Source organism: Myxocyprinus asiaticus, chromosome 4 (assembly GCF_019703515.2).
Source record: "Myxocyprinus asiaticus isolate MX2 ecotype Aquarium Trade chromosome 4, UBuf_Myxa_2, whole genome shotgun sequence".
In the NCBI taxonomy this organism is placed as follows: Eukaryota; Metazoa; Chordata; class Actinopteri; order Cypriniformes; family Catostomidae; genus Myxocyprinus; species Myxocyprinus asiaticus.
In genome coordinates this window covers 59,907,604-60,051,782 of record NC_059347.1, presented here as the reverse complement: position 1 = coordinate 60,051,782, position 144,179 = coordinate 59,907,604, and the positions used below count along the sequence as shown (strand labels likewise).

Genomic DNA, 144,179 nt, shown 5'->3' with positions numbered 1-144,179 from the left:
ACTCGAATCCAAGTCCAAACTCGAGTACCCCAACGCTATCATGAAGTGTGTTGCTAGCATTTATGTGTGCGTTTGACTGAACGCTGGAGAGGCTGTCTAGTCAGTCAGTGCTTTAAAGATCTGAGATGACAGAATATAGTGGAGTTGACAGGGGTTTCGTGTTTGAGCCATTAAATACACTTAAAACATTTATCTACAGTGCTCTGAGAGACCGACAGAAGGAGAGAGAGACAGGTTGCTGGGACAGTGGGTCTTAAGGGCAGTCTGCAGGGATGAAGGGCAGACCGCTTTCATTATTGCTTTGACCCGTGGGGTCAGGCAGCACTCGCTGCTGGAGAATCGGCCATTAGTCACCTCTCCATCACTGCACACCTTGCACACCTGGACGTGATTCATTCCCGCGCCCTTAAAAATGAGCTGAAGACACTGAATCAATCCAACCGCTGGGCTTTTCTGTCTCACTGTCTGCTGTTCGGCCAATCAAACGCTGCAGAGAGATTTCCCTGCGTTTACAGCAGATATCAGATTGATCTGTTTTCAATTAATATAATTACTGTAAACACACTGCCAACACACTCACCAGCTGTGAGGTGAATCACAGCATTACAAACTTTGACATTGAAAAGGCTAAAAGACAAAGTTACAAGGCTGTGCACTTAACGTCTTTAATGTTGGAATGAACTTCAATACCATGATGCACTGCACATGACGTAATTCAATTAAAAACAATGGAAAAATACAAAACTGTTTTACAAATTTAAAATATTTATTATGAGTATTTGTAACCGGTCCTGCTCGACCCTCTCCGAGCGGGATTCGAACCCGTTATATATAAAAACAATATAATTTAATTTTATCGCAAAATATTCAAATATATACAAGTAAATAAGTAGTTTGAGAGTAGGTAGAGCAATTCGATTGCATCATTTACAGTGCATCATTGGAGTGGGCGGTCAGTGGATCCCTCATGCAAAGGTGAACCTTCAAGGTTAACAAAACAAAGCATAACGCACGCTTCAACGAAAATGCGTACGGACCTGGCTCGCCTGAGAGTGTCAAAATAAAGGTGCATCTTACAAAAATATGCAACTATTATGTGTTGCATTGATGACATCGCATTGTTGGTTTGATGAATACATCAATCCATATCGATGGATCATTATACCCCTAGCTGTCATCATTTGTCAACAAATTTTGTCTAATTTGAACTTTTATAATTATTCGGAAATTATAAAACACATACATACGTGGTTCGTGTGTGCGAGGAATGGCAGCCTGTGGAGTTTCTGATGCCCCCCTAGGGTAATTTGCATATAGGGAGCAGCAGTACCGGTCAGTAAAACTACACTGAAGATGAATAATACCAAGAAATGTATTAAGATGGTCCCTTACCACATCCTTCAAAGTTTTAGCAATAAATACATTTTGAGTAACATTCCTGACCCATGACTTATAAAAAATATAATTATTTTAATTTTTCTGTTTTTTTTATTTTTTATTATTATTTACTTAATTTTTTTTACCCTGTACTTATTGTCTTTATGACTCAGTGATTGTATACATACAATGTTGGATCTGTGTAATTTTGTACATCTTATTGAACATTTATATTGAACCTTCTGTTTTTCATTTTTTTTCATCCACAGTTTTAAGACAATGTGTGGACTTTTCAGATGGTCCCTTACCACACCCTCCACAGTATTAGCACGTTTCAGTCCAATGTGTGGACTTTTCAGACGACCCCTTACCCACCGTATAAAAAAATGTCTAACTTATATATCAATGTTAAATTAACGATCTGGAACGATTTCTCCGTGACGCCATCTGACCAGCTTACGGGACAAATCATGTCAGGTATTGATTTGAAACGGGACACATAATTTCATATTTAAATACGGGATGATCCCGTATTTTACGGGACGGGTGGCAACCCTACCTGGAAGTCTAAAACTTTATCGTGAACAAAGTGTAGATGCGGAAAATTGTGAGTTTATCAGGAGAAATTGTAAATCGGGAGTACAGCGAGAGGAGGGGTGGAAAACGGGAGAAACGCAGGTGGTTGGCAGGTAGGAATTAATCAAATGAATTGCAATATGTCCTAGTGTGATTATGAAACCGCAAAGGCAACGATTAATTGAAATCTACAATCTGCATGTGCTGTGTGCTTCAAAGTGAATGTGTAAAGTTGACTGCTCATACACTGATAACACCTCATCATGATCATCAGGGTCGCTCTTGTGTGTAGTAGATGACAGAGAGCAGAGCGCTCAAACACTGTGAAGTGCACAGCACATACAGACTATATATTTATTTAATTAAATCGCAGCCTTTTGTGGTTCAATAATCACACTGGGTCATGTAGCAACCTGCTTTTCCCAAGGTGAGAAACTATTGTCAAAAACACACTGACACTGGAAGAGCTTCATTCAAAATAGAAGTGGAATAGAATTGGGAAAAAAAGAAAAAAGAAACGATCACTACTGTATGTTTATGTAATAAAAGTATGCAAATAAGAATATGACAGTCTCCACATACGCTTGTGTAAAAAACATTGAAGAAAGAGTTTACTTAGTACAAAGTTTCTCAAACTAAATATCTTTCAAAGCTTTGATGGCACTGACTAGTTCTTCTTTAGAAGTGCTCATTGTATCAACCCAGAACTTCTGAACACGACTTTGTATCCAGGGGGACTGGATGCCTTTTGTAATATTCGGTTAATCACGAGGGCTCCAACATGGATCCAAGGACCCACCCTAGGATCAGCCATATTATGCTGATTTACTGATAAGCTCCATCATCCATCATGTGGTGTGACCGGAAGCATGCTTCATCAGCAGTGGGGGAGACCTGATTTCAAATCCCGCATTAAAACCAGGAAGTAATCACGTTCACATAATCAGTGACGAGTGCGATTTGGAGGTTGCATTTTTCCTTCTAATATTACATTTTTACTCCACTGATAGTTAGGTTTAGGGTTGAGGTTTGGTTTTGGGAGGGTACAGTTCACATTGCTTTTCACTGTATTCAGTGCTGGGCAGTAACATATTACATGTAATCTGGATTACTTAATCAGATTACAAAAATCAAATACCTGTAATTGGATTCAATTACATTTTAAAATGTTCATAATCAGACTACAGTTATTTTTTTAAAGATTACATGATTACATGTTAATTAGGCAATGGCAGTAAATTGTTCGTAATTTATTGATCACATAATTTTTCTCTTTTTAATTTTTTTTTCACTCTAAATCAGTCTACCTACGACAAACCTTCGGCAACTCTTCAAATGTTTTCAGAAGAGAGGGAGAGGACGAGGGTTGTGAAATTGCACACAGACCTGATACTCATCATTGGCCAGGTAAAGATGAAGGGGTCTTATTCAGCGATATCAAATGCAAGTGATATCAAATAAAATAGTTAAATTGGAAGAAATCCAAAAGTACTCCAAAAGTAATCGGATTGTATTACCCCAAAAATTTAATCTGCGAAATTACATTACTGATTGCAATTGTTGTCATGTAATTTGTAATCAATACCCGATTAGATTTCAGAAGTAATCTGCCCAGCACTGACAGCATAACAGCCTTTACAACTGAAAACGACTTTTGATGCCCCTCCGTGGACATTTCACCCTGAAAATGTAGCTCACACATGCCCATACGCCCAACGACAATACTTACCGCTTTGGCCACTGGGGGCAGTGTTGCTAATTTCGGTAAGCATAGACCGATTTCAGCTAAAGAGAAGTCAACCTACTGTTTCTGATTTTAATATGAGATCAGTCTGAGTTTTCATGAACAGTTATTCGGTTATTTTGTCAGAAGTGGGGATTCAGGAATAAAGAACGTAAAGAACACTACTGGAAATTTCAGGGAATAAAATGCACAGTAAGCTATGAGCTTAAATAGCACAATACATAGGTCTTTAAATGATTATTAAAGGAATCCCTCACCCAAAAATGAAAATTCTCTCATCATTTACTCACCCTCATGCCATCCCAGATGTCTATGACTTTCTTTCTTCAGCAGAACACAAATGAGGATTTTTAGAAGAATATTTCAGCTCTGCAGGTCCATACAATGCAAGTGAATGTGTGCCAAAATTTTGAAGCTTCAAAAAGCACGTAAAGGCATCACAAAAGACTCCAATGGTTAAATCCATCTCTTCTGAAGCAATATGATAGGTGTGGGTGAGAAACAGATCAATAGTTAAGTCCTTTTTTACATCAATCTCTCTTTTACTTTTAAATTCTTCTTCTTCTGTTTTTGGTGATTCGCATTCTTCGTGCATATCGCCACCTACTGGGCAGGGAGGAATATTTATGGTAAAAGCTTAAATATTGATCTATTTCTCACCCACACCTATTATATTGCTTTGGAAGACATTGATTTAACCACTGCACTCATATGGATTACTTTTATGCTGACCTTATATGCTTTTTGGAGCTTAAAAACTTTGGCACCCATTCACTTGCACATTTCCACAATGCAGTGAAAGGTAGTAACCTATTGTCATGTGCGTGGAGTTTCATGCTGCGGTTTATTATCCTCTTCTGGATTCTTTGATTTTTAATGTTCTAGCATTGAACTTGTGGAATTATTGTATGCACACCAGAGCAAAAGTAAAAAAAAAAAAAAATTGGCTTACCGTTTATCAAGCCCAGAATCTTGGCCGGTTGAAAAACAATCTGGAATCAAGTGTAACAGTCACATTAAGTCCTCTTTGCAACCTGAACTTCTTTAGAATGTTGAATATTTTTGATACCTGTGCTCCAAAAGCTAGATGCAGCACAACGAATGGTAAAAACAGAACCAAGGTGTCTCGAGATGGTGTCTTGAAAAACTGGACCGAACTTGGCCCAAAACCCGATGGTTTGTCGGGCTTGGATCGGGTTGAAGACCTCTGTTGCATGTATAGAATAACCGAATAGTGAATGCACATTGAACAGTTAACTGAATGTCAACTATCCATGCACATCACTAATTGGAACTGCTGATATTCAGATCACCACTCACCGGTTTAGTGTTCAGTATAAATCAGTCTGTCAGTGAGCGGACCGTAGGTCATTTGAGGCCAAGACTTTAAAACTATAAGATCAATGACGACAGTTTGAGACAAACGATCGAAAACTTTAAATAGATCTTGTCAAGCTCTTTATGCCAAATGTCTGTGGACATAAATGTCATGACTCAATGTGCATTTCCTTGAGCTGTCAGTCACGATCAGGTCAAACTGAGATATTTGTAAATTCATCTTGACTGCAGAACATCAAATGACATCCACTTACTGACATATAGGGGCCAACAATTTGTTTCATACATGCAGCAAAAGATGGGAATGAAAGACTGAGGGTGAATTCACTAATCATGTGTGCTACTTTCGTGTTCAGTATTTCAACACAAATACCAATAGAATAACCGAACAACATGCATCGTATTCACAAACCACCTGCAGTGCAGTTTAACTACCTGTGCTGGAATAGCGCTGCACCAGATTGAAGTTAAAGCTAAAGCATGTCATTTCTGCGACACTAGTGCCACCAAACGGAATTGCAAAAATAAACAATGTTTTCAAAACAGCTTTCTGAATACGCCTTTGTCAGTCATTGTCATTTTATTCAGACTCAAACTAACATTCAGATTTTTAAACTTCCTCTCCAGTGCATCCAGAACACTTCTTGAAATTAAGCTGCAAAAATGACTCGTTCATAAATCATCATGATTATGACATCACACAACCATTAGCTCTTTAACATAACAGAGGTAATTTACATTTAGTAGTCTTAAAGGTACAGCAGAAAAAACAGTGCAGGAATTAACAATAAGGATAGTAAGTGTGAGAGAATTTCGGGCGAGTTGACGTAACTGTCACTTCACCAATCGGACCAGCACTGCGTTATCACCAGAGTCAGAAATTAATGGCAGCTTGAAGCAAAAATGCAACTGAAAGTGACCAAATATCCCCTCGAAATTTAAAATGTTGGGGCAAAAAATGCCCCCATAATGAATTCCCTCTTACCATCGATTTACCCTTATATTTTAATCAAAGTCTAATAGCCTACATATTATCACAAATTATTACAGTATGACTTAATGCTGATTTAAATTTATAAGTAACAATCTTACGGAATTAATTTGGAACTTATATTAATAAATGTAATGTTATGTAATTTATAGAGGTAGACCAATATATCAGTTTTACTGATTAATCGGTGCCGATAGTTGCTTTTTAGAACTATCGGTTATCTGCAAAAATCTATGCTGACATCTGTAAAAAAAAAAAAAAAAAAAAGAATCATTGTGTCTCCAACTGCATGTCTTGAGATTAATAATTAAACTTATTCCTCAATAAACAGTACTGTGCAAAAGTCTTAGGCACATAAGATGCTTCACAAAAGCATTTGTCTTAAGATGGTTAATTATATCTTCAGCTTTAGTGTGTCAATAGGAAATATAAATGTTAGACTCCCAAACATTACTTTTGCAAATAGAAAAGATTAGAATAGAAGAACAGGGAGCCCTGCAACAGATGTCATGGCCCCCACAAAGCCCCCCAGTGAACATCATGTCAGTCTGAGATTACATAAAGAGACAGAAGCAATTGAGACAGACTAAATAGATAGAAGAACAGGGAGCCCTGCAACAGATGTCATGGCCCCCACAGAGCCCCCCACTGAACATCGTGTCAGTCTGAGATTACATAAAGAGACACAAGCAATTGAGACAGACTAAATAGATAGAAGAACAGGGAGCCCTGCAACAGATGTCATGGCCCCCACAGAGCCCCCCACTGAACATCGTGTCAGTCTGAGATTACATAAAGAGACAGAAGCAATTGAGACAGACTAAATAGATAGAAGAACAGGGAGCCCTGCAACAGATGTCATGGCCCCCACAGAGCCCCCCACTAAACATAGTGTCAGTCTGAGATTACATAAAGAGACAGAAGCAATTGAGACAGACTAAATAGATAGAAGAACTGTGGTGAATTCTCCAAGAAGCTTGGAACATCCAATCTGCCAACAACCAAGAAAAATTGTGTCCAGGTGTACCTAGCAGAATTGGTGCTGTTTTAAAGGCAAAGGTGGTCACACCGAATATTGATTTAGCTTTATATGTTTACTGGACTTTGTATGACATTTAGTGATAAATGAAAACTATTTATGGCATTATGTTTGAAGAAATCCTCACTGTGCAACATTTTTCACAAGTGCCTAAAATGTTTGTACAGTACTGTATATGAGGCGAGCCTGATGTCATTGGAAGGGTCTTTCGAAGAAGCCTGGCCCCGAGCTGGTGGGTCCCGGGGTTCGGGAGCTAGAGGCGTTAGAGTGCAAAATGCTATCTCGGGCCCCCGACTGTTTATATACTGTATATACACACACACACACACACACACAAACAAAAACATTCATCTGGTGAATATATAGGCTTAACTTTGTAAAATGCGTTAATATATAGAGCATTGTAACAGAGCCAAGTCTCCATCATTTCAAAATAACAGTCCCTTAAGTGTTTTGGGCTTGTTTATAGTTAAAAGTCTCTCATTATGCACCAAATCAGTATTTATTTATTTATTCTGGTTATTTTGGGGATTTTGGGTGCACAATAAACTTTCATTTCTGACCCCAGTTATCACTGCATCTTGTAATCATTAATCTTGTACATGTGTTTTTTTGTATTTTGCAAATGTAAACATATTTTGTTTTCTGTGATATGCTGAATATAGTTGTTGCAAATTCTGCTGATTTAAACTCGTTGTCACCAAGGTGAAGTTATCTAGTGTACATATATCTAGTTATATAGAAGAGGTTGTGATAGTGATTAGTAATTGCAAGAGAATGTACTATGTTTATGAATAACATTTTCAGCTACTAGTGCAACTTAAAACTTTTTTGTTTTTTGTTTTTTGTAAAGAAAACAAGATTTAATGACAATATATAAATATTCTTTCAGACATATATAAAATGCATAGCTACAAATAAACTGTATAATCTTCTGGTGGTGGGGCCAGTGAAAATGTAGGCAGAGCAAGTAAAATCTGAATTACAGGCTCGACTGGGCCAGCAGAAATGTTCCTCACCGTTTAGCCCTGTGGTCTGTTTAATTGTCAGAGAGAGAGGCTGGAAAATTATCATGGAGAACATGACTGACATTATAAGCGACTTCAGGATACGGTGACCAGATTTCTGAAATGAAAAACGGGGACATTTCGAGTTCAGTGTTCAGTTATGGTGCTCATTTTCATTCACTTGTTTCCCTGCAAGGTGCAAATCTATGCTGTAATGTACTGACTTACTGTACATTCCTTTGCAGGTATTTTATCATGCATTTTTATTTTTCTGTGTTATTAATGTCATATTCTTATTTTACATTTATTATGTGTATATGTTAAAACAACAAATGAGTAAATATGTGACAAGGCACTTTCTTTAGTCCGTGTGTGAATATTAATAGTGCGAGAGGGGATGGTTGGCTGACAGTGCTGTTATAAACAACACAAACTGATTAAAGATACAATTATTGATTTTATTGTTCATCTGTGCGGATTAATTTGACTACTTTTAACCAGCATGTTATAGTTTGTGCAGTCTGTGCGGGAATTCCTGCATTATGAAGGCCTAACTTTCATACAATCCTGCGCCGAATTCAGAACCTGTAATAAAATACATATCAATATAACTTTATAACATAAATAGCTAGTATGTGCCTTAATTTGAAGCTTATAACAATGATGATAATTCTCTTCAATTGCCTGGTCCAGTTCTTAATGGCAAAACTTGCCCTACCAAATAATCAGTGAAGGAAGACGAATTAATTGAAGCTGCTATAGCGAGCAGCCCCCTCTGCTGGTCAAAATAAACAGCACATGGTAAGCTTTGCTGATTGGGCTTTCTTGCAATGTAATATTTTACTATGAACGCTGTCTTGAACGCTCTGGAAAAACAGGGACATTTCCAGGGACAGCTCCAGTCAGGAACAGGCCACCAAAATCCAGGACTGTCCCCGGAAAACGGTCTGGTCACCCTACTTCAGGATGAACAATAAAATGCTACAAAAGTTTTGACCAGAATGAATGAATGACAATAGACTCATTTTTATCTTGTGTTAGTGGTGAGATACTCAACCTGCTGAACTCCAGAACACCGTTTTCTATACTCTATTATCACCACATATACACACACATACAATCATACACACACTCTCAACACAGCTGCTCTCACTGCCTCTGTTGCACATCATAAAACATTCAAGTGCACTTTACTGTGAACCCCCTAAAACACACACACACACACTTAGGCACACACAGTTTGTTGGCTCATCATATATTGAACAGAATGTGTTTGAGATAAAGTGGTACTGACATGCACACACACACACACACACACACACACAGATTCAGTGCCAATGAGTGTTAGATGGCACACATCATGAGGTCTGCCATGTCGGCTGGATCCATTTACACCATCTGCAAAAATCACTTCAGCACACACACACACACAAATGTGTTTACTGTGTATATCCACATGTGCACATCCAGAAACACAAAACACAATCACACACACACACACACACACACACACACACAGAAATATCCAGTCAGATATCTCTGAAACATTCAGTTACTGTACGTTCATGTCTCTGAGACACTGATGATGGCAGAAGTGATGTCATTATACAGTAAATGCTCGTGTGTATCTGTGATTCTGTGAGTCCCGTTCTGACCAGCATTCATCATCTTCTGCTCTCAACACCAACATCTCCAGCTCTGATATAAACAAAGGGCTTTTCACACACTTGAAATGATTAAACTCTCTGGAAACACAAAACACATATACAACCATCAACCCTTTCATCTCATTCATTCATTGTGTACTGTAGGAGATCAGGCTCACTCTCAATATATGTGTTCTGTAGCAGTTGGCAAAAAAACATTATTGCCCATGTGAGTTGCCATGGCACAGTGCTGTGAAAAAGTATTTGCCCCCATCCTGATTTCTTCTGTTTTTATGTATATCTACTAAATAGTTTAAAAAAATCAAACAAAAATCGAACATAAAACAAAGGCAATCTGAGTAAGCACAAAATACAGTTTTTAAATGATAATGTTATTTATTGAAGCAAAAAAGTTATCCAATACTGGGCCTGTGTGAAAAAGTATTTGCTAGAGTAGTTACTAAATCCCCAAATCTATGAAACTGCATTCATAATGGGGTTCAGCTGGACTGGACACACACAGACCTGATTACTGCCAGCCCTGTTCAATCAAATCAACACCTGAATAGAACTTTTTCAGCAGCATGAAGTTGGCTAAAAGGTCTCAACCAGTAGCACACTATGCCAAGGTCGAAAGAAATCCCAGAAATGATGAGGAAAACGGTGACTGAAATACATCAGTCTGGGAAGGGTTACAAAGCTATTTCAAAGGCTCTGGGACTCCAAAGAACCACAGTGAGAGCCATCATCTCCAAATGGAGAAAACTCGGCACAGTAGTGAACCTTTCCAGAAGTGGCCGACCTTCCAAAATTCCTCCAAAAGCACAGCGACGACTCATCCAGGAAGTCACAAAAAAGCCAAGGACAGCATCCAAGTAACTGCAGACCTCTCTCGCATCACTAAAGGTCACTGTTCATGACTCCACTATCAGAAAGACACTGGCCAAAAATGCCATCCATGGAAGAGTGGCGAGGCGAAAACCACTGCTAACCCAGAAGAACATTAAGTCTTGTCTGAATTTTGCCAAAACACAACTTGATGATCCTCAAACCTTTTGGGAGAATGTTCTGTGGACTGATGAGTCGAAAGTGAATTGTTTGGAAGACAGGGGTCCCGTTACATCTGGCGTAAATCAGACACAGAATATCATACCTACATACATACATATATACTGTATCATACATACATACATACCTATCATACCTGTTGGATAACTTTGCTTCAATAAATATATATATATATATATATATATTTGAAAACTGTATGTTGTGTTTACTCAGGTTGCCTTTGTTTTATGTTATATCTCGTTTGAAGATCTAAAACAATTTAGTATGAATAAATACAAAAAAATGGAAGAAATCAGGAAGGGGCAAATACTTTTTCATACCACTGTACATGTGGTCTGATTTCTTTGTTGTGAATTACTGAAATGATTTGTCCTTTTTATAATGTATCCTAAAGCTCTCTCATATTAAACACACAGAATTGAATGTTAGATGATTTGTAGCTCTGAGCTGTTGAACATCTCTTAACTAGCAGCAGGAACTTCAGTACAGTCAATAACAGCGAGCTCCAACGGAACATGGTGCTGCGCTGTTGCGTTTCTCAGTAATTTCCCAGCAGACATGTCGTGGTCACATCAGTGGGATTGCGAGCGTTTCAGACATGTGGAGGCGGCAATAGTTCTAGACAACTTCTAAAGTCATAACCCTTGAAGACTCGTATTAAAGTTTTACAAAGCACCAATTTCTATAGAAGCAAAAACATGTGTGAGATGTGTGTGTGTTATGCAAATATTAATGTAGAAAAACATTTGCATCAAAAGATTAAATTCTGGGATTTTTTTAATTATACTGGGAAACTCAAGCCGTACTGTTTTTAAGAGGAGGCAATAGAATAAAAAAAACTTTAAAACAATCCTCAAAAAATATTAAATATGAGAATATAATTGACAGCAGTGGCATTTTAATTCATTATTTTTATTATTATTATTTTTAAGGGGCAATACTTGCCCCCTGGAACTGATTTTCAGGGGCATTTCAGATTTTTTTTTTACCATCCTTCCATGTTAAATCATTTTAATCAGTTTATTAAAATACATTTTCAACCTGAGTAATTAATTAATATTACCCATAAAATTAAATCATCGTCAACTCATATTTTGTATGATAATAAGGTAACATATTTAACTAAGCCTAAAATAAAATCTATCAGCAATTTTGTCCTGAGTTCCTATTAATTTCTGACCCTGGCTGACAGTACAAAATAAAACAATTATAAAAACTTTAGGGTTAGGTCACGTCCAAATTGTTTTATTTAAAGCTGCACCTCTGTACCTGCAACCAGGATTCGTTGTCTAATGGCACAAAAAGAAAGTGACTATGGATGATAATGATTTCTTTTTCTTGGTTTTAATAAATATCATCATGTTAATATCAATCAATGTAAATACTATAGTATTGTTAATATTGTAATGTAAATAGTATTTCATAAGTCTGTATCTGGAAACTGTATAAACATTACATGGAACGTTAATTTTTGCCTGTTTATTTCTGAAGTCCAGTTCACTCTACACGTGTCAAACAACATCTTACCCGATGAATCTGCTATTAAAGGCTAAATATAACAAAAGCCCCTGTGTGAGTCACATGCAGTGATTTCTGTCATCTGTCTTTGAAGAGACTGATGGAAACTGCTTTCATCAGAATCATCATTATCACTACACTGCATATGAATACACACACATACACACACACACACACACACACACATTAATATGCATGTGAACACGTCTTCAGTGCAGCTCCTGCATCCCGTGTGAATTACACACTCGCTTCCAGAAATGAGTAAATGAGTTTTACACTCCCACAGCATTCTGATGTCATTGTTTAAATGCACATCACTGTTAGTATGATTCCAGTGGAATAACAACTCATGCTATCTTAACAGAGTACTCAGTGTGCACAGATCATTTAACTGGACAGCAAATGTTTACTGTTCTCAAGACAGACAAAAAAATAATAATACACATTCTCAAATCATGTGTCTTGTTGAGGAAAGGTGTGCTGTTACTTTACTTAGAGATCAGACTTACCATTTTCACCTGAAAAAAATCCAATAGTCTTAAATTGATGTAGGGAAGACCAGAATATCAAAGAGACTCTTTTCACTTGAGCCAGTATAAAATCACTCAGAACACCCTAGCAACTGCATAACAATCACCCAGAACTCCCTTGCAACCACACTTAATATCCTAGCAACCACAAAGCAACCTCAATACCCTACCAACCGCATAGAAACCACCCTCAATACCTAAGCAACTGCATAGAAACCACCCAGAATACCCTAGCAACCACCCTCATTACCCTTGCAACTGCAAAGGAACCACCATCAACACCCATGCAACCGCATAGCAACCACCCAGAACAAACGATCAACCACCCAGAACTCCCAAGCAACCACCTTAAAAACCCTAGTAACTGCATAGTAACTACCCAGAACACCCTATCAACAACTGTAAATACCCGGACAACCACATAGCAACCAGCCTCAACATCCTTGCAACTGCATAGCAACCACCCTTTACACCCTAGCAACTGCATAGCCACCAACCATAACACCCTAGCAAACCACATAGCAACCACCCTCAACACCCTAACAACCACATAGCAACCACCCTCAACAGCCTTGTAACTGCATAGCAACAACCCAGAACCCCCTAGAAACCACATAGCAACCTAACCACATAGCTAACCCTAACCCTTGCAGCCACATAGCAACAACCTAGAACTCCCCAGAAACCACCATCAGCACCCTAGCAACCACAAAGCAACCACCCTCAACATCCTAGCAACCACAAAGCAACTACCCAGAACACCCTAGCAACTACCCTCAACACCGTAACACCACATATCAACCACCCTCAACACCCTTTCAAGCACATAGCAACCACCCAAAGCAACCACGCTCAACACAGCAACCACCCTCAACACCCTTTCAACCACATAGCAACCACCCTCAACACCCTTGCAACTGTATAGCAACCTTCTAGGACAACCTATCAACCCCCTTCAACAGCCTAGCAATCACATAGCAACCACCCCCAATGCCCTTGCAACCGCATGGTAACAACCCTGAACCCACTAGAAACCACATAGCAACTCCCCTTAACATCCTAGCAACCACAAAGCAACCACCCAGAAAACCCTAGCAACCACTCTTAACACCCAAACAACCACAGAGTAACCACTCTCAAACCCTTACAATGGCATATGAACCACCCAGATCAACCTAGCAACCACCTAGAACACCATAGTAACTGCATAGCAACCACCCAGAACAAACATATCAACCACCCTCAACACCCTAGCCCCACATAGGAACCACCCTCAACACCCTTTCAACCACATAGCAACCACCCAAAGCAACCTAGCAACCACGCTCAACACAGTAACCACCTACAACACCCTAGCAGCAACCACATTGCAACAACCATATAGCAACCTCCCAGAACAACCAATCAACCCCCCTCAACAGCCTAGCAATCACATAGCAACCACCCTCAATGCTCTTGCAACCACATGGTAACAACCCTGAACCCCCTAGAAACCACATAGCAACTCCCCTTAACACCCTAGCAACCATCTTGGACTCAAGCAGTTTTTTTGTTTGTTTTGTTTACAGTTCTTATGTTTTTTGTCTTGGATGTTGTCTGCCTTATTGTATACGATAGACAAACACTTTTGGTTATTGGTTTTGCAATTGCACACTGAAAACCGGACTTTCAATTCCTCAATGCCGACCCGCTGTTTATAAACACGACAGCGGAGCCCTTTGTTTGGGCTGCCCGGCCGCGGAAACGCAGAAGGAAAAGGGGAAGTAGAGCCGGCATTCTCATCAGAGTAACACGTTGCGCAAATCGACCCCCGCTACCCAGTATTCTACTGGCAAATGTTCAGTCTCTGGACAACAAGCTCTGCGAGATGAGAGCACGGATCTCTTTCCAATGAGAGACGAGGGACTGCTGCATTATCTGCCTTACAGAAACTTGGATATCTGCGGAGATTCCAGATTCAGCCATCGAACCCACGGGGTTCTCCGTGCACTGAGCAGACAGAGCGAAAGACCTCTCAGGTAAAAGCAGAGGTGGTGGTGTATGTTTTATGATCAACAAATCCTGGTGTGATCAGAGGAACGTACATTCTATCAAGTCTTTCTGCTCTCCTGATCTGGAATTTCTCATGCTTCTGTGTCGACCATTCTGGCTACTGAGGGAATTCACAGCGGTCATTATCACTGCTGTGTACATCCCGCCACAAGCCGACACAGACCAGGCACTCAAGGAACTGTATGGGAGTATAAGTGAGCAGGAAACCGCGCACCCTGAGGCCACGTTCATTGTGACCGGGGACTTTAATAAAGCCCGTTTCAAATCAGTCGCACCAAAATACCACCAACATATCAGTTTCAACACGAGTGGACCGGGTTTTGGACCATTGTTACTCTCCCTTCCGGGATGGCTACAAATCCCTCCCCTGCCCACCATATGGCAAATCAGACAACTCTTCCGTTCTCCTTCTGCCTGCTTACAGGCAGAAACTGAAACAGGAAGCACCCACCCTCAGAATGATCCAGTGCTGGTCGGACCAATCAGATTCTACGCTGATAGACTGTTTTGATCACATGGACTGGGAGATGTTCCGGTCCGCCTCTGATGACAACATCGAAGTTTACGCTGATACCGTAACGTGTTTCATCAAAAAGTGCATAGAGGACTTTGTTCCGACCAAAACAATATGGATCTACCCTAACCAGAAACCATAGTTTAATAGCAATATTCGTGCGGCACTTAATGCGCAGACCTCCGCTTTTAATTCCGGGAACGTGGAGGAGCATAAACAAGCCAGTTATGCCCTCTGCAAAACTATCAGAGCAGCCAAACGCCAGTACAGGGACAAGATTGAAGGACAGTTCAACACCACCAACTCTAGAAGCATGTGGCAGGGAATCTATCATGGACTTCAAAGGGAATAAAAACTCTGCTGTGAACACCGCTGCCTCTCTCCCGGATGAGCTAAATACTTTTTATGCTTGTTTCGAGGGATATAACACCACCCTCGCGGAGAGAGCTCTCGCGGCCGAAGCTACAGAGGTTAGTTCACTCTCCGTCTCTGTAGCTGATGTAACCCGATCCTTCCAATGGGTGAATATACGTAAAGCCGCGGGTCCAGACGGCATTCAGGGCCACGTCATCAGAGCGTGCGCGAACCAACTGGCTGGTGTTTTTACGGACATTTTCAACCTTTCCATCTCCTTGTCTGTAGTCCCCACATGCTTCAAAACGTCCACCAGTGTGCCTGTACCAAAGCAATCCAAAATCACTTGCTTAAATGACTGGCGTCCTGTTGCTCTGACCCCCATCATCAGCAAATGTTTTGAGAGGCTAATCAGAGATTACATCTGCTCTGTGCTGCCTCCTTCACTGGACCCATTGCAGTTTGCATACCACAACAACCGCTCCACTAATGATGCTATTGCATCTACACTACACACTGCTCTCTCCCACCTGGAAAAAAAGAACACTTATGTGAGAATGTTGTTTGTAGACTACAGCTCAGCATTCAACACCATAGTGCCCTCCAAGCTAGATGAGAAACTCCGGGCTCTGGGCTTAAACAGCTCGCTGTGCAGCTGGATCCTGGACTTCCTGTCAAGCAGACACCAGGTGGTTAGAATGGGCAGCAACATCTCCTCAGGACTGACCCTCAACGCTGGAGCCCCGCAGGACTGTTTTCTCAGCCCACTCCTGTATTCCCTGTACACACATGACTGTGTGGCAACACATAGCTTCAATGCCATCATTAAGTTAGCTGATGATACGACGGTGGTAGGTCTGATCACTGACAATGATGAAACAGCCTACAGAGAGGAAGTGCACACTCTGACACACTGGTGTCAGGAGCACAACCTCTCCCTCAATGTCAGCAAGACCAAGGAGCTTGAGGTGGACTTCAGAAGAAAAGATAGACAACATAGCCCCATCACCATCAATGGAGCACCGGTGGAGAGAGTCAGCAGCTTCAAGTTCCTCGGTGTCCACATCACAGAGGAACTCACATGGTCCATCCACACTGAGACCATTGTGAAGAAGGCTCATCAGCGCCTCTTCTTCCTGAGACGGCTGAGGAAGTTTGGAATGAACCACCACATCCTCACACGGTTCTACACCAGCACTGTAGAGAGCATCCTGACTGTCTGCATCACTGCCTGGTACGGCAATAGCACCGCCAACAACCGCAAAGCCCTGCAAAGGGTGGTGCGAACTTCCAGACACATCATCGGAGACGAGCTTCCCTCCCTCCAGGACATATATACCAGGCGGTGTGTGAAAAAAGCTCGGAGGATCATCAGAGACTCCAGCCACCTGAGCCATGGGCTGTTCTCACTGCTACCATCAGGCAGGCGGTATCACAGCATCAGGACCCGCACCAGCCGACTTCATGACAGCTTCTTCCCCCAAGCAATCAGACTTTTGAACTCTTGATCTCTCATGATCAACATACATCAGCACTGCACTTTATTAATCTTATTATCTCACACCGGACTGTCATAAATTATATTCTTCCTTAACAACACACTGGCAACTGACTATCAACTGACAGCTTGAATGTCAATACAGTTCAATACAACCTACTCTATATTTTATATATACTTTATATAAAATTTTTATTGTATGTGTATTCTATATTATGTGTGTTGTATGTGTGTTCTATATTGTGTGTATTGTATACTGTACATTGTATATTATTATTGTGTTGTGTAATTATGTGTATATTAGATATGTAAATTGTGTTGTGTAAATCTGATGTTTATTGTAAATTGGTATATGTCTCATCACTGTCATGACTGCTATGTTGATCGGAACTGCACCCAAGACTTTCACCCACTGTTGCACTTGTGCATATGGTTGTGTGACAATAAAAGTGATTTTGATTTAGATTTTTATACAAAGCAACTACCCTCAACACCCTTGCAACCGCATAGCAACAATTCAGAACCCCTAGAAACCACATAGCAACCACCCAGAACACCCTAGCAACTGCATAGCCACCACCCATAACACCCTAGCAAACCACATAGCAACAACCCAGAACCCCTAGAAAACACATAGCAACCACCCTCAACACCCTTGCAACCACACAACAACAACCTAGAACTCCTGAGAAACCACCATCAACACCCTAGCAACCACATAACAACCACCCTCAACATCCTAGCAACCATACATCAACCACCCAGAACGCCCTAGCAACTACACTCAACACCCTGGCATCACATAGCAACCACCCTAAGCAACTTAGCAACCACCCTCAACACCCTAGTGACCACACAGCAACTACCCTCAACACCCTAGCAGCAACCACATAGCAACAACCCTCAACACCCTTGCAACCACATAGCAACCACCCAGAACAACCTATAAACCTCCCTCAACATCCTAGCAACCACATAGCAACCACCCTTAATGCCCTTGCAACTGCATAGCAACAACCCTGAACCCCCTAGAAACCACATAGCAACTCCCCTGAACACCCTAGCAACCACAAAGCAACCACCCTCAACACCCTAGAAACCACATAGCAACCACCCAGAAAACCCTAGCAACCACTCTAAATACCCAAACAACCACACAGTAACCAATCTCAAACCCTTACAATGGCATAGCAACTGCCCAGAACAACCTAGCAACCACCTAGAAACCATAGCAACCGCATAGCAACCACCCAGGACACCTTAACAACCACCCTTAACACCCTAGCAACCACATAGCAACCACCCTCAACACCCTTGCAACCACATAGCAACCACCCAGAACAACCTAGCAACCACCCTCAACACCCTTGCAACCACATAGCAACAACCCAGAATACCCTAACAACCACATAGCAACCACCTAGAACACCCTAGCAACCACATAGCAACCACCCAGAACAACCAAGCAACCACCCTCAACACCCTAACAACCACATAGCAACCACCCAGAACACTCTTATCAACCACCCTCAACACCCTTGCAACCACATAGCAACAACCCAGAATACCCTAGCAACCATCCTCACAACCGCATAGCAATGCCCTAACAGCCATTGGTCCTGTGAGTTTTGTACATGCAAACTTCAAAAGAAAATAAAAACTAGTTAGTGAAATCAACTTTCAAATTCAGGTAGAAATTAAATCTAATTTGAAACACTCATAATTTCATCATCTGTCCACTCCTGATCATTCAGTTCCCGCAGGCTGTCACATCTGCGAAATCAAAACACTTGATGGTTGCCAGAGAATCCGATGAGCCACAGGATCTGAAATAATCTCCTGATAATTTATCTTCATGCCTCACCGAATGAAACAAAATACCAAAAATAAAGATGCCATAAATCCAAAAGGGAACTGAACAAACACTCATTCAGCATGAAAAATATGATGTCTGGCCCAGACTGAACATATATATATTTTAAAGCATCTACAATCACATTATTCTTCACTACATCATCTCTATGTCTTCAGCAGCGCAGAAATAAGGATGCAGAAGGAAAAAGGGGACAATTGTTCCCCTTATTTTTCACTGATCTGGAGCAGTTCTTTGTATGCCATTTAAATTCAATACAAAACAATGTTCCTAACCCATTTTACTTCCATAGTGATGTACTATTTCAAAGTGAAACGGGATATTAAATGAAAAAATAACATAATTATTTTTCTCCTTTTCACAGTTACATCAGTTCTTAACTATTTTTCTGACTTAAAGTGCTTTTAATCTTTTTCTGACTGGATTTTTGTGGCTTTCTCTCAAGCAGCGGGTGCTGCGTGAGATGTCTTATTTTGTTAAGCGACTTATAATGAGCGACTCATTACTTTGAGCATGCCCACAAATAAATAAAAAAATTAATCGAGGAATTTTTCTGTTTGGCGAGTGTGCACGGCAACTTCGGTGTGGATGTCAAGCTGAGAGACTCACCTCAGCACCTGACAACACGAGTGCCTACGGCTCACTTGATTCTGCGGTGAGAGAGCATGTCTGTCAAATGATACTGCGGACTGCGGAGTGATATTTTTATAAGATTAAAAGAGCCGAAGGACAGTCATGGCCAGCCAACAGAATTTGCTCTTAGCAACTTCAGTTACTCTTACTAAGAAAATAATTTCACAATGGCAATGTGACCCAATTTGGGTTGTGACCCACAGTTTAAGAAATGCTGCTTTAGAATAACATACACTGACGAATCATTCACAAAAAGAGCAGGAACATGTATGAAGAAATTAAATAGAGCCAATTTAGATTTCATGTTGACTTGAATGTCAGATAAAACTGCCTGTCCGCACTGATCAAGAAGCAGCTTCAATATTCAGATCAAAATTTTAACATAACAGTGAGAAGCACTAAACCTGTCTCAGATCAGCCATATCACACGAGTGAGTGTACGCGACCCCAGTTTTAACATCCATATTCTGCCGTCTGACGCATCAGTCACTGTCACACTGAAATAACATGAAATATCACTCTGTAAATATCACGCTTTATTGATCACTGGTGGGAAATTCAGGAATTTTAAAATTCTAATTAGAAAGTAACCCTAACCCAAAATTACCCATTCAAGAATAAAAAAATGTAATAAAAATCTGTTGATTGTTACCGTCATCATGTTTTGTGCACCAAATGTTCAGGTCTGAGTGCACAGCTCTGGATCTTGTTTCCAGTGCTATATATGCAAGGTGATTAATAGGTTGTCTAATAGGCTACATAGCATGCATTAAGCTTCCATGTGGCTTCCGTGTCATGTGGTACATGTTTAAAAAGCAATGAATTTACTTGAAACAGAGTACTGTGAAGTAAACTTTACTTGATCATTTCTAATTAACGGCACCAAGAATTGTATAGACTTTACTTGAAAATGCGGTCTGTTACATTTACTAGCAATTTCTGCGTGGTAATTGTTTCCAAGGTTTTTTTCATTCCTTCCTGTTCTGTTCAAGTAGGGCCACTTACGCTTACTGTTCAGAAACATTACAGGTGTTTTTTGCTGTTGTTGTTGTTGTTGTTTTTTTTTTTCAAAGAAATAATAACATTTCTTCTAAAATAGGATTTTATGTTTTTTTTCTTTTTTTTTTCTTATTTACATGCAGTATACATTTCCCAATGTCACCATTAATTTGCATATGCAAATAAGCACATTTATTATCAAATGTATTAACTGCACTGCAGTAAAAACCTAGTTTGAACAAGAAGAAAATATGAGAATTTCTCATGTATTGAGGGCGGGTTGCTGCCATCTGGTGAAAAAAGAAAAATAACATGACTTGAAAATCATGTTATAACAATAATAGCCAGTAGATGGCGGCAGTGTTCTATGCAGCCACCTTCTATTTAGTAATTCTAAATTTTATCACAAGTTATGCATTTGGATATGTATTTAAACATCATCAAACTATTTTTTCCTCCCCTTTTCTCCCCAAATTGGAATTCCCAACGCGCTCTAAGTCCTTGTGGTGGCGTAGTGACTCGCCTCAATCCGGGTGGCGGAGGATGAATTTCAGTTGCCTCCACGCCTGAGACCGTCAGTCCGCACATCTTATCACGTGGCTTGTTGAGCGCGTTAACGCGGAGACATAGCACGTGTGGAGGCTTCACGCTATTCTCCGCGGCATCCACGCACAACTCACCACGCGCCCCACCGAGAGCGAGAACCACATTATAGCGACCACGAGGAGGTTAACCCATGTGACTCTACCCTCCCTAGCAACTGGGCCAAATTGGTTGCTTAGGAGACCTGGCTGGAGTCACTCAGCACACCCTGGATTCGAACTCGCGACTCCAGGGGTGATAGTCAGCGTCTTTACTCGCTGAGATACCCAGGCTCCCCCAAACTATTCTTAGTCAAAGTGTTTTTTTCATTTGTTTGTTTTTTATGTCAGAAAGATGCAGTTTTTTGTCTGGAAGGTGAGGCTCCCACACTTTAGCATAAACATTCCTGTAGTATAATATGTCAACTTTCTTACATTGTGTTCAGACACTCTCAGGTCTCTCTCTCTCTCTCTCGTGTGTGTGTGTGTGTGTGTGTGTGTGTGTGTGTGTGTGTGTGTACAGGTTTCACTATATTTTATGAGTGCCAAATTTTCGAAAATGCTCTCACTAATATAGAGAAACTTGTTGAAAACCCACTAGTGAGGACATTTTAGGTGGTCCTCACTGGTAAAAAAAAAAAAAAAAAAAGGCCCAGAAATTCGCCAAATCATGTTTAGCTTTAAATCTATTGATGTGCACAGGTTTTTGTGAGAGTTAGGTTTAGGGGTAGGGTTAGGGGATAGAAAATATCATAAGCCTGCTATGAAATCAGTGGAAGTCTTTGAGATGTCCTCACTTATATAGTGAAACAAACCTGTGTGTGTTGTATAGTCTCACCCCTTGTGGCTGTTTAATAGATTGTAAATGTTCTGTTTTTTAGTCTTTCCCATTCATTTGCTATGCTCAGTAAAGATGTCGCTTTTATTTTTATGACCACTTAGACTAATCGAATCATGTTACATTCTTTCGTGTGCGTTCAGATGGCAAGTGGAGGAAAAGTCATCAAGTCTTGTACCACTCAGATAAAGGAAACCATTTTTATTGCATCGTAAAAATGTATTATGGTCACAAATGTATCCCTGTAATTCAAACGGCTTTAAAAACATACTAAACAATGTTTTTTTGAAAATGTGAAAATGCAGAAAGTTTTTTGTGAGGGTTAGGTTTAGGGGTAGGGTTAGGGGATAGAATCTATAGTTCATACAGTATAAAAATCATTATATCTATGGAGAGTCCTCATAATGATAGTTGCACCAATGTGTGTGTGTGTGTGTGTTTGTGTGTGTGTGTGTGTGTGTGTGTGTGTTTGTGTGAGAGAGAGTGTACAGAAAGTTTTTTGTGAGGGTTAGGTTTAGGGGTAGGGTTAGGGTTAGGGGATAGAATCTATAGTTCATACAGTATAAAAATCATTATGTCTATGGAGAGTCCTCATAATGATAGCTGCACCAACATGTGTGTTGTTGTTGATACACACTCATCAGTTTCTATCGACGATGAATTATCAATGAGAGTTACAGATACTCACATACTGAACCTCTTCTCTGTCTCTGTTCACAATGTATTACTATACTACATTTCCAGTTCCAGTGTGAAATAAAATCAACTGTAACTTTAATATCGCTTGCTTGACTCTTGACTATTTAATCAGCCCGACAAAAGCGTGACATTTTTAGTCAAAACTAGATTAAGAATGCTAAATAATAATTTTTATTTCCGAGATTATAACTGGACGACACTCGCTAAATTAAAACAGGAAAATGTTTAGCTGGAAAAATCAGGCAATTCACATACAGTACATACTGCCGAAATAATACAAGTAGTACGTTATTGTGAACCAGCAACTGTCCAAGAAACGAAAACTAACTAAATGTTTTCAAGAACGTAACTGAAATTGGGACTGTCAATTTTTCCTTAGAGAAAATGTTATTTTAAATGTTGGTACCAACATACCAACATTTCGTCCGACAATTATTTTCATGAAACTAAAATCTAAATGGTATATCGCAGTAAATTTTCAGAATTACACCACTTCTTTTTACCCAAAAAATGCGGCCTCTCTCTTTTCAGTAGAACATAAGCATGTGCTTTGATTCTGAAGAAAACGGCTGCATCACAAATTTCTTCGCATTAATGCACGTTGTGGATGAAGCCTTCTGTGACATGCTGAAGAACTTTCAGACAACTATATATTATTTCTACATACATGTATGCTTAATCCAGATACAAAGAAGAATATGGAGGTTAAAGTACATTTCTGTGTTGTTTCACTGAATTATTGTTAGATATGATGCATTACTGTAATACAGATTTGATGCTGCCGGGTACTGACCTGAAATTAAATAATTATTAAATGTTTAAAAAGAAAATAATTCTGCCCGCATAAGATGACGTTTAGTCCAAACATACCCAAGCAGTGTGTGCATGCATGCAGGAGAGAGAGACTTGGACCATTCAGTGATTTTTGATAGCCAGATGTATTTTAGAAATATTTAAAAAATAGATATTTGGGGATACATTTAAAATTAAGAATACACTTACTTTGCTTGTTATTATTTCTATGCTGATTATTCATCCACATGGGAAGTATTGCTTATTTGTGCTTATTTTGGGTGAGGCAAGTCCTTTATTTTGAGCTTGGTTTCCAAACCAGGTCCATTTTTTTCTTGAGAGATCTGGAAACACTGCACCTGGTATATCACTCAACCTTAGCACAGAGTGCTGTTTTAAAAAGAACATTATTATCCACTCTTTAATTTAGTTGTAACCGGTTACCATTTGAAAAGGAGGCAGCGGAACGCCAGAACCATAACAAAACAAAAAAATCCCATTTCCTGCTCAGAACGAACCGAAATAAAAACATTTAGTTTTTAGTCCCTGTTATGAACACAGTTTCTCTCTGTCTCTCTGACAGCAGTGATAAATCTCACGCCTCTTCCCCCACCACATACAACACACACCGTGACCGCATATAATTTTTCTTATTACTATGGCTCAACACACACACACACACACACACACACACACACTAATGCAAACAAACACATTAGCCCTCAGTGTAGAAAACACTTAAAATCTAATAAAAGCCAACATACGTTCAAACAAACACAATCTAACACACTTAAATACTGCTCTCTGCCATGCATTCCAGATACATACAAATAACATGAAATCACAATGTGCACTTATTAAAACCGGTGGAAACGAGTTGAAATAATTTACTGCAGTAATCAGGATGAGGTGACAGGAAATCACCTCCATTTGTCTCATTTCATCATCTCTGCATGAGATAGTAAAGTTAACATAAGTTAGTAACTTCAGTTAGTAAAGTCAGCATGTTTCTATATGTGATATTACAAGCCTGTTGCTGAACATGACATACAACACAGTACAGCAATAACAGCGCCACACAAACACACACACACACAGGTTGGGCACATGTTGAGTATGTGTGTGTGTGTGTGTGGTCATCATGTGTCTTCATACATGTTCCTGGTCTTAGTGTGAATCATGTCCCATCCCACATTTATTTCTCGTTGAATAGGGCTGGGTGAAACTATAGATATTCCAATTAATGGCGATCTTCGTTTGAACAGTCTTGTCAGTTCTTTAAATTCCAAGATCAATCTTTTACCTTTACTGTAAAGTTTACTTCAGTTATGGGTTATGTAGATTGTTATATCTGTTCAGTAAATAACAATTAAACTGCATAGTTTGGGCCCTGTTGTTAATTTTTGAAATTCTTTTTTTTTTTTTTTTTTTTTTTTGTCAAATTAGAAGGTTCCCTGTAAAACTTAAAGGCGTAGTTCACCTAAAAATGAAAATTCTCTCAAAATTTACTCACCATCATGATATCCCAGGTGTGTGTGACTTTCTTTCTTCAGCAGAACACATTTGAAGAAAAATAGAAAAATATCTCAGCTCAGAAGGTCCTTAAAATGCAAGTGAATGGCAATTTGTCTTTTGAAGGTCCAAAAATCACTGACAGTCAGCATAAACGTCATCCATACGACACCAGCTGTTACATTAACATCTTCTAAAGTGACATGATTGCTTTTGGAGTGAAAAAGATAAATAACTTTTAAATCATGCTTCCATGCTTCCAGTCGGCAGTGGTTCGCATGTGTGACGTAATCGCATTGGCATTTGAAACACGCGAGATCTTACCTCGGTATCCATGGCAACGCAAACACGTCACACGAGAGACCGTATGATCTCCACCCTCTCATGAAGTGTTGGATTATAGTTAAAAAAGTACAGTAACACTTTAGAATACTGTTCCTTCATTAATGGGTAACTACACAGGAACAAATGAGTAGCACAACATAAACATTTTAGTAATTACTATTAACTAACAAGGAACTTTGATTAACTAATTAGTAAGTAATAGCACACAGATTAATGCAGTAGTTCACTTAGCTAATCAATAAATACTATTTTTTTCATACCTCCTGGGAACTACTAAATAACTTTAGTGTGTCATAATTAATGCTAAATTAATCAAGAACTAATGCAGGATAAATGATTAGCGCTACATTAACATCTTCATCCCAACTGTTATTGTTCATAGCTCAAGTCTAGTCTTGTGCTGGAGTCTATATATACAGCAAGTATAATCTGTTTACCTTCATTTCACTCATGGATTATATTAACATGTGAACTTGTGAAGTAATTAACTGTCAATAAACAGGTCATTACCCTGTTGATTATTATTATTTTTACATACTGTAAATTTAATAAAGATAACACAGCCTAGGTCAGCACTAGGTGTAATCACTGGAGGGTCAAGGAGGAAAACTGGACCAAAAGGACTCACCAGCCAATATTACCACCAATGCCATATAAATTGTAGCCTACAGTGATTTATTTTCAGATGTATATATATATATATATATATATATATATATATATATATATATATATATATATATATATATATATATATATATATATATTTTTTTTTTTTTTTTTTTTACCAATTCCAGCACTATTCTGTTTAGTGACAAAAATAAAGCACATCTTTACAGAAGCAGGACAGTGTTCCTCTTGTGCTCTTTAACCAGAAATGAACTTAAAGAAATAACCCCTCTAAATTACTACATTGCCTAGTAGAATATCATTACTAGTCAACTTACCTCACAGAAATATATGGTCCTTCTGGATATCTCACTTAACCATTACAAACGAGTATGCTGTTACTGTATGTTTTTGAGTTAGATTTCTATTAATAAATTTGAAAGTCATGGTAACCCCCTAGTAATGACTTAACTGTTACCACATCCTTCTGAAGGAATTACTAACCATTTGGAACAGTCTTCTAAAGTGAAGACCACAGTATTCTAAAGTGAAGATCATGGTAATCCACTAGTAATGACTAAAGTGTTACTACATCTTTCTAAAGGAGTTATTGACCATTTGTAACAGTATTCTAAAGTGAAGATCATGGTTACCCGCTAGTAATGACTAAAGTGTTACTACATCCTTCTAAAGGAGTTATTGACCATTTGGAACAGTATTCTAAATTGAAAATCATGGTAACTCGCTAGTAATGACTAAAGAGTTACTACATTCTTCTAAAGGAGTTATTGACCATTTGGAACAGTATTCTAAAGTGAAGACAGAGATTATTTAGCACTTCTATTTAAATGAATGGGAGAAACTGGAATGCCCAACCAAGAAGCTCTAGCGCCCAACGGTCAACGGATGTAGAAAGGAAGTCCCGCCTTACAGGTAAAAGAGCCAATCACCTTTTAGATACAGACATCGCCTGTCAATCAACTGGCTAACGTGCATGCGCATAAGCTATACAAGCCAGGAAAATTGCGGGTTTTAGCATAATATGAGGTAAAGAAGCACAATTTATGATTCCAATATATACAGTTTTATTGCTTATTTGAAATGTTATTTGATCGTAATCTTGACCAACCGTTTTTGAGATTTCGGCCTTTCTGCATTCAAGTAGATAGAAGCTGCATTGGCATGCCTGGAAATAGCCTCCCGAGAGCGTTCCAAAGATGACTGACAGTGGACTGACTTGCTAGAAAGACTTTGGTGAAGATCATGGTAACCCCCTAGTAATGACTTAACTGTTACAGTGTTTCCCATTAATTACTAATTTGTCCCGCCACAGTTTCTTAATGAACCGAAAATATTTTTACACTTCTCATAATAACATAAAAGATCTCTAACGTTGTGTTTGGCACCATTGTTTTGGTAAAGCATTTCTCACTCCCAGGCCCTGTCCCAATACCCACACTTGCGGTCTTGGCCACTTGAGTGCGCGTGCACATTATGCTCATCTACTAGAATAGGTTTACATGCTTTAATGTTCAACAAACATAATATTTTTCTCACACTGTACATTGCTGCAGCACCTCTTTTCACCCTCTGTCTGAAACGCTCTGTTGTAGCTTCTGTCTCATTAAAGCCTCCTTTCTGAAAAGCCCAGTCTGCTCTGACTTGTTAGCTGGCCCAGTCTGTTGTGATTGGTCAACCGCTTAGGGCTGTGTCAGAAATGTAACGCCCCTTACCATAACCGAGTTTCAGTTCCCGAGGCTTCCTGACCAGCGCATTTCTGAGGCGGGCATTATGCAAATGTGTTACATAGTGACGTAGCTATGTCACGGAAGTAATGGCTGGACTGCAAACCAGGTGTTTCAGGCAGTTCAGGAGCAGTGTTGTCTGTGGGAGAGTGTAACTCCCTTTGGCGTGGACTTTGTGCTTTGTAACTTTGCAGACCTTTTACATGCACAAACAGCTATATTACACACTAAAGGAAAGGTAAAATCACAAAATGCAATTTGAGAAGAAATAATTCACTGAACAGCTGGAATCAACCTCCGGTTTGCGTCGGAGTTCTGTTGGCGTTTATTTTGTAAAAATGACCATCTGACTCCTCAATATTTAGCCCATTACAAGACTACTTGCCAAATAAATAAATAAATGGACATGAAACATTGATTTCAGTTTAAATTATTTTATTCGCTTACTTGTAGAGATCGCACGGTGAGGCTAGAAGAAGGAGAGACGGCTCACAGAATCCGGATGAGCGGTCTGATACGTGGATGAGCGGTTGTTACAGAGCAATATCTGACCGCTGGATGGCGCCATTGACCAATCAGAATCGAGTTTTCCAGAGAGCCGTGTAAAAAACATTTTGAATCTACTTAGCTACAATGGCTTGGAGCGATTGTTCCTCTGATTTATAAAAATCACCTTTAATGCCATTTCAGGGCACATATGTTATTATCGAGATATATATTGAATATATCGTTAATAAGCTGAAAAATATCAAGGTATCATTTTTGTAGCTATATTGCCCAGCCCTAATGGAAAGGCACTATGGCTGATGTTGGAAACAACTGTAGCGCTGAAGTCCTCATGACCAATGGAATCCATGGCGCTTGATTTTAGGACATACGGTTCAAAAGTGATGGGCAAAAGTAGCAATTGTTTTGGATTTCTTTACCCATAGGTGGCGCTGTCACCAAACATGTAACCTCAGATCATGGTCCTGATGAAGCATACCAAGTTTTGTTTTATTAATGGGATTGTTAAGGAAACTGAATTTTTAAGAGGAATCGTAATGGTTAAATTCCTCATGATTTCCATCCCTATCCTTGTCCAAGACAGAAGCGTTCACACTGTCTAATTGCTCCATCTCATCAGTGTCAGGGTTGTTCAGCTACTGTTAAACCAGTTGCCAGCATACCAGCCTTTATCTGTGCCAACTAATACCTGCATCCTCTGTGCCAGTCTCTCTGCTCAGTGCTGATCCATCCATCTCTGGCACGTCTCAGATCATTTTCTATCAGAGGTCTGATTAATTTCCTGCTCTAATCACAATGCAAACGAGAGTGTTTGGAGAGATGTCTGCACATGCACATAGATGAGCAGACAGGAAGAAGCGTTCGCTGCTTTTAGCATGCTGTGAGATGCATTTATTGTCAACAGTGTTCCATTCATATTAAAATACACAGTATAGCAACAGCTATGATGTGAAACACCTTATAGCTTATATTACATTAAGCTTACATTAATTACTAAGTTTTATTACATTTCAGATCTGCATTTTGTTGGCCTAAAATGTTTCATTCTAAAGTAACAGTTTCACTTCACCTTATGATCTTTTGAACTTAAACTCATTTTAGTTGCCATTTAGAATTAATCTCTAGTAAATGTCCTTCCAGGTAATTAATGTTTCATATATAGAGGATGAGATAGAGTTTTCCGTCTAAGACATCATGCACAGTCTCGGTCTAGGGTTTAATTTGGGTCCATCTTAATCCTACTAAGCGTCGATTTGCAGCGCTCTCAATTATGGATAGACGATTAATGTTGACATCATGAATCCGTTGGAGTGAATATTAAGCGTTCAGTCCAGCACGAGCACACACAGTATATTAATTAGCAGGAGGCGTGTTATGAGCTGGCAGGAGTTGCTGATGCGGTCCAAGAGCAGATCTTCACACTATAGATCTAAACCCTAGTGACCTGCCTACCTAGACAGCATCATAGGCACATTCCTCATGCAAAGGCCATTCTAAATGGTAGACAGCAACATGATGCCTTGTAAAAGACACCTCATTTCTGAGATATCATTGCATACTTTATTATTAGACCATTCCAGAATGCATTGCAACATCATAATAAAAATGAATCCAAGATGGCAGATCAGGTCGAGAATTGCCCAATTATCAAAGAATAATACTGTCAAGTATTAAAGGACAGTTGTACCCCAACAAAAATTAAAATAATTTGAGGAAAGGCAGAATGTTAGGGACTGACAGACTCAGTCACCATAGACCCTCACTGCATCTTTTTTCCATTTAATGAAAGTGACTGGTGACTGAGACGGTCATTCTGGATAACATCTCATTTTGTTCTCCATGGAAAAAAGAAAGTCATACAGCTTTTGAACGACATAAAAGACGACAAGAATATTTATTTTTGGGTGAATTATCCCTTTAATAAAAAAACAATAGTTCAGTCATGCCAGCTCTTGGAAAGATTTAGCATGTGAGTGTGGTTATGACATATTGATAGGATATTGGTCTTGGCAGACTGGATCTGCTAACACTGCTGCTGCAGAGCAAGTACGGAGACTTGCTACTGCTAGAAAATACACATACATACTAAGTTAGCATGTGGACATGCTGCTGCTGCACAATGAGACTAAATGCAAGACATGCTGCAACGAGCATGCGTTACATGCTCGTACGAGCGAGCCGATTGGCTAACATATAACAAGTAAAAGAACCTATCAGCTAGCGCCACATAGAGTTGCATGACAGAACTTTGGTCATTTCAATCTACTTGCAAATGTAACATTTCACCCAATATTTGTGTGTGCCATGTATTATTTTTTATTTATTACACGGCTCTCTGGAATACTCGATTCTGATTGGTCAGTGGCCATCTAGCGGTCTGATATTTCTCAGTAACAACCGCACATCCACAAATCAGACCGCTCTTCTGGGTATTGCATGCCTTCTTTACTACTGTAATTCTCGGATCATTGTGTGATCTCTACAAGTAAACTAATAAAATAATTCAACTCAAATCAATGTGTCATGTCCATTTATTTATTTATTTGGCAAGTAGTCTTGGAATAAGACGCATAATGAGCAGCCGAACGGTCATTTGCACAGAATAAACACAAACAGAACTCCGATGCCAACCAGAGGTTGATTTCAGCTGTTCAGTGATTTATTTCTTCTCACATAATTACATAATTTCAACACAAATCAAATATTTATGTCCATGCATTTATTTATTTGGTTATTAGCCGTGTAATAAGCAGGATAATATACAGTCAGCCTGTTGTTATGGCAAAATAAAACCCTTCAATACTTATCACCCTTTCTGGGTTTATTTTGCGATAACAACCGACTGATTGTGCATTATCCCTTACATAACTGTCAATAGCCCTATTCAGATGAAACTAGTTGTTCCTTATAAGGTGCATTTTATATTTTGCAGATATAGTTCATTTTAATCCCGTCCGAACATATCTGTGTTTTTCTTGCACAACCTCGATAAAAATAATGGAGCAAATTAGTGTTTCTCAGCGTCCTCTGAGCAATATAATCCCATTCTGTTCATTTATTTTGATCATCATTGAATGCTGTAACTACAGCTACATTTCTTGTTGTGCTGCCTGGTGCATCATCATTATGAATGTTTTTACTTTTACATAATTAGAGCTGTTATGACTTAAATATTGATTTGTTTCTCACCCACACCTATCATATTGCTTCAGAAGACATGGATTAAACAACTGGAATCTTATGTATTACTTTTATGCTGTGTTTTTGTGCTTTTTGGAGCTTCAACGTTTTGGTCACCATTCACTTGCATTGTATGGACCTGCAGAGCTGAGATATTCTTCTAAAAATCTTTGTTTGTGTTCTGCAGAAGAAAGAAAGTCATTCACATCTGGGATGGCATGAGTGTGAATTAATGATGAGAACATTTTCATTTTTGGGTGAACTATTCATTTAACCTGATGAAGTTTCACTGGTGAAGTTTTAGTTGTCTGTGTATCTGTCACTGGACTGAGTGTGTTATGTATCAATAGCGCACCCTGTTGAGTGTAGAGTTGAAATGATTTTATGAATCCTCAAACAAGTCTTTATTGTTGATAAGACTAACTATTCTTAAATCAACCACAGACAAGATACAATACAAACTGCCATGCGTATATCAGTAGGAAAGGAAAATGGCAAGCATAAATATGACTGGTGCACAATGTCTTTGTTATAGAAAGAATAAAGCAATAAGCCACTGGAGGCTGTGCAGTGCAGAAATTTTACCATGTTAAAGGGCTGTTGACAGGCACAACATGGAGCGTTGTTAATGTGGTAAACCTGTAACAAATTATCTCTCATTGAGTACTGTTTCTTCACAAATTGGACAAGTTTACCAGAACAAAAAGCTCTTAAACCTGAATGTAAAATTTCTGCATTAATATACTGTATATCTTCTCAAAACAATATGTTGAAAAATGAAACATAAAAATGGACATGAATGTGGATGAACATTTTTCTTACAACAGAAAAGAACACACACGCTTAGCCAAATGAGGACATACCATAGACTCTTTTTTTAGGCTAATTAGCCTATAATTAAAGTAGACAAACCCAAACCGACCCCTGAAAGATAACAGCATTTTCTTTATATAGCTCACTTTTGTGAACAAATTGGTTCTTAAATCTTTCAGATGTGCATTGTTAAAAGTTCATTCGACACAGGACAAAAATATTTATAATTAATTATAATTTTCTTTATTTATCACACATTTGCACATATACAGTGAAATTCTTCTTTTTCACATATCCCAGTTAGGCTGGGGTCAGAGTGCAGGGTCAGCCATGATACAGCACCCCTGGAGCAGATAGGGTCAAGGGCCTTGCTCAAGGGCCCAACAGTGGCATCTTGGCAGTGCTGGGGCTTGAACCCCTAACCTTCCAATCAGTAACCCAGAGCCTTAACCGCTGAGCTACCACTGCCCCACATTTAGTAGTATGATGCTAAAATACCAGTAAAACGTATCAAAGTGGGTCAGTCATAAAGCCATTACGGTTATAATAAAGAAAACTCTGTAACATTTTGTTCATGATACCTAATGCATTGACTAATGTTAACGAATAAAACATTATTGTAAAGTGTTACCGAAAACTCTTAAGAGTTTATAAGCAGCTCCACTTGCAGTAATTGGTTTATTGTTCAGCAAACACTTTAAGGCCATTTTAAAAATCCATTAGAGATGTTTAATGCCAGAGAGGTTCACCCAATGGCATAGATTTGATTTGAACATTGGGGGGGTTACAGTTTGAAGAATTTACAATGTGAGTTTAACATATTTACTCAAATACTTCACCAACAGTGCTGGGTAGATTACATGTACTTCTAAATTGTAATCAGGTACTGATTACAAATTGCACTAGTTAAATATAATCAAAATCTTTCAAATGACACTTTTTAGGGGGCCTGGGTAGCTCAGCGAGTATTGACGCTGACTACCACACCTGGAGTCACGAATTCGAATCCATGGCTTGCTGAGTGACTCCAGCCAGGTCTCCTAAGCAACCAAATTGGCCCAGTTGCTAGGGATGGTAGAGTCACATGGGGTAACCTCCTCGTGGTCGTGATTAGTGGTTCTCGCTCTCAATGGGGCACGTGGTAAGTTCTGCGTGGATCGCGGAGAGTAGCATGAGCCTCCACATGCTTTGAGTCTCCGCGGTGTCATGCACAACGAATCACATGATAAAATACACAGATTGACGGTCTCAGAAGCAGAAGCAACTGAGACTTGTCCTCCACCACCCGGATTGAGGTGAGTAACCGCGCCACCATGAGCACCTACTAAGTAGTGGGAATTGGGCTTTCCAAATTGGGAGAAAAGGGGATAAAATAATACAAAAATTACACTTATCCAAGTGTTAATCCAAATACTTTTAGATTACTTTTAGATTACCCATTGCTTTTTAAATACAAATCTAATCATTCTTTTAAACTGTAAAAAAATACCATTTAACACTCCTTTCAGTTAACATTAGAAAACATAAATCGAACGGAAAACTGCTTTTTGTCAGTTGATGAGTAAAAAAAGGTGCTTAAAGCGTCATAAAAATGTATGTTACTCAAGACAGAAGACAAGAGACATGCTTGTATTTTTTATTTGAAAATAATTGTTGTTATTTAGTAAGTTAGGAATAGGGATTGGACTTTTTGTAATCCATCTTTGAAAACAATAATGAGAGAATGTCTCTAGATATGATGTATAGATGTATGATTTGTACCTCATCATAATTATTCATTAGAAGGTATGGCTTTAATCTCTGACAGGTGCTTTTTATGCCATCCTGAAGCATTTGCATGGTGCAAAAGCCCAAAGTTGCATGACCGGCACCTCTGAAATGTTGTTTTGCAACACATGTTTTTAGAGAAGAGTGTCTAGAATTACAGACAGGAAGACGAGGAAGGCTTGTTTGACGTTTTCGATGCAGGGTGCAAATACAAACAGCTCAATATTTATTTGTGCATTAATTTTGAATGTATTTGTGGATTGTATTAAGCACTTTCAATGCAGTGTGTATCGATTTAAGTAGCTATATGCACACACAGGTAAATGACACATAGAATAATTATTAAAATACTTTATACAGAACATGTTATTTAGAGAACATGGTATATGTCTCATCACTGTCATGACTGCTATGTTGCTCGGAACTGCACCCAAGACTTTCACCCATTGTTACACTTGTGTATATGGTTGAGTGACAATAAAGTGATTTGATTTGATCTGATTTGACATACATAACCTCCAATTGCTTCTTAAGATTAGTCTCAGAATTAGTCTTTTTTAATAAATAGAATTTTTGTTAGGCAAAGATTGCATTGCTCTGTTATCCTGTTACACATTAAAAAAAAGTATTGTAATCTAATTACAAGTACTTGTTTTTGTAATCTTATTATGTAATCCAGATTACATGTAATCTGTTACTGCCCAGCAGTGTTCACCAATAAGGGCGAGCAGAGTTATCACAGAAAAGCCCCTTTCACACAGAGATCCTAGTATGAATCCCGGAAAGGTCATCCCTGGATCTGTTCTGGGACTGCGAGATTTTGATCATTCACACACATCTCAGAAAAAAATCCCAAGACAAAAGTGACATGATAAATACCTCATCACTACGACACACCATTCGGCTTGCGTTCACACATTGGCTCCCCGGCACTGACCCCGGCAATATCCCGGGATCAGAGCCCAGTCTGAATGAGGTTACAGAGAGACAGTATGAGTGCAGTGTGATTAATAACTGGAATGGTGATGAAAGGAAAGAAGAGCGTGTTGACAGAGAATCAATAAGAGACCCGGAGCTGCAGAGAGTACTTCCACAATCTCTTCAAACCAAAGAAAGACCTTTTATCTCTGTTTTCAGACTGTTGTTAAGTAGAAGAGTGGAGACAGTATGAGACTGTAAAAGACTGTAGGAGTCTCGAGAGACTGTGTGAGACTGCCATCTACTGGTACAGGTAAGAGACACATGCACAAACTCTGAGCTGGTGACAGACTGAAATGTTGCAGGTTGATGCAGAGAGATTCAACCACTTATGGATCTTCATCAAAATCACTGTTGTATTTTGTTAAAGGAGATTCTGTCTCTGTTCATTTCGTTTGTGAAAAGGAATAGTTCACCCAAAAATGAAAATTCTCTCATCATTTACTCACCCTCATGCCATCCCAGATGTGTATGACTGTCTTTCTTCTGTTGAACACAAATGAAGATTTTTAGAAGAATATTTCAGCTCTGTAGGTCCATACAATGCAAGTCAACAGGATCCAAAACTTTGAAGCTCCAAAAAGCACATAAATGCAGCATGAAAGCAATCCATATGACTCCAGTGGTTTAATGCATGTCTTCAGAAGCGATATGATAGGTGTGGGTGAGCAAAAGTTCGATATTTAAGCCCTTTTTACTATAAACGCCCACTTTCACATTCTTCTTCTTTTGTCTTTGGCGATTCGCATTCACCTGAACTAAAAACACATTGTTTTTTTAAATCATGTCATATTTTTAATTAAAATGGAATCATAAAAGCAGCATGCATGATGATAATCAATCTTTTAATTAATAGTCTATCAACATTTTTATAATTATCATAAAATAATTTAAAATGCAGTTATTTCATTTTTTCAATAATTACATAGTTTCTCAGAATTCAAACTTTAACACGAGACCATAAAATCTGAGTGCATAATTATTATTAAATATTTCAGGACATTTTTGTCTCTTTCATTTAATTTTTTTAAATTTTTTTGGATCATTGTGGCTGTGTTAATGCCAACAGCATACATTTAGCCAAAGGTGTGTATTTTGGGGGGAATTTTGATATTTCAACCTCAGTTCCTATAATACATCTATAATACACTGTGTACACAAAATAGTTCCACTCAGGACCTTCAGGACAAAAATGGCCCCATTGAAACCCATTAAAATGGCAATAATTGATCCCAGTGCCATTAAAACATAAAATCATGAATTCTATGATATTATGCTTTCATTCCGGAGCCCTGGCTTGTTTGTGTGTGTGTGTGTGTAGGCAGGTTTAAGTGGTTTACCAGGACATTTTTGTGAGGGTTAGGTTTAGGGGTAGGGTTAGGGTTAGGGGATAGAATCTATAGTTCGTACAGTTTAAAAATCATTATGTCTATGGAGAGTCCTCATAATGATAGCTGCACCAACGTGTGTGTGTGTGTGTGTGTGTGTGTGTGTGTGTGTGTGTGTGTGTGTGTGTGTGTGTGTGTAAAAAACAACAGGTGGCATTATGTAAACAAACTGGCATTTAAAGGGTTACAATCCTGAAATAATCCATGAATATTTGGTAGTTATGATCAGGACTGATGTTGGTTAAAAGTCAGTGAAAGTGGAAAATAATATTAATATATAATCTTTTTATGGCAGTTTTTTGACGGGGACATTTTCGTCCTCTAAGGTCCTGAGTGTGATTTTTATTTTTTTATTTTTTTATCTGACACAGCAAAAAAAAAATAATAATGCATCAAAATCAATGTTGTTGCTAATCATTGACATATCCCAGACTGTGATAATCCGAAAAAAATCCCCTTAGCATTTAGTATATGGAAAAAAAAAAATATTATAATTGTTTTATTTTTATTTTTTTTTCATAAAAAACAACAATGGCATTATATAAACAAACTGGCATTTAAAGGGTTAAAATACTGAAAATGAATGAATATTTGGTAGTTATGATCAGGACTGATGTTGGTTAAAAAAATTAACTAATTGAAAGTGGAAAATAATATTCATATATAATGTTATTATGGCAGTTTTTGTATTTTATTATTATTTTTTATTTTATTTTTGTCCTCTAAGGACCTCTGAGTAACTTTTTTAAATTGACGCACAAGGGTTAAAATGTCACGCTCATGCCATGCCAAACTTCCCAAATACAAATTATACTTTTACCACTGCTTAATATTTTGATCGTGCATAATAAGACCCTCTCACATGTCAATCAAACTGCACCACGTGATGTCCCTGAGCCCGGAAGTACTGTCTGACGTATTAGGGGGCAAGGGTCACAGAACATTCGCTTGCCACATACGCCTCTGTCGCACTTGTTTGTTTTCGTCCCTTAATAGCAACAACTTTCGAAACAGGTGAGTACGACAGCCGCAGTGTGTTATTTTTGCATTCGTTCGCTCGTATAAATATAATATCAGATTAAGTATAACTCCACGCGGAGGATAAAGCCGGAGGGAGTCAGTCAAAGTAGATCTTGTACAGCACAGTTTTATCAAAACCAAAGAGGTTTTATGTATGAAAACACGTTTACAGCCTGAAAATACATGCAGGATGAACATGCTGCAATGATAAAAAGTTACAGTTAAAAAAATACCATACTGCAAGTCACTGACATGACTAGCATGCTATGCAGCTTCAAAAAGTTTCACATGTTAGCCGAATGCTAACTTAATTTGAGAGAAAAATTATTCTTTGTTTTTATAATATCACTTAAAATGCCACCCTCAACGTACGTTTACACTTTACATCTTTTAATGCTCCTTGAAGTTGCTCTTCAGATAGCTGTGAGCATTTCTGTGGCTAGCAGGCTAATTAGCAAATGTGTCATTGGGAGGCAAATGAGTGCAATTATTGCTGTTGTGATTGTGTAACTGTTGTCGTGGCAACCATATTTTCCAAGATAATTGTAATATAGAATTTGGAGTGTATATTTTGTTATTTTTGAGGGTTTTGGGTTAGGTTAGCCGCTAAATGTTAGCTTGTGCTGTGGATGACCTCTTCACATTTGCACAGCTGACAATAGAACACTTTCTGCGTTTGTTATTCATCTGAGTGCGTACATGTGAAAAATATAACACATGTACATGAGTATTTCATTTATACCGGGGTGTAAAGGTATGGAGTAATATATGTGCCACAATTCTGCATGCGCAAGATGAAATTTTGAGTGTACAAAAAGTTATTTTGCACGCATAGGATGATATTTTGAGCTCACAAAAATGTTCTACACACGAAGGATAACATTTTGAGCGTACAAAAAGTTATTTTGCACGCGTAGGATGATATTTTGAGCTCACAAAAATGTTCTACACACGAAGGATAACACTTTGAGCGTACAAATAGTTATTTTGCTGGCGCAGGATGATATTTTGAGCGCATAAAAATTTTCTACACGTGCAAGATGAAATTGAGTATACAAAAATTTATTTTGAAGGCGCAAGATGATATTTTGAGCGCACAAAAATGTTCTGCATGCGCAAGATGAAATTTTGAGTGCGCAAAAAGTTATTTTGCACGTGCAAGATGATATTTTGAGTAGGGATGCACCGATCCGATACCTGGATCGGTATCGGCTCCGATACTGAAGCTTTTAGATGGATCGGATATCAGTCCGACGAGCCCGATCCAAATCTAATACTTTGTGTTAGTCATGTTCGTTACTGTCAAGCTTCAAAAATGACATAAAAGAACCATAAAAACACCATTAAAGCAGTTCATATGACTCGTGCATTTTATTCAAAGCCACTTGAAGACGTGTGAAAGCTCTGTGAATCACAAAAGGCTGTGTTTAATAAGTAAATATATAGTGTTAGTGAATGGTGGTGCTCTGTTGACACAAACTCAAGCACAGGCTGGTGTTGCACTCATGGCTATTTTTAGCCTTCACAGCGGTGCGCAATATTTGAGCACTACTCAAGAACAGCATCTCAGATGTAGATGCTCAATAGTTCGGTTCACTTATAATATGCATTCAGAACGGCACCGGAGGAGCATTTTACCAGAATTTGAATAAGAAGTGGATTAAACTACTGTGAACTTGCCTACAAACAGACACATACAGGACTTCCTGGAGAGTTTAGAATGTCAAAATAAAAGCGTGAGGGTTTAAAAAGTGTACGATTTAAATATATTACTGTTGTAATTAAAATTAAGTCAATAATAATAATATTAATACAAATTTATTATTATTATTGTCATCATTAGTATTTGATTACAATTTATAATAATATTTAAGTTGAATGGGTTCCAAAAAATAACTGTGTGAATGAAAAGTGGACTGATGTCTTACAACTAAATTGAACAAAAAAGAGATCTGGATCCTTTTTTTTGGATCTGAAGTCCAGATGCAATTTGAAACATTTTTGATAAAAAAAAAAAAAAAAGGCAAAAATAAAACATTGGTTTCTTTTCTACTGAAGACTTAAAGACTGGAATTACTGTTAATTTTGCTGCTACAATATCCAGTATACTGGTTAATAATAAAGTGTTTCTTAATAAGCTATACATTTATATTGAAATAATGTGTAGTTAGAGGTTTGTGTTTCTTTACATATTAAAGAGTACTTTGCTCAGAATTGTTACATTTTGCTTTCTCCTCCTATCCACTCTGCGTGCAAAATAACTTTTTGCATGCTCAAAATATCATCGTGCGCACGCAGACATTTTTTTGTGCGCGCAGAATTGTGGCACAAGTATAACTCCATATAAAGGTGAATATAGTGTGTGTTGAAGCCTCTGTTCACAGGTCAGAGTGGATGAATAAGCTAATAATACTTCACAAAGCTACCAGAGGCTAATGGGAAACTACACAGTGTTGCACCTTTCAATATGCTTTTGTGTAATAATAGTAATTTCAAAATTAACCACTTATTTTTCCTTATTTTTATTTTTTTCTTTGACACAATTAAAACCTTTTTTACATAAATTATTGAAGAATTAACCATCGGTTGTAACACAAAGTAGCACAGACTTTTAAGAAATCCCATTTATTGCCCATATAAGTATTGCTTCTGAGTTGCTTCAGTGTGTACACTGATCGTAGAATTTTAGCATGTGGAAAATTATTTATTCATGTATTTATGTCTGGGGTATCTTGAGACACCAAACAGAAGAAGTAATGTAACATGTTTAACACATTTACAATCAGTACTCACAAGATTAGGATAAGTTGCAAAGTATCAACTGGATACTCCAATGATAAGTATGTTGTGTGAGATATGAAAAGGACCTTATATGAAACAGAACATGAGATTTAAAGGAATAGTTCACCCAAAAGTTACAATTCTCACATCATTTACTCACCCTCATGCCATTCCAGATGTGTATATGACTTTCTTTCTTCTACAGGACACAAATGGAAATTTTTAGAAGAATATCTCAGCTCTGTTGGTCCATACAATGTGTGAATGATTGAATATTAACCAAAATTTTGAAGCTCCAAAAAAGTGACTATAAACTCTCTTCCCTGCCCAGTAGGTGGCGATATGCACAAAGAATGCAAATTGCCAAAAACAAAAGAAGAAAGTGAAAGTTAAAGTGGAGATTTATCATTAAAAAGGACTTAAATATTGATCTGTTTCTCACCCACACCTATTATATTGCTTCTGAATATATGGATTAAACCACTGGAGTCGTATGGATAACTTTTATGCTGCCTTTATGTGCTTTTTGGAGATTCAAAGTTCTGGTCGCCATTCACTTGCATTGAATGGACCTACAGAGCTGAGATTTTCTTCTAAAAACCTTCATTTGTATTCTGCAGAATAAAGAAAGTCATACACATCTGGGATGGCGTGAGGATGAGAAAATGATGAGAGAATTTTCATTATTGGTTGAGTTATTCCTTTAATTTGAATTTGGAGGTGAAAGTTTGAATGCACAGCTAACTGAGATTGTCCCATATATTCATGCACAAACACACAAACAGATCAGAGGGAAACATGGCACATCTGGTAGCTGTCTGCAGGGACGGGGAAGAGGACTATCTTTTCCTTGCACGCCAGATTCCCCTTTACATCGATGACGCACTTACGGTAAGATCATGTATTTTTTTGTCATGTATGTTTCCCTCTTTAAAGCAAACCAACTGTTCTTAGAGTTGGGTTGAAATGTAGTTGTTGTGTTGGTCTATTCCCCTAAACTGCTTTTTAAACAATGATTGACTGCATGCAATTTTACCATATATTCATATTATATGTGTGTATTTATGTTGTAGATGGTGATGGAATTTCCTGACAGTATTCTGGACTTTAACAGCCATCAGATCAACAGTTCACAAATGAAGCAGTTTGTCGAGGTAAAAGAAAGTCACCTATTTTCTCTGAGCTCCCTTGTGATCACATTACTCGACAAGGTCACATTTCACCTCAAAATCAACAAAGTATTAAATGATATTTTGCAAAAAGAAAATGAAGCTGAATGTTGAATATTTTGTCCGCCAGCACCACAGTATGCTGAAGCAGCAGGACCTGAACATGGCGTTGATGGTGATGTCACGCGAGGTGTTCAGCGCTCTGTCACAGCTGGTGCCATGTGTGGGCTGCCGGCGCAGCGTGGAGCGTCTGTTCTCTCAGCTCACAGACTCTGGATACTTTGCCCTGGAGCCTCTCACTGTAGGATCTTCTGGAGTGTTGTCAGTCACACAGGCATGTCTCACAGACCCCAGGAAACTCTACACACTCTTTTATGTTCATGGGTAAGTGCTACACTGAGACTCTGAGTGCCCTGGGAAGAGCAGCCCAGCCTTTTTTTGTAAAACAAAAACAAACAAAAATATGTATAGTACTGTATATGGTTTTTATACATATTAAAGCCCACTATTCACAAACTAATCAAAGCTTTTCTGCCAAATATTCAGTTTTACTGATTAACAGTTCCAGAGTTTGCATACAGGATGACAATTTGAATATTTTTGCAACAAAACAAAAAATTGCCTGTAAAATTTAGCTGTGTAGTCAAATGCTTTTTTCTTCCCTTGTTGCAGGTCAAAGTTGAACAACATAATTGATGCCATCCCAAAGAGTAAAAAGAACAAGCGCTGCCAGCTTCACTCGTTAGACACGCATAAACCCAAGCCATTAGGGTGAGTCACCGATTTCTCACATATGTGCGATGGTCCTGTGGAGTGTGATAAAGTAGATAATTATTCTATAAAATGGAACAAATGCAGATATCACACGTGGACAGAAATCAGTTGGTCTCCCTCAAATGACAATATACATTCCCCCAGCTGTTGAGTCGACTATTGAGAATTTCGAAATGTTAAGCCATGGTTTTTGTTGTCAGTTTGTATTGTGTATTACGTTGGTGGTTTACCATGGTGACTGTTCCATAGGGGCAGCTGGATGGACGTGTGGGAGCTGATGTCACAGGAGTGTCGTGATGAGGTAGTCTTGATTGACAGCTCTTCTCTACTAGAAACTCTGGAGACGTACCTGCGAAAACACAGGTAACAGATGGTGATTGACCAGGTGACCTCATCTGGATTACAGTAGACTCAGTTTTCTCATTTTTAGCTTGTTGATTTTTAGAACAGATGTCAAGAGTAGATTCTCACTCTATATAACTAGTGCATTAGATGGTTTCTAGATACAGAGCTTTGTTTTTGACACAAATAAAAAAAGAGAGAAATTAGGGCTTTTGCTATAACATTCTAGAACAGATTTATTCCAACTTCATGATGATGGCATGTTTGTGTCAATCAAAACAGGGCTGCATGATTTGGTCAAAAAGTCATATTAGCTTTATTTTGATACAGATTGCAATTGTGATTCAGAGTGAAATGATGAATAGAATATTGCTGCTTGGGTATCAGTGCTAAAAGATCAAAGGCATAAAATCGCATCAAAACAGCAACTCATGTTCAGTAGGTTGTGTGAAAACTTCAAACTGGAGAGCAAAACCTTCAAATGAATGTGCTTGCAGTATGTGTTAAAGTATGTATATTTTTATTCAAGTGTATTGTAGTCTTTTGTGTAAGGCCGAATCAGTTCGGTTCAGTAACATTTATTTAATCAGGATAAAATATATTGTAAAATATATTTTACAAGAGTGACATGGCCAAGAGGCAATAAAAACACAATGACAAATAACAAAACAACAACAAAAAAATGTAAATAATAAAATAAATCAAGCAGAGGATAAAACAAAATGCATAGTCCTATTATCCAGTCAAATATCGGAACATGACAATACTATATAATTTAACATCTACTTAATTAGTGTTCTACTGTGACTAAGTTAAATATGTGCCAAGAGTCCAGTTTATTGTATTGGACACATTTGTTTTTATTCAAATGTTTGGAAGTCTAATCTTAATGCTCTCTTCCTGTGATGGGGTCGTCAGGTTCTGTACCGACTGTAAAAACAAGGTTCTGAGAGCATATAACATCCTGGTGGGAGATCTGGACTGCAGTAAAGAGAAGGGTTACTGTGCGGCTCTATACGAGGGTTTACGCTGCTGTCCGCATGAGCGGCACATTCACATCTGCTGTGAGACCGACTTCATTGCTCACTTACTTGGCCGAGCAGAACCAGAGTTCGCAGGAGGTTACGAGTGAGTTATCGTAGCTGGGCAGTGCAGAAAATGCTTCAATAAAATGCTTGTACGGCACTGCATGGGTTTCATTGTTTGGAATATTTACAGGCGTAGAGAGAGACACGCAAAGACCATAGACGTCGCACAGGAGGAGGTGTTGACGTGTCTAGGAATTCATCTGTACGAGCGACTGCACAGAATCTGGCAGAAGCTGCGGGCAGAGGAGCAGACGTGGCAAATGCTCTTCTATCTTGGCATTGACGCTCTACGAAAAAGCTTCGAGGTGATGCTGCCATCTGATGATAATGCTGCAATGTTGTGCCTTTATTAGGAAGTTATGTAGAATTCCTATCTTTTCACAAATAGGGTACAAGTTGGTGTCCCACTACTTTTTAAAAAAAATGTAAGCAATGGAGACACAAATCCCATGTTCTTTGGGGGGGAATATATATATATATATATATATATATATATATATATATATTTTAAAGATGTTAGATTAACTATTATCTCATATAAAATTAGCATAGCATCATTAGTAGCTAGTTTTAATTGCATCAAATGACTGTACTGGGAAGACGAGTACCTACTAAATAATCTAATTCCATTTTTTCAGTTTTTTTAAACAAATTTCAGTTTTGGCTGCATTTGTCATGCTGAACCATTCAACACCGAAGTTTTATCAAACGAAATTCCCAAACAAGACAAGACAAGTTCCCAAACTAGCCAGCACATACTGAGCTTGATATAGGCTTAAATCTTTTTAATTTTGTTACTTCCAACTCTGTTATCCATTCATAACCCTGTATATTTTTTCGGATTTTATCATTTTTTTTTATGTAATTAGTAGGGCTGTCGATTTAACATGTTAATTCGGTGTGATTAATTATAAACAATATTAACACGTTAAAGAAATCACGCAATTAATCATGTTCCCGGACCATTATAAGGAATATTTCTACCAACAGAGCAATTCAAGCACCTGTTTACAGCAGGGGGCAGTAATCGAAACTCCAGCTGTATCGGCAACGCAGCTGTTCAGAGAACAAACCAAACTAAGGCTTGCTTGACACTAGTGACACCACACGGTGAGGACGCATTCTTGCGTTCAAACGCAGCTGGACGGAGAGCAGTTCTGAATGCAGGAATCTAGAGACTTGTATTTCTAAGTTTTAAACTGTTTAACTTGACACAGCGACCTAACGCTGTTTATGACGCGACACAACCAAAGTGAGACGCTCCAAAAGCGTTCATCTGATGCAGGTGTACACTGACACATCCTTAGAAAAGGACTTATAATAAATCTATCTCGGACAGGTTGACGAATTCAGTTACAAATGGATTGCTGTGGACCTTAGGTCAATGATAGGCTTATGTTCAGTTATATGGAAATTAATATACTGATTTCTAAAACCACTTTTTCAATGCATTGCTCGTCTGCCTTAATAATGAAATGCATTTTAATTATCTGAATTATTCTTTTTATAATATACATTATATTTATAATTATTTAAATATAACTATATAATTATTTGATCATTATATGTTGCATTTTAATTATCTGAATTATTCTTTTTATAATATATATTATGCTTATAATTATTTAAATATAACTAATTATTTGATTATTATGTTGCATTTTTAATTATCTGAATTATTATTTTAATAATATGTTATATATGATTATTTAATTGTAATTATTTGATCATATGTTGAATTATTGTTATTTGAGGGACTTTTTCAGCAAATATTTCTTATGCAATTAATTCGATTAATCGCCATATCATGTAATTAATTCAATTTAATCGATTGACAGCCGTTTTAATTAGGTAATTAAGTCTCACGGATTTTTAAACTGTATTCAGACACGTCCCATTTTGGTAATAGGGTTAGAAAAAAAATCAATTTCCATATAAAATAAATGTAAAATAATACAGCATATGTAATGTATATTTTCAGCCTGGAGTTCAGCACAGATATTTAAAAAATGACACTTGTTTTAAAAGTATCTGCCCTGTTTTATACCCTGTTCATGGAAAGTGGCAGATATTGAAATGTTAATTGTATGGGACACTTCACAAATGGTAAACAGTGTGTGCATGTATGCAGATGGCGGTGGAAAGGGTGCAGGGCATCAGCAGGTTGGAGCAGCTCTGCGAGGAACTGTCTGAAGAGGAGAGAGCAAAAGAACTCAAACAGGAGAAAAAGAGGCAAAAACGCAAGAACAGACGTAAAAACAAGTGTGGCTTTGATATGACCGAACAAGAAACGGAGGGGGAGAAGAACAAAAGTCTTGATGAGGTAACGACTCCTTTAATGCATCTCTGGCACTGTTCCTCTTCTTTATTATCTTCTCTAAAATCACTGCACTAACAAAATCAGGCCAGATTCGGTTTTAGAGATTTGTTTTTTAATAAAATAAATAAATACTGGTCCAGTTTGTAACCAGTTGTTGAGAAAACACAGAAAATGTGTGTAGACATTGTGATCAGAATTTCTCATTCATTCACTCACTCTCTTTGTCTTTGCACAGGGTTCATCCGAGTCTGTTGACAGTGGTTGTAAGTCCTGTGGTAGTGGTGAGGAGTCTGGGGGGAGCATGGAGGTCATCATGACCAGAGAGAACTCCCCCTGTACCTGCCCTGCAGCTTCCATCCTGCACTCCCCCAAAACTAAGAAAGGTGAGGAGAACTTGTGGTGATAGAAAATATTTTTTTTACTAGTTCTTGCTGCCATCTAGTGCCATCTAGTGGAATCTAGTGAAACACTTTTTTGCAGAGAGCAACCAGAGCCTGAATCACAGGCTTTCAAAAACAAGATTAAAAAAAAGATTGGATGTTCTTCATAAGATTGTAAACCTGTACAATATCATTTATGAACTAATGGATTTTTTATATATATATATATATATATATATATATATATATATATATATTTTTTTTTTTTTTTTGGGGGGGTTTTCTGTAAAATGAGACCAATATTTTGCAATTAGTCCACTATATGTGTGTTTGGTGAGCTTTAACATTTTTGTGCAGAAAAAATTGCATGCAGAAAAATATGCAGCAGAGCATGCATTGCAACTAACTGTGATCTGATTGGTGTGTTTGTGTGTGTTTGTGTCTCCAGCACTGTTACCTCACAGCAATGGCAGCGACTGTGGCTACTGCTCCAGTATGGACGGCAGTGAGATGGGCTCTAGAGAGGGCTCAGATGTGGCCTGCACTGAGGGCATGTGTAACCATGATGAAACGGGTATGGAAAAAAGTGTGATGAAGACTTTTTAGTTCACATTCAGTCAGAAAGATACATTTGTGGAAGAATAGCCCTTCGAATATCTCACATGTTCAGTGTGTCATTTTGTAATTGAGAAATGGTGTAGTGTTTAGCAGAATTCCAGAATGTTTGACACAGAAAATCCAAATTTTGGCTACATGGCACTTTCAGCATCAAGCCTGGTCCATATTGCAGCTTATTTTGGCCAAGAACTGCCCATTTAGAAAGGAGGAGACCATCTGAATGACATATATATCGAAAAATGCAGTTCACTGGGGCGGTTAAATCTGAAATTAGATACAATATAACAGAACGAAGCGGTTGTGTTAGGATGTTTCATTTGCTTGCTTAGTATCTTAGACAAAACTCTGAAAATCTTTCAAAGATTTGATGTCATTAACCTGGCAAACTTGAGCAAATCAACCTCGCAAATGTTTCCATCCAAGTTGCGAAAAACCAAAATATCACAAAAAGAGTGTGCGAATAAAGCTGTTTCCATCACATGTATTCAAAAGAACAAAATCGTCACTTCTGAAGAAATTGTAGCCACTGTCTTTTAAAAAAAATCTATGTAATACAGTTTAGAACATGCAGAAAAAACACTGTAAAGAATGTCTGAGAGCGACAGCGCATCACACAGTTCTGGGAGCACTGTGTATGTGCGTTCCTCCATACTAATGACTTTACCGTGCAGATCTATAAGATATTTTGGTAACATTTTACAACAAGGATCCATTTGTTAACATCAGTAATTGCATTGGGTATCGTGAACAAACATTAAAAATATACTGTATTTTTTACAGCATTTATTAATCTTAATGTAAGTAATAAAAATACAATTGTTCGTTGTAAGTTCATGTTATTTTATAGTGCATTAGCTAATGTTAACACATACAACTTTTGATTTTAAAAATGTCTTAGTTTGTGTTGAAATTAACATTAACCAAGATTAATAAATGCTGTAGAAGTATTGTCCATGTTAACTAATGTTGTCAACTAACGCTAACGGGTGGAACCTTAATGAAAAGTGTCAGTAAACCTGCTCTTTGGCACAGTTCAATTGTGTATTCCTCTTATTTGCTTTGCAAACTCTTTGAAGGCGTTGGATTTTCAGGACACCATTATTTCAGGATGACCAGAGCAACATTTCAGATGCGATGATTGGTCCGCTGGTTAGTCCAGATATGAACGAGTTCTTCAGTCACATGACATTTTTGATGCGCATCTTGTATTCCTAATAAATTCAGTAGAAGTTTATTCGATAAATGTGTTTCCATCACAGTGTATGCGCATACAAAAATGTATCCACCTCAAACGAGTGTATTCATTTTTTATGCACATTTTGGAAATGTCATTCGCATCTTGCTGTTTATATGCGATATCCCAAAATGTGCATAAAAACATGTTGATGGAAACCCAGCTACTGACTGATGCATGTCTGCCTTTAGCAGCTTAAATCTTTTTTTATTTTATTATTATTTTTCCCAATTTGGAATGCCCAATTCCCACTACTTAGTAGGTCCTTGTGGTGGTGCTTTTACTCACCTCAATCCGGGTGGCAGAGGACAAGTGACTCGTTGTGCATGACACCGCGGAGACTCACAGCATGTGGAGGCTCATGCTACTCTCCGCGATCCACGCACAACTTACCACGCGCCCCATTGAGAGCGAGAACCACTAATCACGACCACGAGGACGTTACCTCATGTGACTCTACCCTCCTTAGCAACCGGGCCAATTTGGTTGCTTAGGAGACCTGGCTGGAGTCATGGATTCAAACTCGCGGCTCCATGGGTGGTAGTCAGCGTCAATCCTCGCTGAGCTGCCCAGGCCCCCTTAGCAGCTTAAATCTTTAAAAATATAGATACATTATTTAGTGTAAATTTATAACATTATTCTTTGTATTATACATCCTTGGTATTAATAATAATAATTTAAAAAACTAGTCCTGTGATGGGGTTTCAGAAGAAGAGGAAAGCCTTTATTATTGTCACACATTATACATTTTTCATATATCTAGTGAATTTTTTTTTTTTTTTTCACATATCCCAGCTAAGCTGGGGTCAGAGTGCAGGGTCAGCCATGATATTGTGCCCCTGAAGCAGATAGGGTCAAGGGTCTTGCTCAAGGGCCCAACAGTGGCATCTTGGCAGTGTTGGGGCTTGAACCCCCGACCTTCTGGTCAGTAACCCAGAGCCTTAACCACTGAGCCACCACTGCCCCCACTTTCAGATTCAGCTGCTGAGGCAATTACTTTAAATATGGCGTCTTTCTCTCTTCTGACTGTTGTAATGCATCTCTCTCTATTGTTTTTCTCTTTTTGGAAAGTCGTGGAAATGAAATGGTGGATTATTTCTTTTGCTTTTAGGGCAAATGGCATCACAAAAAATATTTTGTGGTCTTCATTTTTTGCAGCCTGGGAACTTGTAAACACTGTGCATTCCTCAGACATTACATAATAATAATAATTCATTAAACTCTCTGTCTCCAGGTGAATATTCATGTAGTCACCACTGTTTGGAGGAGAAAGAGGAGGATGCTGTGGACAGCTGTGTGGAGTGTTGGGCCAACTTGGAAGAAAACACAAAGGGCAAGAATAAAAAGAAGAAAAGAAAAAACAAGGGCTCACTGTGCAGGAGTGATCATGTGAGTTTACACTGTATGTACAGACTTGTCTCCGCTTTATCATAGACGTGCGCTGATGTGCTCTAAAGTTTCAGCACTGAGCCTGTATTTGCTGTGTGTAGTGTGTGAATTGGCCAGAAAATTCACTGGAGACCTATTTATAAACACAAGCTTTTGTGTCGTGTATACTTGGACAGACAGATGAAGACTGGAGTTCAATTATATAGTGTAAAACCACAAAGTGAGATTGATGTTGCAGATAGGCTGCAGCACCACTTGCATGCTGTGTGAAACAAGCAGGCCTTAAGGTGAAACTAGGGATTAGCACTAAGCTTGAAATCTCTTCCTCTCTCACAGGTATCTAACTCAGAGGAGAGCTGTGTATCTGACAGCAGTAGAGGATCTGCCAGCCACGAGTCTTCCTCCTCTTCATCTCATCTGTGCAGAAGCAAAGACACACCGTGCTGTGAATCCTCAGCTAGCAGCAGACATCATCACGGTCCACATCTCTCACCAGACACCTGTGGAGACAGCAGTACCAAGAGCCTCATTGAGTTACTGGTGAGTCCCTTTACTCATTCTTCACTCAGACAAGAAGAGGTCTTTGATCGACTAAAAGTAAATGTTGACCTCAAAGCTAATAGACTTGGACTAAAAGCCACAAAACTTTGGTTTTGATTTCATGGGATCTTTAAGTACTATTGTTTATTGAAATAATGTGCATTAGCTATTTTCTTTTTGGTCAATTTGTCTTAATTCCTTTGTAAACAGAAGGAATCCGAAGTGACCTCAGAAGACGAGAACTGTCTGACACAGGACGAGATCCAGTCGTTCGTAGAGAACAACAAATCCTTCTACCGCACGCGGGACCAGTACAGACAGCACCTGAAAGACCGCTTCACCAAATATTGCCGCTCGAACTTGTGTAGCGGAGAGTGGCTGCCCACCACCAGCGTCAACTAGACTGCACACTAACTCACTTATTTTTGTAGACCGTAAAACACTCAGTGATCACCACTGCTTTGGGGAGAGAAAAAAATAGGGAATTTGAAATGGGTAAAAGAATTTGGTGTCAGCCTTGACTCTCATGTTATGTTGGGAAAAGTTACATGTGTTTTGCATCTATAAACGTCTTTCCATTCAAGCACCTCCTCTTTCACTCTGAATCCTTCTCAACCAATCACAGCTGGCTTTGTTTTCTTTCTCTTGTGGCACATTGATTAGGGAGCAGGATAATAAATGATGATCAAGTTTGCAGGCCTTGACTGTAGGGTTAGATGTTGGTAGTCTTAATGTATTGTTTGTAAACCTTTTTTTTTTTTCATTGCAAATCATTTCTCTGACTGTGACAATAAATGTGTACAGAAATGAAATTATCTGAATAAAAAGATTTTACAGAAAGATGAAAACATCCATTTATAAAGAAATGTGGGTGTAATGTTGAGCGCAATGTTAAGAATTTACGTAATAATAAAGAATATTTATTAATATGCATCTGATTTGTATGTTTCGAGGTGTTTTTGTCTTGTGTATATGGATTTGTAAATGGGTAATTGACAAGCCATTTCAAGCAGTGACAGAAAATTTATTTGTTAAAAGCAGGGCTTTTGAAGTATGTATATATATATATACACACACTATATACACTGTATAATATACACTCCCTTATACAGACATATACGTTTTAACCTTAACTTCATGGACATCTCCTAATTAAATGCCAAAACATAGCTTGAACATAATTTTACCTCAGTTATGATATTTTTGCCCCTTATAACCTTGTTTAAATATTAGTATTAAGTTAGGCCACTAGACTGTGTGTATGGCTTGTGTGCCATATGTATAAAAAGATGCAAGCGTGATGATGAGTTATAAGTATCTGGACACTTAAAGGGATAGTTCACCCAAAAATTACAATTCTCTTTTACTCGCCCTCATGCCATCCTAGATGTGTAAGACTGTCTTTTTTTTTTTTTTCTGCTGAACATAAACATTTTAAGAAGAATATTTTAGCTCTGTAGGTCCATACAATGCAAGTGAATGGTGGCCAGAACTTTGAAGCTCAAAATAGCACATAAAGGCAGCATAAAAGTTTCTATATGACTCCAGCGGTTTAAACTATATCTTCAGAAGTGATGTGTTAAGTGTGAGTGAGAAATATAAATATTTAAGTCCTTTTTTACTATAAATTCTCCTCCCTGCCCAGTAGGTGGTGATATGCACGAAGAATACAAATTGTCAAAAACAAAAGAAGAAGAATGTGAATGTAAAAGTGGACATTTATAGTAAAAAAAGGACTTAAATATTTATCATATTGCTTCTTTGACATGGACTTAACCACTGGAGTCCTATGGATTACTTTTATGCTGACTTTAATTTTGTCACCCATTCACTTCCATTTTGAGGACCTACAGAATGAAATATTCTTCTAAAAATCTTCATTTGTGTTCAGCAGAAGAAAGAAAGTCAAACAGGTCTGGGATGGCATGTGGGTGAGTAAATAATGAGAGAAATTTCATTTTTGGGTGAACTATCCCTTTAAATCACTTTAAAATCACAAAAAATGTTCTGTAGAGTTGAAGTTAAAAAGTCTAAGTAGGGACAAGCCCAAAAACTATTATAACCCCTTTAACAAATATTAATATACAACTTTACAACTCAAATAAAAGCATCCTTGTAATCATTTGAGAGGACAGGGGAAAAAATCTATAAAAATCGTTCAATGTTATCAGCGTTCACTTCAGTCATGGGGATTATGCTTGAAAACAAAAAGAGTGCGGGCGGTGACAGCAACCTTAAACCTTTCTTTGTCCTCAGCCGTTAATATTTGATCTCGGATGCTGTGGGGATTAGATCTGTGTGTGTGGAGCTGTTCCTGGGTGTCAGCGGCGGAAAACCAGGGTGGGTTGGACGTGATTTGTTCCCGCCCTGAACACATTCACACTGACTTTCACTCAGTCACTCGATTGGTACTGTTCTGAATCAGAAATATATTACTGCACTGACACCCGCGCTCGTTCCGATACACTGTTACTTTGTAACACTCCGGCGCGGATCGGAACTCATTGTTACATTGTAACCTCGCACCTGCAGTGATCGTGATACATTGTATCCGCTGATGATGGAGCGCTGGAAGGGGAGAGTCGCGCTGGTCACCGGAGCTTCTGTCGGGATCGGAGCGGCTGTCGCTCGGGCTCTGGTCCAGCACGGAATGAAGGTGGTCGGATGCGCCAGGAACGTGGACAAAATCGAGGTAAGCGATTTTAAAACGGGCTATATCGGTAGATTATTTGTGATCAAGAGGAAATCTCAGGCCTGAATGATGATCTAGCTACTTTTCATAGCTCGCTGCAGTCCAAGTGACACATCAAACTGATTTTCCAAACACACTTTTTAGTGTTTTGAATATATGTATTTTGCTTATGGAGACAGTTTTACATTTTACCAATAAGACCAAACATTTAATAAATCTCTTTATAGCTTTAAAGCACTGTTGGCGTACTGCCATGATCGACCTATAGATGTGATTGACTGCCTCTGAAGTGTTGATTGGCTTAGCCACGCCCACTTTACACTAGGTCCATTCATTTTATACTCAGACCCATTTATATACTTATGTAAAATATAACTGCACCAGTGGGTATTTGGACACTAGTTACACTTAAAAATGTCAGTTACAAAAAATCAAGCGAGTGGCACTTGCAAACAATTGCTTCTCGAGCTTTTCTCAGATCTAACTTCTGAGCCATTTATGCTCAGTGACTTTTAATCAACTGGTGTCTTGGAGATTTTTAGTGCATGTATGAAGTCAGTTCCCCTCAAGTTTGCACAGGAGGAGTTCAACACATTAATTATAGCCATATTCGCTTTAGATAAGTGTAGATGGGTTTAACTTGTTTTTTAAGTTTCATCCTTGCAGTTAAAAAATATTATTATAATGTTGTCTTGTAAAAATATTAATAATGTGTAGTTGTATTGTGCAATGAGGCGTATCACTTCGACTTTCCCCACCCTTCCTCAGTGGCTGTCAATCAATAAATAACGTCTTGTCAATCATTGATGGCTTTTTTCAGAATTTTTTTTAGCCCTGCCCTTGAGTTCAGTACTCAACAGACTCCAGTAAATCCTCAGGGCGTGTGTAGTTGTGTGTACAGAAGTATATACAACTGAAGGAAAGCTTGTCGTCTCTTGTCAACAAATATAAATGACAAAACAATGAACAATGGGAGAGGAGCAAAGCATGTTTCAAGCAGGTGAGACACGGGCGAGCAGGACGAGAATCAACAGTCCCAGAGAGGCTGATATAGAACATATACAAGACATACATTGCGGTGAAAGCAACGCTGGTGACAATACATTCACAGAGCAGGGGATGCATTGCATACAGCCCAATTACTGCCACATTCTTTTGAATGGGCTGTCTTCATTTATATTGATGTTGCTTGACAGGAAATGTAATATCTAATAGGACGCAGATGGTGCAATAACCGGAGAAGAACCTCAGAATTAAATTGCATTTAAATTAAATTGTCCCAGCCCATTAGTGCTTTGCGTGCACGATTTTGCCAACTCGCTTGCGCCTAGACTTAGCACATTCTTGCACGAAAATATCAAAGCTTCATGGCCATGCCCACTGACTTTGTGCATATGATGTATCACATAGTGCTGTGCTCAAGGCATTGCTCTCTTAAAATAGGGCCCTTAAGTTCAAAGTATACTTCGATCAGACGTGAACTCCATGTACAGGATGCGTGACAAATTTCATCATCAGCTGAGGTGGGGCCCGATTTTTCTAACTGTGCGACTCTGAATGTGGAGAATGCGCATGCGCCTGGAATTATTTGCACTAATTAGTGGGTCCACAAGGTGGCAGTGCTCACAGTTGAGCAGTTGGTATTACGAAGAAGATGTAATTAGAGGTAGACCGATATATCATTTTTACAGATTAATCAGTGCCGATAGTTGCTTTTTGAAACTATCGTTATCGGCAAAAAGCTATGGCGATAGTTGCAGATAGTTTTTCTGTCATTTCAAAATAAAAGTCCCTTGTGTGTTTCGGGCTTGTTTATACGTAAAAGTTCCAAGTTATGCACCAAATTGTAATTTTGGTTGAACAACAAACTGCATCTGTGATTTTATTTATTTAGGACTCTTTGTCTGTGCTAGTCATAGTAAGGAAAAAATACAAATTTCTGTAAATCAGTTGTAAAAATTATCACCCGATTAATCAGTTATCTGCCTTTCCCATCACCTTAGTTATTGGTATCGGCCAATCCACTATCGGTCGACCTCTAGATGTAATCGTTGCTAAACATCAGTAGACAAAGGTAGAAACAACAACAGTGCACGTCAAGAGCGCGTGTGTGAGGAGGTCAGGAGATACCTGCATTTCTATAACTCAAGTTTGAAGGTCTATAAAACATATTTATGGGTCTAAATGAAGAGAAATAGTTGAGTATCTCATAGCAGTCGTAGCATGCTTGCGCCAACCGCCTGTGTATGCGCGCACAGTCAAATAAAGAATACTTTGGAAGGCTGCTCGTTACGCATACGCTAAGCCTTCACGTCAAAACCGAAATATACTTTGGGCTTAAGAGTACATGTGTTTCTTGAACTGTCTCCATTTTATGTCTCAGGGTTGATTTTTCATAAAACTAACAGATTTCTGATGAAAACAAAACCAACAACAAACATACAAGTGTAAAAGTTTCTTTTTTTTTATTTTTTTTTTTTTTTGGGAATTATTGTTCTAATTATAACGAGAGATTATGGATGAGCCCCTCAAATCAATACATGGGATCTTGTTGGTTGGATGTTCGTGTTGTCATTTGCAGCACACTTGGCTGTGTTATACTTTCATTTAAATCACTATTCTGCTTTGTGTGTGGTTTTCCATTTGATGCAAATATTATATCCTATGATTCATAGCGATTGAATTAAGTGGTGAGCTGTGGTGTCAGTTGCTTACTGTACACACAGCCCATTCATACCGTGTGTGTGTGTGTGTGTGTGTGTGTGACAGACACATTTGATTAAGTCATATTGTGATAATGAACAAAGGTTGAAAGTTATGACACAGTAAGAGTGGTACAGTTTACTGCAGACTTTTTTCAGGATGGTGAATGTTTCATGTCTGGAAATGACATTTATGGTCTTCTGTGTCATTTTGACTGTGTGTGTCTGTTCAAATCCAAATTTTGATCAAGAAACAGAGTTGGGGTACAGGTGGGGTTTACTAAAAATATTGATGGATTCAAATTGTACTGCATGAGATCTCAGTGTAAAATGGAGACAAGGCCGTCATTGTGTCTGTCTGATGTTAACGTAGCACTCTATTTGTGTCAAAGGCTGTATTCTAAAGTATGTGTGTGTTTTGGGGCCATGGTAACTTACGACAATCCCCCAAGAATGTACACACTCACACACAGCAGCCAGATGGGGTGAGTGTATATTAAAGCTGAAGTGTGCAACTTTTTTAGTGTTAAAACACTTTCTCCTTTCCCAGCTTAATATACAGATACAACTATAAGTAAACCATTTGTAGGTTAATTTTCTCAAAAACTAAACACTGTGTCTCTTTGGCGCTATAAAAATTCCTCCTCTTGTTTAAGAGGCCCATCCAGCCCGACACAACAGCATGACCAATGGCTTGAGTTAGGGGTGGGACTAGCTGTTTGTTTGATCAACAGAAGGGGGGTGGGGGTGGTGGGGGGATTTAGAAGACTGTTTGAAACAATGTTTATTTTTTTCAAATCCATTCGGTGGTGCTAGTGGTGCAGCAATTACATACTTTAGCGTTTTACGTGTTAGGGTTGTCGTAATATTAAAATTGCAGTCGTCGGTAGCAATACCAGTGAAATTTCTCAATTCTCTATAACAATTTTGGTTTCACAGCAAGAACAAATATGCTATCTGGACTCTTTCCTTTATTTAAAATGAATAATATGGATATGAACAAATCGAATTAAAACCATTTTTACCATTTCTCAATTAAGTTAACATTGCTTCAGGTAAATATTCAAGTAAACAGTGAGTAATATAATAAAGAAAAGGCAAGTTTATTTATTAAGCACATTTTAAACACAATGGTACTTCAAAGTGCTTTACATAAGGAAAATACAAGATACACAAAAATCCATTTGAATTTGTTTCTTTGATCAATAAAGAACAAATTAGAAGCAATAGAACAAATTAAAAATGATTTATCAAAGTAGTCAATAGTGCTTGAACATTTTTCAGGTATTTAATAGCAGTATTAGGGCTGTCACGATTATGAAATTTGGCTGACGATTAATTGTCAAACAAATAATTGCGATTATGCCGATTAATTGTCTGGTTTAGAGCTTTCATGAAATATTGTCATATAAATTGTCATATTTCATATTTAACTTCAAATATATAAATCAAATAATAAAATAAGGAGATATGATTTCCTTTTAAGGCTTTAAAAACTTATGAATGACATGAAAAATAATGTTTTAAATATAAAAATATTTCGAAATACTTAAAATATGTGTGTTGTTTTGGTCAGCTTTGGTTTTGGTCAGTTGTACATTTACACTGTTGTTTTTGAAATCCTGTATTTTATATTATAGGCTATATTTTTTATAAAGAATAAAATATATATTTAGTTTTTATATTTATATAATATTTTGCAATGGTAAAATATTGCTGTCTTAATTTCTTCACTTTCACACATTATTTGAAACCTACGAGCCCTTATTTCTCATGATGCAAAACCTAGAGAATTTCGTGTCATTATTTGTCACTCCACAAAAATGTGCGTGCGTCTCCTCTGTGTCACTGCATCATTAACACTGCTTATATGAACTCACAATGACCAGAAACATTTTCCATTACATCTTAAAGTGAAGCCGGAATGCTTTGCGTTCACTATCAAAGTTTATATTTGTTTGTTTATATTTTCGTGGGAGTTTGACGCAAGCCTCTGCTGACGGTGTACGCATCAAAGCGCTTGAGAAGTGGTTCACGCGCTCTTCCGGACATGAGCTGCTGTTTGACATCCATGGTGCAGCTCAGTGACGCTCTGAGATCAACTGAATGACACACAAACATGCCGTTGATGACATTTAGCCTATGTATTTGCTTAAAATTCCCTTATTTGGGCATTAAATGTGATTGGAATTTGAAGTGTACAATAACCACGGTTATCTCAAATAACCGCGATCAAACGATTATTTAATAATCGCGACATGCCTAAGCTGTATTAATTAGACTATTCGAGTAAAAATTCAGAAATGGAAGAAAATACAAAGGTATTACAAAAAATTAAATTAGATTGTGCAAATTTACTTTTTTGTAATGTTATTTGTCTCTTGTGCAAATTTTTTATTTGCATGCTGCTAATAAAAGTTGTGTGTTGAAGGCAGAAAATGACAATAGCTTGTCTTTAAAGCTTATAGACTAGCCTCCACTAGACTCACTGACCAACTCGATGAAAAAACAATTCAAAATTTACTAATCTCTAAGAAATCTGCCCTTGCTGGAGATTGTACCAATTTTCAGATCCAATATTTTTCTTGCGAAAATTGCCTGTTTGCCTGACCAGTGGCAGATTGGGGAAGTGTTTGGGAAACCTGTTTGAAAACAGTAATTTTTGCAATTCCGTTTAGTGACTCTAGGGCCGCAGAAATTGCGTACTTCACCTTCAAGACTATGAGTACTTGAGCTTTGCAGCTCTGTTTTTAATTTCAATCAAACAGAACATTGAGAGAATATAAAGCACTCAGAAGCAATGAGCCTCTGGAGGAACTGAGTTGGACACTGATGAAAACAAAAAGAGACTGAGGGGGTAAAAATGTGGTTACTGGGATACAGAAAGGAATGTAACCCGGGTGTGATAATGGGGGGCCAGTAGAGAGAGATAATTTGCTGTAGGCAGATTCTAACTTCTGTTCAGGATAAAACAATTTTCTCCCATGGCTTACCTTGAATGTTCATCTATTGACCTAATGGACTGTACTGAGCCCAGATCATGATAAAAGTATGAAACTGGGGATCTTCTCAGAGGTTGGAGCCTTTTGTATTCGTCATGGATGAGAATTAAATAATACATTTTTTGGCTGATTGCTGTTTATGTGATTTAGATGTTTACAGAATTACAGAGTAGGGCTGGGCGATATGTAAAAACTCTTTTCTTTCGATAATCGCCTTAAAAATATTGCGACCCCCTGCTGTGGGTCGGTGAATATTTTTGCTTTATTGATTTTAGTTTAAAAGTTAACTTAATTTATTGAAACACAAAAAACGTAAAGACATTTCTAAATTCAAAATGCACTTTAAACTAAACGAAAAATAAATTTAAATAATGAAGTGAACAAAAAATCTTATATAGCCACCTCCCCAAATCCAAACATTTACCGTCTCCAACGGCACCATTGTCCATCATGCAAGCATCCATCAATGACAACAGGTGGAAAATTACTAATAGCCTACCGATTAAGAACTAAAGACAATTATAAATGTAAAGATAATAATAATAAAAAAGTCTGCTCTATGGAAATAAAGTGAACTAAACTCACAGCACCTCCTGAGATGATCGAAGATCATTTGCAGAATTCTCATAGACGACATTATTCTTGCAAACAGTTTTCAGACGAATGAAACGGAGAAAAAAAGAGGGAAACCTCTTTACATGTGTGCGTTCCACGCAACTCCCCGCTGCAGGCCTCTGAACAAACATTGAATCAGACACGAGCATTAACCGCTTTTCTTTTGTCTGTTTTTACAAATATAATAAAGTGTGTTGAAATACTTGCATTTGGGCGAGGAGCTCGCAAACAGGATTCAGTCTTGTCGCATTTGCCGGGTGCTGGTTTCACACCCTGGGCTACTGTTTAATACTTTATATTTGGCGACTACCCAGATCCATGGTTTTCCATTTCCCATTATTGTCGATCACTGTCTGTCAATAAGTGTCGCAAAACGGCATCGTCACATCGCCTTATTTTCTCTGTGAAACACAGAGGGTTGCAGGATTGGCATCATAACAACCACTGACCTTTGACTGAGCTTCATTAATGATTTGATTTGAGAGTGAATAATGATTTGAATTTCAGTTCTAAAAGTGTCCTGTTTTGGGGTTGCATTCATTAGAAAGTGTCTAATGTAGCGGGATTTTAGACAGCTGAAAAAACACTTGCGGAATGAATTGAGTAGCATGCATTTTACTTGAGACGCTGCAAAGCCTTCACAGTATTTGTGTGCAGTCATGTGTAATTCTGTTGCGTGTCTCACAGGTTATTTTCTCATGATGTGTCAGTTCCGTAACTGCCATCTCTCAAGAATGTTGAGTTCAGATGACTGACAGGTATTTAATCTCTTTACATGTGTCTCAGTAAAATATATATATAATATAAAATATAATGAATATATATGGCGGCCAAAAGTTTGGAATAATGAACAGATTTTGCTCTTATGGAAAGAAATTGGTACTTTTATTCACCAAAGTGGCATTCAACTGATCACAATGTATAGTCAGGACATTAATAATGTGATTAATTACTATTACAATTTGAAACAAATGTTCAGAACTTCTTAAACTACTTCAAAGAATTCTCATCAAAAAATCCTCCATGTGCAGCAATGACAACTTTGCAGATCCTTGTTATTCTAGCTGTCAGTTTGTCCAGATACTCAGGTGACATTTCACCCCACACTTCCTGTAGCACTTGCCATAGATGTGGCTGTCTTGTCGGGCACTTCTCACACACCTTACAGTCTAGCTGATCCCACAAAAGCTCAATGGGGTTAAGATCCAGAACACTCTTTTCCAATTATCTGTTGTCCAATGTCTGTGTTTCTTTGCCCACTCGAACCTTTACTTTTTGTTTTTCTGTTTCAAAAGTGGCTTTTTCTTTGCAATTCTTCGCATAAGGTCTGCACCCCTGAGTCTTCTCTTTACTGTTGTACATGAAACTGGTGTTGAGCGGGTAGAATTCAATGAAGCTGTCAGCTGAGGACATGTGAGGCGTCTATTTCTCAAACTAGAGACTCTGATGTACTTATCCTCTTGTTTAGTTGTACATCTGGTCTTCCACATCTCTTTCTGTCCTTGTTAGAGCCAGTTGTCCTTTGTCTTTGAAGACTGTAGTGTACACCTTTGTATGAAATCATGGAGTGATGGCTGCTGGAAATGGGGCCTGTCAAGATTTGATCAAAAATGACTTTTTTCAAATAGTGATGGTGCTGTTTTTTACATCAGTAATGTCCTGACTATACTTTGTGAATTTGTGATTAAAGTACCAATTTCCTTCCGAAACAGCAAAATCTGTACATTATTCCAAACTTTTAGCCGCCAGTGTGTGTGTGTGTGTGTGTGTGTGTGTGTGTGTGTGATATATATATATATGTATATATATATATATATATATATATATATATATATATATATATATACATACAGTTGCAATCGAAATTATTCAACCCCCCCCAAGACAGTAAGGATTTACAAAGGTGAGCTTTTCTGATGACCCAGAATTTATAAACTTTACATCTATATCAGTCGAGTGACACATTCAAAGTCATAATGTGAATATATAATCTAATATTTCTAAATAGCAGGATTTTTTAAAAAATACAGCCATGTCATAATTATTCAACCTCTATTGCATGTAGCTGTTTCTTAAATATGTAAGGCTACACAAGTAATTGTTTAAAACAAAATTAAGTCATCAATCTGCAATGGCACTTATTTAAGTTTTAAAATTTAAGTTTAGCGTTGTAAGCAAAAATGGATTTCTATGCAAAAAATGCAATTAAAAATAAGCTGTCACAAAATCTAATAGAGGAGATTATTTCATTACACAAGAAAGGTCATGGCTAAAAGTACATTTCCAAGGCACTTCAGTTTCCAATAGACAAAGTTGGCAGCACCATTCATACATTTTTTTAAATATGGTACAACAGCAACCTTCTTGGGGTGTGGAAGAAAGCAAAACTTCACCAAGGGAAATGTTGACTGAATATTCAAGAAGTAATTAGGAAAGACCTGTGGAGTCCTGGAATAAGGTTTTATAGACGTATGACACTAAACTGAAAATGAGTTTTAGACCCATGTGTCAGCAGTACGTCTGGAGTAAAATTACAAGGTGATGACAAGAACGACACCATCCCCACTGTCAAGCATGGAGGTGGGTCAGTCCTGTTATGGGGGTGTTTTGCGGCTGCAGGAAACGGCTATCCTGACTATGTGACTGACACCATGGATTCTTTCAGGTATCAGGCCATTTTGGATTGAAAAATGTGATGCCTTCAGTGTGTAAATTGAAGCTCGGTGATCACTGGACTTTCCAGCAAGACAATACCACAAAGGATACATCCAAGCGGTCCAAAATCTGGTTCAGGGATTTAAGAACATTCCACGACCTTTGCAGTGCAGTCATTCGTGTACAGGGAGAAGATCAGTGGAGAGAGAACGCATCCCTGAGGAGCACCAATGCTAATAGTGAGGGTCCTGGATGTGAGTTTCCCCAATCTCACTAGCTGCTGCCTATCTGTCAGAAAGCTGGTGATCCATCGACATATTGGGGTAGGCACGGAGAGCTGGGTCGGTTTGGTTGAGAGAAGATCAGGCATGATGGTACTGAAGGCTGAACTGAAGACTACAAATAGGATCCTTGCATAAGTCCCAGGTCTGTCGAGGTGTTGCAGGATATAAAGCAGTCCCATGTTGCAGCATCATCCACAGACCTGTTTGCTCGGCAAGCAAACTGAAGGGGGTCTAGCGGGGGTTCAGTGATGTCCTTCAGGTAGGCCAAAACCAGTCTCTCAAATGACTTCATGACCACAGACATGAAAGCGACAGTTCTGTAGTCATTAATCCTGTGATTTTGGGGTTTTTGGGGACCGGAATGATGGTGGAGCGTTTGAAGCAGCAGGGAACTTCACACTGCTCCAGTGATCTATTAAAGATTTGTTAAGATGGGGGCCAGTTGGTCAGCGCAGACTTTCAGACAGGCAGGTGAAACAACATCTGGGCCTGAAGCTTTCCTAGTCTTCTATTTCTTGAAGACCCGGCACACATCCTCCTCACAGACCATAAGTGCAGAGTAGCAGGAGGTGTTGCTGGGGGGTTTAATTATATATATATATAATTAAAATGCATAACATTATTGTGGTATATGAGTAAAGCATTGATAAGACAATACAAATTTTTTTTATTTCCATATTATTGAACATAAGCCTGTCATTGGCCTACAGTCCACAGCAATCCATTTTGCCAGTGAATTCGTCAATCTGTCCGAAATAGATTTATTATAAGGGCTTGTCTAAGGATGCGTCAATGTTCACAGATGATTCCGTCTAGCTGTGTTTGAACGCAAGAGCACGTCCTCATCCTGTGGTGTCAAGCAGGAGTTTGGTTTGTTCTCTGTACAGCTTCTTATAAACAGCTGAAGTTTCCATTCCTGCCCCAAGATATGCAGTTGGAGATACGATGGTATGTGCAGATGGGGGACGTTTCAATATAGTCGTATTTTTAATTTGCATGCCCTCGATTCAATGTAGAACACTTATCTATTAAATTATCTAATAAAAATAACAAGCTATGTATTGAAGAGAGGATAAAAATATAGATGAATTTTATGAATGATGAAAGATTTATATACAGCAAATCCCCACGTGATTGTTTTCACTTCACCTCTAGAGGCTGCTGTTATACTGTAGAATCAAGTCGTTCTAACGAGGAATAGGACGAAATGGGTATTACAGGATTCAGTTCGATATACGTTATGAATTTCACGATTCAACATAATTTTGATTTGATATAATAACAATTAATTGACAAAGTATGACAGAAAATTGTGCTTATTTTACATTATAATTTCTCATCAAAATAAAGTACACAATATAAATAAGAGTTTCTCATATACCTTTCTCTCTAAGAAAAGATCACAAACAAATAAGCCTTCAAAAATAGTGGGCTACATTCAGGGGATCAGGTGCAGAACAAGCAATAGTACTGAAAAAGCATGTGAAAGTGCATTTTTTTTTATTTATTTTTTTTATTTGTTTGTCATCATTATTATAATCACATTTTAACTTGTGAAAAAACATAAAAATTCTAGATTCTATCAATTAATATAATTTCATGAAATTGTATGTATAATAATGATATGAGCTGTCACTGTTTTAAATAATGTGTTCAATTTACAAGTATTTACGTTTATTTGTATAACAAGTGTTAAAATGGTACTGTCACTTTAAGGGTTCAATGTGTTTCTCACAGACTTGTACAGGTATTGCGGTTCATTAATTAATGAGAGAGAAGTCTAGTTTTTTTGCACATCCATGCTTTTTTATCTGACTGTACAGAACAGAAATGATATTAAAAACACATTATTCAATGAAAGTGGGATCTCATTTTTATGGACACACATCACACAGAAGAAATGGTCGGTTTTAATCTCAAGCACTTTTCAGCAAAACAAGGCGATTTTTCCAGGTATTTTACTACTTAAATTTCTTAAAGGACCTTGTGCAAACCCTGTAAACGGTGCAGATAAAAGCGCTGTAGGGGTCAAATCAAGCGATAGAGAGATTATGATGTTTGATTGGTCGTATCATTCATGATCACATGGATAGAAAAAAATGTTGCGAGTTTTGCTTTGTTATGGTCCGTCATTTTTTTGGTTCATGATCCTCCACGAATCCTCCAGTGCAGCACAGAGGAATACAGATGAATAAAAAAAAAAAAAACTACTGCAACTATCGGCATAGCTTTTTGCCAATAACGATAGTTCCAAAAAGCAGATATCGGCAGCGATTAATCGGTAAAACCGATATATCACTCTACCTCTTGTCAAAATTCATGTTACTTCTTTCTGTGGAACACAAAAGGAGAATTTTCCCTTAAAGAATCTTCACACAGCTCTTTCCATACAATGACAGTTTACAGTGAATGCTCAAATAAAAATAAAATCTAAACCATAAATCATAAAAGTAGTCCAAGCGACTATATTCTAAATCTTCTGAAACTATTCAATAGCTTTGTGTGAGGAACAGACTGAAATTTAAGTCATTATTCAATTAAAATCTTCATGAGGACCCACTCAGAACACTGTAGCATTGTGATGGCAATTTTTGCACAGACAGATATCACTGTTCTTCAGAAAATGTATGAAAATATAGTTCATATAACAACTCTTAAGTGTTAAAATCTTTAAAATCCATACTGTCAGTATACTTAAATAGACTTATTTTTTTGTTCTTTTTTTATATATACTCAACATTACATATCCCAAAGAGCGCATTCGAGCAGATTTGAAACAGTTCAAATGACGCACATGAATGCCGTTGCTGCTAATGTTACGCATGAGTGCGAAATGCCACTGTGTAATGTTGTTATTCCTCTCAGGAGTGATTATCAGCTGTTTGCCTCAAAACACAATTCTGTGAACTGATTTTTCCAGTTGTGTTCCAGTTTGTGTACGCTTTGTTGCAGCTGAAAGAAATGTAGACAAACCAGTTGTGGGAAATGCATACAATGAACCAGTGACCACAACTATTCATCCATGCGTGAATATCCATCCCTCATCTATTCAAATGGAATAGTTTACCCAAAATGAATATTTGGTTTTATACTCACTCTCATGTTACTCCAATACTTGGCAAACCAATGCTGTTTGCCATAACTGAGCATGTTAACATGCACAGCAATACACGGTTAACTACCAAAATTAAGCTTATTAAAATTTTTTTGACTACGCAAGAAAGCTGCATTTACATGAGACTTGAAATCATCTGGTTAACACTCAGCACACTGAATAAGCCGGTAATAAAAAATCAGGGTAATGGGTGCTGATTGGTTTACGCTTGCATATTGTCAACTTGTTTAGCATAATTGCATCTTCACGAACCAAGCTGAAATAAGCAGAAGCACAAATGAGATTTGACTTTTGAGAAGAGACCATTTTCTGCAAATTAAATGTTCCTCACACAAAGCTATTGTCTTCATTGCCTAGAGTCATGTGGACTGCTTTTATCAGGGTTTTGATTTGTCATGGAAAAACAGGAAATATCTTCATTTATGGAGCTTGACAGCAACGAACATGACTAACACACAGTATCGGATTTGGATCGGGCTCATCGGAGCCGATACCGATCCAAGTATCGGATCGGTACATCCCTAATTCCAAATTGGTGAGAAAAAGTAAAAAAATAAATGTTATTTCAAAGCATCAAAATTGCATTAAAAATGGCATAAAAATATAAAATCTGAAAAAGTCATGGAAAAGTTATTTTATGTTATACATTTATTTATTTTGTATTTGTTTATTTCTGAATATTTTTGTTTTCTAGTTATGCTCAGCTCTAAAATATGTTTTTAAAATGCACTTTGCATTAATGCAATCTCTTTAAAATGAATTTCATCCTGTAATTCTGAAATGAACCAATAAATTCAGGACTGTTGGAAGGTTTTATTGTGTTTTTTTTTTTTTTTTTGTCAGCCACTGGTCACTGTACATATTATAAAGAACATAAGGACATTTTTGCTTCATCTCCTTTTGTGTTCCATGGAAGGAAGACATTCATATGGGTTTGGAATGACATGAAGGTGAGAAATAATGACAGAATTTCTGTTCTGGGGTGAACTACAGTATTTATGTATTATTCTGATAAACAGGGCCAGCTGAGTTCTATCCAATGGGAACTCCATTAGATTTGTGAAAGAGCCGTAAGCTCCGCCCCAGCTGTCAGATTCGATGCCAAGTTTCACAGAACTCGTAAAAGGCACTTAATCAGATCTTGAATAGACTAGTAACATCCTTCACACACAAACACACACACACACACACACACACACACACACACACACACACACTGGAACTCATGTTCCAGTGGCCAAGGTTTGGGGGCTCTGTGGCTAATGAATTCTGTCGTCTTGGCAGGCGGCTTGTTGTATTTGTTTAAGCCCGTCACTGCGGTGACTTCAGATGGACCAGACTCCTCTTTTCTCTTTTATTTCACTCTTCTTCTCTTGTGAGCGCTGGGCAGTTTGCCAGTCACAGTTCTTTTTTCTGCCACTCTGCTTTGAAACTGGTCATTCTGAAGGCGTGGCTTCAATCACACTGATGCACGCTTGCATGCACTCTTTCTAGTGCAGTTTTAAAACCTGAGCTTCCTTCCTAAACAGCATTATAAGGCTTCATTGGCATGCTCTAGACATGGGGAGCTACCCAGTATTTGTCAAGAAACCTTGTGTAACATTATAAGTGGACCTCTTTTATTTCAGCTTTGTCAGATCTACATTTTGTTTGTGTAAATTAAAACATTGGACCTGTTTATGTACTGTGTGTGGGGCAGACACATCACCTGTTGGAGACATGACTGTCCTTTCAAACATTTGCAGTCTAAACTTTTCACCAATTCACTGTATATTAGCTGTATTTCTGATTCTGCTGAATGAACTTATCTTGGTCCAGTTCCAATGCAAGACTTGTTAAAACCGCTTGTTGTGCAGATTTTAGACCGGTAGATCTCTGAAAGTCCCCTGAAGCCTACATGTTTGAAGGACAGATTTGATGCATGTTGATGCTTCTAATGTAAGTTCCAAAACCAGTCTTGCTGTCTGTTGCCTAAGAGGCTGTTCACCCCAAACGCACTCTTGCCTCCTTGTTTTTTCTATGTAAACATGCACAAGATGGACGTCTTTGACCGTTGCATTGTGTCTCGCTGTTTATTCTGCATCTTGTACAGGAGCGCTGCCTTTTTTAGACATTGTTTCAGGTTAAAAAGAACATAATTTTTTAAAAGCGCATTTTGAGACAGCTGCGTTCTGTTGTATTCGTTGAGCTGCGTCTAGCTTTTTATAGGTCAAGAACGCTTTCATTCTGAAGGGTCACTATGGCCTCCACTTTCAGTTCCCAAACGTCATCATTTTCCCAAGTATACGGATATGTTGAGGGCTTTCGATGGTTTTCCTGTAGTTCGACTGGTAGAGCATGGCACTAGCAACACCAAGGCCATGGGTTCAATCCCCAGGGAACACACAAACTACAATGTATACCTTGAATGCACTTAGTTGCTTTGGTTAAAAACATCTGACAAATGCCTAAATGTAATGTCACGATTATTAAATATTCTTCTGATCACGGTTATTTGATTTAACCGTGGTTATTTGAGATTACCGCGATTATTGTGCACTTCAAATTCCAATCACATTTTTATGTCCAAATAAAGGAATTTCAAGCAAATATATAAATGCCATGAAAGGCGCATTTGTGTGTCTCATTCAGTTGACTTCCGAGCATCACTGAGCCGCACCGCGAATGTCAACAAGAGAAGCTCCTGTCCGGAAGAGTGCGTGAAACACTTCTCAAGCGCTCTGATGCCAAACTCCCCTGAAAATATAAAATGAAAAAAAAAAATAAATGTATATAAAAATAAATGCAAAGTGCTCCGGCTTCACTTTAAGCGATCGTGTAATAGCAAATGTTACTGGTCATAGCAGGTTCATACATGCAGTGTTAATGACACACAGTGACACAGAGGAAGAGATGCACGCTTACTCTATTTCTGTGGAGTGATGAAATACTTCTTTTTTTTTTTTTTTGTGCTTAATTAGAAATAAGGGCTCATTCAATCAAAGAGCATTAAAATAACTTGTAGTTTACTATTGCATAAAATAACATAATTTATCATATAATATAATATATAAAAAAAATGCAATTTAATTTTTATACAAAAATATATAATATAAAAAAATATGAGTTAAAAAAAACAACCGTGTAAATGTAAAGTTGACCAAAAAGAGAGACATGTTTTAAGTATTAAGAAATATTTTGATATTTAAAACATTTTCATGTCATTCATACATTTTTAAAGAAAGGAAATCATATATACCTATTTTATTATTTGATTTAGATATTTGAAGTTAAATATGTAAAAATGACTTTTTATGGTGTATAAAGCACACATGCACATTAAGAATTATGACAATTTAAATGACAATTAATCGTGAAAGCCCTAAAAGAGACATTTACTCGTCATAACCCTAAAACAGAAATTCCGGAATCGTGATAGCCCTAAATGTAATGTAGTGTTTTCAGTGGAGGAAAATGCCGTTTTAGTGTGGATGAGAGGTATAAATGTAGGGAAATAAAGTATTAGTGTGGACGTGACCTATGTCAGCATCCTCTATGAAATGGAACCTCATTAGTGCACTACATAGGCAAGTTAGGCAACACCTCTTCACACCACACAAATTGCGTTACTCAAATCTCAATTGATTTTTAAAAGAGTTTGACGTTAACATGTTGCTCAATCCGCCACCCGGATTGAGGCGAATCGCTACGCGACCACGAGGACTTAAAAGCGCACTGGGAATTGGGCATTCCAAATTGGGTGAAAAAGGGGGAAAAAAAATTCTAATAATAATAATAAATAAATTATAAACCTCAATTAGTTGGAACTTTGAGCATATTTGTTTTAAAGAAGTTACTCCCGAAGTAAGTATGCTATTGTGCTTTTCATCTACGACCACTTAACTTGCATTTGCTTTTATTCATTTGGAAGAGAAACTTCTAGATTTTTTAAAAATCAGATTTTCAAGAAACATTCTCTTAAAAAACAGATCTTGATACTTTATAGAAATGTTGCTGCTCAGGTGAATGTAACAGTATTTTCACTGAAAAGTGAGCCAAAGATATTGATTAGGAATAGTTTTTGCTAGTAAGAGTGATCCATTCATAATCCATTCATGCTAGTTATTGTGTAGGATTTATAGTCTGTTGTGATTCCTGAACCTTTGGTGAACAAATCTGGATGGACAACACGCAACACTCTGCAATAGCACAAAATGAAAATGTCATCTTTCCTTGAAAACATTGTTTTCTCAGTAATATACATTGTTCCTTTTATTTAGTCCTGTCACTCAAACCTGCCATCAAATCATTTTCTTATCTCAAACTCGTACGCATTCATAAGCTTTGATGTTAACTTACAGTTTCTCAAACCCAAAAACTAGAACCAGTGTTTATTTTTGGACCGTCTAACACTCGACTACACTATCTCCCAGATATTGATTATTGTGTTATGTTCATGACTGAATCAACTGCACAGGAGTGCAGCGCTACATCTCCACTCTTATTTGGCCCAGTTTCATTCACTACTAGTTTGTTTGTATTCCTCTTCACAGAGTATTTCTGTAAAATGACACTTAAGATCTATCAACGGCATTTTATTTAATCTGGAAAAATCTTTTTAGTTCTCTTGATGTGCACAGACAGGAATTTAACACGCTATTGCATACTAAACATCCTTTTGTTTGTGGTTTTGACATCTCCTTCAATCGTCTCCTGTATCTGCCACCGTGTTGTTACTTTAAATTTCCTGGCTGATGGCTTTACACTGTGTATACTGTGATATTTGTCTCTTTAAATGTGGAATTTGTGACTTTTTGTTGCTTGTAAAGTTTACTGGGAATTGATGTTTTGATGAGTGGTCCATCAGTATTGATTCTCTTTTATTAGTGATATTCTGCAAAGCAAATATTAAATAAAGTATGAATTCTCTTTTTATTAAAGTGTTATTCTGCACAAGAAATTAAATGAAAATAAATTAAGTGAAAAAGAGTGGCACTTCCATAAATGTGTGAATTACCATATAGTAATTAAACTGAATTATGGATGTCTTTTGGAAAGTTTATATATATAATATAAAACTACAATAAACTCTCTCTCTCTCTCTCTCTCTCTCTCTCTCTCACACACACACACACACACACACACACAGACACAAAATCTCAAATTCTCACTTGCTCCATCACTGTCAGACATTCACACACACACACATGAAACTCTATGCCACCACTGCAGTGTGAGTGGCACGTTTAATAGCGTAGTGTTGACTCAGGAATCATGCTGCTCTGTACGCTCCTGTCATCGTGCATGTTCACACAGGATGTATGCATTTTGTGCACTGTTGATGGAGAGAAGCTTATCAGACTTCTACTCAGTTAGTGGCATTTGTGAGGCTTTTTTCATAAAACTATGCTTTTGTGGTACTACCACACTTTTTTCTGTTGCTGACATGGTAATCCCATGTTTTTTGGACATCTACCAGGGTAATTCTGTGGTATTCTTTAAAGAACTATGAATTAATATATAGATACCATGCTATATGAATATGGTAAAGTACAGTGGTATTACCATGGTATGGCCACAACACACTTTGCTCGTCTGGTGTTTCTGTTAAACTCAAGGGTTTTAACTGGTGTGAACTGCTCATTCTTGTGTTACTAAACAGTGACCAGATTAAAGATTACAGACTTAAGATCACAGAAGCTTTACACACACACACACACACCAACACACACACGTGAAGTTTTTATTATTTATTTATTGTATTTTTTTTTTAAGAAAAAAAAAACCCATGTACATTTTGTCTTAATTGAATATTTTGAATTCGGGCTGGGTGACATAGCTAAAAATTTTATTAATATTTTTCAGCCTTTTGATATATATATATATATACACACACACACACATATGCACATTTTTATGTGTTTGCTTTCATTCTTTCATTTTTCTTTTTCTCAAATTTTTCAAACTTTTCCATCCAAGTTGCAAATTTAATTTATATAAAAAACCATAATATTGCGAATAAAGCATCATTTCCATCCCATGTGTGAGAGCAAATTCATCACTGCTGGGGAAATTGGCGCAAACTAGAAATGAAAATGGAAGTTGATTGTAATTAATTGTAATAAATGACTTGTGGTTTAGAGTGTGCAGACAAAACGCTCTGTTGAACTTCATGTTTGCCAGCATTCAGCAGCAGATGGCATTTCAAAGTAACCAGAGCAACCTTTGAGATGCTATGCCAGGATATTGATGAATTATGTATTCACTAGGGCCGGGCGATAGGACGATGTAATCAGATATTGACGATGTCTTGCAAAGATCCTGACGGCAATTGCGAACAGACGTGATTGACAATATCGGGATATGGCAAAACTTTGGATCTGGGAAGTCGGCAAATATATTAAACCGTGGCCAGGGTGTGAAACTAACACCCGCCACCCGCCAGATGCGACGAGGCTGAATCCAGTTCACAAGCTCCTTGTCCAAATGTATTTCAATCGCAGGTAATTTTGCTCATCTACCCACAACAGGCGGGCGACCTGTAAGATGTCTCGGAGCGACACATGACAAGAAATGCTGTTAGACACAAAGACTCGCGCTTGAAGAAACACTTTATTATATTTTTAAGAACAGACAAAGGAAAAGCCGTCAATGCTCGTGTCTGATTCGCTGTTTGTTCAGATGCGTGCAGCACGAGCCTGTCATGTGGAACAAGCTCATGTAAAGAGTTTCATTCTTCTGAAAACTGTTTGCAAGAATACTGTTGTCTGTGAGAATGCTGCAAATGATCTTAGACCATCTCAGGAGGTGCTGTGAGTTTAGTTCGCTTTATTTCTACTCGGTTGGCATACATTGTGAACACAACTCTGCAGGTTCTGTATTTATCTTTGTATTAAAGAAACAAAGACGAAAGTGATTAAATCATAAAATAATAAGACATGTTCACCTTGAACCTGAAATGTAGTTCTATTTTCTTTAGGCAGCATTAACTATATTACCAAAACTATACAAACACAAATTCGATAAGAACACACATTTGACAGCATTATTTTGGGAACACAAGGGAATTTATTAGGCTTATTTATTTTGATTTACATTTATTATTGTCTTTAGTTCTTAATATGTAGATTATTAGTTACTTTCCACCAGTGCGTGCCAATGTTTGGATTTGGGAAGGTGGTTAAATACGATTTTTTGATCACTTCGTTATTTTATTGCTTTTTTCGTTCAGATTAAAGTGCCATTTGAATGTAGAAATGTCTTTTGTTTGTTTTTCATGTGTCAATAAATGAACACACTTTTTAAAGCAAAATAAATAAAGCAAAAAAATTCACCGACCCTCAGCGGGGTGGGGTGGGGGGGGGTTGACGATGTAATCGGATATCGCAGTATATTTTATGGCAATTATCGCAAAAATATTTTGTACACATCGCCCTGCCTAGTATTCACATGGCTTGTTGAGGTAAAGCCAAATGATTTTTTTGGTGCGCATCTATATTCCTATAAATTCTTTAGAAATATTTTTGGTAAATGTGTTTCCATTATAGTTTATGTGCACGTCTTCTTACTGAATAAAACATTGTCTACTTCAAATGTGCATTCGTGTGCATTTCAAAAATTGTATGTGCATCTTGGTTTTTCCATTCTGCGATATCCCAAAATTCGCATAAAAATGCATGGATGAAAACTCATGAGACGCTCGCTGTTCTTAGACAGTACTGTTTCAGCACTTGTTCAACATATCAATGTAAATACTTAAAAATAGTAATAAATACAGTAGAGGCTGTTGCAGGTAGTTGCTTTTGTGTGTGTGTGTGTATATATATATATATTCCAAAAAAACAACTACCTGCACTGATTAATATGCAGTATATCACTTCAATGCATATTTTGTTATTTTGATTAGAAAATCAAGTGTTCTACATTGAAGCGAGGGCGTGAAAGTAAAAATTTAGACACACAAAAAATTTGCACATGCTTTGTATATCCAACTTCATATCTTGTGAATAATAATAAACTTTTTCCTCATTTAACCTCATCTGGTGAATATATAAGCTATAAAAAGCTTCATTTGTTTAATATAGAGTATTGTAACCTGTCAAGTCTTAGTAATTTCAAAATAAGAGTCTCTGGTGTGTTGCGGTGGGAATACATGGAATTTGTACATTTTTAAAAAGCATATATACAGAAAGTATTGTTGCACATAAGTTTGCACTTTGTACTTTTTTTACCATACAAATTCAAAAATAAATAAATCGTATTTTTGCCTGACCTTTTTTTTTATAGTCTGAATTTCGATTCAGTGTGCGGACAGCATTTGTGTGTGTGTGTGTGTGTGTGTTTTTGAAAAGCTAATTTGTGATAGATGAGCTTTAGCTGAAAGAGAATTTCTTTCATAAGTACATAAAATTGACATTATAACTGAACTATACCCATGTGAATCGGAATTGAAATTTAGGCGTATAAGCCTTTAGATCAAAAGATTTTTCAGATCATGAGAAAAATAAATGCAGTCAAATGCGTGTCTAAACTGGTAGTATAAATATATTTTCTTTTGTCTCACTTATACTCACAGATTGTATTGCTCTCCACCCTCTGTCTGTATTGTGGTTTGTTCTCTGTTGTGCAGAGTTTATTTATAGTGAAGTGCAGCACAGATCTGTGTGTCAATCAGAGCCGGTTAATGAAATCTGGTCATACAGGTTAGTTTAGGTGTGTTACACAACACTTATCCTGACCACACCCTCCCCTCTTCTCTTTGTTCCTCTCTTTTGTCTGTTCTGTTCTCCTCTCAATTTGATCAATTCTCAGAATGGCCTTCAGTTTAACAGCACAGTCAGTGATCTTGTTTGGTACGGTCCAGCCAATACAACTCTTCTATTATAACAATAATCACATTAACTGAATCATCGAGTCTCAGGACAGAGGTTGCGGTAATGATCGATCACTAATGATCCTGATGCCGTCTGCTGGGATTGAGTAATTTTAATGAGTCAGATATTAATCACTCTGATTAACGATTCCACCCAACCTTTGGACAGCTACAATCTATCACAGGGGAAGTCTATGTGTGTGTGTGTGTGCGTGTGTGTGTCTAATCAGCACACACTGTGTGAGTTGTCTTTCACTGGTCTCTCTCATTAAACACACTTCCTCCCAAGTGTGCATACTACCATATTACAATATGTGTCATATAGTCATATAGATAAGGAAAGAGTAAGAGTATATGCCATTCTGGAATATTAAAACTGTGATTTCTAGGGCTAGAAAAGTTGTGGAAAGCAATACAATCTATGTATACTATGCTCAGCTCTAAAATATATAAAATATGTTTACATTATAAAAATTTTAAAAAAAGTACACAAATACATTTATAAATTATACAAATGTATAATATAAAAATATATATTATATAAAATATATCAGCTAGAAATTCCTCTTTGTGGGAATTAAATTATTGTTATAAAATTTAGAAAATAAGGCAGTAATTACCTGTGGTCTAATTAAATTGATGATTAAAATTATATTCATTTTAATTACATTTGGTCATATTTTAGGATAATGGTAGAGTCACCAAAACTATACAATTATATATAAAATAAAATAAAAACAAAAAATGTTAAACAAAATATATATATATATATATATATATATATATATATATATATATATATATATATATAGTGGGCCGCGAGGGCGGTGTTATTTCTCTCGAAATGAGCATTAAAAGTATTAAGCTCTTCCAGGAGAGAGGCAGCGGTTTTCACAGTGGAGTTTTTATTCACTTTGAAGTCCGTGATGATATTAATTCCCTGCCACATGCTTCTATAGTCGGTGGTGTTGAACTGTCCTTCAATCTTGTTCCTGTACTGGCGTTTGGCTGTTCTGATAGTTTTGCGGAGGGCATAACTGGCTTGTTTATGCTCCTCTGCATTCCTGGAATTAAAAGCAGAGGTCCGCGCGTTAAGTACCTGCACGAACATCGCTATTAATCCATGGTTTCTGGTTAGGGTAGATCCGTATAGTTTTGGTCGGCACTACGTCATCTATGCACTTCCTGATGAAACATGTTACGGTATCAGCGTAGACCTCGATGTCATCAGAGGCGGACCGGAACATCTCCCAGTCCGTGTGATCAAAACAGTCTTGTAGCGTAGAATCTGATCGGTCCAACCAGCACTGGATCGTTCTGAGGGCGGGTGCTTCCTGTTTCAGTTTCTGTCTGTAAGTGGGTAGAAGCAGAATGGAAGAGTGGTCCGATTTGCCAAATGGTGGGCAGGGGAGGGATTTGTAACCATCCTGGAAGGGAGAGTAGCAATGGTCCAAAACCCGGTCCCCTCATGTGTTGAAACTGATGTGTAGGTAGTATTTCGGTGCTATTGACTTGAAGTTGGCTTTGTTAAAGTCCCCGGTCACAATGAACACGGCCTCAGGGTGTGCGATTTCCTGCTTGCTTATAATCCCATACAGTTCCTTGAGTGCCCAGTCTGTGTCGGCTTGTGGCGGGATGTACACAGCTGTGATAATGACCGCTGTGAATTCCCTCGGTAGTCAGAATGGTCGACACAGAAGCATGAGAAATTCCAGATCAGGAGAGCAGAAAGACTTGATAGAATGTACGTTCCTCTGATCACACCAGGATTTGTTGATCATAAAACATATACCACCACCTCTGCTTTTACCTGAGAGGTCTTTCGCTCTGTCCACTCGGTGCACGGAGAACCCCGTGGGTTTGAAGGCTGAGTCTGGAATCTCCGCAGACATCCAAGTTTCTGTAAGGCAGATAATGCAGCAGTCCCTCGTCTCTCATTGGGAAGAGATCCATGCTCTCAGCTCGCAGAGCTTGTTGTCCAGAGACTGAACATTTGGTCGATTTGTGCGACGTCTTAGTCTGATGAGAACGCCGGCTCTCCTTCCCCTTTTCCTGCTTCATTTCCGCGGCCGGGCTGCCCAGACAAAGGGCTCCGCTGTCGTGTTTGTAAACAGTGGGTCGGCATTGAGGTATTTAAAGTCCAGTTTTCGGTGTGCTATTGCAGAACCAATGTCCAAAAGTGTTTGTCTATCGTAGAAAATAAGGCAGACAACATCCAAGACAAAAAACATAAGAATTGTAGACAAAACAAACAAAAAACTGCAACATTGGGTCAGAGCTCGCAACACAGCAGCCGTACTCGGCACCATCTTGAGGACTTAGTAGGTCCTCCTGGTGGAGTGGTTACTCACCTCAATCCGGGTGGTGGAAGACAAGTCTCAGTTGCCTCCACTTCTGAGACAGTCAATCCGCGCACCTTATCACGTGGCTCGTTGTGCATGACACCATGGAGACTCCGAGCATGTGGAGGCTTATGCTACTCTCCGCGATCCACGCACAACTTACCACGCACCCCATTGAGAGTGAGAACCACTAATCATGACCACGAGGAAGTTACCCCATGTGACTCTACCCTCCCTAGAAACCGGGCCAATTTGGTTGCATAGGAGACCTGGCTGGAGTCACTCAGTACGCCCTGGATTCGAACTCGCAACTCCAGGGTTGGTAGTCAGCGTCAGTACTCGCTGAGCTACCCAGGCCCCCCTCAGAATCTTTCTTAAGAATCTTTCTGATTCATTTCGGTTAAATAGGGTGGCAACATTAAACTGAGCATTCATTTATACTTAATATATAGAAATATGGTGATAAACAGCAGCAAATAACTCAGTATTTCACTTAAAAAAAAAAAAAAGAAAGAAGGCAAAGTCCCTTTAAGGTTGTGCAGGGCTCAAGTAGATCAGTGAATCGATTTACTAGTTAATTTACTTGAACCGTCCAAAAGAGCCAACTCATTCAAATAAATCGGAGTTTGCAACAGTAAATATAAGGGAATTGTTTATTTGAACCCCTTCATACATGAACTGTCTGAAAAAAACATTTCACTTAAGTGATGTGTTTTTCCCAGCACTACATGAGCAAGAGAGGCCGTTTTAGGTGTGTTTGATTACTCCCTCAGCTCCATTGCTGCATGCACAATACAGTGTGACAAATGAAGTGTTTTGTGATGCTACAGCGCTACTTGTTGGAAAATGTAGCTCTTTACAGAAAATGCTCCACAATTGTGAAAATAGCTGAGCTACTCTCTTGCTACTGAAAAATGTAGTTAAGTTAGTCGCTGATTTTAGTTAACTACTCCCCAACACTGGTCTTTCGTACACATCTTGTTTCACTGGGCTGCTCGGCTCTGCTAATGAAGATGAGAATTTACAGTGACAGGCCAAATTACTCTTCAGTAGAGTTGCAACGAGACATGGGAAGGGAAAGAGGTTGTGTTGAGGTGTTTATTTATGGCTTAGAAATCCCTAAACAGCTCTTAATGTCACTAGGTTTCTTTTCCTGTGCTGTGTCATAAGAAAAGATTAACTGTATTTGAGAACACAACCCATCTCTATGTGTAAATGTAATCTCAGTGCTTTTGAGTTCTTGTGCTGTTAATGTGCCACGTGTTTGTGGGTTTTTGTTCATGTTTTCAGGTTTTGATTACATGTCTTTTATTTTCTTCTTCTTCTTCTTCCTTCCTTTTTAATGGCGGATCACATACTATCAAGTGCATTACCGCCATTAAACATTATATAAACATATAAACTACTCACCAGCGCTGCGTGTTCAGCTGCTCTAGTGAGAGCTCCAAACTTTATTTCTTTCATTTGTACATTTACTGCACTGCATGATAACATGTTCTACCGTTTCACTGACTCCACACCATTTTCATAAACTGTTGGATGTTTTGCTATTAAATGCAATGTACTGTTTAGTCCTGTATGTCCTATTCTGAGTCTTGATATTACACACTCTTCTTTCCTATTACCTCCTGAAATCCTACCTTTCCCCACTCGTGTTTGTATTGAGTGAAGATGTCTACCTTTTTTGTGGTTAATTCAGAATGAATTATTTGCTTTTTAATTATTGATTCAATCTCTGATCTACTATATTTTATTTGCATATCAATATCCTGCTTATTCATATTATGCTTTGCCAACTTATTTGCTTTTTCATGTCCCTCTACACCAATATGCGCTGGTACCCACAAAAACTGAACTTTTATATTATATTGTTTCATTATAAGTAATAGGTGGAGTATCCATAGTACAATATCTTGTCTTGACTCTGACTTTTGAGCTTCTGGACTGATTAGTGCTGAACTAGAGTCCGAACAAATAAGTGCATTATCTATCCTCATATCATATACTTTTTGTAATGCTATCATTATTGCTAATAGTTCTCTGAAACAAAGTCTGAAATCCTTTCAACTTTAAGGTTTGGAATAATATAGGCGAATCCCATGCATCTGTGTAGATCTGAGTGTATTGATCATACTTTGTCCATATAAGATTCCTCACTATTTTCACTTCTAGCTCCTTCTGTTCTTTTCCTTGCCTTAATTCCAACAAAGTAAGATCCACACTAGGATGAGGTAAAATCCACATTGGTATTAATGGCCAAACTACTATTGTGGTACATTCATACTTTTTCAGATATGATCCATTGATAATGTTATCTATTATCCAACCAAAGCTGGTGTTCTTACCTTTTCCATACTCCCAGCATGGAGCTAGTACTTTTTTGGTAGGATGAAACCCATTCTGTCCTGATAGATTAACCCAGTATGTCATTTGCAATTGTTGGTGTCTTAAGCGTAGGGGCATCTCCCTCATCACTTCCTGTAATGCCGCTATTGGAGAAGATGGATATGCTCCACAACAGATTCATAATGCTTGCGACCTATCTTTTCCAGTTTACTTAACTGAGTCTTTGAGGCCAATCCATAAGCAATGCAACCATAGTCAATCACTGTTCTAATCATTGTTTCATATGTAGTCTTCAGAGCTGTTCTATCAGCTCCCTAATCACGACCTGACTTTTTACATTTTTCTACAATTTTATCAATATGTATCCTCCATGTAAGTTTATTGTCAAACCATAAAACTAAGAATCTCACTACTGGAACTCTATTTAGAATTTTGTTGTATAACCTCAAATTTAAGTTCTCATTTATTTTCTTATTAGTGAAGAAATTAGTTTGTGTCTTTTCCACTGAATATGTAAAGCCCCATTCTAAAGATCATTTCTCAACTTGATCTAGAGCTGTTTGCATAGTATGGACAGTATATTCTATATTGTTACCTCTAATCCATAATGCCCCATCGTCTGCAAATAATGTCTTTCCCATTCTATCGTTAATTGCTGAGAAAACATCATTAATCATGATGATAAACAATAATGGACTTCTAACACTGTCTTGTGGAGTACCATTTTCTACCAGACCTTCATTAGATATATTTCCACCAATTGTTCTCTTTAGAAGGACATTTTTAATCCAATTAAAACATTACATTCTTCCACTTATATTCAGTTGGACTAGCTTTATCAGTAATCCTTCCATAACATGTCATATGCTTTTTCAATATAAAAAATACTGCCCCATCGTTCTTTATTTACTAAAGCTTTCCTTATATCTATTTCTAAATATATAATAGGATCCAGTGTTCCTCTTCCACATCTAAAGCCACTCTGATATTGAGAGAATAAATTTTCCTTCTCTAGGTGATACATTAACCTATCCATAATCATTCTTTCCATTAATTTACATAAATGGACAGTCAAAGCTATTGGTCTGTTATTCAGTGGGGTGCTCGGGTCTCTCCCTGGTTTCCTTATAGGAATTATTAATGCTTCTTTCCAGCTACTCGGTAATTCTCCATCATTCCATATTCTGTTATAAAACTTTAAAATCACTGCCAAGGATTCCTCACTAAGTTGTTTTAGCATATCGTAACTTATTCCGTCATGTCCTGGAGCTGATGTTTTCATTCTCTTTAATGCTCTTTTTAATTCGGGATAGGAAATGGGAACATCCAATGGATCCTCCATTGGTGGCTTCCTTGCAGTGAGATTTGGATATTCTCTCAACTTCTCTCTTAGTTCTTTACAAACTTTTGTCAGATTGTCTGAGCTATTAATTGTAATAAATGCCCTTCGAAACATATCCGCTTTTTCATCATCATTTATTGCACTTTCAACATCCAAATTTAGCACTGGATATTGAAACTCTTTTCTGATACCGCTCAATTTTTAAAAATCATATTCCAGACTTTGTATTTCTGTATTGGAGTACTTTTACCTATACTACTGCAAAGATATATTTCCAGTATTCACTTTTTGTTCTCCTAATTTTCCTTCTCACTTCCACTTGGGCTTTTCTTATTTTATCATATTAAGTCAATTATGTGTTTTCTTCCATTTTTTTAAAGCTTTCCTCTTTTCCTTAATCACTATATTACACTTTTCATTCCACCAAGGCACTAACTTTCCCAACCTCCATCCCTTACTTCTAGAGATACATTTTATTGCTGCATTTTGTAAAACTGTACCTATTTTTGAATTAATTTCTTCTATGCTGCTTCCTTTTATCTCAATTTGTTTCAATCCCTCATCAGTCATTCCTAAAAATTCTTCCCAGTTTTTTTTTTTTTTTTTTTTTTCATAAATCCATTTACCAGCAACCTCCTGATTCATCCTCCTTATCTCATTTGTACTTATGATTGTACTTACTCTTGGGAAGTGATCACTTCCAATCGTACATTCCTCTAATACTTCCCAATTTGTATTGCCTCCTAATGTGGCCGAAACCAGAGTTAGGTCTTGTACTGATTTCAAGCCTTTGTTAACTGCTGTCATTAATGCATACGAAGTTCTTTAAATCCATCAATTCTTCAACCACCATCCCATTTGTGTCATTAATAATTCCTCCCCATATGGTATTATGTGCATTGAAATCTCCACACCAAATTACTCTATCCCCGTTTAAACCTTCTATACTTTCTAATTCCTTTAGTATTAAACTTTGACATGAGTTGTAAAAATGTATTATCACATAACTCCAATTTCCCATCCATATATTCCATTGATATATCTTTACCTACCACCTTATATGGTAATCCTGATTTTATCAACGTTATACATCCTCAACCTTAACCATTTTCCCGATCTCTCCTTATACTTGTGTATCCTTTCATACCAAAATCAATTTTAGGGTTTAGCCATGTCTCTTCAATGCATATCACTTCAGGTTTAACCTGCATGTAGTTAATATATCCTTCAAATTCCATTGAAGGATTGATAACAACATAACTATTAACCACAACATGCTTCCTGACTAGGTTGAATATCCATGCTTAATCCTTCTCTTACTGTTTCCCATGTCAGCTCTTTGACATCTAAGTATCTTTCTGCTGCTTTCATTATAATTTTAATCTTTGCTGTCCTTTTCCCTGTCTGAGCTGTGCAGTTTATTACTTCAGCTATAAACAGCAAGACGTTTTTTTTTCTTACTATCAGTGTATCTTCTTTTATTCTTTTACTATCCATCTTTCCATATGTTCTTTCATTCTCAGCATTCACCACTCTCTCTTTTCCTCTCTGTTTCTTCTTTATATCCACCTTTTTCACAGCCTCCGTGTATGATACACTGTTCTTAGCTACCTCTTGTTGTATTTCCACTGCTCTTTTCCTAACCTCACAACCCCCCCATATGTCACACTATGATTTCCTCCACAATTACAACATTTCACCTCCACTCCCTCTCCACATTTTACATAATCATGTTCCCCACCGCAATGAGCACATCTCTTCTTTGACTTACAAACTGTAGCTATATGCCCATATCTTTGACAGTTGTAGCATCTTAATGGGGGAGCCACATATGGTCTAATTGGATAACTGATGAATCCTAACTTAACTCCATCTGGTAGGACACCTCCATCAAACTTTAGATGTACCGATAGACTGTCTACTCTACATCCGTCATCTACATTTTTTTCATCGTTACTTCTACCGGAACTCCTGTAATTACTCCGCTCAGCAATACTTTCTGACCTATACTCCTACTGCTTACTACTGCCTGTTTACATACCATCCCAATGTTCATTGCTTTTCTGACTCTCATTTCTCCATTATCATTAATGCACCATCTTGTAGAACTTTATCCTGCTTCCCTTTTTTCCTCTTATTTGATCCTTTATTTCCACTCGTTCCCTCTACTTGTGTGCATCCTACCTCCATTTCGTCCTCATCTTCTCCTTCCGCACCCTTTTTAGTCTCTGATCCATTCCCCTTTCGATTCCCTCGAGATTTCATAATCTCCAGTGAAATCTTTAAACAGATCGATTTAACAGTTCCAAAACTGAGGGGGCCTGGGTAGCTCAGCGAGTAAAGACACTGACTACCACCCCTGGAGTCGCGAGTTCGAATCCAGGGTGTGCTGAGTGACTCCAGCCAGGTCTCTTAAGCAACCAAATTGGCCCTGTTGCTAGGGTGGGTAGAGTCACATGGGGTAACGTCCTCGTGGTCGCTATAATGTGGTTCTCGCTCTCGGTGGGGCGTGTGGCGAGTTGTGCGTTGATGCCGCGGAGAATAGGGTGAAGCCTCCACACGTGCTATGTCTTCGCGGTAACTCGCTCAACAAGCCACGTGATAAGATGCACGGATTGACGGTCTCAGACACAGAGGCAACTGAGATTCATCCTCCGCCACCCGGATTGAGGCGAGTCACTACGCCACCACGAGGACTTAGAGCGCATTGGGAATTGGGCATTCCAAATTGGGGAGGAAAAAAAACAGTTCCAAAACTTCGTTTGTTTTCTCTTTCGCTATCCGGTCTGCCACTCGCTTCCTCTTCCGGATCCTCCCTCCCCTGTGCTCACCATCTTTTATTGTGAAAGTTCTCGTCCTTGTTCCTGTTCCTTGTTTGTCATGTGACCATCATGTTCCACCATCTTTATTAGACTTGGTTCTTGTTTATAGTCTTGTTATCTGTTTATTAGTTCTGTCTTTTCATTGGTTCATGTTTCATTGTCTTGTTATCCTGTTTATCATTTCTGCCACTTCATTGGTTGTCTTGTTATCTAGTTTACCCTTGTCTGAGTATTTATAGCCCTCATGTTTGCCATTGTCTTAGCTGAGATTTGTTGGTGTAATGTTGTGTCTGTTTATGCTGTTAGTCAAGTTTAGTCTTGTCTAGTTACATCAAGTCATTGTTTATAGTCAAGTCAAATTTAGTTTAGAGTCTGGTTGATATTCTGTTTTGTTTTCACTTTTGATTCACGTTTTTGGATTTATCGTTTCTCACTTTGGATTTAAAATAAAACGGTACTTGGGTTCCACATCATCGTCGTCTTTGTCTCCTGCCTGTCCTACTCTCTAACGTTACATAATGCATGTGGCATTATTGATTTCACTTGTGCATTCTGAGTCTTACAGTGTGGATATTTTGGTATGAATGTATTGCTTTCTGCCACGTGGTTCTCAATATTTTCATTAAAATCTTACACATCCTGGATGTTTTATTAGTGGTGTTTGCTAAGACAAGCATATTGCGATACTGCTCATAAATTAGGGATTTGAACAAGCCCCTAGCACTGAGGTGTGTCACTATTTATAGTTTTTATTTCTTTAGGTGTGCTAGAGCAATATGATACTTTTATAAAATGTGTAATTTATTTTATCTATATTACATGATTAAGAAATATAATTAAATACAAAACTAATTTAATATATTTCTTAATCATATAAAATAAAGTTTTATTTAAATATGTTACCTGAAAATTAACAACTATATAAAAAGTAATAAAATAAATATAGCAGATTAAATGTATTTTTCTTAATCGTATAATGTGGATACAGTAAATAAAAATGTTTTTACATAAAAATAAAAAAAATCAATGTTACCATATTGCTCTTGCTCAAAAGTAATAAACAATAACTATAAAAATAATTAAATAATTAACAAATAAAATATTTTCATTGTTATTATTAATTACTTTTGTAGAATTGAAAAAAATAAAATAAACATTTACTGGATCCATATTATACGATTAAGATAAATATATTTTATTATATTTATTTTGCTATTATTATTTGTATAGTTTTTAATTACTTTTCAGGGTATGCAAGAGCAATTTGATAACATTTTTAAAATAAAACTTGGAATTTATTTTATCCATATTTTAAGATAAATATATTTTATTTGTTATCATATTTTATTACTTTTTATAGATATTGTTGATTTACTTTTCTAGATATGATAGCATTTTTAAATAAAAATCTGTATTATATGATTAAGATAGATATGTTTTATTCATTATTATCATGTTTATTTTATTATTATTTTTGCAAGAGCAATATGATAAAATAAATTCTTAATTTTTCATGCTAATGTCAAGCACCCATTTATTAAATGTTTTCATTGGAAATTTCCCAGCCCAGAGCCACAGACAAGCACTGGGTGTGTGTATATTAGTATGTGTCATCATTGGAGATTAAAAGAATTTTCTATTAAATGTTTCGATTGTATTATATAATTAAGTCATTAGAGTGCATATAATAAATCATTAGGGTGTTGGTGTACAAAGTACAGCCTTGGGCTTTGTCATCTTTGGAAGTGTGTGTTCAAATGGGTCAGACTGTTTGTTTGGCTGCGGCACCAAAGACGCTTCAGTGTTGTGAACTGGCAACGAGGGTTCAGCCAGTACTACACACTCACACTAAGTGCCAAATCCTCTCCTCTCTCTGGCATCATCTTTCTGGTGTCCTAGTCTGCCCCTAGTCTGTGTGGTCTGGGCACAAGCCAATCACAAGCTCAGCTATGTCCCCAAAAAAAACCAATCGGTTGTGAGCTCAGTCGACTCATTCGTAAGAATAGCTCTGTATTCTCTCCATACTTGATATGCATCTTTCCCTCAAATTAATGTATTTGCTTTTATCTTATTGTAATTTAAGGCTCAAAGGTGATGTGTCATTTTTTAAGATGTTAAGTTCCAAGTTTAAAGGGATAGTTTACCTAGAAATGAAAATTCTGTCATCATTACTCACCCACATGTTGTTTCATACTTGTATGACGTACTTACTTCAGTGGAACACATAAGGTGATTTTTTTTTTTAAGAATATCCTGGGTGCTCCTTCCAAATACATTACGAAAATATTAATTGTACCATTTTATTAGTTTTTCATCATTTTGGTCACATTTTAGCTTTTTAAAAATGAACAAATTCATGAGTTCCATCAACAAATATATTATATTACATATATTTTGTTACTTGTTTACATGCATAATTTGTGCTATTTACATATTTAAAAAGTATTTAACATTTTTAAAGTATTTAATTATTTTAATTATTTGTATTATTTATAAAGTATTGACATTGATTTGTTGAACACGTGTTAAATCTGGTACTGTCTCTTTAAGAAAACTGGCAGTTCTGTAAAGAGTGTCAGTAAATGAGCGCATATTAACGAGAGAGAGACTTTAGAGAGGCTTTACCTCATCCGAGCTTTGTGTGATTAAAATTAAATGCTTGTTTCTTGTTGTTTTTGATCAACAATTGACTGTAAAGAACAGAAAGTATATTTAAATAGACATTATTCAATGAAAAATGGATTGCGTGGATCTCGTCTTTGGACACTTATTACATGGAACGAGTCAAACCACTCTCAACACTGTGCTGAACTTCATCGCCGCTATAGTACACAATCACTGGTGAGTGAAATCTGAACATTTACCAGACAGTAGAGGATCACATTTTTAGTCGCATATCGCAAAATTGAATTAGCAGATTTGAGTGATTTCCTTTGAGGGTTGCGCACAGAGTAAAAGATCGATCTTGGGATTTAAGAATCGAGATCGACTGAAGATCCCAATGCATTGGAAAATAAATATTTTTATCCAAAAAAGATTTTTAAAATGTAGAGTTAAACTAACTTTCTTATCCAAGTTTTTGTTGGTTGAACTTGTAATAAGCTATTGAACTATTCTGCTGAAGTCAAGAGAACTCTCAGCATGCACTGCGGCATGAATAAATTATGTCAATTGAAGTGTTACTGTCATACTTTTACATTTGGACTCTTTGCTACTTGTATTTATGCTGTTGGTTGTTGTGTTTGTTTTCACTTTCCATTAATTGTCATGTAGCAATCATTCAAAGCTCATCTTTTTATTGTCATCATCATTGTGATTTGCGTGTAAAGTGTTGAGCCCCATGTGAGTCTCTTTTACAAGCTTAAGTCTGAATATTCTTTTAGGGATCAGACGTTGGTCCCAAACCATCAGCTGAGGAACGGATCATGTCAGTTTAATGTCAAAGATGTTTGGTCAAGAACACAGTAACTAATTCGAGTTTGGTGTTGATGATGTCACTCTGCCATTTTTGTTGAGATTTGTTGTCCATTTCACAGCTTTTAATGTGAAATTTGGTCTGTTAACATATGATGAGAGAATTTTCATTTTTCTGTAAACTATTCCTTTAAGAGTGGAAAAGAGCGATGCAGGGAGACAAACAGGGGCCAAAAAGAGTGCAGAAGAGATGAAAAGCGACTGAGAGCTAGACGAGTCAAACTGTGTCACTGAGCCTGTGGCTTTTCCTGTCTGTCTGGATCTTATTCAGTCTGTCATACAGTGACAGCAAGTGTGTGTGTGTGTGTGCGGGCATGTGGGCATCCGTCTGTCCACTCTAACAAAATCTGGACACCTCAGCTGGCCTTCATAAAGCCCATCATCACTTTCACTGTTCATGTACCTCCAACTATTGTTTCTGTTTACTTAATGACATCATCATCAGTGGGCAGGGCTGATTTTTTATTTTATTTTATTTTTTGCCCATAAAATCAACATTGACCCCATTTAATTTCTTTATATTTCATTCATTTAATTCCTGGTCTTATTGTAAATGATTCATCTGTGCAAAAAATGTCCTTTCATCAAAATGTAATAACTTGCTCTGTCTCTGTAACTTTTCTTTTCGTGGGGCTTTACCAACCCATCTTATTTTCCAACCCCTCCCCTCCAAACGCATTCTGGTATGTAATGCCCATTTTTCATGATCCAATCAATTCCCCAGCAATTAAACGGTCAACCAGGGTGTGGTAGGGTTAGAGTAGTTAACACCTGTTAGCAGAACTTTACCATAAAACTTCAAACTGTTTTCCTCTTTTAAAAATACTATGCACAATTTGCTCAGGCTGTTGTCACTCTTGTCATATGTTTCTGAAGAGTTCATGATTGATCTAATTCAAACATCTGCTCTTGTCTTCTCTCGGTACAGAAGTTGGTCGCGGAGTGTCAGAGCGCAGGATACAGCGGCATTTTGATCCCGTATAAATGTGATCTGTGTAATGAGGAGGAGATTCTGTCCATGTTCTCGGCCATTAAGACTTTACATCAGGGAGTGGACGTGTGCATCAACAATGCAGGACTGGCACACAACGAACCTCTGCTCAGCGGAAAGACAGAAGGATGGAGGAATATGATTGATGTGAGTTACACACACGTAATAACTTGCAAACATTAGTCAAGGAACTATTACAGTTGCTCATTTAAGTTTACTTTGTGGAATTTAAGTGTAAGTAATTTGAACAAACTCCTATCCCAAAGCTTTAAACTCCACCCTGAACGCCCGACCAACCGCATAGCAACCACCCAAAATGCCCTATGAACCAAATAGCAACCACCAATAACACAGTATCATCCACATAAAAACTGCCCAGAACACCCGACTTACCACATAGCAATTACCCAGAACACCCTACCAACTGCATGACAACCACCCAGAACACCCTATCAACCACATAGCAAACACCCAGAACAGCCTATCAACTGCATAGCAACCATCCAGAACACCCTAACAGTTGCATAGCAACCACCCAGAACACCCTATCAACTGCATAGCAACCACCCAGAGCACCCTATCAGCTGCATAGCAACCACTCAGAACACCCTAACAGCTGAATAGCAACCACCCAGAGCACCCTATCAACTGCATGGCAACCACCTAGAACACCCTATCAACCACATAGCAAACACCCAGAACAGCCTATCAACTTCATAGCAACCACCTGGAACACCCTACCAACTGCATAGCAACCACCCACTACACCCTATCAACTGCATGGCAACCACCCAGAACACCCTATCAACCACATAGCAAACACCCAGAACAGCCTATCAACTGCATAGCAACCACCTAGAACACCCTACCAACTGCATAGCAACCATCCAGTACACCCTATCAACTGCATAGCAATCAACCAGAACGGCCTATCAACCGCATGGCATCCACCAAGAACACAATATCAACCACATAGCAAACACCCAGAACACCCTATCGACTGCATAGCAACCATCCAGAACACCCTATCGACTGCATAGCAACCATCCAGAAAACCCTATCAACTGCATAGCAACCATCCAGAACACCCGATTTTGAAATTTGAAACATTGTTTTCTGTCCATGCGATCATAACTGTTAATAATATTAATTTTAATAACAAATAGCACAGACACGCTAAAAAAACTAGACTTTTTTCGTTAATAAATGAACCGGAACACCTGTGTGAGTCTGTGAGATGCATGTGGAACTCTTAAAGAGACAGTACCATTATAGCGCTTGTTATACAAGTGAATGTAAACTTAATGTAAATACTTGTAAATTGTACATATTATTTCAAACATTGACAGCTCATATCATTATTCTATATACAATTTCATTAAATAATATTAATTGATAGAATGTAGAATTTTTATTTAAAAAAAAGTAAGTATATGATTATAATAATGATGAAAAACAAATTATAAAAAATAAATATACACTTTCACATGCTTTTTCAGTACTATTGTTTGTTCTGCACCTGATCAGCCTGAATATATCCCACTATTTTTAAAGGCTCATTTGTTTGTGATCTTTTCTTAGAGAGAAAGGTGTATGAGAAACTCATATTATTTAAACTTTGAGCATTTATATTGTGTATTAAAAACGTTATTTTGATTAGAAATTATAATATGCATTTTGCGCAAACATTAAAAAAAAAAAAAACATTATCTGCCATACTTTGTCATTTAAGTGTTATTATATTGAATCACCATAATATCGAATCGTGAATTGTATATTGAACCGAATCGTGAGAACCATATCGTCCCATCCCTACCAGGGACACAATATCAACCCCATGGCAACGTCCCAGAACCCTATATTAACTGTATAGCAATGTCCTGGCAACCACCCACAACACTCGAGCATCATATTGGCGTGTTTTTGCCTTACAGTAATGTGAATTTAGTGGAGAAATGTGTTAAAATCATGTAAACAATCTTAATTGACCTAAAATAGGCTTTATGAAAAATACAATTTCTTATTTGTATTTTGTTAAGACAGTGTGTGCACGTGTTTAATGGTTGCATCTTTATCATTGACTAACTCACCATCTGTCTTTGTGTGCAGGTGAACATACTCGCTCTCGCTATCTGCACACGCGAAGCTTACCAGTCCATGAAGGAGAGGAATGTGGATGACGGACACATTATCAATATTAACAGGTATCCTTCACTGTACGGTTGAACCTTAAACATTCGGCTTGAACAGCAGAAATGTGCTCATAAAGATGGTGACATCATCCAGTCCTGATGTTGACACATACAGGCTGTTGTTGGTCTTTTCTCGGCAGTATGGGGGGACACAGGATGGTGCCCAGCACTGACGAACACTTTTACTGTGCCACTAAATATGCTGTGACCGCATTGACAGAGGGGCTGAGACAAGAGCTAAGGGAAGCCAAAACACACATCAGAGCCACAGTGAGACCATACACGCACATACATATACACACACACATCCATTCTTAATTGTAGGAAACTGGGTGATTATACACTAACTGTTACTAACCAGTTGAGAAAATGTCTAAAAACCCCATTGAGATTTGTGTTTCATGGTCTATTGGATAACACCAAAGGCATTTCTCCAGATAAATTAATTTATTTATGCTATATTATATAATGTAATAAAAAAAAATCTATTATTTATAATTAATCAAAATGAATGAGAAAACGATATTTCTATTCTATTATTTAATAGCTGTTACAGACACTCAGCCTTGTTAAAACGCGACGCAATGCAGTATTTTATAACCTGTCAGTTTTCCTTTGCTATAGTGTATATCACCTGGAATAGTGGAAACTGAATTTGCCTTCCGGCATCACAACAGCGATCCAGAAAGAGCTGCTGCTGTTTATGAAAGCATAAAGGTAAACAGAGCATGTGCGTGTGTGATGTCTTTTCATGCATAGATTTGTAATGATTGTTTGTCTTGTACAGTGTTTGAAAGCAGAAGACATCGCTAGTGCTGTCACATACGTCCTCAGTGCACCTGCTCATGTTCAGGTAAGACCATTGAGAGACACTATAGCCAGCTGCCAGTTTTCATAGACATCCTCTCCAGAGTGACTGCAACTCATTCTTCAGAAATGATGTCTAAGCTTTTAACAAAACCAACCAGCTCACAACATTCTAAATTGAGTTCTTTCAGACAAACTGCCACAACTACACTTTGAAGTTATTTTTAAAATGAACTAAATATTAAATGAGTAAAATAAAACATAAAACTAACATAAATTACATTTTCTTTTTAAACCATATACTTAATTGAAAATGTTTCTTTGAAGAAATAAATGCAAGCATAAAAGTATTATTATAGTTTATTCCCAACTCTGCTTCTTAAATTTTGTATAATTTTTCCAGCGTAAATGCATGACATTTTCTCGAAAGAAAAAAAGCAGAATGTGACTGGTTGGACAGTTTTGATATGAGCTCCATAATTTAGGTTTTACTAATTAAGGGGCGTGGATTATGATAATTGTGAATGAACATACACACGCCCTGTTTTTATGAATGTTTGAAACATACACGTTTAACTAACAAATCTGTGGGGTTTGTGAATCTAGATGAAAGTTTTCATGAAGGTCCATTTTACACGCAAATTACTCCGAATTTACTCTTGTGTTTACAAGTTTCATGAATGAGGCCCAATGATTATATTTTTAAAATGCCATATATTTACATTTAATTGCAAATATTTAAATATATACAAATATGTAATTTAAGTTGTTTAGACTGTAGGGAGAAAAAAAGATACTGAATTTCATAGCTAACATTTTATGTATCCTAAATACACAATTACATAATATTTTACACTTTTTGCACAGTTTGGTGAATTTACAGCTTGTTTGTAAATGGCACCCAATAAACATATTCTGCTCTGCTTTCCCTTGATTTTTTTGTTTTCTTCAAACATCACTTTCTCATATTTTATCTCAAGCATGCTGTTCACTGACTCTTAGTGGCTCTCCACTTGGTTAACAAGTACGCCAACATTTGGGGGGGAAATTAAATATTGGTAGCAAAATTGTTTGGTGTGGTGGAGATGAAGCCACAACTGTTGGACAGTTGAATAATAAATATTAAAATGGTTTGTTTATTTCACTTTTTGTTTAGATTATCATAGATTCATTTAGCATTAAATAATTGATATCTTTACAATGGATTTTCATAGTTTAATATTGAAAGTCTGGGTCTGGGATGCGGCTAAAACAGTCAAATCTATACATAAAATGCATTTTCAAAAGTACCAAAAATAAACTCTAAAACACCTGGTAAAAAGTTTCCAAGACCTTCATATTCTAAAACAAATAAATAAATAAATCTGTTTTAACGAAAATCAACCCTTTTGACATTTGAAGTTGAAGAAACACCCATGTAGGCTCATCAGCTTATATTTCAACTTGAGGACATGAAAGTTTGTGCATCCAATCAAAATCTACAGTATTTTGACACAAATTCAAAAGTGTCAGCGTGTCAAGTGTTACTTGATAGAAGCCAGCTAAACTGATCCCAGGTTGTATGACATGTCCTTACCCTCGAAAACCATGAACAAAAACTACATGTGGGAAATGATACGGCCCATTCTACATTAAAGGAATATTCTGGGTTCAATACAAGTTAAGCTTAATCAACAGTATTTGAGGCATAATGTTGATTACCAGAAAAATTCATTTCAACTCGTCCTCCATTTTTCTTTAAAAAAAAAAAAGCAAGACTCAGGGGACCTGGGTAGCTCAGCGAGTATAGACGCTGGCTACCACCCCTGGAGTTCGCTAGTTCGAATCCAGGGCATGCTGAGTGACTCCAGCCAGGTCTCCTAAGCAACCAAATTGGCCCGGTTGCTAGGGAGGGTAGAGTCACATGGGGTAACCTCCTCGTGGTCGCTATAATGTGGTTCGTTCTCGGTGGGGCACATGGTGAGTTGAGCGTGGTTGCCGCAGTGGATGGTGTGAAGTCTCCACACACGCTATGTCTCCGTGGCAACGCGCTCAACAAGCCACGTGATAAGATGCGCAGGTTGATGGTCTCAGACGCGGAGGCAACTAGGATTCATCCTCCGCCACCTGAATTGAGACGAATCACTACGCCACCACAAGGACTTCAAAGTTCCAGTGAGACACTTACAATGGAAGTCAATGGGGCCAATTTATGGAGCCTTTAAAGGCAGAAATGTGAAGCTTATAATTTTATAAAAGACTTTTAGGGTTTTTTGACTACATCATCAGGGCAACAAAGTTGTAACATGTTCAAAAATTGGCTCCATTGACTTCCATTGTAAGTGCCTTACTGTAACTTCAAAAAGGGGCGAGTTGAAATAATTTATTGTGGTTGTCAACATTATGCCACAAATGCTGTCGATTGAGCTTACCTTGTATTGAACCCGGAATATTCCTTTAAATTTGACCACTTGAAACAGGGATAAACATGGTTTGTGCCTCAAAAGTTTTTGTTCGGTAAGGACATTTTTGTCTTTTTGTACAACTGGTACTGTGTCGGGGCACCACTTGATTTCCAATGTTAAAATCTGGGTCCTGAATCAAAACCAGTTGATCTATAACATTTGAACAAAATTGGGCTCATGCTTTGCTTTCTGCCCAGAAGCAGTTATGATATAATATCTTGTGAGTTGGATTGAACACACTTTACAATCATTGACTGGGATTATTATTACTGTCATACTGATCTTCAGGCAGATCCCTAATGGAAAATCCAACTTAAGCTGTTAGCTGTGTTTTGGAACATGGTAGCTGGTTTCTAGCTGGTCCAAGCTGGGAGACCAGCTTAGGCCAGCTACCAGCTTGTCATACCAGCTCAAAGTGATCAAGCTGTTTTTTGGAACATGGTAGCTGGTTGACCAGCTTGGACCAGCTACCATGTTCCAAAACACAGCTACCAGCTTAAGCTGGATTTTCCAGCAGGAATGGGAGACAGACAAATCAAAGCACTATTAGATCCATCACATGCTGATCGATGTGTTCTCTCTGTACTTTGCAGTGGTATTAAATTTGTCAAATTGAATAGTGTCTTTTTCATCTCTCTCTCCTCCTGTAGATCGGTGATGTGCAAATGCGGCCAGTAGAGCAAGTGTCATAGGAACAGAATGGTACGGGAAGTCATGCAGCAGGAGAGCCGGGTCAACTCATGGGGTGACTGCGCCACCTGCTGGTCAAAATATATGTATCACCTAATTTTAAAGAACTGTGATTGGCTCAAATCTGAGAATGTGGCACTTTCTGGGGTGATCTGAAGATTCACCCTGCGTGAGAGAGAGAGAGAGAGAGAGAGAGAGAGAGAGAGAGAGAGAGAGAGAGAGAGGGGTCACCTTTGAAAACCATTTAAAATATGCAGATTTACACAGTCTGCTCCTGTTGCAAATGTAAGGGGAAACTTTTAGCCTTTTCTAAACAAAGAAACTGGAACAAAACAGAGATGTGTGTTACTGTCCGCAATGGTCACCTGAGACCACTTGTACGAGACGAGTATGCCATGAATTGCACATAATTTTTGGTCTTTTTTAGGTCATATTGCATATCCGTTTGAGAGTGAGTGAATTTGAAACACTGTTGCTCAGTGCCGATAATTATGTTAATTACTGTATAATTTTTTTTTATTCTAAGTTGAATTGTATGTAGATGCGATTCTCAAACCGTACTTACAATGGATTGGATACAGCTACTGTACTGTTTGTGGTACAGTAGCTGTATGAGGTTTGCCTAAATAAGCCACAGAGCTCGTTGGCTGTGCTTTTTGGGAGCAAAACCAAGCACAAGATTTTCATTATGGAAGAGGTCGTTTGGTCGCCGTCACACTCCGGAAATCATGTAGGAACCTTATAAATGTTGGTTTTCACTGAAAAGGTGACACTGGCTTCTGTCATAGGAAAACGAGTATGGAAACACTGTAGTGAACACTTGAAAGAAATAATACTTGAAATAATCTATTCTTGTTGATTAAACATAGTGATGATTGTTGGTTATGGATAAATTGCTTTTTCTTACACTGTATTCCACCTCTATACCCCAAAATGGTGCAAGAGTTGATTTCCTCTGTAATTTACAATGGAAACTCAAGGCCACCACATGCCTTTTGCTTTGTATTTAACGTACCCCCTTGTTTTACCAAAAGACAGTTAAAGTGTGTGAAATGCATGACAGTCTCTATTTGGAGCATTTCTCACAAATATTTTCCAGGTCAAATTTCACCCCAAAATCAAGGAGAAAAATAAATAAATAATATGTTGCATTAAGCAAACTAAGCCTTTTTAATATTATTATTATTATTATTTCTTATTTCTTTTTTTTTTTTTTTTTTGCAATGTGATGTTATCTTCATGAGAGTTAAGCACATTTTCTCCCCAAATTGTCAATTCTGTAATGTGAAAATAATTATGAAATGTAATGAGAAAAAAATCATTGCATAAAATCTATACATCATAGTAGTATTTGTTGTACTGCCTTTAATTTATGCTCATTTAAATGTAAAAAAAAAAATCATTGTATTGCAAAACAATTGAGAATTTGAGTAATTACAAAATTCATCCTAAAACGTCCAGACGCATTACAGTAATGAAAGTTTAGGGCATGAGATTTGGGGGGAAAAAATTGCCGAATTATATTTGGAGAATAGTATTGGTCCTAATATTGGCATAATTTTATTTGTGCATGCATATATATATAATATACACACACACACACACACACTGGAGGCCAAAAGTTTGGAATAATGTGCAGATTTTGCTCTTATGGAAAGAAATTGGTACTTTTATTCACTAAAGTGGCGTTCAACTGATCACAGTGTATAGCAGGACATTAATAACATGAAATATTACTGTTACAATTTGAATAAAGTGTTCAGAACGTCTTAAACTATTTCAAAGAGTTCTCATCAAAAAATCCTCCACATGCAGCAATGACAGCTTTGCAGATCCTTGTTATTCTAGCTGTCAGTTTGTCCAGATACTCAGGTGACATTTCACCCCACACTTCCTGTAGCACTTGCCATAGATGTGTCTGTCTCGTCGGGCACTTCTCACGCACCTTACAGTCTAGCTGATCCCACAAAAGCTCAATGGGGTTAAGATCCATAACACTCTTTTCCAATTATCTGTTGTCCAATGTCTGTGTTTCTTTGCCCACTCGAACCTTTTCTTTTTGTTTTTCTGTTTCAAAAGTGGCTTTTTCTTTGCAATGGCCTGGACATGTTTGTGAGAGCAGCTCACTTGGATTGGGACCTTGTGTCAGAAATTTACTGTGGTGTGTGAACAAAGAACAAAGTCCTAATCAGAAGGTATTTTGAAATGTACCTCTCTTTTATCATGTATACACCCACATGGACTTTTGCCAATGTTACAGCATTTGGTTTGTATGTTTTTAGTTTGAATTAATATGAACTAGCATGAATTTCAGTTATTAATGCTTAGAAACACTGAAGATTTACAAAATAAGGAACATTTACTGTAAAAGAAAGCAAAAAGACCTTCGTTATTGAGCATATAGAAGGTAAAGTTCACATTTTGAACCCTAAGAGAGAGAGTTATCTCATGTGTCAATCATCACGCCCATAAAACAAAATGGGTAGAAGATATGACCGGTTTTATGTTCATTATCTTCTCTTTGACTGTAAAACAGCAGAGGTCCCAAATGTTTTATTATTATTATTATTAATAATTAAATCAAAAGGAAATTCCATTAGAATTAAATACAGAAATCCTAACACTGGTTGACTGTTTCGTATGGTGACAACAGTAAACTGTAAAAGTTTTTCCCCCAGGAGAAATTTTTGAAATGATAAAGAATCACAGCCAACCCTGTAGACATGAATAAAGTCTGATAAAAAGGGGTTGTTTCTTCCAGAGAAGAAATGCACTACCAATCAAAAGTTTAGACACATTTGTATCCGTTCCCACACTTTTCGACCAATGAATTTCCAAGACAAGTTGTTTGTGATTCAATATCAATGTCTGATTCGCTAATGAATCATTCAGACCAATACATTGAAAAGAACGATTCACTTCCAAATCAGACAAACATGTTCTAATTCTAGCCAATGAAATATTTAACTGCAGAGCTTAGAACAATATTCATTATGGAATGCTCCATGACTTTTCCATTTTATAATTTTATTCATTTCCATCACCCTTCCAGACCGTGAAATCACAATTTTAAAAATGTTTCCCACGACTGTAGGAACCCTATACATAAGACAAGAAATGTTTATAACTTCCCCAAATGGACCAGCCAACAAATGGTTTCTCTGAATTTGCTGAAACTGATATTTGGGCCAAAATTTCAAACCCAACTGTATTCAAACATCCATAAATAATCCTTCACAGCACAGATCAGCTGGACTAGATCAGGACCAAAGTCAGGTTTAGTCCCCAGGATAAATAGTAGTTCATAAATTAGTCTGGATTGGAGGTTTTTCAGATGGCGGTACAGCCGAGCCGATGACAGCAATGTTGGGTATCACCTCCATAACGGCTCCTTTCTGCAGGTAATACGGGCTCTCTGATTCATCGTCCAGAGCAAATGGTGTGATGGACTTCTTCAGTCTCTGAAAAGAGAAACAAATGGAAAATGCATTGAATTGTATCTTCACAGATCCATTTCATATGAAGGGCCTATATGAATGAGAAACATTTAAATATATGGGGGTCATTCTCAAGGAGCAGCGCTTTTCGTGCTGAAAAAGTTACTTTTGAGCTTTCAATAAATATTTTTTGCCCATTTCAGACCCAGAGTATCAGTGTTAAACTATGACTGCCAATTCTAAATAGTTATTTATTGTTACTTAACCCTCAGACAGTGAGAGTGAACCATGGATAGATAAAAAAAAATATGCATGCATAGATGAAGTACATATACACGTTCAGAGTGCGTTGAGTAACTGTACCTCAGTGAAAGATCCGGGCAGAACCCAGAGTGTGTGCACAGCCGCCAGTGGAATCCAGATAATAGATGCCATAGCGATGAGCCAGCCGACCGCCTGAGCCCAAGGTGGGTATTCATAATCCTCATAACGAGCTGGTTTAAACTGAATCACTGAGAAGACTAGAATAACCTGGAGAACATGGGAACATGGTCAAGTGAGAAACGAATGAAATTGGTGTGTATTAATTACATATAAATTGTTTATCTGTATTTGGGCTGTTGACATGTCCATGCATTTAGCTAATTATTTGCCAATTCTCCAATCAGCTTTTATAACCTCATTTTAACAACATGACAAAAATAGTACTTTAAGACACTGTAAGACCATTTAAAATGAACTAGTAAAGTTAAAGCGGTGACCAGTTACAGGACCTAAGAAATACACTTTCTCTTGTACATTTAAAGGAATATTCCAGGTTCAATACAAGTTAAGCTCAATTGACAGCATTTGTGGCATAATGTTGATAACCACAAACATTTATTTAGACTAATCTGTCCTTTAAAAAAAAAGCAAGAAAAAAAAGCAAGAATCAAGGTTACATTGTGGCACTTACAATGGAAGGCAATGGGGCCAATTTTTGGAGGGTTTATATGCAAAAAATCTGAAGCACTTCCATTAAATCTCCAGTTAAAACTCATGTATTATTTGAGCTGTAAAGTTATTTAAATTGTCATTTTTACAGTCATTTTAGCATTTAGGGTTTGCTGACATCGTCATGGCAACGAAGTTGTAGAATTGGCTGTAACTTTACACAGATGCGGTTAGTAAGTGATTTTATCACATTAAAATCATGTTAGCATGCATATCCTTTATGTCTTGTGGTTATACTTTTGAAACAAAAATGCCCCCCATTCACTTCCATTGTAAGTGCCTCACTGTAACATGGATTATTTTTTATTTATTTTTAAAGAATAAGGACGGACAAGTCAAAATAAATGTTTGTGGTATTCAATACTATGCCACAAATGCTGTTGATTGAGCTTAACTTGTATTGAAGATGAAATATTCCTTTAATATACATTATTTTATTTTATTTTTTTAAAGTCCATAGACACATTATAAGTCCACTACAATTCATTACAGGGGCTTAAATTTAAATATTGCATTGAAAAATCAGGAATATTATACCAGCACTCACAGTGATCAAAGCAGGACAAACCACCCACCAACAAACCCTGAAGAAGATGTTGGGTCTCTTTCCTGTCATCTCTATTAAGTTACTGGAGAGACGCTTCACACCTGATAAAAGACAGCTCAAGTTAACCAAGATGTTTTCATCTTAAAATGTGCCATGCTTGACAAAATGGATATCAAGAATGATGTTAAGATGTGACACATCTGTCCTGTAGGTCACATTTCTTTCTCTCACCGTAGATCCAGCACACGCCAATCACCTCAAAAAAGGCCAAGAACATGATGGACACGATAGCAGTGTAATGATCCATCAACTGGAACACATAGATCCCAACCTGAGATAACAGATTCAACATTAAAAAACATTTTTTCATGAACAGTTAAAATCGCTCCAAAATCGATGGAAGTCAATGGGGCCAATCCATAAACTTTAAAATATTCACTGTTTCAAAAGTATAAACACAAGACGTAAACAATATGTGTTAACATGATTTTATAGTAATAACATAACTTACTATTAATTTCTGTGTAAAGTTATATCCAATTCTACAACTTTGTCATCATGACAACATTGTCAACAAACTCTAAAACCCTACAACAACCACAAAAACACCAATTTAAACAATTTTACAGCTCAAATAATACACAAGTTTTACCAGATTAATTGATGTTTTTACAAAATTATAAACTTCACGTTTCTGCCTTTAAACACTCCAAAAATTGGCCCAATTGACTTCCATCGTAAGTGCCTCGCTGAAACACAGATTTTTGCTTTTTTTAGTTTTTTTAATAAAAAGAGGAACGATTCTAAATACATTTTTCTGGTAATCAACATTATGCCACAAATGCTGTCGATTGAGCTTAACGTGCATTGAACCCGGAATATTCCTCAAATTGAAAAATCAACCCAAAGATAAAGCTAAAATAAAAATGGACGCTATATGAATTCAAGGGACATTTATTTATTTATTTAGGCCTAGTGATTTAATGATTTTATTTATTTATTTAAAAATGTTATCATGTATTTAAAGGTTTAATTAAATACTTATTTAATGATTCAGTTTTGAGTAATTTGGACCTCCATAATAATACTAAAAAATAAACATTAAATATTTACAAACAAACAAAACTTTGGCAAATTATAAATAAATAAATAAATCGAAATATTCAAACCTGCATAACATGAGGGATGCCCAGAAGGAAAGCTGCACCACACACTACAAGCACAAGGAACTCCTTGCGTCTGAGATATTTGAGTATGGGTGTACTGTAGCTGTCGAGCAGACTGGTCACCATAACCTCAACCATAGCAAACTACAGAACATACAAACACGTGCACAAACACAACAGAAGACACTAACATAAGGTAAAGTTTAACATCATGCACATGTATATTATGGAATGTTTGCTGAATGTTAACTTCTATCTTTGAGTGTGACTAAAGCAAACATTTATGCTAGTGTTGCCTAATGTTTTATTTTGAAAGCGATTTGGACAAAAGGGCAGTGCGTGAACAGATCACATTTTATGTATCAGTTTTAATCTTAAATCACAATTTGATCCCTAAAGGGTTACAGGTCATATTTCACTCCAAAATCAAATGAAACAAAAAGGATATATATTCTAGATATACACTCACCAGCCACTTTATTAGATACACCTGTAAATCTACTTATTCATGCGATTATCCAATCAGCCAATCATGTCGCAGCAGTGTAATGTATAAAATCATGCAGATATGGGTCAGGAGCTTCAGTTAATGTTCACATCAACCATCAGAATGGGGAAAAAATGTGACAAAAAATGTACAGAGTGGTTATCTGAGTTACTGTAGCCTTTCTGTCTGCTCAATTCAGTCTGGCCATTCTCCGTTGACCTCTCTCATCAACAAGGCATTTCCATCCACAGAACTGCCGCTCACTGGTTTTTCGCACCATTCTCTTTACACTCTATTGACTGTTGTGCGTGAAAATCCCAGGAGATCAGCAGTTACAGAAATACTCAAACCTGCCCATCTGGCACCAACAATCATGCCACAGTCCAAATCACTGAGATCACATTTTTTCCCCATTCTGATGGTTGATGTGAATATTAACTGAACCTCCTGACCTGTATCTGCATGATTTTATACATTACTCTGCTGCCACACGATTGGCTGGTTAGATAATCACATGAATGAGTAGGTGTACTTAATAATGTAGCCGGTGGTCAATGACAAGACACATTTTTTTTGTCCGTGTCTAATAAATTATTCAAAAATACATTACAAATGCAATTCACACAAAACAATTAGACCTCTTCTGAGATGAACATGTTTTCAATTACTGAGTTCAAAGTCATTTTGATATTTTTTCTGTGGCTTACAAAAAAATGTCATGTGGTGCAACCAACATGTACTGAACGTAGAAATTTTGTTGTCATGTTACAAAAATCATAAAAGAGAGAAGCTTTCTTTAGTCCCAGAAGACTGTGTGTGAAGATTTAAAAGCAAATCATAATTTTGTCATATCATTGTGAATGATGAAAAGGCACATTTAGTTCAGGTCATTTGGTGAAACCGTGAGAAAATTTCTTGATATTCTTGACTTAAAAATTCATGATATTTATAAAAAATATTTTTCACCTCCTTGAAACGTATGTTTGAAAACTTTTTTGAAATGAATGATGAAGTTGTGTACACTCATGTACTCAAGGTGCAAGGACACTATTGATGGTTGCACCACATGACATTTATAAAGTCATTCAATAATTTTTTTGATGTCATAAAGAGTCATGAAAATAATGTCACAATGCAAAAGTCTAAAATGGTGCTGCAATAGACAAAATATAATTTATTTTTCTTTTGTGTGACCCAAACAAATTCTTGATAGGTTTCGTGAGAACCCCAAAATGATTTAATGAGCAATGTTTAATCAAACATCTGTTTGTGAGTGACTTTGAACTGTTCAAGTAGCATTAAATAATTTGCAAATGTGAATCAGTCCATTGTTACGTATTTACACCTTGACCTAGTTTTCAGCATTTATGACTACAATGAAGATTCATTTCAGGACCTCACATGTTGTGTAGCACTGGTCACAAAGGTATGTGTTCATAGGAAAAGGTTGTGTTGTTGTCATACCTGACTGTCGAGGCCGAGGCAGAGTAGCATGAAAAAGAAGAGTATGGCCCAAAGAGGAGCGACGGGCATCGTTACAAAGGCTTGTGGGTAAACCACAAACACCAGCCCTGGTCCTGCAGAATATATATGAAACAAACCAGATTCGTCACCAATACAACTAGTTACTTGATGTAACTTATCAAAGACAAAAGTGTAAAATGAATCAACCTTAGTTTTAATTTACATAAGCGTTGAAACCCACCATCAACTGCGATCTCACTGACTGGCACGTTCTGAAGGTGAGACATGTAACCAAAGGCAGAGAAAATGACAAATCCAGCAAAAATGCTTGTGGCAGAATTTGTGATTGCAATGGCCAGAGTGTCTCTACAGTAAACAAGACATGAATTTAAGGATGAATATGAAAATAAATCAACATCAACATGCCATATATATATATAGAGAGAGAGAGAGAGAGAGAGAGAGAGAGAGAGAAATCTCTAGAAATATTTTGAGGTTAAAGTTCACGATCACATGACATAAAATGCATATAAAAACATGACAATAAATTATTAAGAACAATGAGTGAATTTGCACTGGGGCCCATAAGATCCTAGTTACGCCACTGCCTCCAGGAATATTTGTGTAAGCAGATTGAACATGAGAAAATAATCTAAATTCACCATATTTTTACTTTCTGTGCTATGTAAATAAGTAATGTCTTCTTACTTGAGGACATTGTTGTTGTAGGAGTTGTAGCTGGACATCGCCATCAAAGACCCGAAGCCAATCCCAATGGAGTTAAAGATCTGAGCTGCTGCATTAACCCATACCTAAAACAATGTAAATATAAAAATGTCACATCATGTACAAATAAATACCAAATTTATTTCATCCAAAACTCTAAAAAGCATCTCAGGATGCACCTCACGAGTCTGCAGAGCTGGGTTCAGACAAAGGGTGACTACTTTGAAGAAGCTCAAATATGTATAGTTTAAGTTTATATATAGTTTTGATTTGTTGAAATGTTTTTGGTCAATGCATAATTCCATTCTCCATTTCATAGTTCACACACAGTATATCCTTAAAAAACTAGAAAATAGTACAAAATAATAAGTGAGTAGGTGTCTTCAAACTTTTGAATAGTAGTCTAGGAATATTACAAGCCAATTTCATGAAATGTTACACCTAAATTTAACCTATTGATTAAAACTTTATCTCTTAAATATCAAATTTTTCTCATGCTCACCTCCACATTGAGCAGTTTATCCCACGCTGGTATGATGAAGAATCGAATGCCGTCCATGGCTCCAGGCAGCTGCACGTTATTGATCAACAGAGCCAGAAGAATGACATAAGGGAACAGAGCTGTGAAATACACCACCTGTGAAAAAATATATATATTTTGCATAATGAAAATAAAGACTATTTGACATTATTTTCATGACATTTAAGCACATTTTCCCCCCAACAAATTATCATTCCTGTAATGCAAAAAAAATTGTTGGTGTTCTTGACTCATTGTTGGTGTTGTCCATTAATTAGATTCTCATTACTGTAATACAGCAATTTTGAGTGATATGATTTCTTGACAGTTTTCATGGGATATACCCAAATCAATGAGTACCATGAATGATATCAAAGTATTGTATTACCCTCTGATAGCATCTATATAATTGTTTTGTAAGGTAATAGCTTACATAGAGAAACAAACACATTAACAGATGGACAGATTACGGACATATGGACATATGGATGATCACTTGTATAGGCTCCCCTCAGGGATGTGTTTTATCACCATTATTGTTCATTTTATATATTAACTCTTGTATAAGTAACTTCCCAAATAGGCATTTTATTAAGTATGCAGATGATCCTGCTTTAGTGAGCCTTTTACATGATGGGCCAGTTCTTGACTTCTTCCTAAATTGGTGTGAGAAGTCAAATCTTCTTTTAAATAATAGTAAAACAAAGGAAATGTCCATTGATTTTAGACAGCTGCAATCCTCTAACACTACATTTATCAACGGGGAGCCAACACAACTTATACTGATCATATATGCATGAAGACACAACAAAAAATGTACTTCTTAAAGAATCTGTTATTTTTTAATGTCCACAATATGCTTCAGATGTTTTATTGTGCTGTTATCGAAAGTGTATTGGCCTTTTGTATCATTTGCTGGTTCGGAAACGCTACTGAGAAACAGAAAAAGACACGGTAACAACGGCCAGTAAACTGTTAGAAATTACGTTTCCAAGTATGGAATGTATCTACAGAAAGAGATTGATAAACAAGGCAAATGACATTGTGGGTGACAAATGGCGTCCCCTTGCCTATTCATTTAAACTGTTGCCATCTGGTCAACGGTACTCTCCTCACCGATTGACTAAAAACAGATCCAAATTATCATTTGTTCCCCAAGCCATTACGCTTTTAAATGGGTAATGCAAAATCAGATAGCATGTCCAGCTGGTCTGGCAATCCTATCTTAATTTGTTGCAAGGTGCACGGTAAGGGTGTGTGTATGTGAATGTCCATTGATGACTCTGTTTGTTGCGATGAAATGCCATGCGAGTATGCTGCAAACAAAATTTCCCTACGAGGACAAATAAAGTCTAACTAACTAACTAAGATTATTTCACATAAACTTTCTCTCTCTTTATACATATACGTGAATTCATCAGCAGAAATTATTGTATTGAGACTCCGTGCAGCATAATGATGAGTGATATATTCTCCACTCGTCACATCTCACCTTCCCAGTTGATTTGACCCCTTGAAAGATGCAGAGGTAGACGAGGATCCAGGCCAGTAGCAGCAGAAGGAAGAGTTCCCACCGTAATATTCCCGTTTCGTCCACACCGCTGGTCCTCTCCAGAACCTTAAAACTAACAGAGCCCAACACACTCAAGTTTATAGACCTAAGATCTTCCCCTGAGAAAACTTTCCCATACAAACCAAGAACTTCCCCAGTGGTTAATTCATTGTGTAGACACTAACTTCAAGTATACTGTTGACTGTATAATACAGTCAAGTATATAACCAACTGCAACCTATGCCAGTTAGACAGCAATTGATAGTCCACTGACCACTGCCTACATCTCTTCAGTCTTTTAAAATGGAATATACAGACAAACTAATGCCAACTAAAACCTACCACTGCATACATCCCTGCAGTCAATTTTGAATGGACTATAAAGACTTTTAATCACCAGCCTTACAATTGAATGATTAAACACTTCCTTACTTGAAAAATTAGATCACTTACTCTATTCAATGAATACATGACTTGTATTACACATGCTATATGTAATATTATTTATATAGATGTTTGTTTATTATTTATTTTGAACCCAGAGCAGAGGAGGAAGGGCTCCCCAGCTGAGTCCGGTTCCTCTCAAGGTTTTTTCTCTCCACTAACTATACATACTGTGGAGTCTTTTTGCTACTCTGAAACAATGTGAAGAGAAGAGAAGAGAGGCTCTTCTCCTCTGTTATTTCATGTTGTTGCCTGATTTGTCAAGATGACACAAGAAGAGAAGGGAATGGGGAACATGATGACATGAGTAGAGAAGGGAAGGGATGGAACAACAAGACAAAAATTACTTGACAAATCATGCTATAACAACATGAAATAACCAAAGAAAATGAACATGACTAGATGAGATGAGACGAGATTATACAAGTAAAATTAACATTAATATCATATTATAAAAACATGAAACAATAGAGGCTCTTCTCCTCTCTTATTTCATGTTGATATAGCTTGATTTGTCAAGACGACACAAGAGAAGGGAATGGGGAACATGATGACATGAGAAGAGAAGGGAAGGGAAGAGATAAATAAAAATGGCTTGACAAATCATGTTATAACAACATGAAATAACAGAAAAGACAATACAAGAAGAGAAGAGAAGAGAACAGAGACACTTCCTGTTTCCCAATTTTTAGCCATGGCAACAGCATTCGATATATCAAAATCTGTTCGCAATTTAGCATCTTCAGTGTCTTGGCATAATGTTGTCTAAATGTCATGACAGTATCATGAATCACCTAGGAGGAGTATTTAAAAGTTCAGAAACTGCAATGTAATTAAGAAAGTTGTCCAGCTTGATGAGAACTACATATATGTAACAATTTTGGTGAATGTAGGTGAAAATGGGGATGCTACAGAGGCTGTCTTACACATCCATTTTAAATGGGGTGCTAAAGAGCCCCCCTGCACGCCCCCCTGCAACATTTTCCCAGCCCTAATGCCCGACGACTCTGATGTGTGTGCAAAAGTTCATGAAATTTTAAGCATGCCAAGTGAATCAAAAACACCAAAATATAGGAAGAAAGGAATGATAACAATTAATGATCTGCCATGGCAACAGTATTTAAGATACAGTATCAAATATCCCTTTACAAATTTACATCAGCAGTGTCTTGACATTATTCTAAAGAATTTTTAAGCAATTAATGTAAACATAAGAGGGCTATTTCAAAGACTGTTGAAAGTGCCATACTTCCTGCTGCCAGTTGGTGGCGCTATGACCATGACATTGTACAATCTACAATGTCTTGGCATGATGTAGCACAAATTTGGTGCCAGTCACATGAATCCCCAAGGAGGAGTTGGGGATTCATTAAAAGTTCAGAGCCTGCGATTTTCAGAAAATCCAAAATGGCTGACTTCCTATTGGGCGGAGCCTGGAGCAAACAGTCTTTATGACTGAGTATGAAAGTTGTTCAGCTTTATAAGAGCTATATATGTACCAATTTGGGTGACTGTAGGTGAAAATGGGGGTGCTACAGAGCCCCCACCCCTTAAGAAGAGAAAAGGAATAAGAGAAGAGAAGAGAAAAGAAGAGAAGAGGGAAAAAAGTGATGAGACTAGAAGAGAAGAGACGAGAAGAGTAATGTAAAATAGAGAAGAAATGTAAAAAAGAGAAGAGGCGAGAAGATAAAAAAAAGAGACGAGAAATGGAAAAAAAGAGACAAGAAGAGAAGAGACGAGAAAAGAAAAGAAAAAGAAAAGAAAAAAGAGAAGAGAAGACAAGAGAGGAGAACATGATTTGTCAAGATGACACGAGAAGAGAAGGGAAGGAACGAGACGAGACAAGAAGAGATTGGAAGAGAAAGAGAAAAGGAAAAAAGAAAATAAAAGAAAAGAAGAGAAGAGAGAAGGAAAAAATAGAAGAAAATGAAAAAAAGAGACAAGACTAGAAGAAAAGAGACAAGAAGAGAAAAGGAAAAAAGAGATGAGCAAAAGATGAGAAGAGAAGAGGTTATGAACACACTTGAAGAACTGTTGGCTGGCGGTGGATGATGATGAGCTGTTGGTCACACGGTCTGTGCAGTTTGCCGTGTTCCACGTGTTGTTACAGTTCTGCCAAAGCAGCTCACTCCGAAAAGAGCTGAACATGTAGTACAGCGCCCATGTGATGATTATATTATAATACGTGCACATGATGAAAGAGATGGCCACTGTTGCCATGCCAACACCTGAGGATTATAAAGTTAACGTGATTGCATCAGTCACTGACCTTTGACCAGATTTTGATCCAGTCATGAATCATACTGTAATATGTCATACTGTGATAGTCGTATCATCAACAATTACTGTATATTGTGCTTATGTGATAGAGTAAATGTTCAGCAAGTTTTCCAAAAACAATTTCTAGTTATATATATGTAAATATTTTAAAATCTTAATGTTATATAACATGTTATACAACAAAATACAATTGCACTTGTTGTAATCAACCACACTGTTGATAATATGTGTATAAGCATGAAATTTAATCTGAGGACTGTTACCTTTGAACAGGGGACAGGCTTTGGTCAGGGCCAGGACAGGCCCTCTCCTCAGGTACTGACCCAGAGTCAGCTCCATGTGTAACAGGGGGATGCCCAGTACCACCAACATGAGCAGGTAAGGCACCAGGAATGCACCTGCAAAAATCAATTACAATGAAAAAATACTCATTGAGGAATAGGTGCATGCATGCATTCATAGATGATTGAATCAAATGTTGAACTTGTTTTGAGGGGTGAAAACAAAAATACGTTAAGCATTCGGAAAACATATTAGCTACATGTAAACATTACATATCAGTATAATCACGCCCAGTGTGGAGTGAGAGAATGATTGCAGTGTCATTGTTATGCAAGCCAATCTTACACACAATTACAGTTACAGATAAACTCAGGTCTTATTCTCTCTCTTTATCCCACGTGCAGACAAATGTTTTTTGTAACGTTACAGTTTTAAAAGTTAAAGGTGAAATTGATAAACGACAACAACAGAAGATAACAAAACACACTGTCATTGTTACGATTTTCATTTTCATATAGACGTGCATGGCTTCATAACGCTGGATTTTTACACCAAGCTTTTTCTCATGTATTGTATTGATCAATACACAATAAGATGTCAATACATGAGACTGAGAGTGAAAAGTCAGAATAAAGGACTATTGCATTTCTGTAGTAATCTGTGAGAGCATTTTCATGTTATATTGTAATTTCAGATTGTTCCTATCTCACTTGGCTTGGAGTCCAGTTTAAACCAGCTAAGAAAAGCATTTATTTTTATTTTTTTTAACAGTTACATGTCCCTGGTATTATAGTTATACCATTTCCACAAAAAAATCATGGTACTATCATGGTACTATTAGGCACTTTTTCTGTTAGTGATGAGCCAGAACCTGCTGGAAAGACCAGCATAAACCACTCCAAAGTGGTTTGCAGGTCTTAACTGGTTTAAGATGTTTTAGCTGCCCTTCCAGCCTGGCCTTCAGTTGGTTTCTGAGCCTGGTCAAGCTGGTGGGCCAACTGGTCTCCAAGCCTGACCAGTACAGAAGTGTCCAAAAACCCTAAAAACTGACCAGCCTAACCACCTTAGACAGGTTTAAGCTGTTATTTTCTTTTTCCCAGAATCTATCTCTTACCTCCACCACTCCTGTAGCACAGGTACGGGAACCTCCAGATATTCCCCAAACCTACAGCACAGCCAATCCCGGCCAGAGTGAACTCAATCTGCCTGCTCCATGTGGGTCTGCCTGCATCCTGCTCCACTGCCATGGTCTTCTCCAGATGGATTTAGTGGTGTGAAGGTAAACCGAGATAGCAAGGGAATGTCATGATAGTTGTGTAATGATTGTTTAGGAACTGTAATGATTAGCTGAGAGGCATAAAGCAGTGAAGAGCGTGGCAGACAAATCTGTGAGCTTGAATGGACTCCAGCCTGAATAGATGATAGGAAGCTTGTGTTGATGCCATTAGTAAAGATTCTGTTATTATTGCATGCTTTACTGCAGGAAAGATTCTCAGATTCTGAGAATAACTGTAAATTATTGGCTGTAAAGTATTATCACATCAGAGTAACCAATTTGAAAAGAGAGAAAAGTTATAATTAGATTTATAGTAGCAAACAAATATTATATACTATATGTTCTTATATAAGAAACATCTATGTAGTATGGCACCCCAATAAGGTACTCACACTTAATACATCAACTTATAGATGGAGGTTTGCCTACCAAACATTTATTCATAACAGCATAAAGATTGTAATACAACTTTTCAACTTGGAAATAATATATTTGTAATTTATGATTTTATGCAGAAAGACAGAATTGGATCTTGGAACTACTAAAAGGACAGTTCACCCAAAAATGAAAATTCTGTCATCATTTCATCATGTTGTTCCAAACCTGCATGAGTTATTTCTTCCGTGGAACCCAAAAGGAGATGTTTGGCAGAATGACACCATTTCTCAGTCACCATTTACTTTCATTGTATGGGAAAAAGATGCAATGAAAGTGAATGGTGACTGAGGTTATCATTCTACCTAACATCTACTTTTAGGATTGCACAAAACATGTTTTGAAGGAGAAATGTCATTGTTTGAGTTTTATCTATTAAACTATAAGTATATAAACATCACTGACAACGTCGCCTATGGGCACAAACCCACCTTCGCTGGACCAGACAGGACTGGCAAAAAGTGCTCTTCACTGACGAGTCATGGTTTTGTCTCACCAGGGGTGATGGTCAGACTCATGTTTATCGTCGAAGGAATGAGCGTTACACCGAGGCCTGTACTCTGGACCGGGATCGATTTGGAGGTGGAGGGTCTGTCGTGGTCTGGGGCGGTGTGTCACAGCATCATCGGACTGAGCTTGTTGTCATTGCAGGCAAACTCAACACTGTGCGTTTCAGGGAAGACATCTTCCTCCCTCCTCCCTGACATGACCCTCCAGCATGACAATGCCACCAGCCATACTGCTCGTTCTGTGCGTGATTTCCTGCACGACAAGAATGTCAGTGTTCTGCCATGGCCAGCGAACAGCCCGGATCTCAATCCCATTGAGCACATCTGGGACCTGTTGGATTGGAGGGTGAGGGCTAGGGCCATTCCCCCCAGAAATGTCCAGAAACTTGCAAGTGCCTTGGTGGAAGAGTGGGGTAACATCTCACAGCAAGAACTGGCAAATCTGGTGGTCCATGAGGAGGAGATGCACTGCGGTACTTAATGCAGCTGGTGGCCACACCAGATACTGACTGTTACTTTTGATTTTTCTTGCACAGGGTAATAATAGCACTAACCACAATTCCAAAGTACTAGAAACACAATATGACAGTAAGCTAGTGAAACAAGTTTAAAAACCATTTCACATTTCCTTGCAAGTTTGAGCACATTACATCTTTTTTTTGCACTTTGCATATATACTTTGTTTTGAAAGAGCAGTGGCAGTCATTCAGTATGTGTTATCGCCGCACAGTCCTCTCCTCTCAGATCATGTTCGGTCCAGTTATCTGGCTGCCCAGGATTCCAACGCCTGTAACCATAAATACAAAAATTGTTCATTATGGACCCTTCCCATATTTCTGGGTTTGTAACACGGAGGTAACCTATAGACCGGTCCTGTCTCAAATGGCACCCTAAGCACTTGCGGCCCTCCTCTGAGTCCAGACTTCGGTGACGTGAGTGAGTGAAGACAGTTGGGATGCTAGTCAGGAAGTCCATGAGGGTGCATGAGTTATAAAAGTGTGCATTTGTGACAGACTTCAAGACTTCAGTCAGATGACTCATTTTTATACATTGTTTTTCATATACACGCAGTTTTAAAAATTATTATTTGAAAAGTCATGACATTAATAGATAGGGTAAAGAAACACTTTAAACTCACTGCTGAATATTTGTTTTATTAAATAATTACAAGAATACACTGACAATACAGCATTACAAGATTTAATCATGAAACTCTGTAATACAAAGTGCACGTTACAACAAAACCCCATCGTTTTATATATTTAGAGAACAAATAGACATGTAAACCTGTGGAAAAAATACATATTACAATGTATAATGATTTATTTATACAGTTACATTATTGTTGTGTTGAAAATGATATCATTTATTATTTTTGTGTTTTATGTTTATTGTTGTTGAGCCAATGGTGTGAACTTACCTGTGTAAAATGTAAGAGGAGTGTAAAGAGATAGATGAAAAGAGAGTGCATGGGGTGCAGATGTCTCCATCTTCACATTTATACCATGAAAAACATTACAGTGTGTTAATTTTTGTGTATTTTAGTTAGGTTGTCAAAACGAGAGCCAGAACTAATACTACAGCTATGGGAGTGATGGCTAATAAGGACTATTTCCCAATTAAATTTTCCTGTTGTTCTCAATCCGCCATTAACCGCTATAAAACAGGGAATGGAGTGTTTCCAGAGACTGAACCATGTCTAGCTCGCTCAGTCGGACTTTGTGTTCGCTCAACAAATCGTCAGGGCGAGGATTCATGATATTTTCTGAAGAGGACGATACCAGATAGCACTTTGAGCCACCGGACACTCTCAAATTCCTCTGGCCCAGACAGACTTCTAACACTGGGAGGTGAAACACACTCTAATGAACCAAGGATTACAGAGAGACCAAATACACATAGCAAAGGGAAAAGTGTTTTTTGGAAAGAACTCCGGGCACTGCCCTTGTGTACTAAGAAAGTGTAAATAACCACTACATAAATTGTAGGCACCGCTGGGATTCTTGGGTATCAAGTCACATAACGTGAGAGAATTTCCTGAAAAAAAGCCTCAGTGATCAATGATCATATACTGTAATTTACTGTGACAGTGGCTGCTCATACCAAGCATCCTGAGCTTGTGAATTTGCTTAGAGGATGGCGTGTCGAGGAGAGAGAGTCAATGAGGCTCACGCACTAAAGGTAATCATCCCTGAAGAGACTGAAGAAACCCTTCAAACTGATAAAAGTCTGGTACGAGTGCACAGGAGGACAAATGTATAACAAAAGAATGGCTGTCATGAAAGCTGTACAGGCTGCAGAAGCTGAAGTTATGCCAGAACATTGCTTAGAGGCTAATGAAAGTGCTTTTATTACAGCAGAACCTGGGGAAGAATTGTACAATCACATTTCAGTTAATGCAGCAACACCCAAGTGATAGACTGAAGAGTTCCATTCATCCAAAACCACTGTTGTTTAAAACAATAACTGATTAGTCAGCTGCCTACCTTTTCAGAAGCAGCCAAAAAGTTTGTGTAAAACAGCCATAATAAAAGTGTATTTCCGTCCTGGCATTCTCCATTGGTGTTGTTGATTTTGTAGTTGCTATTGAATTGCACATGCAAACGGCTTCACAAGAAAAATGGTCTATACTATATGATGTTACTACGGGGGTACTGTAGAGAATGCTAATGCAAAAGAGGAAAAGTCTCCACGGGTGTGCTGTTCCTCATAAGAGTTCTCATCAAGAAAGTTACTAAGGGAAAAGTACCAGAACTGTAGGTGGGAAAAGGCCTATTGATGGAGATGATTATTACTGCTATTGCGGTGGGGAAAGTGGGCACTTTGCAGCAAACTGCAAAAATCCAGAAAATCAAGCCAAACTCACTGAATCAAGCTGATTCAGTCATTGAAAAAGGCAAAAGGTGGAAACTCACACCTGTGAGACCAATTCCAGTGCCACTAACTGTTCGGTAATGAGTGCTGTAGATGTACAGGAAACAAAACACCTTCCAGAAGGTTTAATAAGCCCTACGTCTGTTGCATGGGCATAGCCAGGGGTGTACAACTACCACCCAAAATGTAAGCTTGCACACCTAAATGAAATGGCAGTTTCTTTGATGTTTTACTGTTTGCATCATGTCAGACATGGTATTATCCTTTATTAATATTGGATTAATAATTAACGTAACAGTATTATTCCACACAATGTATTACTCATTTATTTTCCACAATTAAGTTTATAAACCAATTAATGTAACTAAAACCTGGTGTATTTTTATAATTTTTTCTATATTGTGCAAATTGTACCATCATTTATATTTGTGTCTTAAGCATATTTTATAAAATAATGATGAATCATTCCAAAACATTTTTTTTTTTTTTGGACAAATTATTAAGCCACATATTTTTGTATATTAACGGGGCAACTTACAACTTAACTTTTTCATTCATTTAAACTACACAGAGCTTGAAAAAATTATAGCCAAAAAGAAGTTGATGCAATGATTGTTAATGGTAATTCACTTAATTGTGCTTTAGTTCTGCCACTGGTCTGTTGTACTGTTGAGTGTTAATGGACAGCCTTACTAGACAGAGTCTCGCAAGTAACAAATTTTTGAAGCCTGGTACAAACAGCACCTGTTTGACATTCCGATCCACCCAGTCACTGGTCTGGCCATTTGGGGGCTTAAGTGAGTAAAGTTACCCCTATCTAGACTATGTGATGGTAGATATGGAGCTACCAGCAAAAACCACAGGAGCTCAGGAAACCATTTCAGTCTTGGCTCTGATCTGTCCTGGACCCAGTAGTCCAGACAAAACCCCTGTTATACTGGGCACTAACACCAATCTTTTAAACAGTTGGCCCAACTATGTAAAGAGTGCTGGAGTGGACATCGCCAAGTTCTCCCATTCATTTAAATAGAAGTGGCCCGTCTCTGCTAAATAGTCTCTGGTAAACTGCATTTCAATCATTTCAAACTTTTTAAAAAGGTACAAATTCTACATTCTAGAAATGAATGTGATGTCATGAAACTGTACATGCAGTATAATAATGATACAAGCTGTGACTGTTTGAAATTTTATGTCAGCTACACATCTTTAACCTAGAATATTTACAAGATTGGAACCTAAAAATTAAAATGTTTGGGGAATTACATAACTCACTCTTTGTTCATGGTGTAAGCAGTGCCATCCGCCCATCTCCATTGCTCTGTGTTCTGATCCATTAGACCCACCCAGTAGTTATTTGGGATGGTAATATAGTTTCGAATTGCCTAGGGGGAGAGATGAGACTGAGAAATTGAGCAAGAGAACATATTATGAAAACCAAACAATAAGTGTGTGTGTTTTAACTGGATAGGTGAAAATTATAATCTATTTTAATTTGGCTGTAATTATTCCATGTTTGATGGCTTTGCACATACAGGCAGTGTGAAAGATGAAGGGTCCATACAAAAAATAAGTCTTATAACTGTAAAGACTGACCACTTAAACCACTAATAAAACCACAACTTTTTCCACATTACATGTTATGTTACAGCCTTATTCCAAAATGGATTAAATTCATTATTTTCCTCAAAATTCTACAAACAATACCCCATAATGACAGCGTGAAAGAAGTTTGTTTGAAATCTTTGCAAATGTATTTTAAAAAAAAAAAAAAAAAAAAAAAAAAAACACCACATGTACATAAGTATTCACAGCCTTTGCTCAATACTTTGAAGCACCTTTGGCACCAATTACAGCCTCAAGTCTTTTTGAGTATGATGCTACAAGCTTGGCACACCTATTTTTGGGCAGTTTCTCCCATTCTTTGCAGGACCTCTCAAGCTCCATCAGGTTGGATGGGGAGCGTCGGTGCACAGCCATTTTCAGATCTCTCCAGAGATGTTCAATCGGGTTCAAGTCTGGGCTCTGGCTGGGCCACTCAAGGACATTCACAGAGTTGTCCTGTAGCCACTCCTTTGTTATCTTGGCTGTGTGCTTAGGTTCATCTTCCAACAGGACAACGACCCTTCGCCCCAGTCTGAGGTCCAGAGTGCTCTGGAGCAGGTTTTCATCAAGGATGTCTCTGTACATTGTTGCATTCATCTTTACCTCGATTGACTAGTCTCCCAGTTCCTGCCACTGAAAAACATCCCCACAGCATGATGCTGCCACCACCATGCTTCACTCTAGGGATGGTATTTGCCAGGTGATGAGCGGTGCCTGGTTTCCTCCAGACATGACACTTGCCATTCAGGCCAAAGAGTTCAATCTTTGTTTCTCATGGTCGGAGAGTCCTTCAGGTGCCTTTTGGCAAACTCCAGGCGGGCTGTCATGTCCCTTTTACTGAGGAGTGGCTTCCGTCTGGCCACTCTACCATACAGGCCTGATTGGTGGAGTGCTGCAGAGATGGTTGTTCTTCTGGAAGGTTCTCCTCTCTCCACAGAGAAATGCTGGAGCTCTGTCAGAGTGACCATCGGGTTCTTCATCACCTCTCTGACTAAGGCCCTTCTCCCCCGATCGCTCAGTTTGGCCGGGCAGCCAGCTCTAGGAAGAGTCCTGGTGGTTCCAAACTTCTTCCATTTACGGATGATGGAGGCCACTGTGCTCATTGGGACCTTCAATGCTGCAGAAATGTTTATGTACCCTTCCCCAGATCTGTGCCTCGATACAATCCTGTCTCAGAGGTCTACAGACAATTCCTTGGATTTCATGGCTTGGTTTGTGCTCTGACATGCACTGTTCACTGTGGGAGCTTATATAGACAGGTGTGTGCCTTTCCAAATCATGTCCAATCAACTGAATTTACCACAGGTGGACTTCAATCAAGTTGTAGAAACAACTCAAGGATGATCAGTGGAAACAGGATGCACCTGACACTCAATTTTGAGTGTCATGGCAAAGGCTGTGAATACTTATGTACATGTGATTTCTTTTGTTTTTTATTTTTAATAAATTTGCAAAGATTTCAAACAAACTTTCATGTTGTCATTATGGGGTATTGTTTGTAGAATTTTGAGGAAAATGATGAATTTAATCCATTTTGGAATAAGGCTGTAACATAACAAAATGTGGAAAAAGTGAAGCGCTGTGAATACTTTCCGGATGCACTGTACAAAGCCGAGCCAGCCTGACTTGCTGCTCCATAGGCCTTGCCTAAGAGAGCCGATGTCATCCTGCAGGGTTTGGATGGGTAAGTGGGCCTAGTGTTCCACGTCCGGGTCGAAGAGGGGCATAAGTGGGCCACTAACGCCTCTAAATTGGGGGTTTAAACATATACCCACGGTGCTCAACATGGTCCAGTGTTGTAAAGGCTGAGGCTCTCGGACGAGCGTTCGCATGGAGTATGGCGAATACCACGTCTTGGTGAGCTGTTTGTGCAGCTTGAGTAAGAACAGGGCCAGCTTGGATAGAAGCGATCATCTAGCTGAGAACGCTCGAGAGAGTACCTGAAATGGCACAGCTTCAGAGACTGCAGCGGGGTCTTCCTCTCCTTTGAGAAAAACAATGGCGAGCTCATCCACTGACTGTGTCCAGGCCTCACCTTCAGACACCATATCGTCCATCTTCGCAGTAACCACCGAACGTAATGAAGCCCTGCACCCCAATAGCGGCATGCAGGTCATCATGGGCATACTCCACAGGCGAAAACGCTTGAGGATCTGCGATGTGCAGATCATGATGGCAAATCCACTAGAAGTCCTTAATTGACATGCAGAGAACAGAGATAATCGCTACCCTGAAGAAGAAAATTTACCAAACAGCACTGCACACCGTCGTATATATGCCGATGACACACGCGAAGGGGGCGGAGCACAAAGCAGTATGTACCAATTCAAATTGCCATGTTTTTAAAGAATTTCAGAGATTGGTTATGCCCCCATATAGTCAGCTATGATGCAGCATAGAAATTGAAGGGAACTGGTGAGCACTGGCTGAAATCACCAGTTTTAAACTGATTGGCTTCTGCTACACAACTTCTGGGAGTTGGGGTGCAAAGGTTTTTTTATCTGTCTGCCTGTAAACAAAATTAGGTTTTCAGGCACCAGCGTGATACAAGTGCTTTGATGAAGGACTTATCACTGGATTTGCCAAAATTTGCCAGGTTTGTGGCATAAAATCTTCAAAAGAAAAGTTGAGTTTTGTTAGAGGCACTCAGCAGCAAGTAAACTACATATCTACAAGCAGAACCGTATGTAAATAATTGGTACCGATTCCTTTTTAATTTACGACAAAGAACCAACGTGAGAATCAAAGGTGTTTGGTATCAATGACACCAAAACTGGTGTGACGCATTTTGAAGAGTGGATGAGATTTGAGAGCTACTGCGGAGAGATTATCAGAAAATAACTTTATAAATGTAGCACACAAATCATATCATAATTGCATGCCATAGATACTGTCGACACTGCTTAAGTTGTAATTAACCTCCTATGAAACTACAGTTGGACGGCGGAGGTGGCACTTTTAATATGAGCAAAATAGACTGAGCTAAGGAAGTGAGATTAATACCTATGAAAAGCTTGACTTGCATGCATTTTTAAAATAAACTAATCGAGTTGGCTCAGAGAATGCCTAGAGATGTTATCGGAGAACCAGAACAAGATCATCCACCTAGAAAATTAGTCCCAGCTCAAAAAAGGTCTATTTGGTCTTTACAGATAAAATAATTAACAGGTTTTAACTGAATACGTCATAGAGCGCTTTAACAAACGTTTGATCTCTACATTGCTACTTTTAAACCCTCCAGAATGCTGGCCTGGTTTACGTTCATAATTTCAATGTGCATTGCTGTAAATGTAATTTTTGCTTAAAGCTCAACTCTGAATACATTGTATTGAACCCAGAACATACATTTTAGTGAATAATAAGTTACAGAATAATGGAAACAAACCATTTAAAATTGTTACCCAACACAATACACAAATGGTCTCTAAATTAGTTTTATTGGCAGAAAAAATAAGGAAACAGCACAATCTCACACTATGACAGAGTTTGATGATCAACATACGAGACATGCGTTCACTTCAGGGTCAGCGCTAACATGTGAGTGAACAGTAGGGGACAATGCAGATCAGTTTCTGGAATGAATGCACAAACAAGACTTAAGTACTGAGATAATCGTGTAAAAAAAAAAAAAAAAAGAAAAAAAAAGAAAAAAATAAAGTTTAAAATGGTGAGGATAAAAACAGAGCTCTAAAAGAAGTCCACATCATCTGGTGCGTCTAAATCACGATATTCAATGATATTGCGCGGATCCCCACGATTCATTCTGGAAAAGACAGACAGAAGGATTTATATTCTACTGGCATATAAAACAATATTTTTTTCACCTGATTGTAAAGTCAAATCATCATCAAATACAACATTAAACATGTTAGACTTACCGGTTATTTCTAGGTTTCCCAGGGTAACCGCCTTGTCCACGGAAGTTGTCATAACTGCCCCTGCCGCCTCCACCATACTGGTTAGGGGGGTAAGGAGGACCACCTGTTAAAGGGTTGAATACAGACACCTGAATATGGCATAATACTTCTTACAAGACCCAAACACAGTGACTAATGACAAAAAAAAAAAAAAGAGAAGACTTTAATGATGCATCACAATGCTTCCACAAATGATTCCTCAAACAATCAATGAACAAATTACATTTAGTAAATTCCTTGATAATTTCATGATCATGGGAAACCTGTCTTGTTCCTAAGCCAATATTACAGCTTATGCATAACAAAAAGATTTATTACAAAACTTTATTACAAAGAACCATTGTTGATTTGTTGGTTTGTTTTTAAACACCATGCCAGCTTCTATGGCTATTTTTGTGGCAAAATGGTTAGGTTCAACATCCACAACTAAGACCTAAAATGGTTTCTGGACTGACTTTCCATTGTTGAATGAGATGCAGAACGATTGAGAATGGTTTTAAAATCATATCATGACTTCCTGAATCAAAATGAAATCATGAGGTGCTGAAAGACTCCCACCCCTACTAACAATCATTCACAATTTGTCTCTCATTAAACACACACCTCCGTAGCCCATAACTGGAGGTCTGGGCTGGCCAAAACCCATCAGACCCTGAGGACCCTGAGGAGGGAAAGGAAGACCTCCAGGTGAAAGCAATCCTAAAGAGAGAGAGTGTCAGGATGGGAAATACAATGACAGGAACTGAAATTGTCATGGTGGCTGTTTAGAGCTCGTGTCCATCAACAGTGCTGAACTTCAGATAGCACTGTATGATTGACAGGTGCTTTACCCTGGCCAGGACCTGGAGGGGGCGGTGGCTTCATCTCTGGGATGGAGGGTCTTTTTGCGTCCATCAGGAAGTTGTTGAAAAACACCACCTCTTTCTTCACTTCCTCAATCTTATCACCGTGTTTGTTAAGGATGTGCTTCCTCACAAACTCTGGGCCCTTCAGAGATAATAACATAATTCTTTTTATGGCTTGCAAGGATATATTTCTATACATCTACTCCAAGTCATTTTCCCAGCAAACAGATTCATGTATCTTCCAAAAGATGATGCTTTGCACTAACACACCTTAAACTTCTTCCCACTGAGCGGACAGAGCCACTTGTCCTTGCCAAGCTCCTGTGTGTTAGCCACCACAAACTTTTCCACTTCCTGTTCTGGGTCTTTGCGGCCCATCTTCGCCGCTTCATCTTCAGACAGGGTTTCCTTCACGCTGAACAGCTGTCCCAGCTTCTCTTCAAATGTCTTCTGCCAGTCTGCCACTAAAAAAGGACCAGGGTCAGAAAAATGTAGTCAAACAAAAGCAGGGAACTTCTGAGATTCAGGAGATAAATGTATTTAAAGGAGAAGTGTGTTAATATTTCTATGTTAAAATATCTTCTTATTCCAGTTTAATATGCTACCAAAACATTTGTTTGAGGTCCACAGCTCCCAGAGCAAACAGAGAAATGCACTGAAAGTGCCAGAGCTCATGATTACACTCTTCAGGAAATCAACCTACCAATGGCTTACTTTTTAGTTGAGACTGCACATTAAACTGGGGAGAAATAATTTAAAATAAATATATATATATATATAAAGCCACTTACCCTCTCTGTGAGTAATGCGGTTGGGGGGAATGGGTCCGCGCACATGGATGATGCCGCAGCGGTTTGGCATCTCGTCTTCACTCGGGTACTCACAGGTGTTGTAGTAATCAATAGAGTGAACGATACGCAGATAAAACAGAAGACGATCCAACACCTTGGAGAGGATCAACACACATCACACATTACACTCCTGAGGTGGGAGGTCATGGGTCACAATGACACAATTTTATTAACATTTCTAAGCTGAAACCACACCAGCAGCATACAGAGATCTGAAAGTCACATTTAAACAGAATTTACCTCATCCAGTTACACTGACAATACTTAATACAAAATACTAGAACAAGAGGAATATACGTTCAAAAGTTTTCCCAAAATATACAACACTCTTGTTTGGGAACAAATGGTGAATCTCACGAAAACATCACCTTTTACTCCAAAATCTAAATAAAAAGGTAAATTATACTTTGCATTATTATTTATTTTTATTAATTTTAAATTTTATTACAATCAAGTACCAATTCTCAACCTCCCAATTCTCATTTCCATAATTTGAAGCAAATGTACGTTTTATTTTCGAGTTTTACAATTCCCATTTTTCCTCAACGGCGATTCTCAGATTCTCATTGCTGTAATTACTGATGTCAATTTTCAGACAATTTCATAATCGTCGTTATAATTAATTGATTAATCGTTAACGTTAATATCACAAAACACACGTGGAGGACTCCAAATAATGTGTGCATGTAGCCTATTGTTTAAATATAATTTACATTAATACACTTAAGGAATGCAAGTATATGCTCTTAAAATATTCTTAGTTCAGTGTATTTTAATACATTTAGGCTGTGTTAAGTACGAATTTGTGAATTGTTTAATTAATGTTAATGAATTAGGCTAATGTTAAAAATAACTTGTATACAAGATATTTCACTTTTGCATATTTGAGTTCATTAAAACTTCACGGACCTTCTCGCGTACTGAGAATTTAGGGAGAAAATATGCTTAATTGTCATGAAAATAGTGTCACAATGCAAAAAAATCTTAATGGTTGTTCAAATAGGCACTCTACACAAAATATAATATACTGTACAGTTAAAAAATATATTAAACTAATAATAAATCTTAATTATAATCTTTATAATAAAAATAAATAATCTTACAAAATAAATACAATCATAAAATCTTGTAATTATAATCTAATAATATAATCTATAATTGATACTGTTAATGATTGTATTATTATATTTAACAAGTATAATTTATACATTTTTCTAAATTCGTATTAGTTATTATATTTAATAAGTATAATAATCTGTACATTTATCAAAATTAATCCTTATTAAATAATTCTTATTTTTAATAAGTATAATAATTTATACATTTATCTAAATTAAACTTATTTATTAATTACTGTATTTAAAAAGTTTATTTAAAATTAATTATAAATGTTTATTGTTGTTAATTATTATCCTGTTGTTGTTTATCATTTATATTTATGTAAATACAATTTCTTTAGATTTCGAGGTGAAATGGACCGGATCCTGTCCGTGACCGGTTTCATGAGATTCACTCGCCTGTTTTAAAAGCACATTCTGCATGCATAAATTGAACTCGATTCATTGGCTAAATTCAGAATCTATAATATCTAACTATAATACTCTTACTACAATTGCTAAATGTATGTATGGCAGAAATAGTAAGAGTAGTAATAGTATGCAATTCTGAATTTAGATATCTTCTGACCTTGACAAGTTTCTCGTCCCTCTCCACTGTGATCTCAGTGGGGTTTCCCTCTTTGTTTCCATCCTCAGAGTCAGCTCCGCCCGCACTTCCCATAAGTTCCTCCTCCTCTGCACTCACTTCCTCTATGAGGTAATCAGTGATGTTCTTCAGAATGGGGTTCTGAGCAGGAAGATGCTGGAAGTGAAGGAAGAAATGTAACTCACTCTCAAGAGTATTTAAGACTTCATCGGTCTGAGCGCTTGTGGGTGAGAATACCTCCATTGTGGGCGTCTCTTCCCGTGGATCTTCGCTCCAGAGCTTTTCCCTCTCGTCCATGGCGTGGATCAGTTTAGCAGCCATCTTGATGTCATTTCGGAGCACCTGCTTGTGCTGAGTGATTCCGTTTACATTCCGCACACGCCTTGCCAAGTCTCGATTGACGCCGGGAGCCAACTCACAGTCCCGCAGCTGGAGAAAGAGACACAGGAGGAGAGAATGAGGGGAAGATGATGTTTAAAAAACTAGATCATGGTTCAGCTTTAGGCTGATGGTTCTAGGACTCACTCGGATGTTCTGCAGGTTCCAGCAGATCTCTTTGATGTTAACCCCTCTGTCAAATGTCACCCAGCAACGTCTGAAAAACCTGGAGGCACACAAATGAGATTTTTGGGATGTTTCTGTTCACATTATAATAGAAAATAGCATTTGTGTGTCTTATTCAATTAAACTCCGACTGTCTCACTGAGCTGCACTGCAGACTGCACTCAGAAGAGATGAACAGCTACTGAAGTGCTCCGATGCGTCTGTGAATAAACGAGGATTTTGAAGGTGAACGCACAGTGCTCCGGGTTCACTTTCATTTAATCGTGACAGCCCTATATGAGAGATTTAAGACTGAGATGTTTTAAGTCTTTGAAAGTTTCAAACAATTAGGCTATGGCCTAACTGAGATTAAAATCTATTGGTCCCGAGCATTGATAAAGATTTCCCAGTTCGATTCCGATTCATGTGTCTAAACATATTTCAGTGACAATGTTCATTTTGCTCACATACAGTATGAAAGAAATTCTCTCTCAGTTAACGCTATTAATTATACAGGGGACCTTCTAACAAGGTACATTATGAAAAAAAATTACGATAATTTTACAAATTATATTTTATCATTCGTTTTTCATCATTTGTCATTTTAGGTTTTTAAAAATGTACAAATCCATGTATTCCATCAATAAATGTGATGTCTTGAAATAGCTTTTAATATACTGCATATATATACACATATACATATATTAGTGTGTGTGTGTGTATATATGTATATACATACATACACACACACACACACACACATTTACAGTACTGTGCAAAAGTTAAGCACTTGTGAAAAATATTGCATAGTGAGGATTTCTTCAAAAATAATGACATAATTTGTTTTCATTTTTCAATTAACATCATACAAAGTCCAGTAAACATAAAAAAGCTAAATCAATATTCTGTGTGACCAACTTTGCCTTTAAAACAGGAACCAATTCTCCTAGGTACACCTGGACACAGTTTTTCTTGGTTGTTGGCAGATAGGATGTTTCAAGCTTCTTGGAGAATTCACCACAGTTCTTCTATCTATTTAGTCTGTCTCAATTGCTTCTGTCTCTTTATGTAATCTCAGACTGACACGATGTTCAGTGGGGGGGGCTCTGTGGGGGCCATGACATCTGTTGCAGGGCTCCCTGTTCTTCTTTTCTATTTGCAAAAGTAATGTTTGGGAGTCTAACATTTATATTTCCTATTGACACACTAAAGCTGAAGATATAAATAACCATCTTAAGACAAATGCTTTTGTGAAACATTATGTACTGTGTATTTTAAATATGATTAAAAAATTACATTTATTATTTACATGCATAATTTGTACTATTAACAAGTATTTACAATGATTTGTGGAACACATGCTAAAACAGTTCTGTCGCTACAAAAAAATATTCTGGGTTCAATGCAGGTTAAGCTCAATCAACAGCATTTGTAGCATTATCACAAAATATTATTTACTCAACCGCTCTCTTTTTTTTTTCTTTACTTACAATGGAAGTCAATGGGGTCAATTTCTGGAGGGTTTAAAGGCAGAAATGTGAAGCTTATAATTGTATAAAAGCACTTACATTAATTCTTCTGTTTAAACTTGTGTATTATTTGTGCTGTAAAGTTGTGTAAGGCACCATTTTAGGGTTAACGGCATTACGTCGTCATGGCAACAAAGTTGTAAAATTGGCTATAATTTTACACAGATAAGGATAGTGATTGTGTCACACTGAAGTCATGTTAACACACATATTGTTTATGTCTTGTGTCTATACTTGTGAAACAGTGAGTATTTTAATGTTTACAGATTGGCCTTATTCACTTCCATTGTAAGTGCCTCACTATAACCTCGATTTTTTCTTTTAAAGAAAAGGAGGGACGAGTCAGCATTCATTTTTGGTGGCAATCGACATTATGCCACAAATGCTGACGCTTGAGCTTAACTTGTATTGAACCCAGAATATTAATTTAAGAACAGCAGCAGTTCAGTAAGAGTCTCTCAGAAGTGTTTTGGATGAGCGCACTTTAACGAGAGTGGAGTCGCACGAGTTCTTTTCCGAGTAAGTGCTTCAGCATGAATTTTCCCCCAAACCACTTAAGCGCAAACCAGTGCAGAGCCACATATTGTCAGATTCTGTGGCAATTAATTGTTCACACGAAGCTTGTAATGGTACAAATATTTCTATGTTGTGCGTGTTAAAGTATTTATCTTAAATGTTCATTATTAGACAAGTTAATGCAGATGAAGTGTTATGAATTCTGGGCTAGGACTGCATTTTATAAAGTCATATTGTTTGTAAGTCTTTATTAAAGAATGAAGAACGAGTTTAATAATTGAAATAATTTTTTAAAAACCATTTTATTGTGTTGGCAGAGTTTTTTTTTTTCCATACATAAGTGTAAGTTTCTCAGTGTTAAGCCCATTTTTTTCTCTTGCTTTGTGTGTGTATTTAATAAATAGAAAAATTTCACTTGGCATAGCGTTGTGTGGATACTCTGCACTGTGATTGAGATGACCAGTGAAAATGTTCCTGAGGGTTTAGTCATGACTGCGGGGCATGGATTGCTTTAAAGTGGTTTGAAGAAAAAAAAAAAAAAAAAAAATCACGCAGAGCTTCGCGAACAGAAAGGATAACGAGATCATTCAAATGAAGACCACAATACTTTTTTCCCAGCCCTAGAATATATTTTACTTCTCTTCTACTAATGAAAATCTGTGCATGTTGTCGGTGTAGCTGATGGCCATTTCTCACCTGCGTTCTGGTTGAGGTTCTGACAAACAAACGCGCATGAAACCTGGATAACGGCGACAAAGCTGCAAAGAAAGTAGCGGACATTAATTCTCACTGTTCAACGCTTAATGGACTAAAAGCAATAACCTTACAGTTAGACTGGTGTTACTTGTGTGTTAGTGTGTGTACTTACAGCAACAATCTCAGCTTTAGATATAGTTGGAGCGATGCTTCTCATGAAGAGAGAGCACGTCCTGTGAAAAGGTCGAGGTCTCAGCGGCTGATCATCCTTCACTTTCTTCTCCTTTTCTTTCTCCTTCTGCTTCTCCTCTGAACTCTCCTTTACATCAATGGCTTAACAGAAGAGAAAACAGCTTAAGTATCTTTTCAAACATTATTAATCATTCCAAACACACATTTTAAATGTAATGACACTTCCAAACAATCACCTTCCCCCTCCTCTTCTTCCTCATCCTCCTTGTCTTCCCCCTCATCGGGTTCCTTCTCTTGCTCTCGCTTTCTTTCCCTCTCCCTCTCTGAAGGCTTCTCTGAGCAGTGTGAGTTTGAGTCGGAATCAGAATCAGATTCGCTCTCAGACGCGCTGGCTTCATCTTCACTGTCTCCACTGTGCTTCCTCTTCCTCTTCTTACTCAGCTAGAGAGAGAAGCAAGCTTGAACACACTGAATGCAAGTAGACCTCCATCAAGTTAACTTCATATCATGATATCCGTGATAAAACCAGCAAGACTGCAAAGGACACACTAAACACCAAGGGGTTGGGTTATATAGCTAAAATACATAAATATTGAAATATATTTTAAATATTATAATCTATTTAAATATAAATATAGACTAGTTAAACCATCATCATAAAATCATAAAGATACTCTAAACATGCACTTTTTTTTATTAACTTTTATCAACTTCACCCAAATATTAGCAAACTCGTCAAGTTAGAAACAACTAAAAGTTGCTTAAGTTACCTTGCCGATGGCAAATTGACAATCATAATTCGCCATGCACTAAAGCCATTCCACCAGCACGGTTAGCTAACTGTGCAAAGAACGGTTTATAATTGTGCTGGGCTGAACTGTACTCAAGCGGAAATGCTACCGGAACCCTTCCTCACCTTGCTCAGAATTGTTCGGCACGATGGTGGAAAAGCGGCTATTGATACAGACTTTTAAAAACTGGACGTCTGTCAGCAATCACTGCAAATGTGTTTTGTCTATTCCATACATTGCCCGGCCCTACGAACACCTCACTTGCCTTCTTAGGTTCTGGGAGTGGTTCAGCAGGCGGTTCCTTCTCTGCCTTCTCCTCTCCTTCACTCGCCCCTGCAGAAGCATCTGCTTCCTTCTCCACACCCTCATCACCCTCATCCTACAAACAAACACTGAGATGAGCAACAGAACAAAAAAGACAAAGATTCTGCTGATAATGCATGACAGTTTTGTAACACACCATCTTCTCTTTCTCAGTCGATGGTTTGCGCTCAGCATCGTTAGGCTTGGGCTCGTCTCGTTTGGGTGGTTCAGCACCAGCGCCACCAGACGACAGTCTCTCTCTCTCCTCCTCTTCCTCGTTCGGCTGGTCTAGGATGCGCAGGTCATTCTCGCCCCCTCCTTCCATCTTTATCACGGCTAGAAAGGACAAAAATAAAACGCATGCTTTGATTCGTCTAAATGATAACGTACAGTACAGTAAGTAGAGCAAGCGTAAAACTGGATGCCATAAATTATTTCATAATATAACAAAACGGAGACTGACCTTATTATATAAAATGCATTTATACATTTTGTTTTACATAAGCAGATTAAAGGAATGGCTCAACCAAAAATGAAAATTCCAAACTATGAGTTTACAGAAATGTCTTTTTTGTGTGAACTCTCTCTTTAAAATGAGTAGATTAAAATGAGCACATAAAGTAAATGCGCTTCTCCATACCCGCATCTAAAATCTTGGTGATTTGCTGAGCACGCTCTATGTCCAGAGAGACCGGTTCAAACCAGTTATTGTCCATAAGATACATGTAGACGTTGAGCCTGTTTTGTAGCGCGCTATGGGCTTCTGCTTTACGTTTACCTGCCTCATCTGGGTGGTACTTTGAACGGAACCTGATAGAAAGCAGAGAGAGAAGGGGGGAAATGGGATGGCAGGGGAAGAGAACATGTTTAGCAACAATTTTCAGGTCATGCAAGCCTTAAACACCACAAGTTATCACAGTGTCTGCTAAATTTGCTAACATTTACCTCTTTATATTCTAACGCCATCCAGCAGTTCCTAAACTTACTAAAAAGATCCAACAAAAACTGCCAAACTTCCTTCCATATAAATGTTACTGAGGCTCTCTTCCAAAATCTTGGGAGCTGCCTACGTAGGGAGCATTTTAAGGCATCACAGATATGCTCCCGATGCAAAGCCGGTTCCAAAAAGTAGCAGCATAATTGTGACACCTTCTAAGATACCTTCTTTTCAAATTCACGCTGTTAGCTTAGCAACATGCTAGCACCACACTCTATTGAAATCATGTAGAGTCCACTTCATGGGAGGAGCACTATTGATATGATACAAAGAGTTGCTGCCTACGTAGGGTGTTCTAAATCAGTCACTATTGCAGTTAGGATGCTGTCTTAGAAGGCAGCTCATTAGGTTTTGGAACCCAGCATTTGCCAGTAATTAGATGACTGCTGATGAAACTTATACATTTAAGTGTGCTTGTGTAAAACATTCAGTCATTGCACTCACCACCAATGAAGTTGGAAAGAAAAACAACAAAGCAAACAAATAAACAATAACAACTGATGCATTATCAAGAAACAGGAGTTTAAACAGTTGGGTGAAACATTTTCCGTTGTGTGCACTACATTTACCTGATGTACTCCCGCATTACAACACATTTACACTGAGAGAGGTCTTCTCACGTTTGTGTATGTACACGCATGATTTCTGCGTTTTGGGGGATTTCGATCCAAATAGCAAAAAGAAAAAAGGGGAAGGCAGGCATCAAACACTAAAGAAAAGAAAAAAAAAATCTTTCCTCGAACACGCAGAGGTAAGTTTGAATTAAGTTTTCGGCTGTCTAGCTAAGAGCCCTGGTACTTGAATTCTAATGGCATCTGCATTGTGCGCAGAGCAATCCCTCACTAACTAACAGCGACTCCTGCGACGGGTCCAAGAGATTTTCTCATCATCCGATGCCTTGTAGTGATGGAGAAAAGGAGGATTTTTGTTAATTTGCAAAAGAAAAAAAAAGAAAAAAATATGCAGAATCCTGGAATTAAATGAATATTAAAAACAGCCATAACAAGTCAATGCTGAGACCTAATTAGTTCCTGTGGAGATAATTATATGTGATGTAAACATATGCATATGCAACATATACTAAGCAATGCTTAGTACACTAGCATTAAATGTTGAAAGCACATTTGACAGTATTAATCTATTACCTATATCCGTTAAAGGATATTTGCTTACAAGAATTCAACATAAGTCATATTCAAGGGTACAAACAGACAGAACTTGGGTCTTGGACCTCCTAAAAGAGACAGAAAAATTAACATGTCACCATTTAGTCACCTTCAAGTTGTTCCAAACCTGAATGACTTTCCTCCGTGGAGCACAAAAGGAGATGTTAGGCAGCCTCAGACACTATTTACCACTGCATCATATTCTTATACAATGAAAGTGAATGGTGACTGAGGCCGTCAATCTGCCTATCATCATCTTTTGTGTTCCACGTAAAAACATACATGATTAAATGAGTAAATGGTGACTATTCTCAGTTTTGGGTGAACTGTCCTTTTAAGGCCAGGGGCATTGGCCTGATTGAAAACTGTATTTCAACAGCGTGTGTCCATGCTGATGGTCAGTAGGAAATTCTCATGGTCATTTTATGTCATTCAACCATCTTAACTTTTTCTATAGGCCAAATGTGTCCTCATTTGAAAATTAGAAATTAGCTGCTTCTTTGTGGAGATGTAAGACTTGTTGAATTCATGCACAAACATTATCAACACAAAACACTTGAGCAAAAATAGCAGCTGTTTCCGTACCACTCTTCATCTTTATGGGCCAGGAAGAAATCCTGCATCTGTTGCCGCCTAAAATCAATCTTGTACTCATTGTAGCGTTTGACAGATTCCGTCTCATCCACAGAGTCGTCTAGAGACAGCAAGAACTCTTTAAAGGTCTTCATCACAGGAGGTGGAGGACCAAGATCCATATCATGGATGTTGCCCAGCCTGGAGGAACACAACAAGGAAAAACAGGAGGTGAGAAGTTGTTGCACCAGTGAAATAAAGGAAATGGTTACCAAGAAAAACAATCTGATTGTCTAGTATCTAGAAATGCAATACATATGATCCATATCGAAGCAAATGAAAAACTAATCTATAAGCTTTGTAGACTGATTGTAACTGAAATTTTGTATGACTTTGACAGGCCTGGAAATCACAATTTTGAAAATTCCCGTTACTTCCAGGTTTTCCATCATCTAGGATGCAATCTAGACTCCAGGTCAGGAAAGTGAGAGACGGCTCTGTCTCTAACAGGAAAAGCTCTATGCTGCCCATTTCCTTCTCACTCACCTGGCCTGGATGGGGATTCCATGATGCGGCTGCATGAGGTGCATGTCAGGGTGACCCCACGGCTGAGGAGGGGCATAGCTGGGTCCACCTCCACCATAACCCAGATCATAGCCACCGTGGTAAGGGTCGCCTCCATGGTCATCCCTAAGAGAAGAGATGGGGATAAAGTAGTACAATGAGGTCCTAAAATGAGTGTTTTATTTTTTTAAACCATTTATTTCCAGGCAAATAGTCAGTCTACAAATGCTGGCTCACCTGGAAAAAATTTAGTTATTCTTTTCCCAACAAGATTGCAAAAGATACACAAACAAACCACACAAAAAATAAATTACTGACACATATGACACAAGAGCTTTAGACACACATTTGATCTTTATCTCTCACCATATACACAACACTTCTTAGCAGTGATAGACAACAGGGTCAGAAATTAAGGGAGGCTTTGGGCAAAAAATACCAACGAAAGTGACAAAAATGCCCCCAAAATTGAAAATATAGTCCTCTTGTTTTTTTATTCGTAACATCTGGTATGGTTCTTAATATTCTATTCTAGGCCTGGTTATGCATGTTAAAGTTGAGTGAAAACACACTGATTTAATTTTATGGCTGAGAGATAATTTGTCAAAAATGGACTTGGGTGGTGGCTGACATACACTGTCAACTAGACATACACGATTCAGTTTTTTTAATTAATTGCAGTTAATAAATACTTAAGAGTTGTAGATGCATTTCATGTTTGTATGTAATTTATTTTTGATCATCCAAGCATCTAGAAACTTCTGAATTCAGAGGTTTTTGTACTTTACGGTGCTGTGGAAAATCAAAACTAAACTCCTTATTTCTATAGGGCTAGTTATAATATTCATGAGTAAACCACTTTACTGGTTTGGGACTGTGCTTCTATAGTGAATACAGTTGAAGTCAGAAGTTTACATACACCTAATCGGAGAAAACATTCCCTGTCTTAGGTCAGTTAGGATTACTTCTTCATTTTAAGAACGTGAAATGTCAAAATAATAGTAGAGAGAATGATTTATTTCAGCACATTCCCAGTGGGTCAGAAGGTTACATACACTTTGTTAGTATTTGGTAACATTGCCTTTAAATTGTTTAACTTGGGTATCCTTCCACAAGCTTCTCACAATAATTTGCTGGAATTTTGGCCCATTCCTCCAGACAGAACTGGTGTAACCGAGTCAGGTTTGTAGACCTCCTTGCTCACACATGCTTTTTCAGTTCTGCCCACAAATTTTCTAGCGGATTGACGTCAGGACTTTGTGATGGCCACTCCAGTACCTTGACTTTGTTGTCCTTAAGCCATTTTGCCACAACTTGAGGAATGCTTGGTGTCATTGTCCATTTGGAAGACCCATTTGTGACCGAGCTTGAACTTCCTGGCTAATGTCTTGAGATGTTGCTTCAATACATCCACATCATTTTCCTTCCTCATGATGCCATCTATTTTGTGAAGTGCACCAGTCCCTCCTGCAGCAAAGCACCCCCACAGCATGATGCTGCCACCCCCATGCTTCACGGTTGGGATGGTGTTCTTCAGCTTGCAAGCCTCACCCTTGTTCCTCCAAACATAATGATGGTCATTATGGCCAAACAGTTCAATTTTTGTTTCATCAGACCAGAGGAAATTTCTCCTAAAAGTAAGATCTTTGTCCCCATGTACACTTGCAAACTGTAGTCTGGCTTTTTTATGGCGGTTTTGGAGCAGTGGCTTCTTCCTTGCTGAGCAGCCTTTCAGGTTATGTCGATATAGGACTCGTTTTACTGTGGATATAGATACTTGTCTACCTGTTACCTCCAGCATCTTCACAAGGTCCTTTGCTGTTGTTCTGGGATTGATTTGCACTTTTCGTACCAGAATACGTTCATCTCTAGGAGACAGAATGTGTCTCCTTCCTGAGCGGTATGATGGCTGCGTGGACCCATGGTGTTTATACTTGTGTGCTATTGTTTGTACAGATGAATGTAGTACCTTCAGGCATTTGGAAATTGCTCCCAAGGATGAACCAGACTTGTGAAGGTCCACAATTTTTTTTTCTGAGGTCTTGGCTGATTTCTTTTGATGTTCCCATGATGCCAAGCAAAGAGGCACAGAGTTTGAAGGTAGGCCTTAAAATACATCCACAGGTACACCTTCAATTCAGTACACCTCCTATCAGAAGCTAATTGGCTAACTGTCTAAAGGCTTGACATAATTTTCTGGAATTTTCCAAGCTGCTTAAAGGCACAGTTAACTTAGTGTATGTAAAACTTTTGACCGACTGGAATTGTGATATAGTCAATTAAAAGTAAAACAATCGGTCTGTAAACAACTGTTGAAAAAATTACTTGTGTCATGCACAAAGTAGATGTCCTAAACGACTAGCCAAAACTATAGTTTGCCAATTTGAAATCTGTGGAGTGGTTAAAAAATTAGTTTTAATGACTTTAACTTAAGTGTATGTAAACTTCTGACTTCAACTGTATGTTTGTTTCCGACTGCATAACAGATACTGTTTTTATCAGACTCAGTGATTTAGAAATCATTTTGATTCTAGGAGTATCTGTAGCCAAACCAGGCCGGTTTGTTTGCTCATCCCAAACATCATTAGAACAGGAAATGTATTACAATATTACACATGACTTTCTTCATCATTTATAAAGGTCCAGACTTTTATTCTGCATTGTACTTGCCCTTGTGTTTACCATAGTTCTTCCATTATTTAACAGTTGCATTTATAATGCCATGATCACAAGAAAGACCATGTATGGCACCTCATTACAGTGGTTAGTTATATAGTTAGTCTTTCTTAAAAACTAAACTGTTTATTTGTAATATATAATTACAAATAAACAGTTTAGTATATATATATATATATATATATATATATATATATACACACACATACATACATACATACATATATATATATATATATATATATAATGGTCTGAACACATTTAAATGTAGCTGTAATAGAAAATTATTTTACAGTTCACTGTGATAAATGTCAGTAAGGGTGTTGATGTGTAGATGTGAAGTCTTTTAATTGATGTTGGTGCAGGGCAGATGTTTTCTCTTTCCCTCATCAGTGCTGGTCAGTATGTATAATTTTTACAACATTTACCGACAGCTTTATGAACGAAAAACTTTTATATTGAATTTTGAATTTATAGTGTAAAAAAGTATTCGCTTGATTTAAGCACTTGCGTACATCTTGCTAGTCATCGTTAAGTTCATTATATATATCGGCATTGGCTCTTATTGGTCAAAAACTACAACTTACCAGTCTCTCCTCATGCGCTTTTGCTGAGGGCTCATGTCATGACGTGGAGGGGAAAATCTCTCTCTCCTGCCTCTCTCGTAGTCTCTGTACTCTCCGCGGCTGCGCCGCTCCCGGCCCCTATCCCACTCTCTAGCCGAGGGCCGCCTGTAAACGACAACCACAAGAAACATCATATAACACCATGCAATTGCACAAGTATCTTGATGATCAACTACCATTAAGAATTTCACAAATGTGTCCATTTTAAGCCTATTTAAAATGTGTTCTCTCAGGTAGATTAATTCCCTTTTCCTCACCTGTCATTCCAGTCATCTCTGCGGCGGTCCTCTCTCTCTCGGGACCGGTCATAGTCGCTTCTCTCACGGCGGAATTTGTCTCTACGTCGGCGGTCATACTCATCATCGCTGTCGGCCATGGTGTTCAAATAAGAACGAGTATCAAAAAAGGTTTGCTGTGAGACACAAAAGAGTGGAGATTGGCAAATTGCATCTATACCAAAATGAAGATAAAGTATATTACATATCAAAACCACTGCCTGCCATAGTAGCCCATAGAAACCCCCAAATTCCCTAATGAAAATTCAAAACATTTTATTAAAAATAGCATGTGCAGGGGGCCTGGGTAGCTCAGCGAGTAAAGATGTTGACTACCACCACTGGAGTCACAAGTTTGAATCCAGGGCATGCTGAGTGACTCCAGCCAGGTCTCCTAAGCAACCAAATTGGCCCGGTTGCCAGAGAGGGTAGTCACATGGGGTAACCTCCTCATGGTCGCTATAATGTGGTTCTCGCTCTCGGTGGGGCGCGTGGCGAATTGAGCGCAGATGCCGCAGAGAATAGTGTGAAGCCTCCACAAGCGCTATGTCTCCGCGGTAACGTGCTCAACAAGCCACGTGATAAGATGCGGGGATTGACGGTCTCAGACGCGGAGGCAAATGAGATTCATCCTCCGCCACCCGGATTGAGGTGAGTCACTACACCACCACCACGAGGACTTAGAGCGCATTGGGAATTGGGCATTCCAAATTGGGGAGGAAAAAAAAAGCATGTGCAAATAGGTTAATATGAAGAATAAAAACACCAATAAATACACACATACATACATGCTTATTAAGTTAACATACTTAAGACTTTGTAAGTGATTACTGTAAATACCACTCAATTTCAACCCTTTCATACAATGACACTTGGTTTATGAATAAAAAATATATGAATAACACTATTTGGTGAATTAATGAATCATAAGTTAAAAGTTCCGCCAAGGTTTAATCAGGTTGTGCTATTTTTGGGGGATCATTGACAAATGAAACATCCCATCAACACACGCACACACACACACACACGCACAATGGGCGCTGAGCTACTATGCTAACACACCTAGTAGCTCATGTCACGAAAAGCCAACAACTCAACACTGAAGCAATATCGAGTAAATTGTCGAACCTTTTCAATGCTCAAATAACATGTAATTAAATTATTAGAGCAATAGTGGCATGTTAATACCAAACGGCAAATTTTTTAGCCGGGTTATGTAAGGAAAGAGTCACTAGCCGCAACGAAAAGGCCGGTAAAGCACAAATTCAGACAAACTTGGATTCATATACTGTGCACGTTTCGGTAGGGCTTAAAAAGCGTTAAACGTAATAAAAGCATTAAACATAATGAGTTTTATTACCGAAAACTAACCAGATACTAGGGTTCGAGGGCTCTTAATCCGGTGAACTCCCGCCAGTGCTCGCCCGTCAGGAACAACAGTGGCAGCAGAGAGGAAGAAACATGTGCCGGTTCAGAACGACAGCGTCACCGTGTGTCCGGATGATCAACAGAAACTATGACCCTTTGGACAGTGTAAATAAATCAGCTTTAAAGTCTTCAGAAGCGAAATGACAGGTGCGGGTGAGAAACATCAATATTTAAGTCTTTTTACTATAACAGCCCGCCTTCTTTTTCTTCTTCTTCTCTTCCTTTTTTTGGCGGGTTGCAAACAACTTTTAAAGGTGCATACCGCCACCTACTGTACAAGAGCGTGTATCACCATGGCACTTAGCTCATATTCTATTATTCAATCTTGTGCTTTTTAAAATGTAAAAAGTGCCCTCCTGATCTCTCTTATCCCTTCTTCCTCCCCTTCTGTTCCCAATACCCCTTTTAGATCCCACGCCCGTCCCGTTTCTCTTACTTTGTCATCAGATTCATATATGGTACAATGCATAATGACATGTTCTACATTTTCTTTATCTCCACAGTTAGCACACTTATTACTAATTCTTTTCCCTAGAACAGCCAACGTACTGTTTAATCCTGTGTGATCTAATCTGAGTCTTGTTATTATTATTTCCTCTCTTCTGTTCTTGTCTTTATAGATCTTTATTTTAACTGTTTTTTGAACCCAACAAAACTGCACATCAATACCATCTCTATGGATCCTATACAAATTTTGAAATAGTTCTGTGATAAGATCTTCTCTATCACTTTTCCTCGATTGGATGCTTCCCAAAACAGTGACTGAATCAGTGCATATAACCACCCTATCCAGTTTAACCTCTTCTACCCATTGTAACCCTATTATGACTGCCACTAATTCTGCTGTATATACTGATAAATAATCGGAAAGTCTTTTAGCTATAGTTATTTTAAATTCAGCGATGTATACACCAATTCCCACACTCCCTTGCTTATTCTTTGACCCATCTGTGTAAATTTTAAAGTAGCTGAAATACTTATTTCTCACATATAAACTTGCTTTGTTACCCACTTCATTCATTTGCCATTCTCTTCTCTAATATATTAATATCTGCTTCTGTTGCTGGATAAAGCCATGGTGTGAATATTACTAGCTGAGGTAGTCCTAGTGAACTCTATAGCCTCCAAGCCATATTCCCTAGCTCTTCCTTTCGACGTCCATCCAAATCCACTTCTCTTAAATTTGTCATATTCCCAGCAGTTCTGAATTGTTATTTTTGTGGGGTTTTCCTCCCCATATCCTTTTAACCTAATCCAGTACGTAAGTGATAATTTTTGTCTTCTGAGCTCCAATGGTATTTCCCCTGCTTCTATTAGGACAGCATTAATGGGGGTTGACTTTATGGCTCCTATACAGAGCCGTAGAGCTCTATACGGTAATCTGTCTATATTTAGTAGTATTGTCTTAGCTGCTGCTCCATAGACTATACATCCATAATCAATTGTTGATCTCATAATTGCTCTGTATATTTCAATTAGTGACTGCTTATCAGCCCCTCAATCATATCCAGCCACTGCTCTTAGTAAATGTATTACTTTCTTGCATTTTGATTCTATATGTTTAATATGCACTTTCCATGTGTATTTATCATCTAGCCATAGTCCTATGTACTTAAACTCAGACACCCTCTCCATTGGCTTCCCATATAGTGTCAGCTTCTCAACATCAATCTTTTGCTTATTTGTAAATATCATATAGCAGGACTTACTCATTGTCAGCTTAAACCCCCATTTAAATGACCATTTTTCCACCTTCTTTATTGCTTCTCTTAATTTTCCTATTACATATTTCACATTTCTTCCCCTTATCCATATAGCCCCATCATCTGCATATAATGCAGATTTGATACAGCCTTTAAGATCTGAGAAAATGTCATTTATCATGATATTAAACAGGATAGGACTGATTACACTACCCTGTGGAATACCATTATCAATTTCAATGTCCTTAGAAACTTCCTCCCCAACCTTGACCTTTCATAGCCTTTTCCACTTCATTACTTACTCGAACAAGAGCGTCAATTGTGGATCTTCCTTTTCTAAATCCAAACTGATACTTGCATAATAATCCTCTCTGTTCCAGAACATATGTAAATCTACTTACTATTATTTTTTCCACCCATTTACATAAGTGTGAGGTCAAAGCTATGGGTCTGTAATTTCCCGGATTAGCAGGATCTTTCCCTGGTTTGTTGAATGGTAATATTATCGCCTCTTTCCACACGTTCGGTATAACTCCTTCCCTCCATATTTTATTAAAGAGTCTCTGTATAATCTTCAAAGTTTCCACAGGCATCTGTCTAAACATGGCATAACTTAACTGATCTTGTCCTGGGGCTGAATACACGGTGTCTTGCAAAGCTATTTTAAGTTCTGAAATTGAAATATCCACATCAAGAGCTGACATATCATCTTCTCTCTTTTCCCTCACATTTTCATTTACTCTGATTGCCCATACTTTTTCTTGTCTATGTATATCATCTAGATGTTCACCACTGTGTATTGCAGCAAATGAGATTCCCAGAACATCCGCCTTCTCTTTGTCTGTTACTGCCATCTTCTCTCCATCTACCAATGCAGGGATTTGTGTTACCTTCCTTTTCCAACTAATTTGTTTAAACATGTTCCAGATATCTTTTAGTTCGGTTTCACTACCAATGGTGGAACAGAATTCCCTCCATGTCCACTTTTTGGTATTTTTAATAATCCTTCGGGCAATAGCTCTTTTCCTTTGGTAATCAATTATGTTCTCTTGTGTTACGTTTTTCCTTAATACTCTAAATGCTTTATTTCATACTTTAATGATTCTACTGCACTCCTCATTCCACCACGGTACAACGTTCTTTCTCCCTTTTGTTACTTTCCTTGGTATACATAATGTCGCAGCATTAAATATATACTCTGTGACTTGCCTCGAGCATTCCTCTATGGTACCTTCTAATGTAACCATGTGTGCTGATTCCCTACAACATATTTTGAATTTTTCCCAATCAGCCTTATCAAAACACCATCTAGTGATTGAGTTCCCTACTTGCATTGATACATTTGTATTTATTATAGTGAGAACTGGGAAATGATCACTTCCTACGGTCGAGTCTTTCTTGACATACCATTCACACTTATTAACTAACTTATCTGATAGCAGAGTAATGTCCAAACATGAAACTGACCCCCTATTCACATCTACTCTTGTTCCTTTTCCATCATTAATAAAGACTTCATCCATTAACTCTTCTTCCTTTTTTCATAATTTTATTTATCACACGTTATACATTTGCACATATACAGTGAAACTCTTTTTTTTTTCTTCACATATCCCAGCTAAGCTGGGGTCAGAGTGCAGGGTCAGCCATGATATGGCACTCCTGGAGCATATAGGGTCAAGGGCCTTGCTCAAGGGTCCAATGGTAGCATCTTGGTGGTGCTGGGGCTTGAACCCCCAACCTTCATGATCAGTAACCCAAAGCCTTAACCGCTGAGCCCCCCACTCCACCCCATAAACTACTATGAGCGTTAAAATCACCACACCAAATTTCCTTTTTAAAAACATTTCCTCCTATTTCATTTAACATTTCAATAGTTAACTTTTTAAATGGATTGTATAAATTAATTCATTTAATATCTCCTTCTTTCCCTACACAACAGATTTCAATTACAGTACATTCCCATTCTTCAGGAGATGTAATCACTCTGAAAGCTACCCCATCTTTGATAAAGTAGCACACCCTCCTCCACTTTGATTGTTACCTCTATCATGTCTTATCGCACTATAACCTGGATTTCAAAAATCAAGCTGAGGTTTTAACCATGTTTCTTGTACACATACAATTTCTGGACTACTTCCAAATCGTAAATATACTTTTTAGATTCTTGACCATTAGCTATAAGGCTTCTCGCGTTCCATTGAAGTATGTGCAGAACCATGATCAGAATCTCAACCCTCAGCATGAGCATTTTCTCCACCTTCAGTTACTGATAACAATGCATGTATCTGATCTGCTTTAATTTCTCTCATGTCAAGAAACCTACCTGCCACCTCTACAATGACTTTTATTCTATCACTTTTTTTTTTTAAACTGTGAGGTAACATTAATGATGTGACAAATGAAGGCCACAAACTTCACTTTCTTCACTACTAATATATCCTCATGAACTTTACACCTGTGATTACATTCAGTCACCATAGGGACCGGTCCATGGATTACCTCCTGAAAACCTAATGATACATCATTTCTTTGCATTTACATTTATGCATTTGGCAGACACTTTTATACAAAGCGACTTACAGTGCAATTATTACAGGGACAATCCTCCTGGAGCAACCTGGAGTTAAGTGCCTTGCTCAAGGACACAATGGTGGTGGCTCTGGGGGTTGAACCAGCAACCTGCTTACCAGTTTAGTGCTTTAGTCCACTACGCCACCACGACTTCTTTGGCCTGTATAATTCTGGTCTCTTCTGTTGTCATTCCTGTGAGTATTTCCCTTCTCCTTGACTAGCTTTAGAGCTTCTGCATATGAGGTTTTACTCATTATCTTTACTCTTTGAACTTCTTTGGCTTCTTTTTGCACAATACACCCTCCATAAGCTGCACTGTGATCTCCTCCACAGTTACAGCATTTCACTTTGGCATCCTTTTCGCATTTTCCATACACATGCTGACCACTACATCTCGCACATCATAGTTTACCTTTACATTGCTGAGCTACGTGTCCCATTCCTTGACATTTATAACATCTAAGAGGATTCGGGATAAATTCCCATACTCTAAAGTTCATATATCCCATTTGCACTGATTTTGGCAAATCATGTAGACTAGATCTTGATTTTTTCGTCGTATTACTTCTACCAGACTCACTATTATCAGTCGAACTTATCATTCTAGCCCTCCGATCCTCTCCTTTCAATGCCCTTTTCTGCTTCACAGATTTATCTATAATCCACTCCATTTAATTTCCATTTTCTCCATCTGAGCTAGTTGACATGTTTATACAGTCAGAGTACAGCTTATGCTAACCGCCAAACAATGTTTCTATACCGTACAATTTTAGGTTTTCAGTCAATCCGTCGAGGCGCTCTCCCAAGAACACGTCGAAATGCCCGTCGTATCTCGTACCACCCTAACAGCCCTCCTGTGCGCTCTTCTCTCTTAAGAGTTATTCTTCTTGTGTTTTTGCCGATTTATATTCTCTGTGCATATCGCCACCTACTGGGCAGGTAGGAGAATATATAGTAAAAAAGGACTTTAATATCTGTTTTTTAAAATGATTTACTTATACACTTTACGTTAGGATATATATGTTAACACATGCACATGAAACGTATTACATTCCAAATTAGGTTTTAAGAAATGACAATGAATATTTTTTTCACGCATTTGTTCATCTTGGAATTCTTGGTTTATGTTAATTTATACATTTAATATTGTTCATTGTTAGTTCATGTTAGTTCTTAATGATGATACATTACTACTTTTTATTTTTAAACTGTATTAATGTAGAAGTTGACATATACCATGATTAAAAATGGTGTAAAAATATTGTTCATATTTCATGTTAATTAATTGTGTAATGTTAATGTATACACACGACACATTTAATAACATTTGCATTTAATCAAAATGAATCAAATAGTACTTCCATGGATAAATTACCTAAATGTAAATATTATCATTCACTTTCTCAACTACTCTGAAAACTAACTTTTCTTCACTAAATAGTAAAAAACGTACCTTTTTGTTCTCTTTCTCTGACTCATTATGTCTTCACTGGGGATTGAAATCTCAGTACAAAAGGAAGGATTTATTTATTTGTTGCAAATATCACTCCGTGTTGCTATAATTCGCTATCATCATAGGGCTTAATTGAACTTTTTCTTGGTTCAAACAGTGCATTTGTGAGTAGGGTTGTTAGGATATATATCATCAGGATATTTAAAACAGAAAAATAATTTGATTTTATTCTTAATAATGTTATTCTGCATGACGTGAGAACATTTATCTTAATTTAATTTCAAACAGAGCACTACAGTTTGTTTCTTTCTTTTCCTTCCTACCAGCCAATGATGATTTGAGAGAACACGCCCACAGCCTATTATTGTTGCTATAGTAACAAACCAACTTCCAAGCATGTCTGATTGACAGGTAAAACGCACGATTTTATTTCAGCTTTGTTGTTAGATTTGTTAAAGGGTTAAAAGCATTAAGTTAAAGGGTTGAACCGCTCAGGTAAGGTCAATTGTATGGCCCATTTTAGGGGTGGCCCAGGTTACAACTTAAAATCAAAAAGAGCTATATAAATGCACATATTTACAATTAAAGCTTCATATTACGAGTACATTTTATGACCCACAACCCAAATATATATATATATATATATATATATATATATATATATATATATATATATACACATATATACACAGTACTGTGCAAAAGTCTTAGGCACATAAGATGCTTCACAAAAACATTTGTCTTAAGATGGTTAATTATATCTTCAGCTTTAGTGTGTCAATAAGAAATATAAATGTTAGACTCCCAAACATTACTTTTGCAAATAGAAAAGATTAGAATAGAAGAACAGGGAGCCCTGCAACAGATGTCATGGCCCCCACAAAGCCCCCCACTGAACCTCGTGTCAGTCTGAGATTACATGAAGAGACGGAAGCAATTGAGACAGCCTAAATAGATAGAAGAACAGGGAGCCCTGCAACAGATGTCATGGCCCCCACAAAGCCCCCCACTGAACATCGAGTCAGTCTGAGATTACATAAAGAGACAGAAGCAATTGAGACAGCCTAAATAGATAGAAGAACAGGGAGCCCTGCAACAGATGTCATGGCCCCCACAAAGCCCCCCACTGAACATCATGTCAGTCTGAGATTACATAAAGAGACAGAAGCAATTGAGACAGCCTAAATAGATAGAAGAACTGTGTTGAATTCTCCAAGAAGCTTGGAACATCCTATCTGCCAACAACCAAGAAAAACTGTGTCCAGGTGTATCTAGGAGAATTGGTGCTGTTTTAAAGGCAAAGGTGGTCACACCGAATATTGATTTAGCTTTTTTAATGTTTACTGGACTTTGTATGACATTTAGTGATAAATGAAAACTATTTATGGCATTATTTTTGAAGACATCCTCACTATGCAACATTTTTCACAAGTGCCTAAAACTTTTGTACAGTACTGTATATACAGTTGTGCTCAAAAGTTTGCATACCCTTGGAGAATTGGTAATATATGTACCATTTTTAAAGAAAACATGAGTGAGCAGGAAAAACACATTTCTTTTATTTCTTATGGGATTCATATTCAACTGTAGGTTATAACAGAATGGCACAATTATAAAACAAAACATGGCAACAAAGAAAAAAATTAAATGACCCCTGTTTAAAAGTCTGCATACCCTTAGTTCTTAATACTGTGTTTTGCCTCCTTTAGCATCAATGACAGCGTGCAGTCTTTTGTAATAGTTGTCTATGAGGCCCCAAATTCTTGCAGGTGGTATAGCTGCCCATTCATCTTGGCAAAGTGCCTCCAGGTCATGCAAAGTCTTTGGTCGTCTTGCAAGAACCACACATTTGAGATCTCCCCAGAGTGACTCGATGATATTAAGGTCAGGAGACTGTGATGGCCACTCCAGAACCTTCACCTTTTAATGCTGTAACCACTGGAGGGTCAACCTGGCCTTGTGTTTAGGGTCATTGTCATGCTGGAAAGTCCAAGAGCGTCCCATGTGCAGCTTTCGTGCAGAAGAATACAAATTGTCTGCCAGTATTTTCTGATAACATGCTGCATTCATCTTGCCATCAATTTTCACAAGATTCCCCGTGCCTTTAGAGCTCACACACCCCCAAAACATCAGTGAGCCACCACCATGCTTCACACTGGGGATGGTATTCTTTTCACTATAGGCCTTGTTGACCCCTCTCCAAATATAGCGCTTATGGTTGTGACCATTTTGGTCTCGTCACTCCAAATTACAGTGTGCCAGAAGTTGTGAGGCGTGTCATGGTGTTGTCGGGCATATTGTAACCGGGCTTTTTTGTGGCATTGGCGCAGTAAAGGCTTCTTTCTGGCGACTCGACCATGCAGCTCATTTTTGTTCAAGTATCGTCATATTGTGCTCCTTGAAACAACCACACCGTCTTTTTCCAGAGCAGCCTGTATTTCTCCTGAGGTTACCTGTGATCACTATCCTTAAATAAAACACAGTTTTTTTGCGTGATCTGTCATATTTTCAAAATCAATGACAAAATTTCACAATTTCTGAAAGGGTATGCAAACTTTTGAGCACAACTATATATATATATATATATATATATATATATATATATATATATATACACACACAATGGCAGCCAAAAGTTTGAAATAATGTACAGATTTAGCTGTTTTGGAGGGAAATTGGTACTTTAGCTCACTAAAGTGGCATTCAAATGATCACAAAGTATAGTCAGGACATTACTGCTGTAATAAACAGCACCATCACTATTTGAAAAAAGTCATTTTTGTGGGGGTCCTGGGTAGCTAAGCGAGTAAATACGCTGACTACCACCCCTGGAGTCATGAGTTCGAATCCAGTGTGTGCTGAGTGACTCCAGCCAGGTCTCCTAAGCAACCAAATTGGCCCAGTTGCTGGGGAGGGTAGAGTCACATGAGGTAACCTCCTCGTGGTCGCTATAATGTGGTTCTCGCTCTCTGTGAGTTGTGTGTGGATGCCGCGGAGAATACCGTGAAGCCTCCATACGCGCTATGTCTCCACTGTAACACGCTCAACAAGCCACGTGATAAGATGCGAGGATTGACGGTCTCAGATGCGGAGGCTACTGAGATTCGTCCTCCGCCACCCAGATTGAGGCGAGTCACTACGCCACCATGAGGACTTAGAGCGCATTGGGAATTGGGCATTCCAAATTGGGGAGAAAAAAGGGGAGCAAAAAAAAAAAAAGTTATTTTTGATAAAATCTAAACAGGCCCCATTTCCAGCAGCCATCACTCCAACACCTTATCCTTGAGTAATCATGCTAAATTGATCATTTGTTACTAGAAAATCACTTGCCATTATATCAAACACAGTTGAAAGCTATTTGGTTCATTAAATGAAGCTTAACATTGTCTTTGTGTTTGTTTTTGAGTTGCCACAGTATGCAATAGACTGGCATGTCTTAAGGTCAATATTAGATCAAAAATGGCAAAAAAGAAACAGCTTTCTCTAGAAACTCATCAGTCAATCATTGTTTTGAGGAATGAAGGCTATACAATGCTTGAAATTGCCAAAAAACTGAAGATTTCATACACAGGTGTACACTACAGTCTTCAAAGACAAAGGACAACTGGCTCTAACAAGGACAGATAGAGATGTGGAAGGCCAAATGTACAACTAAACAAGAGGATAAGTACATCAGAGTCTCTAGTTTGAGAAATAGACGCCTCACATGTCCTCAGCTGACAGCTTCATTGAATTCTACCCGCTCAACACCAGTTTCATGTACAACAGTAAAGAGAAGACTCAGGGGTGCAGGCCTTATGGGAAGAATCGCAAAGAAAAAGCCACTTTTGAAACAGAAAAACAAAAAGAAAAGGTTAGAGTGGGCAAAGAAACACAGACATTGGACAACAGATAATTGGAAAAGTGTGTTATGGATCTTAACCCCATTGAGCTTTTGTGGGATCAGCTAGACTGTAAGGTGCGTGAGAAGTGCCCGACAAGACAGTCACATCTATGGCAAGTGCTACAGGAAGTGTGGGGTGAAATGTCACCTGAGTATCTGGACAAACTGACAGCTAGAATGTCAAGGATCTGCAAAGCTGTCATTGCTGCACATGGAGGATTTTTTGATGAGTTTAAGAAGTTCTGAAA

General features: G+C 37.8%; 4 protein-coding genes across 6 annotated transcripts; 2 read left to right on the top strand and 2 right to left on the bottom strand.

Annotated features, from left to right (window-relative positions):
- Positions 1-37,431: 37,431 nt before the first annotated feature.
- On the top strand, positions 37,432-51,088 carry LOC127440013 (gametogenetin-binding protein 2-like). Its single transcript, XM_051696381.1, has 14 exons — positions 37,432-37,525; positions 41,098-41,203; positions 41,386-41,466; positions 41,612-41,865; positions 42,154-42,252; positions 42,505-42,618; positions 43,516-43,725; positions 43,816-43,990; positions 45,817-46,008; positions 46,241-46,388; positions 46,834-46,959; positions 49,472-49,626; positions 49,963-50,166; positions 50,377-51,088. The coding sequence occupies exons 2-14, from the start codon at positions 41,111-41,113 to the stop codon at positions 50,566-50,568; spliced, it is 2,043 nt and encodes a 680-aa protein (XP_051552341.1). The 5' UTR covers positions 37,432-37,525; positions 41,098-41,110; the 3' UTR covers positions 50,569-51,088.
- Positions 51,089-52,473: 1,385 nt separating this feature from the next.
- LOC127440047 (dehydrogenase/reductase SDR family member 11-like) lies at positions 52,474-94,794 on the top strand. Its single transcript, XM_051696427.1, has 7 exons — positions 52,474-52,858; positions 87,337-87,546; positions 89,509-89,603; positions 89,732-89,861; positions 90,216-90,308; positions 90,379-90,444; positions 93,493-94,794. The coding sequence occupies exons 1-7, from the start codon at positions 52,724-52,726 to the stop codon at positions 93,532-93,534; spliced, it is 771 nt and encodes a 256-aa protein (XP_051552387.1). The 5' UTR covers positions 52,474-52,723; the 3' UTR covers positions 93,535-94,794.
- A 179-nt stretch (positions 94,795-94,973) lies between these two features.
- si:ch211-283g2.1 (sodium- and chloride-dependent GABA transporter ine) lies at positions 94,974-108,677 on the bottom strand. The gene is made up of 13 exons (XM_051696003.1): positions 108,545-108,677; positions 107,412-107,546; positions 106,892-107,096; positions 104,365-104,497; positions 102,855-102,989; positions 102,335-102,438; positions 101,868-101,992; positions 101,627-101,739; positions 99,679-99,819; positions 98,741-98,840; positions 98,510-98,610; positions 97,333-97,500; positions 94,974-96,993 (listed from the first exon to the last, which is right to left on the bottom strand). Exons 1-13 carry the CDS (start codon positions 108,675-108,677, stop codon positions 96,835-96,837), a joined length of 1,752 nt encoding a protein of 583 aa, XP_051551963.1. The 3' UTR covers positions 94,974-96,834.
- Positions 108,678-117,550: 8,873 nt separating this feature from the next.
- LOC127440003 (serrate RNA effector molecule homolog) lies at positions 117,551-134,522 on the bottom strand. 3 transcript variants are annotated; one of them, XM_051696359.1, is made up of 20 exons: positions 134,251-134,522; positions 132,873-133,027; positions 132,577-132,720; positions 129,296-129,439; positions 128,762-128,950; positions 126,654-126,823; positions 126,171-126,349; positions 125,976-126,089; positions 125,156-125,360; positions 124,900-125,060; positions 124,728-124,789; positions 121,969-122,047; positions 121,681-121,872; positions 121,426-121,599; positions 119,680-119,833; positions 119,159-119,352; positions 118,874-119,030; positions 118,647-118,742; positions 118,005-118,107; positions 117,551-117,889 (listed from the first exon to the last, which is right to left on the bottom strand). In XM_051696359.1, exons 2-20 carry the CDS (start codon positions 132,989-132,991, stop codon positions 117,814-117,816), a joined length of 2,712 nt encoding a protein of 903 aa, XP_051552319.1. In that variant the 5' UTR covers positions 132,992-133,027; positions 134,251-134,522; the 3' UTR covers positions 117,551-117,813. The 3 variants fall into 3 exon arrangements, with proteins under 3 accessions (XP_051552319.1, XP_051552321.1, XP_051552320.1); XM_051696361.1 differs by having other exon boundaries at positions 118,886-119,030; XM_051696360.1 differs by having other exon boundaries at positions 134,262-134,522.
- Positions 134,523-144,179: the final 9,657 nt, after the last annotated feature.

What these genes read in the sequence shown, in the direction of transcription:
- LOC127440013 (XM_051696381.1), top strand. Translation starts at nt 41,111, where the DNA reads ATGGCACATCTGGTAGCTGTCTGCAGGGACGGGGAAGAGGACTATCTT. An exon ending in ACGTACCTGCGAAAACACAG is followed by an intron (nt 42,619 to 43,515) that starts GTAACAGATGGT and finishes TGGGGTCGTCAG; the next exon opens with GTTCTGTACCGACTGTAAAA. An exon ending in AGAACAAAAGTCTTGATGAG is followed by an intron (nt 46,009 to 46,240) that starts GTAACGACTCCT and finishes GTCTTTGCACAG; the next exon opens with GGTTCATCCGAGTCTGTTGA.
- LOC127440047 (XM_051696427.1), top strand. Translation starts at nt 52,724, where the DNA reads ATGATGGAGCGCTGGAAGGGGAGAGTCGCGCTGGTCACCGGAGCTTCT. An exon ending in GATGGAGGAATATGATTGAT is followed by an intron (nt 87,547 to 89,508) that starts GTGAGTTACACA and finishes CTTTGTGTGCAG; the next exon opens with GTGAACATACTCGCTCTCGC. An exon ending in GTGCACCTGCTCATGTTCAG is followed by an intron (nt 90,445 to 93,492) that starts GTAAGACCATTG and finishes CTCCTCCTGTAG; the next exon opens with ATCGGTGATGTGCAAATGCG.
- si:ch211-283g2.1 (XM_051696003.1), bottom strand. Translation starts at nt 108,677, where the DNA reads ATGGCAGTGGAGCAGGATGCAGGCAGACCCACATGGAGCAGGCAGATT. An exon ending in GTGCTACAGGAGTGGTGGAG is followed by an intron (nt 107,547 to 108,544) that starts GTAAGAGATAGA and finishes TGATTTTTGCAG; the next exon opens with GTGCATTCCTGGTGCCTTAC. An exon ending in AGCCTGTCCCCTGTTCAAAG is followed by an intron (nt 107,097 to 107,411) that starts GTAACAGTCCTC and finishes TATAATCCTCAG; the next exon opens with GTGTTGGCATGGCAACAGTG.
- LOC127440003 (XM_051696359.1), bottom strand. Translation starts at nt 132,991, where the DNA reads ATGGCCGACAGCGATGATGAGTATGACCGCCGACGTAGAGACAAATTC. An exon ending in GGAAGAAGAGGAGGGGGAAG is followed by an intron (nt 125,061 to 125,155) that starts GTGATTGTTTGG and finishes TCTTCTGTTAAG; the next exon opens with CCATTGATGTAAAGGAGAGT. An exon ending in CTAAAGCTGAGATTGTTGCT is followed by an intron (nt 124,790 to 124,899) that starts GTAAGTACACAC and finishes CTTTCTTTGCAG; the next exon opens with CTTTGTCGCCGTTATCCAGG.